This window comes from Vanessa atalanta, chromosome 10 (assembly GCF_905147765.1).
Source record: "Vanessa atalanta chromosome 10, ilVanAtal1.2, whole genome shotgun sequence".
NCBI classification, from domain to species: domain Eukaryota; kingdom Metazoa; phylum Arthropoda; class Insecta; order Lepidoptera; family Nymphalidae; genus Vanessa; species Vanessa atalanta.
Genome location: NC_061880.1, coordinates 2,341,438 through 2,485,616, shown reverse-complemented (window position 1 = coordinate 2,485,616; position 144,179 = coordinate 2,341,438). Strand labels below are relative to the sequence as shown.

Genomic DNA, 144,179 nt, shown 5'->3' with positions numbered 1-144,179 from the left:
CCTTGCACCATCAATCCTGGGAACTAAAATGTAAGATTGTGCCTACAGATTGTGCCCACTCTGGCTCACTCACCTTTCAAATCAAGGCACTACTATACTAAGTATTGCTGTTTGACGGTAGAAGATATTATGATGACTGAGTGATACCTAGACGGACGTACACAAATCCTACTACCAAGTAAATATGTACATTGTACATACATTGAACTTGTAAAATGTATACAAAAGTAATTCAACTAGGCCATTATATGAGTTTAAAGTAATGTATCTGATGTTCTTTTCAAATTTTGCTTAAGTTTTTATTTGATTCGTCTAAATGTCTCCGCAAATCACTAAATTTAAAAATTCATGGTATAGTCGAATAAACAAAGTGAATCGTTGAATTGTTCTTATTTTTGATGGAGGACATCATGAGTATTATAACTTTTACAGCGTGCGAGTTGTCATTTAGTCGAGGTCAGTGAGTGCCAGCGATTACGTGAACTCAAAAGCTAGCTAGAGTGCGTATTGACTTCAAACCGGAACGCTAAAATGACACAATCATCAGTTATCCGTGTTTTTTCGGATTGGGCATATACATATGACGCTATGTATGTTTTATTTTATCAATAACTAGCTGAGCCTCCGATGTTACTCGTGCGAAAGATAGAAAACTTTAGCTGTAGCGTACTAACCTTTCCGTCACCCCCATTTTACTTCCTCGAGGTATTAAATAATAGTAGCCATTCCCCGGAACTCAACCTATCTTCCTACCATATTTCAACCAAATTCAGCGGTTAAAGTGTGAACAGGTAGAGTTATTTTCTCATTTATTAAAGATGGTCAGTATGAGATTTTTGTGGCTCTTGAATAACTAATACGTTTTTGGCAGTACTTACGTCCATTTGTTGCTTCAAAATATTGTTGTTTATAAATAAATAAATATAAATTTTCCACTGCTGGGCTAAGGCCTCCTCTCCCTTTGAGGAGAAGGTTTGAAGCATATTCCACCACGCTACTCCAATGCGGGTTGGCGGAATACACATGTGGCAGAATTTCGTTGAAATTAGACACATGCAGGTTTCCTCACGATGTTTTCCTTCACCGCCGAGCACGAGATGAAATATAAACACAAATTAAGCACATGAAAATTCTGTGATGCCTGCCTGGGTTTGAACCCGAAATCACCGGTTAAGATGCACGCGTTCTAACCACTGGGCCATCTCGGTTCATTATTTGTTCGTCGATATCTTTTTGGTCAATTTTCAAATGGATCATCCAGTGAACAGCAGACTGGATGACGTGTTCAAGTAGTACAACAGGAAAACATAGCTTCACATGCCTAGGCCCGATCTGAACAGTTCAGATCAAATATATTTGTTTGTTAATGCTAGGGAAGTACAGGCGGATTATCTTCTAGTTAGCAAATAAGTTACTTTATATCGATTTACCACGCGCCTTTCACTAATGATGTATTTGATTTCGCCAGTGTCTTAGATTCAAAGCCTTAAAATATTACAAAATATTGACATTTACCATATATATGTTTTATTTTTTATTATATAGGTGTATCAGGTATTTTTTGGTTACACAAATATTTTTCTGAGTAATATGTAGTCCCAATTTGATCTTATAATTATTAACACGTTGATGTCCTACATCTAGGCGAAGGCTACTATTATTTTGAGAAGAAGCGTTGAAGCTCAGAACCGCATTATGGCGAGTCACTGCTATAGTATGCGAATTGGTAGATGTCACGATTAGTGCATCTTATATTTATAAATTTTTATTTACTCCAATAACAAATGAACTTCTTATCTTGATAGAATAGTGTCTATAATGAATATCTTGTTATATTATACTAGCTACCAGACCCGGCTTTGCCCGAGTTGAATAAAATTCTACATAAAAGTTTATATCATAATCTTATTGGTCGGTATGATTTTTCCCAAAAATTTGAAAAATCATCATCATAATTCAGCCTACTTATACAAAATCATAATGAATTAAACACCTAAACATTCATCACTATTAACTCCATCCGTTAATGAAAGCCGTAAATTTATCGCGTACAGAAGCGGCGGGAGGGCTTTATATTATAATATTTAGCGATACTATTAGGTTTACAACTTGCCTTTACTTAACTGAAGATGAAAGCGTACTTCAAATAACTCACACATCTTTGTATGTCTTGGTGATAGTGTTCCACATTTTGCTATAATGTCACTTCGCGTTTGCTTTACTAAATCTTATATAAAATTTTATTAACTTTACATATATAACTAACTAAACATATCAAATATAAATTATATTACTCAATACAATTCCGTGTTGCAAGACGTGATCAGCAGAAAGTGAAGTGTAACGTCACTGATAACATTGTAATCGTACACGAATCATGTACGCTAGTACATTAGGATAACGATTACACAAGGCGTAAGTCATCTGGGACAGAATTGTGATGAAATTAGTTGTACTGGATGTGATATTTACACGAACGCGATTGCTTGGTTACTCAACCAATCGTATTTGCTTCCGCGACCAGCTTGTGTTGCAACGTACAGACACACAATGGACCGCTTTCACAACTAAATGTATATGTTAATATATAAATTCTAGGTATTCATAATATCGTTCTATATAATATGATAAGTATTAAATTAATTTACATTAATTCTCGATTTTCAGAAATTATATTAAAAAAAATCCTCTGGTTCATATAATTTTTATTGAAAACTGTAAGGCAAATTAGTCACGCTTATAAAATTAAACTTCCTTCGGGGCATTCCCCTCTTTTTTCCGTTTAACTTACCGAGTAGGGTGCAGGTTTTCTAAACTACAGGAAAACACTAAATATTACGAAAAAACCGTTTCCACTGAAGCCACGCGAAATGATCCATTTACAAACCGCACGTTTTAGTACCTATTTTATTTGTCAACTAGGTGTGCCCGCGATTTCGTGCGCGTTTGAATTTAAGTTATTTAGACATTGCAGCGTGACTTTATTTTTATTTTATATATTATATATAATTCTAAAATAAAAGTAGCCTAAGTTACTCCCTATTACATCACCTATCTGCCAGTCCCATCGAAAGTCCCGTCGAAATCGGTTTAGCCGTTCCAGAGATTAGCCGGAACAAACAGACTAACAGACAAAAAATTTAAAAAAAATGTTATTTTGGTATACATGTATACGTACATATGCATTTAGTAAAAAGTTATTTTATTATTACAATTAATAACAGACCCCAATTTAATTACATATAATATCGAAATGTTTTACCGCAAATTATGACGCAAATGTAGACTAAAATATTAAACATTGAGAGGAGAGTTTGAAATCAGTTGGTGATGAATTCATGAAATATATGAAAGTATTATTACATCAATTTTATATTGAACGGTTTTATTTGTCACGTTTTATTATATTAAAGCATTTCTTTTATTTTTTTAAATATTTTTCTTAAGTTTATCTTGTCTTTAAAAATCATAAATTTCACATTTATACGTTAGTAATTCGTTTGGAAAACGTTAATTGTATAGTAATATTAATATCATCATTATCATTACATAGTATAAAACAAAGTCGGTTACCGTTGTCTGTCACTATGTATGCTTAGATCTTTAAAATTACACAACGGATTTTGATGCCGTTTTTTTTAAATAGATAGATCGATTCAAGAGGAGGGTTTATATGTATAATACATGTTTTTAATATAGTAGAGAAACACTGATAATTTTAGAGGTTTCTGAAGTGATGTCGTTAATAAACAATTTTTTTGCGCTTATATTGCAAACGCTGGCTGAACCCTACGAGATAGATCAAAATAATGTACTACAGTATTGTACACCTTAAAATATTCTTCAAAAAAGTCCGCGAGTGTATATGTCTACGTCTTAGGGATAACACACAATAACCATTTTTTATCCTATACTTTTTAATTTTTATCAGTATTGCACCCATGCGAAGCCGGTGCGGGTCGCTAGTTTAATATAATATCTTGTTATATCCATAAAGTCAGGCAACTACTTCTGTATTGCAAGCTCAAATGTAATCAACATCTAATTTTACAATTTATCGAGTCGTAACTAACTTTATGTCTAGCTTAATAATAAATCTTCGTTTTTGTTAAGTTACAGTTTCAACTATTGATAAATTGAACATAAATTAATATAATGTATATCTTGCTCTAGCAATACCTACAGTTCTAGCAATATTTTATGTTTACACAAAACATGAATTATTTATTATTATCTTTAAATATTTTCTATTATAATATATTATACTTTCATTCACAAAATACACGAATATCTGTATTTAATAAGGTTTTATATGTTTGAATAGCTGGCACAGAACACGCACGCACACATTCGCAAAAAAACATATTTTTATGTTTATATTTCGAATGGAAAACAAAATAAAATCAAAAGCATAAAGAAAACGACGAAATAAAGGTGGCGTGGTGCGAAAAATTTGCGGCATTATAAAATTTTATATTAAATATAAAATAATTTAGTATAATAATATTTGTGGTGCGATTCAGCAGGAAACCGAAACGGGTGAGTTAAGATATCTCTTAGTATATTTAAGTTTATGGATATTACAAATAATATCAAAAAAATACAGATGCAAAACAGTGTAATTCCCTACATAATATAAATCTACGTTTGGTACAACACTACCTAAACTTATAACCGAGGAGCCGTTTTTTTTTGTATTGCCTACTTCCCTAATCAAACCACAAGAGGAATAACGACAATTAAACAGCATTTGACATCGAATAGACGCGATATCATTGGTCGAGAGCTAGAATAATCTATGATATTCATTATGTATTCACGAAAAAATAGAATTTTGAATGTCGAAGTTGTTTTTGGAACTTTTCGGTTAAAATTAAAGTTGATATAATTAGTTAAGTGGAATAGTGTTATATTATGTTAGAAATACTTATTTATGTTACAATTATATATTTAATAAACTCATATTTTGTTATTGTATCCGATTTCATAAAAGTGTAATCGATTTTAGAACATCATTCGTATGGCTTTAAAATATAATACAAGATCTTTTTCCGCGCAAAATGATTATTAGAAAAATAAAAGAGAGTCGCGCATGGAATGAGAAAAGGAGATTTTTGTGAACTCCAGGACTATAATATTTATAAAATAAAACAAATATTAAATGAATATTCTGTGTTCTGGTGTATTTATTAATTATAAACAAAGATATATTAATCAATTTTGTTTGTAGTGTACAGAGCTATTATGAAATGCATGGGCATTAATCTAAGGTTTGTTTATCTTTATTCCTTCTTCGGTTGGATTAGGCTATACATAAAACTATACCAAAAGACGCAGTGCATATTTGAAAAGGTTTTAGTAAATAATATGAATACAAAAGTGACAGTTCTACTTGCTTAAAATTTTGACTTGACAAATGTGAATATAATTTCAATTTTCAAATAAAATGTTCCGTTTGAGCCCACGATTGCATTAGATATTATGTACAGACAGTGAAATCGTTTATTATTTGAATTTTAAGGAATAATAATAATAATGTATAATGTGTTGCGTAAGTTGGTCCAACCGTATTGAACTGTGGTCATAAGTATAGCCCTACGGTAGTCTTGTTCAATGATATTGCGTTTCTGTAACGTGCTTTATCCTCTCACTGAGTAATATCTGCAAGAATTTCAAAACAAGCCCGTTGCGTTGTTCTTACAAGTCGGTTCGTACTATTCCCAGGCGCCTATGACGTGAACCGCGACTATTTACAACGTTGTGTCAAATATATAGTATAATCGCTGAAAGTCGAATTAGTATGTATAATATTATATTATATTTGTAATTTACAGATTTACATTTTAGATTTATACGAGGAAATTATTAATAATATTTGCTTTGAAAGTTTCACAATTTAAAGCAATCATATTATCTAACGAGTATCTTGAGCGTGTGTGTGTGTGTATAATAAATGTATAAATCTCTTATTTAAATAACTTTGTCATGAAATGACTCACAACGTATATTAATTATGTAGACGAATAAATGTCACTTTTAAACCACATTTAAATATAAATGGTTGAATTTTATACAAGTGTCTGGTACTGAATGGAATGACCTTCAGCACCCCTTCGCTGCGAGAACTCCAACGAAAAAGTACAAAGAATACCTACATTTACATATCAAGCGAGTTTTGTGTACAATGTAGGACGCAGTTGAAAAAATAACAAAACGTCCATAAAAACTACGCTTTGAGTTAAAGAAAAAGAAAAATATTCTAAGAAAAAATGGACGCTTTCTTATGTTCTTATTAACTGATATAATATTAATTTATTTTGTACCTTTAATGAGATGTCATGAAATTATCTCTTTCTTTCCCAAGACTATAATAACTACTTATTTCAAAAAAATATATATTTATACATAAAAGAAAACAAATTAGAGAGAAGGGTATAACAAAGGTGCCGTGACAGATGAATGGTCCGAGCTATGAATGGTTTGACACAGTCAATGGCGACTCGGGCAGACTAATTGAACTTCGTGGCTCGAGTAATTATCGTCCAGGTTGAAATTCTTCGCATGGTCCTGTGACCTGCTTTTCAGGCGACGGCCATGTCGGTATTAAATGATAACATTTATTGGTGGATAAACTAAATTGCATAATGGGTAGAATATATAGCTAGTTTAACGGAGGTTTCTGTTCGTGCTTAATTTGGGTTAATATTTTTGTAATTAATGTCTTTGTTAACCTTCAGAGGCTTATCCTTTACCCAGGGCCGGATTGAGGGGAAGGCAATCGGAACAACTACCCAGGATCTCTATTCCTCTGTTACCCCAGACTTCTAAATCTGGACTTATAACTGAAAATGAAAAAAAATCTTATCTGGAGCATCGTACTGTAATGTTTGTTAAAATTTGAAGAGACCATTGCTCTCGTGTGAAACACAGGTTAGTACTTCAAATTATACATATAGTATCAGCTGCAATATATTATCAGTAGTATGGGAGCATCGAAGATCGGGCACCGGATAAATCTCATTGTTTTTAACCGAAGATTAAAAAGGAAAACGACTTCTCATGGATGCTTTTAGCAAAAGCATATTATTTATTTATTTAAAGACTTAAAACATACAAATATAATAGTGCAATATAGATGTCATGAGAACTAAGGGCGTCCTTATAGTATGTGTAGTAGTATGTTACTATTTAGGCAGTGGCGGACTAAGCCCGTCAGAGACCGAGAGAGAGGGGCGGCAAAGACGAATGAGGCCCTAGCTAAATAAAAGTATAGTTTTACAATCTTTTTATTTAGTTAACATTTGTGTGTATAAAAAAGTGTTTATGTTTATTTGAAAAAAGTCTTATCCGTTGCAAAAAAATGAATATATGTATATAAATTTAATATATTTTAAATTAGGCCAATGTTTATTTTTCGACGTAAATAGAATGTAGTGAATGTAAATGTACAAGAGTAATTTATTTGCACTTCACACCCGCTACATAGACGGGGATTCCCCCAGCGTTCAGCGAAGTTAAAAGAAATATTAATACCGCGTGAAAAGTCTAAATGGCTGGTAGAGTGTTTTGATCTTGATGAAATTATGTAGATACTAAGCACATTTTTAAAGTCTTGTTGATTTTTTAGTAGTCACATTCTTTGGACGTAACCTCAGAGGTTTAGCCATGTAAGCGTACAAAAACAGTTTTTTGAAAAAACAATATCATAGTTCAGCCATCTTGTGCATAATATTTACAAATTATGTACGTACGACACACAGACGCAATAAGAAAACGACTTTGTTTTATACCATTTATCGATATAGAAAAAGGTTTCAATTAAAATTTTTCCGCGGCTTACTTCATACATAACGTGGTATACGTGTTTTAAAAATCTTCTCCAGTTATTGAGGTTAGGTACCGTTGCACTATATATTTTTTTATTAAAATAGTCTGAATACCTATAGTAAATTGTGTGACTAGGAAATATGATCATAATGTGAGAATAGATCATGTCCGCCTTCAGACAACATTATAATGTAAATTAACTATAACTACCAGACTAAAAACCATAATTGGATGAATGCACTACAAAGATCGTATTAAATTAATTACTTCAACAAATCATCCGGATATGACAATGCTTGGCATGATGTTTAATTGGTAATTGAGGAAAAACCTAAGCTAATCGATTGAGATGCGTCGATGAGATGAAAGAGCAATTTAGTTGATTATATACCTATTTGTATATGAAATAAGATGAGTTACAGAAAATTCTATGCTAGACACCTCTTATGTTGATCATGTACCGAACGCAGAAATTTGACAAAAGGCGAAGGTGGAAGACGTAAGTAAGCGTATCATGAGATTAAAATGTAGACGGGCTGGACACTTGTCCAGACGGAAAAAGGACCTGGGGAAGGCTGACCAAAGTCGCCACGAAGTGGAGGCCTAGAAAAGCATTATTATTCTGATCTTCCAGGTGACTTTTTGGTTTGTGTGAGTTGATGTGAGTGTATGCTGAATATAACAAGATAGAAAACATAATTATGAAAATAGTTATATGTTAAGGATCTAAATCCGGGACGGATTAAAACTTTTCTTTATCTAGGGATTAGTTGTACCAGCCCGGGTAAAGCTGATCGCTCTCAAATGGTATCGGTTTGCCGACCCATCGGATAATGAGCACGAGGAAGCATAGAGTACATCCGCATTTGTGTACGCTTTTGCCACTATAATAATTATTTGTAACCATATGATTTGTTGTAGTGACCGAAATTTTGTTAAGAGGCACTTAAATTTCATATTTAGGAGCATAAAACACCAACAAAAATAGTCATTCGGTCAATAGTTATTATGAAAATTATGCTATTAAGTACAATTATGCTATTTATTAAGCATTTCCAAACAATATTTTAGGAGTAGTGCATCTCTAATTTGAAGAATATTCTCAATCCTAGAATATTTTCTCTATTTTTTTGTCAAAAAAATCTACCATTTGTTGGCTACGAAATACCACACAGATGTGAAGATTTAACATTCTTGCTATTTCAAAATCATAATTATCATCAGCATACTACCTACCTAAGAGAAGAGGAATAGTCATTTATATGACCGAAGAAAAGACATGGATTACGAATTGATTCATGTGAGACCCCACAAACGCCAATGCTTTGATAACTTTTACTCAATATGCTGAATTGCTTGTTCAGGTACGAATTTCGAAGATTGAACGCGGTTTCTCTTATGTCATAGTGATGTCATTGTCATATAGTGTCATCAGATTTTCAGAAGCATCTTGCACCATGTTTATGACATCACTAAAAATTAATAACTAATGGCTGTAGATGTCTTAAAACCATCATTCGGTATTGTCGAACTTATCTGACTAATTCTGATTAATAATAAATGATTATTATTGCATAAATAAAAAAAAAAGTGCAAACAAGAAAACTATTTTCCGAAGAAGTCGCGTTTATAATAAAAACTATTTGATGTTAATTACGAATGTTTTGTGTTTGTCAGTCTATCGTGATGTGTAATGTTTTTTGTATTTTTGTTTATATGCCATATATTTAAACTTATTTATCCTTACAGCAATTCAAATAATCATTTTGTTTGTATATACATACTAAGAAAATAACTGACGTAAATGTATAACATGTAAATAAAGCAATTACTTTAACAAATATTATACGAGAGATGTAGAGTTGTTGAGTATCTATCCAGTAAAATATTCCTTAACAAGTGCTTAGACAAATAAAGCTTGAATGTATGTAATCTAGGAGTGTTTGTTCATTTGTGGGTGGCTAGTCGTAGAGAATTTAGGAGTTATTCTAGAATACAGGAGAAGGAATGCCTTATCTGTCGCGAATGTTAATTTTATTAGTGGTATGAATTTATTAAACTCAAGTTATTATTTAAAAAAGCACCAGTTCATGAAAACTGTTATTTTTTTATCTCACCTTACACAAATGGCGATGATCGTGTTTTAAAACTATACTGAAAAACCGAGGTTATATTTAGTAACGAATGGGAATTAGTTCTAAAACAGAACTCAGACCCGAATCAAATGGACTTCATGGAAATATTAAGGATATAATAGTTTACATAATTCCTGGAAAATCTATAAAGAGCGTTTTAAGTGGTAGGTATGTTGAAATGCGTGTGGTGTTAAAATCATAAACAAGTAAATGTGAGGATGTGAGAGTAGTCGGTAGTTATCGCTGTCGGCGCGGGCGCTGCTTGGAACGCGTTGTTTGTTTGTAGCCATAGAATATTTGGATCGTGACGAACTAGAACTGCTGAACGGTATAGAAAAAACAGTGTCTAGGGCTGTTAAATAAATTTACTTTATTCTATAACGGTAGAATTTGGTTTGAGTGTATTACTTACATACTAATTAATGTTCCTACACATTTGTTTTATTGTATATTGTTGTTAGTTTTCTCAAGATTTTGTTTGTTTGGAGTTTTTGTTATATATATTTGTTTATAGAATAGAATTATCTATTTTATTTAGTAATCGTAATTTTTTTTTAGTTATGCTGCATATTACATGTATAAAACTTTTGATATTCGAAGGTATAGTGTGTTTATTTGTATATACACACAAATGCCTACAAATAATATGATAAAACTCCTTATAATATTAATTGAAATCATTTTACAAACTATGGGGGTTTTAAGTATTTTTTTTTTCATAAATCCATAAACCCATAGAAATGTTTACATTACACAAATAAGGTCTTCTTTTAATTCTAAAAAAACAACGATTTACAATCTCAGAGCGCGAGACTAGCGTAAGGGATGTTTTTAACAAAGATAGAATATTTACAGTCGTCTCACAGTCTATTTACAATAATTTAACATACACCCACAATAACATTGATTCTTTGGATAGAAAAAAGTGAAAAAATGCAACGAGAAATGCATACGAACTTGCTGTAACGCCAAGTTTCCTTTCTTGCATAAGTCAATTCATCTTTCCTTGAGCAATTTGCTCAGTTCTTATGAAAACCTGCAGACACTTTTTACTTAGCCACTTGATATATGTATTTAAATCGCACTTTAAAAAATACATAAATAACTCAATTAAGATTACGAGTTAATTTTATTGTTACTTTATTATATATTAGTTAGATATTTTGAATTTTCTATTATGTACATAAAATCCAAAATCTCTAAATCCCTATGAAATCCATTAAGCTATTTCTAAACAAATCTTACATGGCCGTGCTTATTAAGTACATACTTTAACTTTTTGAGTTAATACGTAGTTGAACCCAATAAAGGGTAAAAAGCCTTTGTTATATTATTTTTTTATAAGAAAAATCTCACGTTCGTCAGCCCTAGTGTCAGTCCATTGTAGCCCGCTGACGCACTTCCGTCAGCAACTGTGCATATCCGGTACTCGTTTCACTGATAAACAAAGGGTCAGGGTGTATCCGTTTTACCTACACCTTTAAATGCTACAATCTACATGTACTTAATGACTATATACCTAGTAATAAATAATATGACAACGTTAATTGTCATTTGAGTTGAAAAGAACAATAAAATGTATTTTCTCACGTAGTTTTTACGTGAATAATTTACTTTAGATTGTCTTCTAATATCTTCGTATTTGCAGTAATATAAATTTATCTTTATGTTTACAAAATACAAATGCATACGATTTCGTGTTAATAACGTAATTTATCGGTATCGTATCACGCGAATAATATAAACAATTAAACAATGCAATGGGTTCGATGAACTCGCAACAATGCAAGCAATTTGCCCTCAAAAGGAGAACAAAATTTTATTCCATAAAGAAGTCCAGCAGACAAAAAATGGATTGGTATACAATTTCAGGTTGACACTTACGAGCTATAGTTTTTCTTTTATGTAACCACTTTACAATTTTTTTATTTATAATTACTACCTTATGAGAGAAAATAACAATGACAGAAGACGTATCTAGCTAGAAATTACTAGTCCTTTATAAAAATGTCTGCTTGTTTTTAATGGGCGGGTTTTAAGAAGTTATATTTAAATTGTTATTTGGCCTTTATAACCATTAAAAGATAGTTAAAGTCCAGTTAGAAGAGTATATAGCATAGCACGAGAGTTGTTCAAAGTTTAAATCAATAGTCCATTTCTGGTCTTTGACAGAGCCGACACATTGTTACAAATGACGGTTTAACCTTTGACTGACAAAGCGATAAGCCGATAATCGTTCCCACGTCCATCAGATCATTAGTCAGCGCTGAGATGAAAGTATAAGAGTGGACGGGATTCGTTAAGAGACCGACTCACGTGACAAATGTATGGGTATTGTTATATGGGCTTTGTAATAGAAAAACAGATCATGCGTCGTGTAGCATTGAGAACGATTAAGGAACGCCCGGAGATCTCTGCGTATGCGGTCACACTTATGTTCATAATTTTAGAGCTCACTTTGAAACAATTCTTCAGTTTGTAGCCCGCACGCTCAATAACAACCGCAGAGCGTCTTTGTGGCGTCATCGTAAGTTGCAATTGGCAGAATTTAAAATGTACGTTTGGGTATTTTAACCTTAACTAAAAATTTCACGTTTACAGAAATTAAAAAATATTTTAATCAATCATATTTTGTGGTAGCATGATTAGGATATATTGTCAATTACGTTAAAAGTACTTTTAGTTGCCTATACTATACATATTTGAATTTACTTGGTAGTAGTAGGCTTTATGCAATCTCGTCTGGGTAGGTACCACCCGGTCATCAGAAGTACTAGTCACAAGGGTTTAACATCTTAGTTCCCAAGGTTGGTGGCGCATTGGCGATGTAAGAAATTGTTAATATTTCACTTACCATTAGGTGACACATTTGCACGTCCGCATATCATAAAAAACAATTATGAAAAATCTTTTTCAATATTCTGGTCACTATTCACTTGTATTTATAATCATTGTTAATATTTTTAACGTTTTTAGTAGAAATTTTATATACTATGCTACCTGTTACTTGCCAAAGCCACGATTTTTAACAACTTCATAATTCCCAGCAGGTCCTACCTTAATTGAGGGCATTGCACAGATAAACTTTCAGCTTTTATAGTCTGTATCACGTAGGTCTGGCTTTCACATGCTTGCTTTACAAGCTTTAAAACCCTTTACTATTAAATAGTACAAAACAATGTCAAGAGACAAACGTCAACTCCGTAAATACATAGTGTATTTATAAGTTCAAAGGATATATAACATAGTAGACCTCATGGTGGGTAAAGCATAAAGGTTAGATTAAAATAAAAAAAGTTGGGACAAAAATTCATGGAACAGGATATAGGCATTTTAATTTTCATCATCACGTTATTTTCTATTACTGATAAATATATTCATTAGTAATACAAAATACAAATAATATAATATTATTTATTGACAGCGAATGGATTTTGTGGCCTAGAGAGAGAGAGTCTTGGCGTACTGACTATATTCAAAGCTATTAATCACTAAAACAATTTCAGTTACGATTTCAATCACAACACATGTGCCCTAGATTATCGAATTGGACGTAAATAATAAATGTAGGGTGTGCTAACTAGTCACTGATATCAAAACTTGTTTCTTTTCTGTGTCATGGAGAGCAAACTCATTAAATAATTAAAATTGTTTATATAGAGGCGATAAACAGCGAAATTCTTAGAATTTAGGCTATCTTATTAATATTTAAAAGAGTCACTAGAGTTTACGTAAGCAAGTAACTGCTCTTATTGTCTTAATTCTTGTAATATAAGATAAAGTCAAGCTTATAATAATTATTAATTTATGTAATAATTATTTTAAGCTGTACTCTTGAATCTTATATGTAGTACCTATTCTTAGGGAGCTGGCGAGTTACGTTTCGATATGATATTCTAATTGGGCAGACATTATTATTGTGTCATGAGGAACGTTAAAGATAATTGTCACTAGCAACTGTCGCTTGGAACTTGTCAAAATGAGAGAATGCTATTTTTTGCTCATGTCTGCCTTTGAGCTGATGGTGATACAATAATTCTGTAAATGGACACTTATAGCGGGCTTGTAAACAATAATATCGGTATTAAGGAAAAATACTTTACTGTATGTAAATAATCAATAAAATTAACAAACAATTGAGATAAACTAATAATTATCGGCGCAAGAGCGGACGCCATATTTGATTTCTCGCGCGTACCGACTTGACTCCCTTAAACGTCGCACGCGGTGCGGGTGGTGGAGGCCCTACACCAGTAAAGGCATGGAGACACTAATAATTATATTATGAATCAATAAGAATATTTTAATTTCAATCAGTAAGCCAAAGCCCCTCTCATGTGGAGTTGCCCCGGTTGCGCTCTCCTAAATCCGGCCCTCACTGGGCCAAATTACATCGACGGCTGGTTCTATTGGTAATGGACCAGTATAATATATCAATCCTAAATTCTCAATTTGATTAATAAATATATATTTAAAATATTATTATGGGATCTATAATTATTTACATCTATGATCTAATATTAGTTTTAATCAAAACTCGAAAGTCACCTCAGAATACGAGCGTGATATATCAGGATATGATTTACGACACAAATTATATTAATTATAAATTTTATAGAATATCAAAATGTCGTATTACCTTAAAAGTGAGTTGTGAACATGTCACAAGATACGAAGTAAATTTTAACAAAAACGCACCGCTGAACTCTGTGAAATTGTGAAATTAAGTCAAACGTACGTTCAACTTGCAGGGCTTTAACCGGTGATTCCATGTTATCAGTTATATACCTCTTTGTTTACCTTTATTACGTTATAATTTACTCACTTGTACTAATTACAGTTTAATAATCCCGACCTTAACCTTTTTTATATATTCAATTGTATGCTTTAAGTGTTTATTAGTAAAAATATGTAATGAAATATACTTAGTAAAACATTCGTTTATTTCTATTTATTGCGAATGCAATATGATTGAATAGAAGTAATTGTCAAAAAACACATTCAAGCTGGATTAACAATGTCAAGGCCCTTATACAAGGTGTCTCTGGGTCTTTTTTTGCCCTTCTCTAACTTTCTAATATACATTTTTACTACTGCAACGCAATTTTATTCATAATTGCGATGTTGTTACTCTATTATGAAGGTATGCGCTCACCTATATAAATATATTTGGCTTCAACAATTTAATTAAAAATGAATTAGAAAACCTAATTTACTAATTTTGGCCGGACCTGGGATCCCTAGACCATTTGGAGCCACTTGGCAGTTGTCTACTCTGCCTGATTGATAATCCGGCCCCGAACGCAACTAATTATGCTGAAGATCTGTAGCCAAACAAGCTAGCCAGTAGAATAACCATGCTGATGTAGACAATATAAGCGTCTTAGCAAAGACTGAATATACATATCTGTGATCCATATTCCATCCACCATTCATCAGTTATTCTACCGCGAAATGACAGTACTTTTTATTGCTGATGGTGTAAGCTGTAATTTATTTTTCTTTTAATGTCATTCTCTATAATAAGACGCTCACACTTGACAAAGGTACAAAGCTACGTATTTGTATTTACGTTATACGTTGTGTGTACGTATTGTATATGTATTTTAAGAAAACTGTGGCGTTAGATTATATAAGCATTTAGTATGTCTAACTTTGTAAACAATGCAACTGCGTAGGTATTACAGTTATCAAGGCACGATCAACCATGAAGTACATACATATCAAACACTCACCTACGGTAAATACTTGATGTTTTAAAAAGGGCTTCAGAGTTAAGATTGGTTTTTCTCCTATACCTAATGATGTGACGTCAACGTTAGGTACTATTAGTATTTTCAATACAATAGAGAAGCCTGCAAACTTTCAGATACAATAAAAATAAAACACAGTTCCGAAAAACTGGTGAAACTGAAAACGTATGGTGTAACAAGTGTCAAGTTATACAGAACTAAAGAAAAACAAAAAAAGAATAAGTAAACAGAAAGAGCAACAACGGATGACAATGAATACTTAATACTTACTACATTATGAGAAATTTTAAACAGATAAAGCAATGCTTCAAAACCAAATAAAACCTAGTTTTAATGCTCTAAATAATAATTTGTTAATATGTTTAGTACATTCAACCATACTTATCCGTATTATCAATACGACACTTGTAGCATATAGCAGCATCTGATTGTTTAAAATTGCCAGTCACTGTTCTAATGATATATCACTGTAAATCTACGTTTATATTTTATCTTAGCAAAGACTGAATATACATATCTGTGATCCATATTCCATCCACCATTCATCAGTTATTCTACCGCGAAATGACAGTACTTTTTATTGCTGATGGTGTAAGCTGTAATTTATTTTTCTTTTAATGTCATTCTCTATAATAAGACGCTCACACTTGACAAAGGTACAAAGCTACGTATTTGTATTTACGTTATACGTTGTGTGTACGTATTGTATATGTATTTTAAGAAAACTGTGGCGTTAGATTATATAAGCATTTAGTATGTCTAACTTTGTAAACAATGCAACTGCGTAGGTATTACAGTTATCAAGGCACGATCAACCATGAAGTACATACATATCAAACACTCACCTACGGTAAATACTTGATGTTTTAAAAAGGGCTTCAGAGTTAAGATTGGTTTTTCTCCTATACCTAATGATGTGACGTCAACGTTAGGTACTATTAGTATTTTCAATACAATAGAGAAGCCTGCAAACTTTCAGATACAATAAAAATAAAACACAGTTCCGAAAAACTGGTGAAACTGAAAACGTATGGTGTAACAAGTGTCAAGTTATACAGAACTAAAGAAAAACAAAAAAAGAATAAGTAAACAGAAAGAGCAACAACGGATGACAATGAATACTTAATACTTACTACATTATGAGAAATTTTAAACAGATAAAGCAATGCTTCAAAACCAAATAAAACCTAGTTTTAATGCTCTAAATAATAATTTGTTAATATGTTTAGTACATTCAACCATACTTATCCGTATTATCAATACGACACTTGTAGCATATAGCAGCATCTGATTGTTTAAAATTGCCAGTCACTGTTCTAATGATATATCACTGTAAATCTACGTTTATATTTTACCTTTGGAAGTTATCTTAAAATCTTAAAATCAGAATTTACTTTTGTAAGCTCCATTTCTCGTTACAAATCAGAAGAATCTTCATCTCGGTATAATATGGACGAAGAATCAGACCTTTTTCTTTCTTCAGTAGATTATGAGAGTGAGGAATTAGGGGATGCACCTATGATTATACTCATTGTACTAATAATACCACCAATTGGATAATGTTAAAACGTCACATTAAGAACCACAAACAAAAGAACCATATATACGGTATTGTAAAAAAAATTAAGTGGCGCCCAAGGTGGGATTTTGCATTAAATAATTCAATCTACCTCGGAGTACTTTAAAGTACATTACAATTTTGTATATACTTTAAATTAGTGTATTATTAAAAAATCACAAATAAAAAATGTACGTAATACACTAATGTTGTTAACATTCAAACGAACCTACAGAATGTAATCTATAAAGTACATACGGATTATCTATCGCTTACACTTATCGGTATCAGTGGAAAGTTTAGGTGTTAAAGTGACTATAATAATTATATCTACCCAATTAATATGAATAAATTGTACTGCGGTGTATATTCAGGTTATACAGATATCTTTTAGTGTGATTTCATATCCAAAATTAACATATTAGTGGATAAGATAAAGATAATATGAAAATATTCAAACGAAGCTTTCTATTAATACGAAGAAAATAATAATCAAAGATTATGTTTCGAGAAAACAGCAATTTTATCGTGTAGTACTTAGTGACGTGTGCGTTATTAACAATAACGCATGCGCTGGACATATGAGGGCATTATTTTGCTATTACTCATATATTTTTGGCGCCAATGCTAAATCGTATCTTTGTTATCATAAAGACGTCACGATAAATCTAGATTCAATTTAATCTAATTTTATTTTTAAAACCTTTTTAAGGCTTTGCTATGTGGACGGGCAAATGGGCTACTTAATGGAAACCACTTCTACCTAATGGAAATATTGCTTTTTGGCGATAGAATATCTGATAAGTGGGTATTACTTACCCAGATGGATAGTACGGAAAGTACCGACACGGGATAGCGCGGTGGGTGTTGTTACCGTACTGCTACGAGTGTGATCCACCAATGGACACGACGTACCACATCCTGACTAAGTGCTACGTGGCCCCGGCGGTGACTATGGACTGAAAGCTGTCGCTGCTGAGCATCATCAACGTTATCCTCGGTATTGAGACGTGCTGGTCAGTAATGCGCTCCTTCTGCAAAAACGTTAACCTGCAGAAGGATGTCACGGTGCGGGAGCGGGAAGAGGACGCTGCGGCAGACCCGTTCCGCCGAAAAAGAGCATAGAGGAGAAAAAAATGTTACGCTCGCTAGAGGGGTTCTACTTACAGTGGGAATCCCCCCTAGGAATAAGAGGCCCGCATAGGCGGTTCTACCATCAGAGCGTCACGGTAGCATACGAAAGCGATCCCATGATGCCCGCCAAAGAGACGCGTCATGCCTGCTATTTTAGTGCGTATTCCGGTGTTCTATGACGTGCTAATCGTCCTGGGCGTCCAGCGAGTCCCACATACATACCTACATACATATATCCGCGTTTCCCCCGAATGACTAACGCAGGTGTCCTACCACCGTAGAATTGTCTTATGTAGCGTATTAAACAGCATTGAATTTAAAAAAGTTATTTTGTAATACAAAAAAAATGTTGAGACCTTTTAAAAACACTGAAACATGGAGATTAAATTGTTTAGATCAATAAAATCAATACAATCAATATAAGCATTGTTAATATGCTGTTGAGCTATTGTTAATTATAAAGTGTTTTTAATTCAACTGAATAAACAACTAACTTATTCCTTCATATCTGTAAGACAATACTCGAAACTCACCATAGACCACGAACGTGAAATGTCAGAGTGTGACTATAATTACTATAAAATTTATTTATGGGTATATGTAAGTCGATTGTCAACATTTCACGAGTGAGATACGAAGTGAATTTTTACAGAATCGTACCGCTGCCTTCAATTGTTTGTCTATTGAATAAAAAAAAACTACAACATTTGTTATTAGCTCTCAGCAATTACCATGTTCAGCTTTCGTGTCGACAATTATATGGTTTATAAATAGCAATGACGTTTGCTCAGTGCAATCATCTGCCTTCAATATTATCTCAAGGGAGTGCCATTCACTGTCCAAGATTACTTCTTTATCCAAACGTATCAAAGATATCTCTGACATGTCAATCAGATAAATTCCAAGAACTGTTTCCATGTTATATAAAACAATATCATACACGTTTGTAGATCTCTTGATTTTTTTTTTAAATCCTTGTGATAATTTTCAATATACACAATATTAAGGTTGTTTCTACAGTCTTTTTACGAAAAAATATTACTTTTTTTTTTGTTTTAATTATATATTTTCTCTTGTAAATGCTTCCAAACTCTAAAAAAACTTTTAATTTTCGCGGCTATGGCACTCTTAATACTATCTTGCAATATTATATTTTCTATATAAAATATAGATATCTCTTAGCTTGATATTGTATAGATCTCAGTTTTATCAAAACGAGTAATTCTTAGTATGTTTTTTTTTATTAATTTTATTATTTAAATTATTACAATCATTATTTGTTTCGTATATAGGTACGAGTTTCAGACGTACTGAAAGTAAGACTGCCCGGGTACAAACTCGAGCTGCATCTGATTTAGATAAGATAAATTATCTTGAGTTATTTGAAAATCGTAAGAATTTCTCGTTCAATTCGATTCTTATGCGAGATATTGTATAAATAATCTTAGTTACGAAACCTAGCCCACAATTAAACCTGATTCCATTCAAGGATGTTGAGATATTGCCGTCTATGAGATATGCACATTATGAACGGTTAACATCAATTAAGTTCTATTTCCATTGAGCGTGAGTCAGTTAGCATTCATTGAGAGGTATCGTGGGGTAGAAGGGAGCTGGTGCGAGCTATTCGATGCAAATTGTCGTTATTTCATTAAACTAATGTCTCACGTCCGGTAGGACTCGTGTCGCCTTCGCGTGCCGTACGAGCCGCGTCAAAGGCAACTTCACCCACTAGGCATAAAATATATAATTTTACATTATGTCTGTCTCAGTTAACATTTAAACATATGTGTATAAGTACTAAGAGATAAACGTAGACGATTTAGACATCTAATGAAGATTTCTTCTAGTATAAGAGTATGAAACAGAAAAAATATTGTAGTAGGTAGTTATATATATTAGATACTATACTATAGGTCACTATGTATGAGATTATAAATTAAGGTAATTTATCAGAGTAGAAATGTGGATATCTAAAAAATCATTTTGCAAGACTGGTTTTGATTGATGGATTGGTCGCCGTTCAAATTTTAATAAGTGATTTTACATATTACAATAAAGAAAAAACTTTTTTGGGATGATTATCTGTTTATGGAAACAACCATAAAAACCACTAATAAGAGCTGCACTATATATAGATATTGAAAGAAATAAAGTCTATGTATATTGTCAATTGTTTATTTACAATTTCAGTTCGACGACTGTATCTGATTAAATAACGATTTTAAGATTTAATGTTAGTAATTAGTGTGTCCTAAGTTTACTTTGCTATTTGTTTTTGATTAGAACATTCTCGGAAAACCATACAAAACTACCTAACGACAAAATTTATAGAATTATGTATAAATAATATCAGAAACCTTTGTTTTTACTACTTTGTGGGATAGTACTCTAAATCGATAACATTTGATGTACCTAGATAAGATTTGTTCGAATATCAAAGATATCTGTTCACGTCGTTGCTATCTCCACCTGATATTTTATCTGAAGACAACAAAATTGCATTAAAAAGATCATTTTAACGGTTGATTTTTGACATTCAAAAAGCAGTTATATGTGGAATTTAAACCATTTGACTTTAATTTATTTTTCTTTACAAGGGTTATTCCTCCATCCAAACAAAGCTGCGCCTGAGTCAGCGGTGCTGCGTAAATATTTTTATTTCGGCCGCGTTCTGCGCTCTTTGTTTTGCGAATGACTCGCGGTGCGCAAGCGCCACTGTTTATACGGACAAAGTGTTTTAGCTCATTTCTCATACTTCTATTTTGATATATTCTTAATAACATCTATTATATTTAAATATACTGACAAAATTTCAATTGTCTATACCAAAATTATAAAAAATAAATGAGGTCAAATTTGTTTTTTTGTATGAAAAGGGTAATCTCCGGTATATTTTTCAATTGGTTGGAAGTTACATTATTCCTGAGTGCCTATACCTATAAATACCCTATAGGTATCAATTTAAGTTATATAATATTATTTTCTTTATAATAATACACACGTGCCAAGCCAGGTCGCTAGTGTACGAATAAATATGTATAAAAAACTAGATATATTTGTGTAAATAATAAATATTAATTACGAAACAGTAATTTCGCAAAATATATTTTTATTTATTGAAAGATGTTTGACTATGTAGTATTTATATGTTATTTGTTTATTCGACATGATATATAAGGAAATATGTATCTACCAGTGGTAGGGTATTGTGGAGCTTAGTTGCGGTAAATAACAACGACGTTCCTCCGCCAAATACCGCCGCGGCCACAGGACGCTTAAAAATTTCGATCCAGTCAAAGTCACAGTCGGTAACAGGCACTATCTAAGGGTGAAGGAGACTCACCGCGATTTGGGTTAGTTTGCTCGTCCTTCCTAAAATAATTGAAAGTGTAAAAATATAGGCATCCCTTGAGCAATTTAGAAGATGATATGAATATTCCTGCATAAGTCAGTGAACTGCGAATAGCGACTTGAAAGCCTCTACACGTATTCACATAAAACGAACTTGCATAAATTTCAGGATTTCTGTATTGACAACCCATCTGGTCTGGTTCTAAAGACTTTGCATACTAAATAGATGTAAATTGCAAAGCGCTCTGTTTTCCCATTAGAAAGTTCGTGCACAAGTCCTTGCTTTATTGGTACATTTAAGTAATAAATTAATCTTACTTATATTCTAAATGCGAAAGTTGGTAGGGATGTATGTTTGTTAAACGTCTGAACGGATCTGATTTAAATTTGTCGCAGAGATAGATTATAGTCTGGAATAGCCCATAGGTTTCTTTTAACCCGGAAAAATGTACCTAACACCTGAAATCTCTTCACCTCACATAAGGGCGATGCCACGGACGGAAGCTAATTTAAATATACATTTTGAAAATAATTAACCGATTCGATAAATTATGTATAAAGTATTTGTGGATCAAGGACCACTCGGGGATGACGCACAAGTGTTTACCACCAGGGAGAGCAGAAATAAAGCATTACAGACAAGGCAGGGCAGGGTTATCGCGGCAGTGTTACTCAGCGGTCAATGTACTAATTGACATCTCAGTCACTTGCAAAGTCGTTGATAACATTTCTATTGTTTCCATTACTCAATCGGTATTGAAAATGAATACAAGGTAAATTTATAACTGAAAATGTTTTGCCAACTTGGCCTAAATATAGAAATATACAAGGATAGAGTTAAACGTATATGATTGTCCATAATCAATTTGTATAATATACTGATTTTATTTTTCCTTGGCGTTATAATTGTGTTAGATATTTTGAATATATCAGCGAAACGAGGCAAATATAAAGTGGCATTTGGGAATATCACATCCTCGTGCGTTAAGAAAATAAATTGCAATTATATTTAAATCTATAAGAGTCCCTTCTTAGATTTGTTTTTGTTTGTTATCGTTAATGTCAAAATTCATTTATATTTTTTAATAATTCTTTTTTTCTAAAACACGCTGTTATTTAAATAACTTTTAATTGCATGCAAGGTTACCCTGTAATTGTTATATACTTTGTAACACTATATTATTCTTATCTTTACTTATCTACGTTTAGAACAAGTATTCCTAGTATATAACGTTAGTTTCTAATAACAAATAAAATATATATGTAAAAATATGTGTATTAAAAATATGACAGAGCTATGTCAATAACTTATAAATAAGGAAACCGAAAAACAGTTTTTAAGAATATCGTTAATTTGAAATTTGAAAATGGAATTATTATTTTTGTCACAAAAAGAGGCTAAAGAGTGGTAGACTGATCTGGAAGTAATATAGATTTTTTTCCGTATTTTTGCGATTTGCGCGCCAATTTTCGATCGTTTTAAATAAGCCGAATAGTTTGGCTGAACACAGGCCGAGCCTCGGACTAAGCATCGAAGAGGCGAATATACATATTTTGATGTCAGACATAACCAAAGATCTGCGTTGTTCTGTGTGATACTTTATTATGGCAACAATCACCTAAATGTCAAAAAAACAGTTGCAAACTAATTGCAGTAGAAAATATCATAAATAAAATATAAGCTTATTGTATTTGATGAAGGGGAGACGGGGTGCTAGCGGAGGGACAATTTGTGTCCAAAATTTCATGACAATCTATTGAGAAGTTATGACTTGGAAGCGTAACACAGAACTTACTTTTGCAATTAGAATAATTATAGCATATATATAAGTTAGGATTGACACTTTACCATGGGCATGAAACAACATGATAAGATAACTATTTGGTGCGGTTTTCATTCATTGAGAACCTTAAGTAGTCATGCAAAAAATACTTTTAAGACATCTATATTTCCTTATCGTCTACATAGAAATGGTGACTCATTTTGCGAATAGACAATCGGAATTGACATTTTAAATTTTTAACGGGATAATGCTAATAGGATTCGTGTCACTGGTCCTTGCGGTCAAGATTCGTTTGGTCAAAATAAAATTATTATTTTTTATCAAATAATTTATAAACATTTCTTTCCATTGTATTTTTAAGACTATATATACTAATATTTATATTATACATGAATTGTAGATGTAGAAAAAGAGTAACTACTTCTTATAGTTTCTTGCCGGTTCTTCTAGGTAGAATTAAAAGCCTACTTGAATAATGTATATTTTGATTTGATTTGATTTAATATACTGCATTGGTTTTATAATATCCTAATTATTTTTATTTTTTGTCATTTAAATAAGGCCTAGGTTATTGATATTGTCTCACAGACATGTTAAATATAAAAATACCAATAAAAAAATATAGAATAATAATAAGCAATTTCTACAAAATTTAAATATAAGAACGCATTTGCCACGCTACTTATAAAGAAGCCAAAATAAAAAAAGCAATTATATATAAATCTACTTGTTACAGATTTTTAACCAATGTTTTTTTTTAATATACACTTCAATTATATAAGTTGGCAAATACATACCTACAATACTGGTACCGTACACTCTTATTGTTCCTCCTCTTAGATAGCGATGCGAGTGGTCTCTTTTGATGGACTGATGAAAGCTCCTTTTAAATGCATGACTCAACAAATTCCATGCTTGTAGAATAGCAATTTCTATTTAAGATTGCGAAGGTTTATGTTTAAATATGAATCTCGTATACAGAGTACTTACAACAAGTTTGTTTGCTTACGCTAAATTTGTTCCGAACCGATTGGCCGCATTTTAGCACGCACCGGTCAATCTAAAACTGTTTCTATTTAGGACGATACACGTGAGTTAGAGCTTATATAAGGAAATATTCGATTGTCTGTAGGAAAATCGATGTTTTATTATTTTAGCCTCAATATATTATAACATTAGAACATTTAATGAAAAAAATAATTACGAAACTCTATTAGTAGGTAACAATGATATTAGTATGAGAATACTTAAACTTTTATGTAGAAAATAAGGTAGCTCTGTTCAAAAACAAGGACACATTTCGTTTAAAAAAACGTTAATCATTAAATCGACTAAAATTTATAATAATTTTATTTTGTTAATCGTATACATATTGAAACCGAATAAACATCGCCGGTCGTATAAAACAGTGCTAAAATATTTGACTAGAGCACCGTTAGGCTAGAATGGCCAGCTAATGCCATGTTCCACTTCTCTAGATGGTCGGCGGTGTCTTTGTGCATTGACCCGTACATGGCTCGGAACACCAGCAAACTTCCTATCTGTGATATCATCTTAACCTTTGAATTATCGTGAATTAGATTCTCGAACTTATGTGTATTATAGTACGAAATTACGAAGGTATATAACACAGTACGTTTATATGTATATGTATTTGCATCTCGAACTTTAGACTTCTATTCCATACAAATTGACTTTACTCACATTAAAAATACTGGTTTCGTTTATGACTACAATATTCCTTTTCGGAATAAACTCTAAGCACTAAATGGATATAAAACTAAATAACTATTTGTATATCTTAAAGAGCATAAGTGTCATTTATGTAGGTAGTTGGCAAGGATGAGTCGATTCATTCTCAACTTGGTGTAAGTCAAAGGAGTGAACGATATTAGACGACTTTTAATTTTTACTTCGAATGAATACTTACAAAACAATTTTATTATGACAATCAACAGATTCTGATGGTAAGCGGTCCTATTCGGTCCCCTGTGATTCACAGACAATATATGACACTGTGTATGACAGTATATCTCTCTAAGATTTTATGTAACTAATGTTTGTAATTGCACAGACTTACTTACCCTAGTCCTCCCGAGGAGTCTTAATGGTAATTTACTAATATTGTTAATTTTCTCATTTCTCTACCTAGAACAAACAACGTATACGTATACGAATTAATAACGTTCTTATCGTATAATGAAACGCAATACCATAATTAACTTACAAACGATATTAAACAAAGCACTGGAAATGTTTAATAATACTATCGCTCAATCGCAAACAAACCAGAGCATATCAGAGTATATGGTCATTACGATTAAAATGTAATGGTTAGCGATAGTGGATACCATGTACCTAAACTTTCGGTAAGTATTCATTTTGTTTATTTTTAACTCAAAACGATGTTCATTAGGTAATCATAATTCCATGTTATTACCGCTTGTAACCTAAGCATGCGGTGGAGTCGAAGTGCGGCCACATTCCTCGGCGATCGTCCTCGCCTTAAACGGGTGGATGTCGCCAGCCACAAGTGGCATCGCTTGCACTGGGAATATTGCGTTTGAGCGATTCACACACACCCAGAATGGTGAAGCCAGTTTTTTTGACAAGGCTTAGATAAAATTAAATTCCTAACTTTATAAAGCGATATAGCGTAGCGGGTACACCCTTTCGTATTTCTTAACTGTTGATGAAACCAGACCACGTTTCATCCTTTCTGCATAGGGAAGTTCGTTTTGCAAATAATTGCTCTGTGTATGGCATTGGGCTATTGTTGTGTTATTTGTTAGTAGAATTGTGAGTTATAGCAGTATATTCGCAAGCTTGGCGTATGTACCGTTACTCTGCTGGAATGGGACCATCCGTTCTATCGGTTTAAACTGCTTCATATCCAATTTTATCGTTTAATGATGCTGTAGTCATGTTAATAATAGATGAATTATTATTATTAAACTAGTTTTGAAGATAATATCATATTACCCTTAAACTTTATTTGATAATTGTGCGCCATAGATAACAACAGAATAAATCCATTATCTATCAATTTTTCGTTCAAAAATGGAAGATACAATTCAACGGAGAATTACTGCTAGCACTCATCCCAGTATTTCACGCTGTCATGATTTCTATTGTTATTTTTAATTTTGGCCGGTACACATTTCGTAAGTCCCCTATTTTAATAATTGTTTATGAATTATGTGTGAACCTCTCCGTATTCTCAGTCTATTAACATTGAACCAAATATTTATAAATAGTATATTACGGTCTATATAACGTGTATATTTTTTTAATATACAAATAAACTTTTATGTACATAGATATAATTGATAAGTTCGTTTAGTTTTTTTCTATAATTCAATTTTAAATCATAGATATGTATCAGATGTATAACTGATTTCAGCTAATCATTTAAAAGAAACAAATGTGTTGAATCAAAATAATTTGTTTTTCTCAGAAAAGCAAATTATAAAGACAGGTACATATATAAACAGTTAGTCAGTATTTCTTTGTCGTTTTCGAAACCTTTAAATGTGTAAATAAACTAAATTTAAAAGGATTTCGAAGTCAGTGGCCTTCTTTTTAAATTTACATAATTTTATATGTATGGTCGTGTCCATTCGCTTTGTCATTTTCGACTGCAAATACAAAAGTATGTATCGAATATCGATAAATAAAGCAATAATTAAGTAATAAGAAACATGATCTTCAGACGTAAGTAACAGTCCATAGATTGCCCGTAAATGCCTTTTCTCTATTGGAGAATGTTCAGAGTATTTACAATTATGCTTTAAACCAAAAGGAGTAAGACAGTCAGTACAATTATGTGGCATTCTCTTAAGGATGAATGGCATGGAATGCGGTTGCGACCATTTGATACTCGATGCCATTGTCAACGTTCGCCAAGACACTTACAACAATGATCAACGTGTAAGTAAATATCTAATTGATATTTCCCTTAACGACCTGCTAAGTCACGCGATGTGAGACAATGGACGCTGATGAGTGACAATAGTTAAATCGTGCGCACGCGCGTTGCTTACGATCGCTATTAATTTTGTTTTTTTAAAGCTATCTTCGTATTTAAAAGGCTTATATCAGAATCACGATTTGGAAAGGAATACTATTCAAATAAAACTCTTCGGCGGCGTCTTTGTGAACTTTGAGTGCATTTGCAAACGATGACTTAGGTCGTTAGGACTCGTCTACTTATTTGGTGTAATTACATAAAAATTGAAGATTATTTTACCTATATAGCAAGTAAAAATAAAGCTACTTTTCGACTCGATATTATTCCTACAGGGCATATGGTTATGAAATTCAAATATTTTAAATTTGAGTTCACACGATTTTATTATTCTAATTTCTCAATCCAACGCGCATCTGCGACCCAGTTGACGCTCCAGAAAGAGTTTCTTACAAAAACATCGAATTACATATGAATGGAAACTGGATTGAATGTATTAATACGTAATTTGGTACGGGCCCTACATTAGGGAGACGAATAAAAGATAGCGAAATCTGTGAATAATAACAATTTAACCCCGAGGCCCCCCCATTTAATGGAATTAAACTTGTTTCAACTTGTACCGGCCACATACGTTATAATATCATCTTTTTGTCATCTCGTTATACCTATTTGTACAACCGGTTGATTATAAGAGTCATTCTACCATAGTACCTGTTTTAAAAATCCAAAGCTCTTTGTCTACAGCTTTTAGCTACCTAATTTCGAAGCATGAAATTGATTTAAATTCTATCGTAGTTCTGTATTTATTTGTATGTTTTGATGGGGCCCAACGTTTTGATACTTACAAGCGGAAATCAAATTAAAGACCACATTTAATACACCAAGAAGATTTATTGTAATATTATTAATATCCTTAACATTTATTATAAATTAATCATTTGAAAATAAATGCTAGTTTCCTTTTAGAATGTGTATAACCGTAGCGTTTAAAGGCGTTTTTACAAGGATATGCTGAGCACTGCACAATGTCAACAACAACACGTTTAAAACGTTACCAGTTGTTTTGAATTCTTTTACCCTGGTTTCTAAGGTCATCAACTTCGTGGTTTCTTCAAAAATATCTTGCTTTTAGCATCTTTTTCATAATCTTTATTTAACATCAAACCACAGAATTCGATGTGAAACTAATTGATATTGGTTTATATTCGGTTCATCGAACACAATAATCTATTTACATAAAAAAAACCAGTATAGCTGTTACCTGAGAATAAACTCGAAAAGCGTATCTGAGCAAGTCACAATTATTTTTACAGAATAGCACTACCCAGAGCCGGATTTAGAAATTGGGAACCCGGACCTACAGTCACGGAGCTCCTATATAAATTTCTAAAACGAAAACATGTTAATTTCAACAAGGAAACACATTTAATTTAGTATATATAATAGATATGTAGACACAGTAAATAGCCAGTATAATTCTTGTATTATTATAATTTTACTATATTTACATATAATCCTTAAAATATATATTTTTTAATTATTCAAACACTTTATAGAAATATGATCAATTTGTTTGGAAATCAATTAGAAGTCCCTTGCCCCAGGACCTCTAGACTTCTAAATCCGGCCCTTGCACTACCGCTCATTGTAACTAGAATTAAAATGTCATGTAAAAGCAAAAAGTGGGGTAGCCTTAAGACAAGATAATCTGTATCTTTATACATCTATAATCAATTGTCTATACTCCACTCATTCTGACGATAAAATTTACACTCCCTCCAATACTTAATATATTTCCACATGGAATAGCGACTTGACTATGCCAAAGTTCAATAATAACTATGTTAAAGTTCGTAAATTACATACCATTATTATCTTATAGGGGTTACATAGAAACACCAATGCCGATATAATAATGCATTCGACCACAATTCGACCGCATTTCAAGAAGCCCACATCTCTAAAATATATTTTACTGCCTAGTACTTTTTATTGTTCGTATGTAAAGAATTACATCACTTGAGTCCTGGGTTTTGCTTCTTCTAATACCTAACTCTAATTACATAACATCTATAAGGTTTCTTGTTCTTTATACAAGCTTTATACATATATTTTGTAGTAAGAAATCCACTTATCCGATATGAAGACAATGATTCAATTATTACCGTATTGTATGAAACATATCATACTTAATTATAATAATGTACAAATAAGTACATCGAAGATCGTAGCATAGGAAAGGACAGAGACCATTTACTTTACGAAATCCACGAAATTCAGTATTTAATATTTTCAAACGTAATTTCAACACTGATCAGCAAGATCAGATACTCGAAATTAGTCTGAAGAAAACCTGTTTCATGCAATACAATGAGGATCCCATGCGTATTTCATGTTAGCTTTGCCTAAAGAGTCAAGTCGCAACAGATCCTCTTGAGATAATCTAAAATTAATTTGAATATTCGATTTGATTCGATGTGGCGTCAAGGATTTGGGGATAACAGCTACTCCTCGTTGTAACGACCACGCCAGCAATACTTGCGCGGGAGTCGCTTTGTATCTGCCATATATTTCTCTCACAATACTCTCTTCCATTAGGGTATTATTGCTTACAGCTAATCCACCGAAGGAGCAATACGCTTGTATTCGTATGTTATGACTTTCGCAAAATTGTAGCATGTCGTCTTGGTGATAGTGCGGGTGCCACTCAATCTAAGAAACAAGATGGACAAAATGACAAACATGTAACGGTTCTTCAAGAGGATCAATAATATATAGTAGTAAAAACGTCACCTACCTGGTTCACCATAGGTACTACATCGGTAGCTTCAATCAGTTCCGTTAAATGTCTTATTGTGAAATTTGAAACACCGATGGCTTTTGCTTTACCTTGGTCGTAAAGTTTGATGAATTCCTTCCAAGTTTCAACGCGTAATTCCGCATTTTTCGGATTTTGTGCATTTATATTTGCTGCACCTGGGAAGTGGATCAGATACAAATCTATATAGTCCAAGCCTATATTATCTGAGGACTTTCTAAATGCATCTGCAGCTAGGTGACCTCCTAGATCAGCTGGCGCTGTAAGAAACAATTTTGTTATTACATATTGCAAATAAAAGTAAATACGGTTCGATCTGATAACAAAATGTAAATAAACACTTGCCTAATTTAGTTGTAATAAATACATCTTCACGTGTTAGACCGTGTTTCGGCAACAGCTTTCGCAGAGCATATCCCAAGAATAGTTCATTTTGATAAACCGCTGCAGTATCTACGAAACAACGCTTGTTTAAGTGTTTAACGTAACCTGTATATATTATAATAAATAACAAAGATAATGGCATCTTACCAAATAAACGATATCCAGCCTCCAGAGCATAATCTACTGTCCTATATAGAACTTCACTGTTACGGATACGATATGTTCCTACTGAAAATTTAAAGCTTTTATTAACATTTGATTTCGTCCTAAGGAACTATTTATTTCAACATTAATTTACTTTAATAAAACTGCAATAAAAATGTTTTGCGTACACTCTATTAATAAAATTGTTTGTCTCATGGCCAATGAAATGTCAAATGGCCACTAACAATTTGTTTTGAAAAATGTAACAATTTCCATAGAATAAACTACAAATAAGCTGTCCAAAGACAGTTTTTTGTACTTATTCATTCATGTAATATAGAAAAATAATATACTTTTCAAGTGGACTTACATCCAACAGCGGGCATTTTGACTCCATTTCTTAAAATAAATTTTACATCACCAAGATTACCTTCGCCTGGCATGTTTTTGGCTAATGCATAAACTTGCTCAAATCTGAAACAAATAAATATTTTTACTCTTAGCTATACAAAAACGAGAAGTGTTACAGATTGTGTACAAATAATATGTATGTTCGTAAACAGTAGGTAAATACTGACGGTAGGACAGCTTAGCTTGGAAGGGAGGTCAAAAGCAGGGATAGCTGCCACGGACGTTCGAAAGTAAATGTATAAAAAATATTGATTGATATACTTTATTTCTAAAGAAAAAGAAATCGTTCAACTTTTAAAATTGTTAACGAAATGATATTTTGGTTAATGTTATAAAAAAGAAAGTAGTTATAATAGTAGTTTAAAAAAATACATATATATTTTGTAATTTTTGGTATATGTAATAAGTCGAATGATTTTATTGTACGTTTGTTTTTGCATATGTTTTCAATTAAAAGTATATCAAAGGAATTTATGATCGTTTAATCAACTTATTTTGTGATCGGTACCAAAGTTTGCTATAAATAGATAAAATCTTATCAACATTTTATTATAATTTTAAATCGGCATTTGTTTGTCAGTATCAGCATAATTAAGATAGTCGTATTAATTTAATTTGGCGTCACAATAGATTTAATATGTTGTTTTTATTAATAATAAAACAAATTGGAAGCGTTGTTATAAATAAAATAAAACATGACGGTACATGAAGTATTCATTTAGTAACAAAATGAACAGAGTTTGTTAAAACGAAAAAACACATTAAAACTAAATGTTTTTTTGTAGTATTACTAAATATGATGTCTAATGTCAAGTGAACGTGGTAAGACAACGTCTTTTTTTTAATAGAAAAAATCTGGTAAATAACAACATCAGACGAATCAACGAAGCGCTTAAAACGACTCGTTAAGATCCATAAAAGTAATAAATATGGAACCCAAGACGTCGGGACAATTGCACATGCGCGACGATTGCTTTTTTGTCATGACCGAACATATCCCCATTTGGCCAATAATGAGAATCGGTGATCTCATGGCGCCTCGTCATGTCTTTACGCAGTCACGCGACCAAAAATAACCTCCAGCCGCGCCCTGATGCAATTCCCGAATCGGAATTGTGTGGGAGGAAATATAGGCCAATTTGAAACCGATTAGATCAATTCTCTAAACGATTTCAATTGGCTACGAAACAGAGAATTTGTTTAAAGTCACATTAATATAAATCATTCACTAAAATAAACTGAAAAATGCCTATTTTTGTTGACATCTCCATACATAAATATTTGTGTTCTATCAAATAATGTAATTAATGATTCTGAGTTTAGAAATATCACGAATGATCACAATAATAAGGTATTTTAGCGTGACCAATTCGGAGAAACATGTTACGGATAAAGTACGTTGAACCTACTATAAATCCAAGTAACTCTTACGAGAGTGTTTGTGTATTGGTCTTCTCTTGATACCTTTTAAGCTATTTTGGATGAATCATTTGTATTCTGAATAGGCACAAAAATTAGAACAATTATGTACCATAGCGGTGAAGTTCTAGCCTAATGACCTATTAGCCACATTTAGAGTTCTGTTATTTTAGAAATATTTACTGTGTACACAATTACATTATTGTTTCAAACTGATTTAGTTTAAATATATACCTATATAGTATAGTATCATTATTTTGGACAATCGATAAATGACATTACATAAGCGTACATTAGTGATTTCAGAATTCATATAATATATTATAACGTTTCTAATTAAAAATAATCTTTTTGCATAACAGTGTTACCTAAGTTTACCCATCGTTTATATGATTTCAGTTAATTTGAGAAGGTAATCAATATCGTCCTCGAAAATTGTATGATAACTATCTCAAGTTAACATAAATGGTAATTTTTTGTACAATGCCTATTTAGTAATTATATAAATAATGTCCGGCAATTATTAAAATTGAATACATAGATTTTCAAATAATAAAAGTGAGGCAGTGATTTTATTAATTTCGAAATTGCAGCTAACATTAACAGCCTGTAAATTTTTCACTACTGGGCTAAGGCCTCCTGTCCCTTTGAGGAGAAGATTTGAAGCATATTCCACCACGCTGCTCCAATGCGGTTTGGTAGAAAACAGATGTGGCAGGATTTCATTGAAATTAGATACATGCAGGTTTCCTCACGATGTTTTCCTACGCCGCTAATTAAAAATTATTTAAAAAAGTTATCCAAAATGCCAAAATATGCCGAAAGTGATTCGAATACGGCACGCTTGATGTATTTTATTTAGATTAACAGTATACAGTTCTATGGCTATCTACTTTGGGGTAATGCCGGCTGCATTAGCATCTCTCGACCAACGACCTTTTCATGCAAAAAAGGGCTAATCGATTTATTGTCCAAGCCATAAAATATTTTAAAGGGGTAAATTTATAGAAGTAAAAATGTCACTAAGTGTCTCTTTTCAATTACTACCAATTTAATGATGTGGAATTATATTAAAATAGTTTTCAACCAAGACTTCATCTGCGTGTTACTGGGAGGGAGAAGTTATTCGCAGGTTTTAGTTCCTAAAAGAAACTTATATCCTTCCTGGATTGATCAAGCTCATTTCATATCAAATTTCATCAAATTCAGTTCCTCTAAATTTATTTTATACTTCTCAAGTCGAACGTCATCGAACGATTTACTTTCCTGATCGGTAGCTGAATTTGAAAAGTAAAGTATAATTCTTCTATATGTAATAAACGTTTTAACTTTGACTTGACTTTGATTAAGGTAAATTTATGATACGTTGTGTTCAGATTCAAACGTAGGTGGCTGTGAGTCACTTGGTGTTGTTCTAATGCACGAGGCAACTGCAACCTTCACGCGTGTAATGCGTTTGTTTTGTGACATTCTTAAAACTCAGGATCTTAGTGTAGGTGTTTATCTTAAAGTATAATGTTGTCAATATAAAGTAAACAACATTGAGAATGTTTTTTAAGAATATATAAATATTTGCAAGTTATTAATATAATATCAATTTCGGCACTTTTTTAATACCAGATATTTGCACCGGTTAAAATTTACGTAAGAGCCTACTTAAATAAATTATATCATAATATTCCAATATTGATTTTAGGTTACTTTGGACTCATTGTGTGAATCTTATTAATGTTAAATTAAAGCATTTTGTGTTTTTTTTTTTTTAATTAAGTTTAAATACAAGGGTTATTATAGTGCTCATTCAGTACACTCTCCATTCCCTAAATCTCATAAATCGACGTGATAGCAAGCAGAAGCAGATTTGCCAAAATCGATACTCGATCACATTCGGTACTCGTTGATATTCACACCACATTACAAATTAATGGTTCATGATATTATGTGTGTGCTGTTTAAAATGAAATACTTGAATCATAGTTTATATTACTCACTACAGATACTACACACATCATAACTATTACTTGTATCTATCATTCTATTATTTTTTATTAGCAGTAATAACTTGTTTTTATGTAATATATTTTATTAAATAAAAATAATGTTGTCAACGCTTGTCGCGCAATTTCCTTTTTTATTATTAAATACACAGCAATTTCTATCGTTCAAGTAATTGTAAACTTCATTTTCTTGAAAGAAGTCTAGCGTTAGATTAGTGTAAACTGTACGATTTCCTGTTATTAGGTAACTGCTGTTGCTCATCGTCTTAAAACTTTAAGGAAACGACATTTTTATACGTTTTTAATTTACTTTATTTAAACGTAGAATTTATGAGTAGTCTAAAATTTTTGACTTTGAATTTAAAGTCGTGAATCAAAAACTCTTTGGTTGGTAATTAAATTATTATAAATAAATTTTCAGGCTTCACAATTACAGGACAAAAAATGTTACAATATTTATGTACATTTTTGAAAAAAAATTATACTTGATGAAATATGCATATTCTAACACGGCACAATGCAAAGTCTTCCCGTAACTGTCAAGGTAATGAAAGGACCTTGTTACCGAACGGAATAACTACGGGAACGGGACAAAAACTGGATTTGATCGGATAGGAATTGAACGACTCTAGGCGACCAAAAAGTGCAATGCATTGCAAGATGCATTCCATTGTTGATTGGAAACGAGATTCAGCCGCCTTGCAATGAAGTCGCGGAACTAGTAAAGGTTTAAGACTAGAAAATAGTTATGGACACGGTATTTCCGTTTTTAGTAAAAATTATTTAAAAATATTTTTAGCTAAATTAGTAGGTTCTGTCTTCGTACGCCTGAGCCTTTGATAGTATTAGAATTTAAAAAAATATATGATTTGTTAATTTGAATTTGGAAAATATTATTTATTCGTAAAGAACTAATCATTCTTCTTTGTTTTATATTTTTGAAGTTCATTCGAATTAGAATGAGATTACTTAGATATTACATTAATATGTTTTCAAGAAGTATTCCTCTTAATTTTAATAATTAAAATTATTTGGTGATAATCATGCATTATTGCTAGCTATACAATTATTTATAATAAAACAATATTTAATGGTTGTACGACTTTGTGTTTACTAGAAAAAGGACGGGTTTTCAAATAATAGTGTACCTCGGTTAACGTCTGTATTGATGCGATTACTAGATGCTATTACTTAATTAATATCGTGTTGTATCTTTGTTTATCGCGTCCACAGTTATTCGTGGTTGTTAGTTAAGTTGTAGCGACCCAATGCAGGGCGTAATGCGGTGCCTTCACCGCGCGTTCCCGTGAGAACGCGACCGAAACCCGCGCCGGCAGCGCTGCCACATGCCATGTGAAAAAGGTCAAGCGCCGAGATACTTTTGCGAATGTGTAATTTTGTAATAAGGTCCTGTTAAAACATAGGTAACCCGAGTTAACGTTTGTTTAGACACGAAATCGTTTTAGTATCTAAAATGTCTGGCTTTCAGAGTTCCGTACGAAACATTATTTAATCTATATAAGTATTTTTATTGATTTGTAAAATGAACGAGGTTTAATCACATTTGTATAATTACGCTTATTATATAATACGACGTATGTTATCACATAATCTCACAGGATAACTGTTATTATGATCTATGGTGTAGAATTAGTTATTTTTGAATATATAACAACTTTTACCAAAACGAGTTTAATATTAGGGACAGGCCGATGGGTTTTTTAACCAATTAAGTAATTTATTTTTAACGAGTGCGGGCATTATGGTAATTTAGAACGAGTCGTTGTCCCTTAATAGCTTGAAGGACGGACAGACCTGCATTCCACTACAGTGAGAAAACCTAGCTATTTGCATAATTTAGAAATAACTGTCTGTTACAGATGTTTTCTAGCCAATAAGTTTAAAAATAACAATATATGTCCACATAATAAATATAGACAAAAGAATGCTTAATAAATAATCGCTAAGACTTGTTCTGAAAATTAATCTAAAATGTAATATCTTGTCTTGGACGTTTATTTGCCACAAATAATATGTGTATTCTTTAATAATTTATTAATAAGCGTCAAAGCAGCATGAGAAAATAATATTTCCTCCCACGATTATTCCAAGAAACTGCTTCGTGTGAAAACAGCGAACAATGTGTTTAAAGAACGACAACACTGAAAGGAACAGTTCATTGAAGACGGCTTGCACAAAACCATTATTAGTTGGACCCCTTCGTCCCTTACGCACTCAGTTTTTTACCGTTCGAGAAAGGAAAATATGTGCATCGATAAAGGTCAACAAATGTGGTCGACTCGAACACATACTGCAGCCATTGAAGTTCCTTCACACGGTCAAATACGACAAAAAATAATACAAAAACCGTTACGCTCCCGAAAAAATATTCCCATCACTCTTGAATGTCTCATTGACAAATCTGTATAATGTCTTGCCGAGTTTCTTGTATGAACTTTGAACGCAGATTTTTTTTTATGTCTTAAATTAAGCTCTTAACATGACAAGAAAATAATATCGGTACTCGATTCGCACAACTGAAAGCCATTAACAAATAATTTAATAGCAAATAGAATGAATTGTTAACATGTTAACAAATTATAAGACTTGGTACAAAAAAAAACATCATATTAGGTTCTGAAACGACTTATAAAGTTAAGTCAAAATACATGTTGAATGAAATAAATATGTATAAATATATATTATAATATATAGTAAAAAATTAAATTGCCAAATATTACGAGATCATTTTAAATAGTGGACAAAAAATAGATTGAAAGTTTGAAGATAATAAATAAATAAAACGTACAAGAAAACGACCCTTCTGAAGATAATGAAACACATGGGTCACAAATGTGCGTGGACCTATCGAGCGACATTCCGTGAATGGAACGCTTAACTCATAGAGATACGAAATCTCATCCTATAAACATTCTCACGATACCAATATTTAAAAACAGATAAGGGACCTTGTAATAATTCTATTTACTAAAATAATAGAGGTCGGTAGTGGTAAGATCAACCTTGGATATGTTGTGAGGAATGCCGGTAAGAGCGTGGTTGGCCTGAGGGTGCATTAAGCTATCATGCCATCAGCACACTCGTCTGGTCTGCATTCTTGAGCCGGGTCCGGTGTCCGGCTCAGGAATGTCTGCAGCTAGCAACCCGAGACGGAAGGAGCAGCGGCGGAAGCGGTTCATGGAACCATTCTACATTTTTCTAGAACGTTCGAATCGACTTGTCCGTGTAAACGTTTATAAACCTTATCTTCATCATAATATGGCTCAAATTTGAATTAAGAGCCGAATGTAGTTGTTCATTCTTTCTGACTATGAAATGATATACCCCACCAATAATTAAATAGCATTAGCAGCAGACATACTTTAACCAATTATAGACCTTATGTTGTAGTTAATAGACTGTATTTTGTAAATTATTCAGTGATGCGGTGCAACTTAATGGATCGCGAATATTCATTGCCGCGAAGCGCAACCGTCTCGCTCCAGTGTGCCGTGTATCCTGCCTATACAAAGTGTAATTTTCTAAATGTTTTGTCTTATCAGTATCCTTAATTCTTGCAAGAAAGATAAAGTAAATACATACGAGAATATTCGTAATTGATATCTCTACAAATATTTCAACTCAGAAATACAATCAAAAGGGTTGTGCTAGAAACTACTTCGTTTAGTAATAATTGTTATTCAAGTTTTTAATGTGTTCATTATTGTTCAAGTCAATATTTGAGTTTAATTTTTGTGACACTCGAAATATTCCATCTCCCGCTGAGGTGGTTAAACCTCAGGTTAGTTTTCTTTCTTGGTAATGTATTTGGAGTTAAATTGACGTCACAATTCGGCCCGGTCGATTGTTGATTAAACAACCGAGCGGGTCCCGCATGCCTCGTCCGTTTCAATTGTAAACAGTTATTGGAAATCAATTGAAACTGAACAAATTGCCTCAACGAGACGAATGAATGATGCTTTGAGTATATCAAATTCTTAGAAAAATAAACTTTAAATATCAAAATAGTTACGTTTGATTATTTGTATCGCTTATTAAAAAAATAAAATAAGCTTTCTTGAAGTAGGGTCTAACCAGTATATCTGAATCAATATTACATTAAAAGAAAATCTACAGTGGCTTAGGTTCGGTCTGTTGATTCTACAGAGCAGAACCAACAAGAAGAATAACAAATAAACTCATTATATGTATAAGTATTACTTTTGTTATCCTTATACCCTCATGCGAATTCTTAAATTATTTCATATGTAAGTTTGTCATAAAAGGAATTTAAAAAACACGGAATTATCTATATACATACATACAATAAAATTGGAGTGTCTGTTTGTAATATTAAAATAGTCGCTTTTTACTAAATTCATACGTGTATACACGGTACATATAACATTTTTTATTTTTATTTTTGTCCGTCTGCCTGTTTGTTCCGGGTAATCTCTGGAACAGCAGGACCGATTTTGACGAGACTTTCACTGGCAGAAAGCTGATGTCATAAGGAGTAACCTAGGCTACAACAATATCTTTTTTTGTTAATTTCAAACGCGCACGAAGTCGCGGGCACAGCTAGTTTGAGTTAAACTCACAGTTCGTTTCAACCTTTTTTTTATAACGTACCTACCATGGAAACAACGGATTGTTGTTGCTATTGGTTACCTAACGTTGATAAGAATAAAATAAGCATAAAATGAACCGTAAAGAACGAAGACGCAAGATATACGTGTAAATATAATTTAAACTTTTTGCAGTTGTCAAATGAGGTTACAGTTAAAAGAGATATACCAAATTTAAGTGCATTTTATGTAGTAGATAAGCTGTGAAGCGTACAATGAATAAACTCAAACTGTCTTTCATTTAAAGTATAGACCACAACAGACAAGATATCAATGTTACAGTGTTTAAAAGACATTTTATGAATGGTAACTTGTATTCTCAGCTTATAGGGCTACAGCTCGAGACAGTCATCGTATCAGTATCACGTTAGTGGTGAAAGTGAGGTCGCAGCTTTCTATCCGCCACGGTGCCGCTTGGCACCAGTCTTGCGAAAACTATATTCCTACCTATTACTAGTCAATTGGAAAGTTTATGTTATTAGATATCTGTAAAAATTTTAAGTTAAACAAAAAAAAACGCCCATGATTAGAATTAGTTATCAGTTACCACCATGTGTCCTGCCTTACTGTTTGTGATATTATTACAAACAAAGCAATGTCGCTGTAGTCGAATAAACGACAAATTACAAAGAGATGGCTCAATCAAGAATACCTTCTTCTTTAATGTACAAAATAAACTTGTCGAGTTGCGAGATTAAAAACACGACGAGTAAATGGGCCGTCTGATGGTGACGTCGCCGACGAGCATGGGATCAAATATATTTTATCCCATGTGCCTGTAATATCATTGGCTCATTCGCCCTTTAAACCGGAACACGACAATACAAAGTACTGGTGTTTAGCGGTAGAGTAGATAAGGCGGTGTTACCCACCCAGAGAGGCCTGCAAAATCGCCGGGTAAAATAATATGCAACAAACAAACGTAGGTAACGTAACGTTCCTATATTTTCAAAAATTAAAACATAATGAGCATAATCTATACGGCCAAGACGATACATCAACGAAACATATCAAAATGGTTTTCTCTTTAAGAGATACATTTAGAGCAAGTAAACGTGGTAATATAATTTACATAATACTGTTTTTGTTGTTGTCGGTGGCCGCTCTGATACCCGCAGTTTATGTGACGTTTTACGATGAAGGAAATTGCGCCGAGAATGCTATAGGGCATTTCTATTTATTGCGATATAATTATACTGGTTTTTCTATATCTAATATTCTTACACCACCGCCGTCATAGACTGGAGAATCTGCGTAAACATGGAAATAAAATTAAAAAAGAAAACTTCTCTTCACTTAAACTGCGCACATGGCAAGGCAACACAATAGGTCTGTTTCATTATATTGTGTGAAGGCATTCTTTGCTTCTCTGAAGGCGAAGAACACAATGTCCATTGTGAAACTTCTGCGGACAAACGACGTGAAACGAGATCCTTGTGCCGCTTAATGTATACGCGCACGCATCTACAATTCTACAGTCATACGAAAAAGTGTCACCTCGTAGCTAAATAGACATATGTTATTTTAAATATATGTGTTGTATTTAATTTCAAAACGTAAGTAATACATTTGTTTACTAAAAAGGTGAAGATTATCGACCGTGTAAGAATAAATCAAAACGATTGAAGTAATTTGAACTGTTCTTTGTCTCTAAGGAGACATTGACCGACAAGCTCACAACGTGACCATTTTTGTATTAGCTCATACTTATTTAAATCTTAAACAATCCTCTAATGTTAGCAAATTCATGAGCTGTTACGATATTTTCGGTATTAACATGTATATCTAATATATTGTGAATTTATGATTACAAAATCCAGCAATGAATACGATAAAGTTGTTAATCTCTTAATGCTATTAAACTTTACAAAAATGATTCGTAACGGTGACGTCACCGGTACAAATTTGGCAATGGCAGGCGTTCGACCTCCAATCGCAATGGCGTCGTGAGTCGTGACTTCTAGAGGTAGGTACGATGAAACTGCGCAACAAACTAAAGCAAAAATAAATTTTGTTTCAATTCTAATTATTATTAATCTCTTAACACATTTCGTTTACACTAATTAATACATAATAAATACGTATTTTGATATTTAGTTAAGCTGATATTTGGCTATTGCGTTTCTACTTTAAGTTTAGCAATACAATAATAATGGTTATTATTTTTTTATCGTTGTTGGGACATTATAAGCTATGACGGAGTTATGGCGAGCGTAACAATCGAACACCTTTATCCGTGGGAAAATCATTGCCATGGTGGTTAAACAAGAAGGTTAACTCCTCCATGTGAAAAAACTACGCCGTAATTATTTCCCAAGGATGCCTTTTTTATTATTTTTTACCATAAACTGATATATAAACAAAAGACGGGACCTAATTAGGTATTATCTTGTTTTTCTTGTATTATTTCCTTATTTATAAACGACGATTATGTTCCTACGTCATTATGTTTTAATACGTATGAACTAAATTTTGTGGAGCAATATGTAACCAATTTATGTAATAATACTCAACATCATACCTATTTAATAAGAGTTAGCTACTTATATTTTACGTAAGAAAACAATCAAAACAATCTTATATGTAAGTCTATTTACGTATATAAAGCTTGTTTAGAGGATACCTACACACTTTAAAATAGTACCTTGTCTACACGTGCAATTATTTAAAGTTGTTAATGTTTATTTATTGCACGGCATAACAGTGACGATGACGATAAATCCGATAAGCTATATTGGATACATTTAATGTCAGAAGCAATAGCTTGTCCCAATGTTGACCTTGTAATAATGAAAAAACTTGATTTTAATAATGACGAAGCAAAACATGTTGCGGAAAATATTATAGGTAACCGCTCCCATGCTTTAAATGCTTACATCCGTGTAGTCTATCGAGAATACCTACGAGAGGGAAGGGATTAGATCGGCGTTGAGTCAGCGGCGTGGCCCAAATTCCACAGAACACCATCCGCTAGTAGCACCATCAATGGAATACCACTCAAAGGCCGTTAAGCCCAAGCGCCAGAATGGTTTGCGCAGTCCTCTAAAAGCCGTTGTTTCATGGTTTAGCTGTCTATGTGGCATTTAGTGTCTAGCAGATGCTTTATAATCATAGAGACGCTTGAAATCAGTTCGGTTAAGATTTATTTATTGTTAGAGATAGAGATTTATTTATGCAGAATTTATGTATGGTAACATTTGAAGATTACTTAATTTTTTTATACAAAAAGCACTTTTTCTTAATTGTAATTTAAATGTAAGTTTCACTTGAGTAGTTGGACGGTTAATTAGTTGAATGCTGTGGGAACAGGGCGCCATAAGGTACAATGATCGCTATTATTAGTGAGACGACCTTCAAGACTGCGCCCGGGAATGTCTTCGCTGGTATCAAGAGCCCTATTTTCCAAGAATCGTGATGCTCACGAGCACAGCGCACATTTTTTAGAATACACTATACAGAGAAGATAGAGGGATAAACTAATTTAATATTTTAAAGACAATTATATATTACTAGAGGTACACAATAATGTAATTTAATTTCATAAGAATACTTGAACGGAACACGGAACACACGGAAACATTTTGTGAAAATGCATCTTGCATTGCAGTCTCAAAGGTGTTGTAAATATTAAACGCCGTCTTAAAAATATCTTTAAATATTGTATTATTATCTAATATGTTTGAAAATTTAAATTATTACAACAACTATTAATAAAGAACTTTAACAAATGACATAAATACAAATGCTTGTTGATGTTCAAGACGATTGAGGCGCACTATAAATTCCTTTGCCTTCTTAGCGCCAGCCTACCTGTGGAGTAAAAAAAGTATTCTGGTTGTAGGGCCGCGTCGGCGCTTTTGAGATAATTTATAAGGCTTTGCCTTTCTTGGAATTTCGAAATCTCGCCGAGAGAGCTTCGTGCCCAACTCACAGCTTCAGCAAATGGAATGTAACGGATTTAGATAGGAAAAAACTGTGCATTGTGTCGGAGCATATTGTGTGACGTCTCGGTAAAACATTCCAATTTTAAAAGAACCCCATTAAAATTAGATGCACTGATGGAATAGGTACAAAAAAAAAAACATCTGATCCCTATTACACAAATCAAATTACCAAAACGATATTAATCTGATGGGACAATTAATGTAGGTACGATATAATTTAATTATATATCTACGCGCGATAAATATCACTAATGATAACGTTTTACACAACTGTACATAAAATAAAAAATCAATATCTTTTACAAAACGAAACTCCGCAGTATGTTAAAAGCTTAATGTTTGAAAATAAGTTTCTTGTTTCATTTTATGCGTGAGCAAGAGGATGCATCTACATTCAGGTATTTTTGTGTTCACTTGGAGCTGAGTCCCGCCCGTCCAGACGATTCTGGGAAAAGAAGGCCGCATACCACGCCTCGGGCTGCCATTGGTCATTCTACTTTGCGCCCAAAGACTTACTTGAAATTGTCTCAGATACGCCGTTTATTTTTCAGACCAGTTTTACCTTCCATTACCGTTTACTTTCATGATGGCTTTTTAAAGAGTAGATTTTACGATTTTAAAATATAGCTATATGGTTAAATAAGTTTCTATCGATAGATTAAAACATATATATATATCCTCAAACAAGGCATGTCGGAAGAAAAATGTCAACGTTATGAATAACATTTCACAAAAATTATAAGATAAATATATTCTTAAATATACTTAGTACATGTAAATCGTAAACGAAACTTATGTAAATACATAATAACTGTACTGTAATCCAGGATAATGATAAGGACTTGAAATGACTAACTAATAAAATTTTGTTATTAGGAAATACCGATACCGTATGCTATGGACAGAATGCAAACTGTAGTAATAGTATTGTTATTTTTCAATTCTCAATAATTTGGATTAGACACTTATCACTTGAGACTGCGATAATATCTTTAAGGTTATTTACGTATATTTTTAAGTATATTCATTGTATTTAAGTGTGTTATTAGATATTTGTTTTTGCCTTATACTAATATGGTCTAGCATGCTCATACAATTTTATTGTTTGGTCACGAAAGAGTCGAGCAGCTTGTATGTTGTTTCTATTAACCGGTTTCATTCATTAAACCATAGGAATGCATTTGCTAGCATAAAAATATTCTGTATTGTCTTAACATTTAAATTACAAAAATGTTATTACAAATAATTCAATTCATAATCTTGTGAATAGAAGCAATAGATCAAGTGTATTTTTCTGCTTTGAATATTATAGTGAAGTAAGTCTGTAGGAACAGACTATGTAGGTTCGATCATAAACTAACCTAAGTTGTCAATATTTTACAATCTGGTCGAATACAGTCTCAAAATTTTAAATTAACATGGTTATTTTTATTACTAACAGTATTTAAAACGGAAGACAAGTGGTCTCGTGAACAAGACATTCGTAGATAATGTCGAAATATCGAACTCCAACAAATAAAAATAAAAAACATGGTAAATATCCCGTTTTAAATACTGTTAGTCTCAAAATTGTTATTTACAGATTATTATAGGTTTGCACTCAGCTCTAAATGTAGTAAATAAGCGATGTATATTTTCCATACAATTGTACGTATAACTAAGATGACTAACAATACTTAGAATTTATATTTTAATAATGTCAAAGAAAAATGAGGTAATACATATTACGTAAGCGGTACAAATATAATGCATAATATATAGCCTATCACATAATAGAGATTTCTTATACATATATATTTTAATAGATAGGTACGTATATAAATACAGTTAAGGCATCGGACGGCAGTGGAGGGCACGTTGTTCGAAACGTGCCATCTCCCTGTTCCGTGCCCTACCCAGAGAAAACGATTATAAAAATTCCCCGATCAAACCTTAAGAAGTAGAGTGAGAATAATATCAAATTGTAATATAAAGAGATCAATACAAAAATACAAAGCCAGAGTTGATACGATTCAGCTGCTTTCCGTAATGTTTGTCCATATAAAATAAAAACTGAGCAGTTTACGCTTCCTATATGCGCTGTTATATTCGACGCATTTTTTAATTTTTTTCACAAATTACTCGAAAACGCCTAGACCGATTTGGATTATTTAAACTTTATTCTATTATGTTGAGGCAGGTATACCAGTAGTCCCATATATTTTTATTTGGCGTTTAGAATGCACAAAATCGAATAACAATTTATTTGTCATCATACATGGCTAGGCATATAATATTTCTCAATAAGCGTTTTTATTTCTTTAAATTGTGTTTTATTCATAGAGGCAGTTTCCCAAGCTTCAAGAATGTATTTTTTATCGAAATCTATCAAGTCATTCCTTGGTTGTATCATACGCTTCCTTGCTGACGTTCGTCCACTTCATTCGCGTTTAATATATGATAAGGTGTATGTTAAGATTGATTTCTTGATTGACTTTGATAGTTATAAAATATACTAAAATATTGATTATGAAATTATATGCGTATAATTATATCTAGAGGACAGTTTCAGTAATTTAACATGACATACGTGGGCTATAAGGTGTATTAGAACGATATCGGCGTACATGCTTGCTTGTTACTAAATAAATTATTTGGGATTTTATCTAAGTTTTAAATATACTACAGAGGTAGTTTTTTTAAAACTAGTAGGCCATTTAAGATCTTTTTTTGAGGCCGATCGTTACTTATATCGCTTAGCTTAAAATTGTAAGCACCAGGATAAACTAAATTATTGAGGTCTTTGAATTATATATGAATGTAAGACATAAATAAAATGTGTTACATTTTTTTCACAATTTAAAAATTAATAGAATTATCCAACTCGTAAGGTGGCCAGCCTTCTCTTTTATGGTTTATACTGGATTCAAGCAAACACTTATCAAATAACTAGTTGTGGCTCTCGGTTTCGCTCACGTTTTTCTGTTCCTTGGAGTTCAAGCTTGCTTCATATCAAATTTCATCAAATTCGGTTCTTTGATTTAGCCGTGAAAGGACAACAGACAGACAAGAGTTACTTTCGCATTTATAATATTAATATAGAATTATAGATTATAAAAGTTAGTAAAAAGTTCAGGTCCGATATAGGCTATACTTACATATAATATATACAATATGTTTATATGATGTGTATTTTCCGAAGGCCATATGGCAATTTTATCTAAAAATTGACTTAAAAATTGTCTGGATCGACGGTTTCCATGGAAATACTGCCAAAAACTATTACAGAAGCAGACTAAATCTTTATGTATAATATTAATAAACCTCCAAACTGTCAACAACAAATCTATGTATCTTTTATCTATCTTTTAAAGATAAGTCACAATAGTTAGGAATATTTTTTGAAAAATACGTTGTTATAAATACTATTGGTTTATATTACAATGGAATTCATTTAAAATGTTTCTTCTGAAAAATTCATAATCTCTTTTTCATTCGGATAACTAATACTAGTATCCTATCACAAGATATTTAAATAAAACATTAGAAATAAAACGGGTTCACATACAATGTATTCAGTAAGTACAGTACGAGCGGTTATATTACTAAAATGAGTACAGATTGCTGCCGTGAATAAAAAATGGGTGTAATGTTCATTATATTGTCGCGAAAACGGGGCGGGTTACTAGTTTATTTAACAAAAGGAGGGGGGGATTGAAACGTATATCATTTTAAGGTACAGTGCGTGTATGTTCACAAAAAATTGGACGAATTTGGACCACACGCGATACTGGTAATAATCTTTGTTTTTCTACAGATTATGACTAAAACACATAACAATGTAAAAAATCGATATTTAATTAATCGACCGAATGAAAAATCTATTTAACGTATTTAACATGTTATGAAGGTTATTCAAATATATTGTAATTTATCCGCACTTTTTTAATCCTCAACACAACATATTATGTTACTTTCGGCATTTACATCATTACTTACTTATTTATTATTATTTTTAATCATAAATCCGTGAAGTCAATAAAATAACCTAATCTTGCATTATTTTGGTAATCTAAGCACCTGAATGATACACGACACGAATGGACAATGTCTAAGCATATAAGCATAATATTATTGCCAATAGAAATATAATTCATACTATATTAACATTCAATAATGATTCCCAAAATATTTAAATTGTTAACAATTTCACAGATTCTCGGGCGTTGTTCAAGACATTATATAAAACATGAATTCGTCGCTTAAGATCGATAACAATAACAAAAGTAAGATTTACTTACATATTATTGCTGATTAGGATGTGTTTAATGAACGTAAACTGAGAACTATCTATTAATTGTTAAGGAAACACCACATTGCACCATTTTGTGTAAGTCTATCGATTTTCCTACAGCCGCCCACTATGGCCTGAAGTTTGAACTCACAGTAGCTAGCGCGATCTGTTGCATAGAACACACGTTTGGGTCGCCTGAAAACCGGAAAATGCCAAAAATCATACGTAAAAACGACATACGTTTACTGTATAACCCATAGCGAATATAAAAACTGAAAATAAAGTTACATTATGAATATCTTGTTCAAAATTCTTCTATCACTACTAAATTGCAATAGTGATTCTGAACCGTCTTCTAGAAATGCAGAGTGCTCAGGTATATTAACGTCACGATAATCGCTGGTGATTATAACAAGATTCCGGATGTCTTTGTGTTTTGTGTGTTCCGTGGTGTAACGTAAGGCTTTAGGGATGAGGCGACAGCTGCAAAGCACGTGGAGCAGCAGCTGCGTAACGCCCGCGCACGAGCAAGCTGTGTCCACACCTGCGCCAAACCTCACCTCAATTTTTTTACCACCTCTATCATCGAAACAGACGTCATATTAGCATCTGCTTCAATTTTTTTTATTAAGAGATTGCGCATATTAACATTTTTATTGAATATATACCTGCCCTTATGAATTAACAAAATATATTGTCATTCCAAATGTATTGAGCTATGTATGACATCATTTGTCGCATTTTTAATTAATTTTACATTCTTGATGACGAAACTATCTAGAACTGACCTATTTTTCTCCTTTTCGGTGTTTACTATTGTTATTCATACGAAATAGGTATATTTGTTGGGATTACAAGTTGTCGCATCCAGGGTATTTAAGTGATGCAACTAATACGTAGTAGTCTGGCTAGCAGAGCATTTATTACTCAGACTGGGTACCTATTAAATAATTCTTAATATCATTAATAGCTTTGTAATAAAACTTTAGTCTGATTGATAGCTGTTTATATACGTGGCGCGTTTATTGTTTACACTCATTGATCTATGCAGTGTATGCAAACGTCACATTTTACGTAATAAATATTTATCAAAGATCTCAGTGTGCCTACTCGTGCTTGCAACAACAACCGTGTATCATCGATAAATAAAATCAAAAATCAATTATTTTCCTTAAGACTAGTATATCAGGTATCGGAACGAATATTTTTTTTATTTATTTTGTGACAATCATTTTCAAACTGACATTTAAAATATTTTACTCTATACTTATAAATATAATACACTCAGTGGAAAATATATAAGTGTATTTCTATAATTATAAAAACACAGTATATTTAATACATTTCTACTAAATTTTATAATTGCGATACTAAACATAAATGCGTATTTCAGGCATGCAAAATGAGACATCAGAAGAAGCAGAAGCAGAAAATGAAACAGCAGGCCCATCAAGAGTGTGCAAAGGTATACATTTATAAAATATTAATTCATAATACATTTTCATATCGAAATTTTAAAAAGTGTCTCATTAGTGTAGGTACAATATTTCCTTTCATTAAGTTATTTTTAAGGTTATGTCTACGTCACAGCTTATCAAAATAAAAAGATGAAAGGATTTAATTTATATAAAATTATTAAATGAAATAAGTACTTACAAATTGTTCGTATGCTGTTTATTACAATGTTACGATTTAGGGAATTAGGAATAAACTTGATAAAGCAATAGAAACAGCTGATAGAATTATTGGCACTGGCCGAGCGCGCGGGTTGGGCGGTGCGACGGCAGGCAAGTCATTCGAACGAAGCCCAACAGAGCGCGCCTGGCGGATATCGGGACAGTTACTAAACGTGACGCACGTATCGCTGGCGTGCTTGGAGCGCCATCGTAGGTTATAGTCGATTCCACCGACAGTTGCGAGTTTCGCGCTCATGGACGTAGAGTGTTGTCTGTTTTAGTATCGGAAATTGTAATTTAAAGTGAGAGTGAGAACAATAACTGTTGAAGCTTTGGAGTTGATGTGTTTAACGTTTTATAGTGAAATTTCCTGATTACAAATGGAACCAATTAGAGGTGAATGCTTTTTCTTATATAACCTAAATTTGGGTAATGTGTTTTATTCGAAATAAATTATTTAATTCGATAGGTACACATTGTATTTGACATTATACCAAGCATCAATAATAGTGATAAGTAATTTTTATTTTAGAAACAACTATTTAAAAAAGTAAATGCCTATCGTGGCATTTTTCTACCACGTCGACAGCTAACTGATTATTGAATTGATGCGTGATTATTTAATAGCTTAATAAAATTAATTTAATAATCAATTATGTAACATTATTGATGTAAACGAAGTTTTAAAATACAAACTGTTAGATTAACATTATTACATATACCTATAGATTTTGTGAACAGCTGTTTGTTTGCTCAAGCATATTTACTATAGTGACGATTATTTACTTAAATTCATTATTATCTTAATAGGTAGATGGATTATGACTTTTAAGAGTTATTCTAAAGTAATTAGTAAATATTATCGTGGTGATTAATGAACAAAGATGTATAATTAAATCGACTAATTAATTTTATTATAGGAAAATAACACTTTGAAATGAACATTAGGTTTTTTTAAAGAAAAGAGATATTATATGATCAAACTCTTTTTTAGTGTCCTTGTAAGCTAATACACTACATTCAATTATTAATTTTCATTGTTATGCTTGTATGAGTAGCGACATCTATATGTAGATGCTAAAATTACTTGGTAGAAATTACCCGATTTAAAAATACAATTATATTTGAAAATATAAGGAAAATAGTTGCCATAATTGCTATTTCTGAGAAGTATAAACTCATTTGTATTGCAATAGAGTAATGAAATCCATTTCACATGTTTAAGTATCCGTTAATAGATAATGTGTTATTGATAAGAAACTTAAGTGACCAGTAATTCTTAGAAAATAAGAATGGCTTAACTAGATATTATTTTATCCTCTTGTTAATGTACGATATACTTTATATCACATATATTTCTAATACGTTAAGAGTTAAAACTCGATGAACCTCGATCAACTAGTACGAATCTTAATACGAAATAAATTAATGTACTTTTTGTTTGTTAAATGTTTGGCCTTGTCTTTTTTCTCACCCAATTGTGCCTCTACCTTAGTGGCATGACCTCATAAAAAGATACAACTACTTGCTACCTAATTAAGGTATCCTTAATAGATTAATGGTTTAGGTATTTAAAAAAAAAACATATATTTAATTTTAAACATAAAAAAATACAGTAAGCGCACATAAAAATAATGATACTATTTATTTGATTGTATTGTTGTAGTAATGAGACTACTAACGCCATCTATTGGGTGATTAATGGTCTACTTATAAATAGTAAGCTTAAAATAGCTACAACTTTATCAACAAGCAAACAGTTTCTTCTTCATCATAATATAATAATTTAGATATTTTAGAGAGTTGGAATTGTAATTTTATTTTGAGCTTGAGAGACGCTTTATATGTCTTTTTGAACATTTTAAATCTTTAAACTTCAAAATCATCATGGATAATTAGTATCGCTTTTCTCTTGTTTTCTTAGCGGTTTATCGTCAAGGGTCTGAAAATTATGCTATGCAAGCTGTTTAAAATAATATATTATTATATATTATTTTAAACAGCTTGCCAAACTATCTTTACGATTTTCTATTCGACTTATCTTGCTTCATTCATATTCAAAAATAGCTGATGACTTTCATTTATTCAGTTTTATATTCAACAAAACGCCGCTTTTGTAAATAAGCTCCCCATCTGGCGGATGTTCATTTCCTCTGATATCGTTTCCGGGCTATATCCTTTGGTTCGCTTTTTTATCTTTCATGATGACAACCGAAGTTCGTAAACGACTTATGATCGAATGGACTTTAGAATCGAGGCGTCGTTGTACCGAAGTAACAGCATTAGTAATAGACCTTTAGCGATGTAATTTTAAAGGTACAAGAGATAATGCTATGTAGGTAGGTACATTGGTGTCTACATAGTGCTGCGTAGGTGCTACAGGCAAGGCATTGGAATTCGAAAGCCGAGCGCCGACCACCCATAGGCATGAGAACACGGCCCCGTCCCCTTCCCCACGGCTCGCTACGGCGCCGCCTCTCGCCGCTCTCTTAAGGCACAATGCTGAATTTCATTTGCTCTTAGCGCCGAGCTTATGGACCTTGGATTTGAGACTTTTTGTTTTATTTTCCTTGTCTGTCCCGTTTCATGGAAGCAACACATTTCGAAATCTTTGACATTCTCGTTTCACCGCGCATTTTGTTGTACATTTAATTAGTATGTTTTGCATCCTAGCTTATATCTAATTTTTTTTTTCTTTCTTACTCATATCTATTCCTATTCTTTCCTTTTCCTTAAACAATTACTTTTATATACAATCATACTTATTTTTAAACATCAAATTAATGTCCAATGCATGTCAATGAAATATAATGAATGTATCCAATTTTGACGGCTAATACATAGCTTGTACTAGTAAGTGCAGTCCGCATTCCACACCGTCACTTTTTATTCGGTACTGCTTAGACCCGCCCAGCAGTACTGCCACATTCCAAAGGCCCTTTTTTACGCTGTGTGGTCGCGGTTTCCGCTGAAGACGGCAACGTCGCGTCTCAAATATGAATGAAATCCGGTCGGCGGTGAACGGCGCGGCAACGTCGCCCCAGACGCTAGTCTGATTGAGAACTACATCTCTCCCGCGTCGTCCCTTCGCACTTCTCGCTTGTTTATCGTATCATAATATAGAATGTAGACGAATAAGTACGCGACCATAGCGTCTTGAATCGTGGTGGTCATACTTTATTTAACATGTGTCAACCACACGTGTTAACACTTTGCGTTGCTGCTTTTTAAAAAAATATTCCCGTTGGTCATGTCAGTTTGATCAAGAAAAAAAAAACGTGGTTGTCGTATTTTCGTAGTCGATTACTTTTTATTATAATTAAAATTACTTCTTTGTGATATCCACGAGACCTTTGTAAATATAGTCCTTCGTATGGACTCCGTAAATGTAACAGCATGGGGGACCCTATCTGGCGACACAGCTGTGCAAGGCACCCCACGTAGGCGAATTTGAACCCTCCTAAAAGTACGCACGCATGCGCAACAGCTACACGTCAATGATACTCGCAACCCTATGCGACACAACAAATACGAAGCTTACCATGGTCGAGTCGCGAAATACTTTTGTCAGATTTTAAATTATATCTTATTAAAGAGAACAAACCGTGAACTCCTAATTTGAGATGTGCTTTTGTTATTTTACGTGAATTACGTGTTTACATAATCGCAGCACAATGCCGTTATTAGTTGATTGCAAGCTCGGAAACGGTAAATATTGATTTTTGTGGCCATTACTATCCTTGCCCTTTTAGATTTTTCGTTAGTTGTTTCATGTTATCCATTGATTACGTGTACCAATACATTTTGCATTCAAATTATTTTCGCTCTATTTACAGATATAGATATATTTTTTATATTTATATATCACTTAGTTTAAATATTTATTCTTTATTTTATATCTTATTTGTTTTTAAAATGAATCTAATTGTATCATTCTTAAATTTTTGTAATTTTTAATACACCTAAATCTCTTCATAGACAGTAATAATTTACATTATTTAATTCAATTATGATACGATACTGCGTTTATTTGTAATTTAATAATCAATATAGTAAAATTATTTGTCGATTCCTAAAATATATTATTTTAAATAATTTAGTCTTATATTTCTCAAATAAAAAAGTGTAATGAAATAATTAGCTCGAAATATGAGAAAGTAGACTAGGCTTAAGTTTGTGAGAGAAAAAATTTATTGCGGTCGTTGAGTGCATGCGCACTGAGTGCACGCAGAGAGGGCCTGAAGGCGAGGCGAGGAGAGGCTGCGGGAATGGAATGTCGACGACGCAGCCGGGCCGGCCGCAATGGCCGCGAACTTGTTGTTATGAGAAACTGTTGAGCACACTTGTTTGCTGTCTTGTTTTACACAACTGTAACCTAAACGACATTAGTTACTAAGCAATTTGTAAAGGAATATATATATAAGTTATGCGTATTACGTTATTACAGACGTTTAACAAATCAATAACGGCCCAAAAAATTTTATTCTACTTAAAATAAACATGTTATGCATCAAACATTTCAAATGTAAACTTTATGAAATTAAAAGTCCAACTATGTTTTGTTATATAATCTTTATCTGCCTAATGTACTTATCGCGTTTATTTCTTTCGTTTCAGTGCCCGCGAACAATGCATCGCCGATGGCAGCTGGAATGTTAGCACATTTGCTGAAAAATCGACAACCATTAAGTCAGCTGGTGCTACCCACGCCAGGATGCGATTCCAATTCAGGAACACCTTCATCATCGCCCAGCTCCGTTTCCTCATCATCTTCTTCTGAACCTAAGAACGACAATCGCGACTTATTCGTCTTCGGTCCCGGGGGCCCCGACATGAAACGTGAAGAAGACAGGTTAAATACATTTGATAAATGGCCTGTATCGTTTTTGTCACCTGAACTTCTCGCAAGAAACGGATTTTACTATCTTGGCCGAGGCGATGAGGTCCGCTGCGCTTTCTGTAAGGTGGAAATCATGAGATGGGTTGAAGGTGATGATCCTGCTCAAGACCATCAGCGATGGGCTCCTCAGTGTCCTTTCCTTCGGCGTCAGACCGGCTCGGGCAACGTTCCTTTCGACTCAACAGCGGCAGCCGGCCGAGACGAGTGTGGTGTTCGTGCACCTCCCACAGCTACTACCGCTATTCGTATGCCCGGTCCTGTCCATCCTCGGTACGCTTCGGAAACTGCTCGATTGCGCAGTTTTTGCGATTGGCCCCGTAGTATGCCTCAAAAACCTGAAGATCTAGCAGAGGCAGGCTTTTTTTACACCGGCCAAGGTGATAAAACGAAATGCTTTTATTGCGATGGCGGCCTGAAGGACTGGGAGAATGACGACGTGCCGTGGGAACAACATGCCCGTTGGTTTAGTCGTTGCGCCTACGTCCAACTTGTTAAGGGGCGAGAATATGTACAGAAAGTGATTTCTGAAGCTTGCGTTATTCCAGCCCCTAAAGAACAGAAAGATTCTGCTACAACCACACCCGCACAATCGGTGGAAAAAACCAACGAAAAGGAAGAAGACCATGTCGAGGACACTAAGCTGTGTAAGATATGCTATAATGAGGAAAGGAACGTTTGCTTCGTCCCGTGCGGTCACGTCGTGGCCTGTGCGAAATGCGCTCTGTCAACCGACAAATGTCCAATGTGCCGAAGGACGTTCACAAACGCAGTGCGATTGTATTTCTCATGAGAAGGGTTCATCAGTAGAGGACTCGTTACTAGTCACATCACCGGGCGGCCCTGACTCGTGCTGAAACCACGCTCTGTGAAAAACCGCTTTAACTGTGATTTAATATATTTCGTAATTATATTAAAATATGAAGCGGTGGGGCAACTTTTAGTACTTCGGGCAAGATAGTTTGACAAACAGGAGTTTATTTTAGATGTTAAAATGATTTTAAATTATTTATTGTTTATTAAAAATATAATGTCACCTGTAAATAATATATTGTAAATATTAGCTTGTCATTTTGTCCCACCGACAAAAATGAAAGTTGTAAATTTTAAACTTTCTAATGCAATGACAAAGTCACCGCGCATTTATTAATATAATTAGATCAAACTTAAAAAATTGTTTAGTTAAGATTTATAATTATGAACATTGCCTAGTATTCATCCATTTCACAGTAGCGCTAAAAAATAGACATGTGAAGACTTTGTTGATTGCATTATAAAAGTAAAATGAATAATTAATTTCATAATGTAAATGTAAACATTGAATTTAATTGAACAATTTAATTTTTCCATTATTATAATAATAACTGCACGTGTGTTTGGAAATTGATATTAGTGCAGTATAGATATGACTTCACTATAAATAATTGTTCCTGTAAATATTTAATTTTGACAATAACAGGCAAATTAAAAATTATTAGGACATAATGATAAGCGGAGAAAGTGTAAAAAATGATTTTCGGTAAGAATCTGTCAGGCAATGCTCAAAAGCAAACTAGGAATTCGTGTAACGTAAATGTATTGATTTTAATTTGTGCGAAAATTCAACGGGTTAAAAAAGTTGCATTTAAAATTCACCTTACAAATATAATAATTAAGATGAAATAATAATTGAATAATTAAAGTCATATTTTAAATAATCGTCAAACAATTAATATCACATATTATTTTTCACTTAACTATTAGTATCACAGAACTGATTTTAATTTTAAACTTACAATTAAATATATCACTGCAATTAATTATTGAGAGAATTTATAAAAGTCACGTTCAATATGTTTTTGTCATAGTTAATTATTATTTCAACCTGTTGATGTTATTAATAAAGATAAAAATGTTAAATGGTATTTTTGTTTTCTTTAAAGTTGTCATAGATCTTCACACATTATTCGCCAAGTAATTTACTAATTTATTTTAAAAAAAGTTTTTGACACATTGATGTTAAAACACAAGAAATGCTATTTATGCCAATCAGTGGTCTAGTTTGGTAGTGTGTCATTTTTCACAGTAAATATAATAAAGTCATCATACCCTGTCGTCACTTCAATAAATAATCTAAATTACAAGTAACTGTTTATTAAAGGTAACATAACTCAAGTTGATATTAATGCATGTTAGTTCTTTTGAGGTTTATTCAGATAATACATGATGGGGTTTTACTAATAAAATAATTGTAATATGAGATGATAGATGCATATCTGGCACAATCGCTTCCTAAATTTGTGTTTACAGAATTAAAAATAAAATAATAATTTATTAAAACAACCAATATACATATATAACTATATTATAGTGCATTACTGGATGGTATTCCCATTGAGCAGGAAGGAAAACAGTCGTAATAACAGATATGTTAGTTGGACAATGGGCATTACAGTACTTATATTATTAAAAAGTAATTTAAAAATATGAAATCAATCTAGTGTTATTGTAAGTTTTTTAAACTTGGATGGCAAACAAGCAATTGCTATGCCACTCTTGCCACCATTATCATCATTGCGTTGCCAATCATGAAATCTACCGTAATTAGACTGATTCGCTTATTTTAAAATATTACCCATATCTCGTGGAAACTAATAGTTAAAGAAAATTAATGGACACACGAGTAAAACAAACGAAACAGGTCACCCAATTTATAAATTCTAGAAGTCGAATGTTCCCTGAGATTTTAGTGATATGCCTAGACGTATTACCGACAAGGATATCTTATTTACTAGGGTGACCAACATTTTTTGGTGATTATAAGAATTTTCAGAATTATTGTAAGTTATACAAAGTTTAGTACTTTAACATTTTAAGCAAAAAAAAAACCTTCCTTTCTGTAAATGCCGATATAGCCGGAATTTACCAGAAATTGAATGTGTGTTGATACAGAAATCATTCAAAAAATAAACAATCAGTTTGAACTCGAATCTTTATTTCTTAGTCAGATACAAAAGTTTACAAAGTGGACACTAACGCCTGCACATATTTACTATCCTTCTGTAATATTTGTTGCTTAAGTTTATTTATTTCGATTAACATTTCATCATCCGAAGATATAGTATTATGTATTTCCTTGCATTTGTGCAAAAAATCTAATATTAACTTCTGTCCTTCAGTGTTATCCTCGGATTTGAAGGCCGATTCAACTTCAAAAAGGTTTGTTTCCAATTGCGCCTGTTTCTCTTCAGCGTACTAAAACAAAATGAAACAATGATATAAGAGCGCAATCATCATTTATACATGGCCGTATCTCAGTATTCTGAGGTCGGTGCTGTGTGTACACAGCTTGAAAAGCCTAATAAAGTTTAGAAGAATTAGAAAGGACTGTCATAGACTGTGTATATGTTATTGTTACATATATAGTCCGTCCTCTCTTCAACTTTAATAGGTTAATGTGACGTATACTTTTAAGACCTAATTTAATATTTCAACGTAGTGGGATCAAAAACTATAATATCTGTAGCGCTCAAATATGTCTAGTACAGTTTGCAAAATCATAAATCTTGTATAGATATCACATCGATCATTTAAATTTTTATAGGTTGAATACCTGAATGATTGAGTCAGGAAGATCAGCCAGTTTGGCAACATGTAGTCCCAGCGATTGCGTCGCAGGTCCTGGAAGGATTTTATGCAGTAACACCAACTGTTGGTCCACAACGGAGGCTTCGGCGTGAGAATTCACTATCACATTCGGATGTAAGCTCGCAAGACGAGTCAATTCGTGATAGTGAGTCGCAAATAGACAAAAACACTTGATTTCCGTAGCCAGCTTTCTAGAAAAAAAATATAATACAGTCAGTCATGATTTCTTTGGGTTAGGAGTAAAATCATGTATCCTATGGTAATGCTAATTGTAGAGAAGTTCATTCAACATTATAATGCGTATTGTACAGTTAAGTTTTGACAAAACTACCTGCCAGGTAACTGTTAGAGATATGTTTTTCGTAGCATTTTTGCTATTTGAGATTGATTGATATTCCGCGTCACATTAAGTTTACAAATATACTAGATCAAATTTAAAAGTTAATATATTAATATATTTAAGTAGACCTTAAATAAAATATAATTAAAAACTTAATTACAGGTTTTTTTCTATTAGAACGGCATCTTGTATATTTATTAAAGGCGTATTTATCGCGAGTTGGTAATAGCACTGATTCTGATCAGATGGGCTTTGGATTTTGGTTGGGATTTTTGCAAGCCCGTCTGGATAGGTACTACCCATAAAGTAATACTTAGTATTATTTTGTTTCGGTTTGGACATAACCTCTTAGCTTCCCTAAGTTGGTGGCGCATTGGTGTTGTAAGGAATGGTTAATATTATACCGCCTAAATATAATTTTTAAGGGCGGTGATGGCCACGTATCATCGGTTGTCCATGTTGCCGTGTGCCTATTAAATAAAAATAATCATCATCATCAACAATGATGAGTTCCTTTGGTATTCTTTTATCAACTATATTTAATTTGAGGTACGTTTTTTTTCTTACTCTGCTATTGCCCAAGCTATTCCACAGCCCTCATAAGTAGACGTGCCTCGACCGAGTTCGTCTATGAGGACGAGGGAGTCTGGTGTTGCAGTCTGAAATATATTTTTTAAAGAATATTTAGTAATTATTTTTTTCATTGAATAACTGATACTGGCATTGCCCGTGGAAATCAACCACACTAAACTTTTACACAGTACACATTAATATTTCCCCTTCCAACGAAATCAGGGGCAATCGGCTAATATCATATCGCTAGGTGACCGGCAAACCGATGTCATACTTTTGGTAATTATTTATCTCTACAGTTCTGGTAACTACTGGAACGTACAGATAAGGGAATGAGTGACGAGCTACATTCGTACCAAATTAAAATTGGACACCGCTAGATATACGCCACGTACCATCTAATTTAGTCTAGGTACTGAGGGGCGAGTGTAATTTTAGAATTTAATGTAACATTCACACGACGGGGACTGAGAGAGACGGCACCGACCCGGAGGATGGCGGCGGCCTCCAGCATCTCCACCATGAAGGTGCTGTGCGCGCGGCGCTCGCAGTCGGCGGCGCCCAGTCGCGCGGCCAGCGCGCGCAGCGGCGGCAGCGCGGCGCGCGCGGCCGGCACGGCGGCGCCCGCGTGCGCCAGCAGCGCCGCGCAGCCCGCCGCGCGCAGCCACGTCGACTTGCCGCCCATGTTGGCGCCCGTCACCACGTGCATCACGCACGAGCCTGCGCACGCAAGGGAGCGAGAGAGAGTAGTTCCTCTCGACGCAATTGTAGAGGCCAGTAATGCGAACCGTACGCCGTTGCAACCGATTCGAGGCCTCCACGGAACACCGGGCAGGAGCATGCCAGAAGTGCGAGCAATATTCGGCGCCGGACTGCACGTGCGTTTTATATGAAGGTTCTAGAAGAGTGGAGACCGCGAATCGGCGAGCGTAGTGTGGGACGCCCTTTGGCACGGTGGAGTGATGATGTACGGAAGGTGGCTGAGAAGGGCCGAAGATTGGGCGCGCCTTTGTCACATTGGAAGACCTATGTCCATTAGCGGACTAATACAGGCTGATGATGATGATGATGATGATGGCTGTTCCATTTCCTTACAAAGTGCTGAGATGTCAGCTATTGGCCGATTTGCCGGGTCAAATCGTTTCCCATTTTTTAGGAACAGCTTGCAAATTTGCTTCTCTCAAAGCTAAGAAACTTATAAAAGCTAATAATTATTGTTAGAAATTTGAACTTTATCCGAAGGTATTCTGAATGGGCAGGTGATTTTACATAAAAAATACCATTTATATGAACAATTTAATCATTTGAACTATCATTGGCCTATTTGTTTATAATAATATGAAATTTTAAAATTATTACATGTACGGTTTAAAATATTTCTTTGTTCCTTTTAACAAAAAAAAAAACATTGTAATCAAATACCAAGCAAAATTATAACCAAAATTAGAACTCAACTGACGTAGCCCGGATAGCTCAGTCGGTAGAGCATTGGACTTTTAATCCAAGGGTCCAGGGTTCAAGTCCCTGTTCGGGCGGATTATTTTTATTACATAAAATATTTTTAAGCTGATAATATAAACTATATTTTTTATAGCTTATTTGTGTTTGGAAATTTATGTTTCACAATTATTTAGAAATTGAAAGTTCTGTTTGGATTTTGTCGGTCTGATAAAAGACCACTGGGTGACGTCACTGACTTATTTATTATGTTTGTATTACTCTTTCATAGTTTGATATTTTATAGCCATATTAGATACCCAGTCGGGCTGGGTAGATCCCACATACATTGATACATACTCTATTCCAATCATAACAGGAAAAAAACCAAATAAACAACAAACACAGCAAATTGACGCGATAACATCGGTCGAGAGCTTAATATTAACAATGGATTTGCGAAAAAATGGCGTCTTGAACGTCGACGAAACTGTTATCGGAATATTGGAAGTAAAATTCAAATTGGAAATATGTAATTAGGTGTTATAGTATTGTAGTATAAATAAAGATATATTATTCATAAACTCTAAGTAGTGCGCAATATAGCTGAGTGATTAGCGAATAGCATGAAATGAGTAAATCTAAGGTTTTGGGTTCTTGTTTATCTTTTTTCCTACTTCCAATAAAAGTAGGAAAAAAGATAAAGAAGAACCCAAAAAAATAGTTCCGTCTTGAGTAAAACTACGAGGATGTATCTCAGTTTCCAAGGTTATGGTATGTATGTATAGTATACATATGGTTAGTATACAGTATGGTTAGTATACATTAAACCGCCAATTAACCTTTTTGAATAAACAAATAATTTCTAATTTTCCTCTTTTGTTAAAATGAATATTAACACAAAGAACACTTGGGTCTTTAAATACTTTAACTTTGTGTCAAAGCTGTTTCAAGATAGAATCCATCTTGAACTTGCAATAACTATATTTTTAATATTTATATAGATAAATTATTTTTAAAGACTTTTTTTGAAAGAAAAGTAACAACAACTTTATCACATTGTCAAAATAAAAATACCATAGAATAACTACTGTCGAAGATTTTAAACTTTCCAATGCACAAACACTTAGTAGTTTATTTATTTCAATATAATTGTTATTTCGGAGTAACTACCTTTATATTAGTAATAAAAGTCAGCACCCTGGTTTAAAATATTTTCGTATTTTCGGGCCCTGGCCTATACGAAAATATTTTTGATCTGCAATAGTTAGTATTTTTTGAAAACATAGACCGAGTTCGTTCGGTTTTATGTCACTAGACTGAAGCGATTTCAAAAACTTTCGTCGGCCATAAGTAGAGAGTCTACTCCAAGTTTGTGCTTAATGAATGTCACAGGAGTACCGAGTCCGTCGGCGGCACATCCGGCTAACCTCGGCGGAAGACGACGTCGTTGGGGATGAAGGAGACGCCCTCCTGCACCTCGAGGCACGGGTGGCGCAGGCCGAGCAGCAGCAGCTCGTGCGGCGCGCGCGCCAGCTCGGGGCGGCAGTAGGGCGCCGGCGCCGCGCGCGCCGCCAGCGCGAACGCCAGCAGCACGTCGGCGCGCGACAGCTGCAGCGACAGCGCGCGCAGGCACTCCGCGTAGCCGCCTGCCGCCATTTAGATTTACGATAAATACGAGCAGATCCGGCCACGCGTTGCCGCCTCGTACGTTGATTATGATGTTCGTTATGACCATCTCAAACACAGACCGCTAAATATTTTAACACTATATTCAGCGGTTTTTGAATGATGCCCGATTTATTAATACGTTGAGTTATATAAATTAACATTCGGCGTTGTACGGACGTACATTTTGGTTCCTTTAAACATACAGAAATCATTATTCGATGTTTCATTCCATGAATCTATTATAGCATTACGCATAACACACAATCGTATCAAACTCAATCTTTCAAAAAAAAAATTTTAAGAACTTATTAATAATTATTAATCTTGACAATTGTATAATTGTAGATACACTGAATTCAGACACTCACTAGCGATACCGATAATTTCCGAAACGACTTTGTCCTGTTCCTTTTCGTAGGCACTCTTTGTTTGCAAGTATTCCTCGGTGATACTTTCCAACGCGTTGTTTTTAAATCTGACTCCACTTTTAACAGCGTCGATTATCGTGTACTTTTTATTCCCACGAAGTCCGTGTTCTTCCTTTAAGGTTACTCTGAAAATGCAGGTATGGTAACAATTAACGTTTCGTTTTCGATTTAGTTTATTAATTTTTATGGAATTAATAAGCAATGGATCACTTGGTGAGTGGTCACCATCGCACATAGACATTCGCACTATAAGAAATATTAAGCATTCCTTACAACATCCATGAGCCATCACTAATATTTTGTCCCTTGTGCCTGTAGTTACACAGTTGGCTGTTACTACAATAGGGCTGTTTAGCTCTAGAAAATATAGAGGATGGTATCAATCCAGATGGGCTTGCGCAAAGCCCTACCACCCGTACTCGCGTTTGGTGTGAGTGTGAAATGTGGATATAAATATATATTATAAATGCGAAAGTAATTCTATCTGTCAGTTTGTTGCTCATTCACTGCGACACCACTGAAACAAAATTGATGAAATATGGTACGATGTAAGCTTGAACTACGAGGACAAGGCTACTTTTTTTGTGACCAGCCCCTAAAGCGCGAGCGACAATTAGTTTTTCATAAAATATAGTTGAGGTCATAAAGAGTTGAAAGAAAATCCAAGTACCTAAAGTTAAAACCATTTTGCGGGTTGCTTTCAAGTTTAATAGTTTTCCCAGCATCCAAGCCCAATTCTCTCGCAGCTTTGTTGAGTTCCTTTTCGGCAGATGACTGTAATGTCTCCAGCTGATCTGCTAAGCTTTGTAACTGTTCATCAAACGATGGCTTCACTAGGTAATCACCTGAAAAAGGAAATTTATTATTATTTTCCACTTTACATTATATATTCATACATTTGTTAAAATAACAGACTATAAATGAGAAGGGATTTAGCTTACATTTACTATCAATAAAAGCTCACATTACATTTAATATGTTAGCGTTCGGAGGTAAAATAAAAAGCGAATTAAAATAGTATGCGCTTTACTTGAGAGATGGTTCGTGTCGTTATAATCGTTCCAATTTGATATATTTAGTAGAAGGACCAATTGCAGTCGTTGACGTAGGTTTGCGTTTTGTAAACGCTTAAATTTAAGTTTGTTCTTGATTGATATTAGTGAGTCACAAAGGACCACAACAGAGATCCCATAATTATACCTTATTCCAATCGAAGAAGTCCAGATAAATAAACCAAAGATTAACATATTCCATGCGATTTGCTTATAGCTCTGATATACGATCAGTTCTTGATTAATATAATTATGTATAATACAACACCTATTAACTATTAAAAACTATTTTAATTTTACTTCCAAAGTCCCGAAAACATATTTGCCCACATTCATAAGGCTATTTCTTTGTGAATCCCTAAATAAATATGTGAAATGAAACTTCTTTAATTGCTACGATTCTATATACATAACCTTTAGCATAAAAGAAGGAAAGAGGTGCCTTTTTGGTATACATCACCTCTTTCGACGGCGTCCATGTCGACCGTAGCCTCGATCATCTGTTGAAACTTTTCAAGGTCATTGTTAAGTTCCGCTATCGGCTCCGCCAGGGACGAGTGTAAGGTTGCGTCATTCGCCTCCGCCAAGCATTGTAGCAAGGCCGGCAGTCTATTTAAGGCCTGAAAATTAAAATATTATATACACTTAAAAACTTATTGTATTTTAGTCGAATTGTTAGATAATTTTAACTTTTGGTCATACTATATTTTCTCTCTCAAAAAAAAAACGGGATAGAGGATAATATTATACTTTTTTTATTAAAGTAATATACAAATAAAAAAACATTACTGTATAGGAAGATTGTCCAAAATGCGTAGTAAATGTAACACACTATCATCATTTATCAATTCCGTTGGTTCTTTCCCCCTTTTTATTATTGGATGCCCAGTGAAGCTAGTGTTTTATAAAATCTTTTGTTCTAACTGACATGTGTGATAATGCACACCCTAGAGGACAGACTCTATAAAGTTGAAATTTGTAACATATGATTATTTTTATGAACACATCCGCTAAGAAAGACAAGAAGAAGTCGGGGCATGCAGCTAGGAACAAAAAATAAAAGAAATATTGCTTCAGTCACTCATACCCATGATTTGTTATGGGATGGTACAATCAAATCGATATTACAATAAATATAATTACTTGATAAATTCGGTAACAGTCTTGTAAGTTAGCTTTCTTCCTCGTCAGTCGCCTCGCCAGGGCTTGCAAGTCCGGTATCCTCCTCAGATGATCCTCGTGCAGTTGTTGACGGAGCTGTGTGTTGTTCATTAGTAGTTCTACAATATCCTGTCGTTCATTTATGAGGTTTATATCCCGAAGAGGTTGACGAAGCCATTGAGCTAAAAGCCTAAAAAATAATTAATTTTGTTAGACATAACAACAGATTACAGATTTTATATCATACTTATATAATTTCATTTAAAGTATATTTTTCCAATTGAAACTCCTCACAACACTTACTTCCATTAAGTGTAAAATTAATTATTTACTTCCTGTAAACAGTTAAAGCAGGATATAAAACATATAGCAAAAAAAGTACCAGTGTGTGCCCTTGGCGGTAGAATGATGAGTGAGTACTCAGAAGGATTCACCACCAAGTGAATTCTTTAACTAAATATTTCTGCTATAAATAACTTGCAATATTTGAATTATTAACTAATTTCTCTCACCGTTTCCCATGCTGTGTTCTGCACCTATCTAGAAGTCCATATAAGCTTCTAGAAGGAGCGTGGTTCGTGTCTCCCAGTTCGGGAAATACGTTGAGTGCTTTCAGAGCCGCTGCGTCCATGTGGAGGAAGCAGTCCGTTTGAATTGTTGTTAGTCGAAATCTGAAATATTATCATTACGAAATGTTACATACATTACTATGCAGATACATATTATTTGGAATAACAATATATAGAACTGTAATTTCTTAGTAAATATGTTTCAAGTGATATAATTACAAGGTCGCATTTGGTGAAGGTGAAATCTTTCTACTGTATCCTAAGGAGGGATAAAGATAGACAATCTTAGATTTACGTATTAGAAAGTCGCATGGAGACTCTTTAATACCTCTGACACATTATGCACTACAAATAGTTTTTTTCAAAACTCAAACTCAAATTCCTTTATTCAATGTAGAAGTATTACACTTTTTTATTGATGGTCAAATTAAACACTACCACCGGCTCGGAAAAGGAAACACCCTGACCTGAGAAGAACCGGCGAAAGAAACTCAGCGGGTCTTTTTTTTACGTCAAATTAATTATATACGTAATTGTATTTGAATAGAAACAGCCAGGAGGCGACTTGATTAATATATCTTTATTACAATCAAAATGTTTCTCTGAAAGAAAGCAATGGATTGGAATTTGCTTCAATGCAATCTGCATTGCAGTTGATGACAATGACGATGATGTTTTGCTAATTTTGTTTTGGGCCCGTTTAAATTTTATTCATATTTTATTTTCTCATAATAATGTATTAAGTTGTTTTGTTTTTGTTGTTAAAACCTTAAATTATTCCACGTCTTTTATTTCTTAAAAGCAAATTATGAACATGAAGCGTTTAAATTAAAAGAAATAATACGTCTAGGAGTGCCAAGTACGGGTACTTTTTTATGGCATTCAATTTTATTCATATTTTATTTTCTCATAACAATGTTTTAAGTTGTTTTGTTTTTGTTGTTAAAACCATAAATTATTCCACGACTAAGACGCAGATTAAGCACATGAAGATTCGGCCGTGCTTGCTCGGGTATAAACTCGCAATTTTCGATTGAGAAAGCAATAAACTAAATGATAGGAGTTGGATAAAATTTTACAATCAATATTTTTAGATATATATATATAATATAAATTACATTATTTATTGAAGGCAGTAATGATACGACTGCAATTTATTTATGAAATATAGGTCGCCCTCGAGAGGTTATATAACATTATATACAAGCCGATATATAGGTCAATTGGTATTTAAACATCTGCCGTTATCTAAAAAAAAGGTTTTTCTTTTAGTATTCAATATGATCACGTGTCACCATGGATCATGGATGGATCATGGATGTTATAATGTTGTTTAGAGTCTGTTAGCTTCCGTTTACTAGAGATATGGGAAAAGCTTAGACTGCCTAGTGAACAACACGTTAACTCTATATAGGTCGGGGAAATAGTATTTTCGTATTTATAAGATTTTATTAAATAATAAGTTGTAGTAAAATCTCGTTGGTTTTATTGTTTGTAACTTTATTGGCTGTTTTTGATACTATTAAAGAGAACATTTTAAAAAAAATACAAAAAACGGTTTTCCGCCATTTTTCTATTGTTTTTCTGTAAATTTAGTGAACATAACTAAAAAATGGACACGTACGATTCATTTTAAAGTTTGATTTCTAAAATGTGTGACATTTATGGACTTAACGCAGAATCAGTAAGAGTGGATCAAAATTACTTTAAGCGTTTTCAGTCGGGGAACTTTGATGTCATAGATGAAGCTCTGTTCGGCCTGTTGTAGATAAAATCGATGCAATTATAAAAAAAGTGATGCAAAATTGACCTCAAATTCAATTGGTACCAATAGAATTCGAGGTTAACATCGAGAGAGGACTGTCAAAACTGCTTGTCGCAGTTTTTTTAATATAAGTCGGACGTAAGATTGGACGACCAATCCGACACGACCGGAAAGAGTTAAACAGTAGGACCAAAGGTCTCACCTCTCACGCTTTACGAGGCACACATTTCCAACTGCCAGCCTTCGGACTCACTGAGATATTTCTACGCAAAAACATAACTTTTGAATCTAGGACCTCAGGATCTGCAGCCTTATACCTAGACTAAGGAGTCAGTCAAAACTAAGATACGTGTGAGTAAATCCAATGCAAATAATTACCTGCCGAAATTAGTATTATCATCCAACAATGACGTATATTTTATAGTAGCTGCCAAACTCGTCATGGCGACCTCTTTGCTCATTTCCGGAAAAGCGTTGGCGTCCTGTTGTTGTCCGTCTTTGAACTTAAGCAATCTATTCAAGTCTTGATTCAGCCCTTCCGTGGAAAAATTCGTCTTTTTAACCGTAGTTACGGTCACGTTCGCTCTTTCCATAACTTTCTTTAGGTATTTATACTGAAAGGACAAAATTATTATTAATGTAATTCATCTTGAACTACAAGTCAAAAGCCTGATCATAATCCACATGACTGGTAGTTAGTCAAAATTGCAATAAAACCATTATAGGAAAAATAAAATGATCGAACACAGATAAAAAATCCTTCGTGTTAGTAGTCTTTATATGTACAATGATCTTTATGCTACAATGACTTGGAAACTACTGAACCAATCGAGGCGAAGCATCCGAAGATATATAGGCTTCTAGGCTATATAGGCTTCTAATGTTATAAATGCCGTTGATCCTTCCCACTTTTATAATTTAAAGCAAAGCAACAGCTTATTATTGAAACACCGAAATTAGGATTGACGAATAAAACTTTGTCTTTTAAACGTTGTAAAAAGGAAATTCTCAAGGACAGGACAATAATTGTGAAGTTTTCTTGATTTGTTAATCAAGAGAACTTCACAGCATGTGATAATGGCATTCTGATAAGTAATCTAGAGCATATTGAATTATTTATCAATCTACGGGCTTATGCGGTCAGATTGACAGTGGAATGTCTCCATTTTGAATTATGTCAATGTCAATCTGAAACGAGAGAAGAGATACTAGGTGCAGGACCGGTAGCTTAAAGTGGGTCATGGCGTGTCATATGGTACCATAACTCCGGACCTATAAACTTCTTACTGCTATTGAGAATTACTGGCCCAACCTGTTATTCGAAATCGGGACGTCATGACTTCCAAACGAATATACAAATAAGACATTAACTGTATCTAACCTAACACACGATAAGGCAATCTCGTAAGATAAATACTTACATCCTCATTATCGGTGGGTAAAACTAAGCATTCAGAAGGTGCCATTTGTACGGTGATGGTCTCGAGCTCGGTCAACAGATCGTCGTCTGTGAACTCCGACACCGACATCACATACTCCCCCGGAGTGACGCACGCGACACCCAGCAGCCGGCCCTGGAAACATTCGTCATATACACGTGAAGCAAACCATTACACATACAAACGCTTTTCTATCGTTACTTATTTTCGTCGAATAATATAATTAACATTTATAATATAATCTTTGGATATTTCAGTAATGTATATATCAATCCCAAAAACACAAACAGAGGAGAAAAACCAAACAAACAATATTTAATAGCAAATTGACGCCATATTATTGGCAAGCTTGATTATTATTATTTACGATATTCACAATGGATTTGTGAAAAAATGGCGTCGACGAAACTGTTATCGGAATTTTGAAAGTAAAATTCAAGTGGATATAAGTTAAGTATAATAGTGTTGTATTATAAATGAAGATATATCATTTATAGGCTCTTAGTAGTGCACAATATAGCCGAGTTATTATCAAATCGCATGAAGTAAGTAAATCTTAGGTTTTTTTATCTTTATTCCTCCTTCGATTGGAATAGGCTATATTTTTAAATTTACATATAGAGTTATCATATATCAAGTTTATATGTAATTTTAGTTTATATGTATAAAGCTATAGCAATTGCAGTGTCTCGATTCCTTACTTATATTTGTTTGCCTATTTTAAAGATTGTCTACAAGAGATCGCTTAAAGCAAAATTACGCCTCTGTACACTCTGAAGTAAATAAAATAACGTTTATTCAACTTTCCTCTTATGTATTGTTATGTGCAATAAAGACCTTCTTCCTTCTCATTTGTAATATTATTCTAATTTTTTGTGTATCTGTGTGTGGCAGTATTTGCTTGGAAGGGGACTGGAACGTCAGTTTTAACTTTGATATTGTCATTCCATTAGTAGCCTGTAAATTTCCCACTGCTAGGCTAAGGCCTCCTCTCCCTCTGAGGAGAAGGTTTGGAGCATATTCCACCATGCTGCTCCAATGCGGGTTGGTGGCAGAATTTCGTTGAAATTAGACACGAGCAGGTTTCCTCACGATGTTTTCCTTCACCGCCGAGCTCGAGATGAATTATAAACACAAATTAAGCACATGAAAATTCAGTGGCGCCTGCCTGGGTTTGAACCCGAAATCATCGGTTGATTAATCCAAAAATCATATCATAATATAAAAGTTCCATAAGATTCGAAAAAAAAAACAAAACGATAATATTTTTTAAATTATAAATATTATTTAGATTACTATTTATTCCATAGAATTAAATAAAATGTGAATCGCTAGTAGAGTTTGCAATCATTTTTTTTCTCAGAAACTAAAGACAACACATTCGATGAGGTCACGAACGAATACTCGATAAAACAACTGCGGTCAAGTTTCATATTATTTATATAAAGCCGACGCAGGAAGGTCGCGGGTTCTAATCCGCAAATTCATTTTTATATCTAGCATATTATATTTAAATTCAACTAGTGTTCGATAAACGATAAAATAGTACTAACGCACGCAACTTCACGAGAGTATTTTAGTGTAATGAGCGCTTACGCCTTTGTCCGCATGTTAGGGGAGCGATTTTATTATAAAAGTAGGTTCAAAGTTGTTTCGTACCAAATTTCATCGAATTTGGTACAGTGATATAGCCATGAAAGCGTAACAAACAAACAAGCATAGTTACTTTCGCATTTATAACATTACCATATATATTTATGAATTTCAAATAAAAATATACTTTATTCAAGTAGGCTTTTACAAGCACTTTTGAATCGTCAATTAACAAACTATTTAAAGTAAAGCTACCACCGGTTCGGAATGTAGATTCTACCGAGAAGAACCGGTAAGAAAATCAGTAATTATTATTAATTATTTTCCGTGGTGCTATTACGGTAAGAGCATAGCAATTGTTGCTATCAAATATTTGTTGCGGATTGGTATCGAAACAAATGAAATCAAAAATATATAAATCACTATTATGGACGTATGCAGTACCATAATACTCCATAGTGCTGATTTATCGACTGCAACATCTATCAATCCGCAACAAATATTTGATAGCAACACTAACAGCACCACTGCTCTACTGTGAATCGGAGATAGAGATACATTCAGTTCGTCGTGATATTTTCCTTCACGGGGCATCGAATTCGAGACCGCATTACGGTTAAGATTTAACACCTATCCACAAATAGAAATTGCTCATTTCTAATTTAATTAAATTTGCCATAATTGAAACGTAAAAATAGTTAATTCATATTCAGTAAATATCCCACTGTTGGGCTAATTCAACGTGGAGAAGAACATCTGGCACATGGAGGTTTCTTTACAATGTTTTCCTTCACCGCAATTATAAAAAACAAAACACAACACGTGAAAATACAGCGGTTGTTGTGTAAGATGTTAACATCAGTTATAGATCCAGGCTGATGGCTAAATAGACAAGCGTATTAAATAGTTTCAGTTGAAGACATATAATATAGATTTGACCTCGAATATTTAATTGTATACAAAGATAACCGCTCAGCATTATTCAACGTTAATGACCTTCTGATAAAGATCACAATAATATTATTGTATGTAATTCATTCACGAAATTATTTATATATAAGATTTTGTATTACAATATGACGAGCGAATACGTGGAAGCTTCGTCTATGAAAATCTAAAGTTATACTATGAATACGAACGTCAGTTTGTTTGTTACGCGTTAACTTTACAACGGCACGTGTTCTGAAGAGGAAAATAACCGCATTTTAATCTCCATCGTAATACGTGGAGTTAAACTTATGATTCTAATTAATTTTATTCAATTATTACAGGATACCAATGAATTGTTTTGTGAATACTATACTATTAGCTTATTATGAGCATATATACTAAATAAATGAATAAGCAGATAATCATGAAATTATAATTAAAAAAAAAAAAAAATTACAAATGAAATTAATACAATTATTGTTAAAATTCAAAATTTAAAAAGAAAATGGGTATATGGCAACGAACAATAACACACTTATTAGAAACATAATAAAAAAAAAAAAACAAAATGATGAAACAATTTCATTATTTCAAGTAGATCATTATAACCCCGAGTATAAACTACTTAATTTTAATTAAATAATTAATTTTAAAATTAAAATTATGAATACGTACTTTAGTCACAGTGTCAGTTTTTATGTTAACCGCCATTAAACAAGGAGCCTGTTCCTCCGAGGAGCCGAGGCCGTCGCCTAGGATTTCCTCCAGTTGAGACAAATACCCCGGCGAGCCTTTGTACTTGACTGTCCACTCACACGCTCTGACGGAACCCTCTGCGACGTATATTTCCACTCGGTATCGACGCACCTGGAAAAATTATATCAGTCCTTATCATTTAGCTTAACAGCCAAAAGGTGTCCATTTCAATTTGAATGAATGAAAAATGATTTTTAAAACCATAACAACTTCATTCAGGTTCGGTTCGGTATATTAATGAAACTGTAAATCTCCAACGTATCATCAGATTAGAGCTTAAGAGATCGTTTCAAAAAATGTTTTGCATAGTGGCATTTTCGTTTCCGAGGAAAGCTGTTAAGTCAATGGACATGGTTATATTGACAAAGGGTCGATTTTATTTATTTATTTAACCTTTTGGAAACATACGGTACTGTAAACAATATAAATAAATTACCTTAAGCCAAATCAGTTTCCATACATAAATATATATGTATATGAAATACAATTCTTTTATTTTTTTATTAATTATATGTAAACGATACTTGAGTAAGATGCTAATCGTAATACTTACCTGATAGGAATTTATTAAAAAAATTACTCAATTAGTATTTTTTTCGCAAGTTACTGTTTTTTTCGGGTTCGACATGATGTTTCACGGGAAAATATTTTTGAATTATTTTTATTTGTTTTGACGTTTATCTATTTCAGAATTTACTTCATTGATTTATGAGATTGAAAAAAAAAATAAACGATCGTAATGCACTTTCTGGTGCAAATATATAAATTATTGTTAATGTACATATTTATGTTTAATACCAGAGTCTTGTACCCTCAAATATAGTTTTATTTTTTTTATTTTGTACTATATATTTAGCCCGTGATAACATACCCGTGATACCTTTCGACTTATGGCCACACTGACCGGATTGGTCAAGTGATAGCCGAGTGCACAAAATATATAATAAAGTAAGAGCGCATGCGCAGTATGTACCATATTTGTGATTTTATAAATTTTAAATTACATTTAACTTACCAGTAGTAACTTCCTTATGAGTATTTCAAAATTTCCTTTAGATAAGACAAGATAATCAAGTTTATTCGGTTCTATTCCCATCTTCTTAATATTCGAATTCGTCGAGAAGACCTCGAAAGCGGCCGTGGTCGCATCGACGCCATGGACACTGTAGTAATCGTTACGATCGAATATTCTCACTGTTGTTGGAGGTTTCTGAAATATTTAGATGAGATTTGAAATTTCAATGACGCCAGGCATTGCAATACCTCCTAAACCAATTATCTGAGACACGCTTTTACTGAAAGTCGACGATACTATGCCAAAAACAAAAGACGATCAAAACATCTGACAAACGTAGGATTTATAATTTAACTGAACGATTCCTCAGGATTATTTCGCCGTCTTGCACTAGATGAATTGGATAGTCTCGAAGCCACGGTTTTAAAATTAGGACGTTTTTAGCCACTGAATTCTCGACTCAGATCTTGTTTGATGATCGTATATATATTTCGATATATTCACGCACAAAGGCGTTACATTAATTAATTTTCAATTAAATGATTAACAAATATAATCTAATTTGTATTTTTTTTGCTGTCTTTACTCTTAGCCGTCTCACGCACACGATGACATCTTCTAAGTAAGAGTGTCACTCACCCACACTAATGCACGCCGATAATAAAACGTAACGTCGAAGGGGTGCGTGCGAATTCGTGATATTTAAAAATGGTTAACCCACTCAAACAGGTTTACACAAAACATTGTTTGGTAAAGTAAAAATAATAATAATAAACATTTCATTATACTTAACATATAAGTACGAGAACAAACCAACAAACTAGTTTTTAAAAAAATACTTAATTTAAACTAATCAGAAAATGACATAACAAATTATTTATAATTACATCGTCTTCGTACACTCGTATCAGTTTAAGGATGAAATCAGCTTCATAAAACAACAGTATTAGGAAATAACAATGTATTGTCCTTTAACTTATATTGACTCATTGTTTTGTTACTAAAGTTTCTCGAAGTTTCGATCGTTAATATTTTGATAACGGATACTGATAAGTGTTACATTTACTCTCTTTTAAACAACGATTATGTAATTTTGATAGTGTGCGTAACATTTTTTGTATAATTAATCAATTTGAATACTTTATTTATTATTGTTTTAGTATCTACGGGAATGTCAAGTAACCGACTGTAAAATATTTGGACGAAGTCCTTATTTCATCTTAAGGTAGAATTCGGTTTTTGGCCGTATCCCGCTAAACTGGTCGAGTTCAGTTCAGACCGGTAGATACATATGAGGCCGAATTACATCCGATGAAGAGTTCCCTCGTGATATATTTCTAAGCCATAACGTAGGTAATAGATTACTGCTTCAGCAGCACAATCAACCTTAACCCATTAACGCACCGATTTAAATACGAAAATGTGCCAAATTACAATTGGAACTAGAAAAACATGTTAGCAGGAGGTCGGTGTCAAGGTTTTCATATACTTACTAAGAATCAAGAGTGGCTATGAGCAATGATATTTCTTTAGTAAGCAACAGAAAAAAAATTTGGAACAGATTAAAAAGTAGATACGTCATTATTTTTTAAACAACTTTTCCTTAAAATATCCTTGGATATACGACCTACTTTTGAATCGAGATCAAAGTCATAAGTAACTACAGGAATATCAATCACAAGGAATAATAATAAATAACATTATTAACTGATGTTTACAGAACTCCAAGTACAACCGCGTTATCACTTTTTATAATTGTTTCTCAGATTACTTTAAAATAGTAATATGATGCCTTTATAAATATTTACCACGAATAAATTTAAAACTCATGTTAAATTAAAACATAAATATAATTAGATTAGTTCAATATTTTTATTTATATAGTTTAAGGGAGCCAAATTTACCAACTTATAAAGGTAATTAATGATCAAAATACGTTACCGATATCATTCTGATCAAACTTCGAAAATACCTCACAAAGATACCCTCAGCTTATTCGTAATCGTGTGTGAGTCTGAATCTAAAAAAAAAACTATTTATTTATACCGGAATATGGATAAACATAAACAAACCTTAGATTTACGTATTCCATACTAATATGTCTTTATTTATAATGGAATACGATTCCACTTAACTACTTATATCCACTTTAATTTTACTTCCAAAGTTCCAATAGTAGTTTTGTTGATGATCTAAACGCCGTTTTTTCGAAAACACGTAATAATATCAAAGATTATTCCAGCTCATATACTCAATCGATGAACGTTATACACGAATGTTGTATACACGTTGTCATTCTTAGAGAAAAGGACATAGTCCCCACACGCGGCCGAAAACTAAGTAGTACCATACAATTCGGGAGACATCACAATATCGCACCATCGGTCTGGTCTGATGAATGAACGAAGAGGAGGATAAGAGAACTCCTCAAGTTTGGACTAATTTGATTTAATGGTAATTTTTTACTATAACTTAATTTATTAAGGTTCTTATAACCTTCAAAATAAAATTACTCATTGACCGCCCACGGCCTTAAGGTCTCATTTGATGAAACGAACTATGAAATCATATCCTGAATCACAAAGTGTATTTAATTATGTCATCAATACCGAAAACTTTATGACATTCACGAAACTGTTTCTTTGAATGTGATGCACATTTTATTACACCTAACTTTTTAAGTTTATGTCTGTCTAGATTATAAGGATATAGACAGGTCTTAGGTCAAACTCTGGAGCAAGCGACATATCCATAGCAGCTCGGAGCCTGAAATTTGATGTTTACACTTCCATGATGCTCGTCAAATTATTTTGGTCCTGCACTTGAGCTCTCTTCGGTTGTGTTGAATTACCATCCCAACAGATTACTAGAGTAAGGTAAGAAAGAAGGCGATCTTGATAAATTCCGTACAGTTAACTAGGATTGTTGAGGATGACCACCATCATAGCGAGGATGATAACCTCATTAAGTTGAATGAAATATTAATTTAATACCAAATTTCTAAATTCTTCACATCTGACATGAAATAAAAGCACAAATTAAACGCGCTTGAACCCGTAATCTTCGATTAATATTCACGGGTCTAACCACTTGGCCAAATCGGCATCAGCGTAGTATAATTAGCTAACCGCAAATCAAACCTTAAATACAAACGTAAATAAATGTGTTGTCATAACATGATTAATAAAATGCTACCATTTGTAAAATGTTCATTTAACTCAGAGTATTTTGCATGTTCGCACTTCTTAGAATAAAGATCGATAAAGCTGGGGCAAGGGTTATCTTGCGGTAGATATTAAATGAATACTGAATAAATTGGCGCTTTATTCCCGTGCAATGTCAGTGCGCATACGTATTTACAGCAAGGAGGTTTAATTTGTCAACATATTTAATTATTCACAGTAAGTATACATGTATTGTTTTATTTTACTTCGTAAATTATTTCTATTTGAAAACAAATAATATCGGTATATGTAATGTTTTATAGAAATCGCTAACTTCTGAGGCATTTTTTAAATAATATTTTTTTTTATATATTTTCAAATTCTCAAAATAATAACTGTTATTTATTGTATTCTATTTTTATTGAGGTTTCATTAACATAAAAAAAATAAGATAAATAATAGAATGAGTATTATTTTGTTTTTATTTTTATTCTCAGATCGCGTCTATGTTCTTCAAAATGAGGCTGCTCATTATGATATGCGCCATATGGGCCTTAGCCTATGGTAAACCAGAAATGTACAAAGAAAAAGAAGATTTTCAATTTTCTAGAAGTTCATCGGACGACGGAAGCAAATCAGGCTACTATGGCGCTCAAAGAGGTAATATGGGAGGAAATTATGAAAAAGCTCATAATATGGACTCATTGGCGCAGCATCAAATGAGCACACTTGTGAGACAAGTTGATGGCGAACTGGGGGAAGGTGCTAATACAAGGACTGGTAGCGTATTCACATCTGGAAATTCTAGAGGTTTGTATGGATCTGGAAATTACGATCTCACTAATCTTCACGGTAGAAACTTTGAAGAAGGTGTTTCATATGGCGATTCGCGATCTCAGTCATCGCTTTCATCTCAAAATTCTGCATATACCGGAAGCTCATACTCGGCGGCTAACAATGCGAGATACAATGCTAACCAATTAAGAGCTTCGGGCCTCAGTTCCACTTACCGTCAAGCAGGGTTAGCATCACAGTACGGACAATTTGACAATCAACAAGCAGAAAGTCAGTACAGTGGAGCTAGTAATTTTGAACGCGGAAGTCAGGCTGCAAGCAACTACAAATATTATTCTCATGGTGGAAGTCAAGCACGAAGTGAATACGATCAAAGTAGCACCAATTTGAACAGTTTCAGCAACAGTGACGATATCTCTAAAAGCAGACTCATAACAACGCCTGTGAGGGTTTACGTGAGGCCAGGAACTAGGATAGCAATACCAGTTGCGGCTCAAACTTACGACGCTTCGCAAACTTCACTAGTGCATGATCTAAATGCAGTCAACACAGAGGCTGATGTTTTAAGTAATAGTGGACAGCGAGTTAGTGTTATAAAACCAAAACATTACGAATCATCTTACAGTTATCGCAAGGAATGGGAAAAACATGATACTCAACCAGTTACAGTGATGCCTACAGAAAATCCATTCCCTCAAAATAGTGAACTTTATGAGGATACGCAACTAACCCAAGCTGCTGGGCAACGGTATCAAAGTGCTTTAGATTCCTCTAATGTTCAATCAAGTGGCAGTAATAGTGCTTACGCAAGAAACGTCAATAGTGGTTATACTAGTGGGTATAGTGCCAATACTAAATCGGCAGCCGCTAATCGATTACAGTATCAAGCTCTACATCAGACTTCAGGATCTAGTGCGAATTCTAATTTATATGCACTTGACACGACTAACTCTGACGTAGCAGCAAATTTGAATAATCTAGTAGAAACTACGAATTCTCGACCTAAAAGTTACCATTCTTCATATTCATATCATAAATCATGGGAAAGGCGTGGTGACCCCTATGTCATTAAACCAGTTGGAGGTGATTTAAATGGACAAGCATCACAAAGACTTGTAACAGCGACCGCAGATCAAAATTTGTACTCTTCGAGCCTCTACGGAAATCAGTATGGTCAAGCTAAAACAAGTTGTGATGAATTGTGTCATTTACGAAAGCGACGATCCTATAACATAGACTGGGAAAATGTTGATACCACAGGTCAGCAGATACAGAATAAATGGGATGGCTTCGAAAATATGGGCCAACAAATTCAATCACAATGGGGTAATTTAGAAGACTTAGGTCAACCAACACAAAACAAATGGGATAATTTCGAAAGTTTAAGCCAACATCCTCAGAGTGGCATTGAAGAAGATTTAGGTCAAAAAACACAAAATAACTGGGATAACTTAGAAAGTTTGAATCAACATACTCAGAGCGGCTTAGAAGAATCAAGTCAACAGCCTCAAAATGAACTCGGAAACTTAGAAGATTTAAATCAACAAACACAAAATAAATGGGATAACTTAGAAAGTTTGAATCAACATACTCAGAGCGGCTTAGAAGAATTAAGTCAACAGCCTCAAAATCAACTCGGAAACTTAGAAGATTTAGATCAACAAACACAAAATAAATGGGATAACTTAGAAAGTTTGAATCAACATACTCAGAGCGGCTTAGAAGAACTAAGTCAACAGCCTCAAAATCAACTCGGAAACTTAGAAGATTTAAATCAACAAACACAAAATAAATGGGATAACTTAGAAAGTTTGAATCAACATACTCAGAGTGGCTTAGAAGAATTAAGTCAACAGCCTCAAAATCAACTCGGAAACTTAGAAGATTTAGATCAACAAACACAAAATAAATGGGATAACTTAGAAAGTTTGAATCAACATACTCAGAGCGGCTTAGAAGAATTAAGTCAACAAACTCAAAGTCAATTAAATCATTTAAAAGATTTAGGCCAACAGACACTAAACACATGGGATAATTTGGAAAAATTAAATCAACAGTCTCAGAATGGTTTAGAAGGTCAACAATCTCAAAGTCAATGGCACAATTTAGGGAGTTTGGGTCAAGAAAAACAAAATCAATGGAATCATTTTGAAAATTCTGGTCAGCAGACACAGAATCTGTGGGATAAATTTGAACAGTTAACTCCACAAAAACAAGATAAATCAAATGATCAACAAACTTTTAACACATGGAACAGGATCGAAGACCAACAATCAAGTAAGTTTTAATTTTATAATGGTCACAAGCAATCAGTATATTAAGTTAAATTTAAATATTTAATTGAAAAAAGCATTTAATATTTTAAAGGTCTATTTTATGTTGCCATGACTTAATGTTTTAAAATTTTATTAAATCAATATATAATAAATAATATTATAGTAATAATATTGTCTGAAATATGATTCATAATCTAATAACTCATGTAATTTTATTCCTTTTTGCATAAATAATAAAGTATACTTTACCAATGTATTAAAATATAGCTGTTACTATTAAATAAACATCTTAAAGCAGGAAATTTTGAAGAAAATACACGAAATTTTGAACAATGGTCACATCAATATATGAATAGTGGAGATTTAGATCAAACAATGTTTTATCATTCTATGCAACCCATCTGGAATAAAATTAACAGTTTAGAGGCTCAAAAAAATATTGAAAGTTCTATGGTAAACCATCAGCAAGTCAATTTTAATCAAGAAAGTAATTGGAAAGAATCCAGAGATAATTTTAATCAAGTTGTTACAAGACCGCAGGACCATCCAATGAGTAACACTGAATTAAGTCTATGGGATACAATTGACAAATTAATTAAAGAATCTGATAAAAATAAGGATAACATTAACAATAATCAGTATTCGGATACTAATACATCAAATTTTATGTGGGTAGATACTCAAAGTACAAATAATAATTACCATAGCACAAATTATGAGCACGATTTTAAACAATCAATTGAAAAAACAACAGAAGAGTCTGTCCAACCAACAGAATCTAATAAAAACACAGAAATTGATTCAAAAGATACAATAACATTGTCAAATAAAACTGAAATAAATAGAAATGGTGTCAGCCCCCTAAAAACTCATCAAATTAGACCAATTGTTGATGTTGGGCGTGGTGATATTGGCCCTGATGATATACCAGTAGTATCAATAGAAACAAGTGGCCGGAGTAATGATGATAAGGTTGAAGATTCTATAAGCGCAATAAATTCAAATAAATTGTACAAAACACAACAAGAGATTGAATCTTTAAGCTTAAAACAGAGTAATGAAAACCAATTTGGTGACAAATTAAATCAAGAACCTATAATTTTAAGTGTGATAGGCTTAGATCAATTTGAAGTAACAAGCACTTCTACTGCAAAACCAATAGTCAACTACTACAATAGCTATAAAGATAATAATCAATTAATCCGCAAAGAATACAACATGCCAAGTTCATCAATCACCCACGTAGAACCTAAATACGATGATGTACAAATTTCTGAAGGGCAAATACCTGAAGATATTGAGCAACAACATTTTGCACAAACTTTTATTGACATGCAACAGCAACAGCAAATGAGTAATTTGGACAATGTATTAATGGATTTCGGTCAACAGCATCAAGTACAAGTGCCTTTCAGTGAAAATATGCAACAAGAATTATATACACCACAAGAAATTGGTAGTTTCGATAATGATTTTCAAAATAAGCATGAACAAGTGCAAACCAAGTTTTTGCAAGACAATCAATTCCAAGAATCATTAAATGAAAATGAAAAAAGTATCCGTACTGTTAATAATTTAGAATCAGTTCCTAAAAACAAAGATATGCTAATAGAACAGATTGAACCAACCGAAAAACCTGGTTTTTGGAAATCTGTATGGAGTAAAACTAAAAATGCCAAAGAATCTATTGTTTCATGGTTTAAAAGTTAAGAAATTTTACCGATGAAACAATAGATCAATAATGTAAGAAATATAGAATAGTTAAAATTCCAATTAATAGAACATCAACAGAAAAAGAAACATCTTAATATTATGTAATGTATATGTTCAACGAATTTACTTACATCAGGTAATGAATGAAAGTATTTAATGAATGCTTGCTGTTGTACTGAATCTGAAAAGATAGAGAATAATATCATATATATAAATTACTGGTAATTATATTAAAATATATTTATGGAAAATATACACAAGTTTTATTATATTTTAAAATGTGCAGCAAAATCTAATCACCTACTCACTAACTCGTAATGATATTATGATGCTGTTTGAATTGTGTAACATGTTTTGTTTGTTTTGTGTATTTGCAGATATATTATGATATATATATATATTGTATTTCAATATGTTTTTTTAATGTTTTTCTTGCAATTACTTTCGACTCCATTTTTTTACAAACAATCATCATAATATCAAATATAAACTTAATGTTATAATGTTACAAAGAAACTTTTTTATCACCACAAATTATCACAAAATAATTTTATTGATTTTGTAAATATAATTAGAAAATTAAGTTACTTTATGTGATGTTTAAAGTATATACAAATAAGTTATGAAATTATTATCTATCGAAATATTTTCTTAAACCAATGTTTTGTTCATTGTTTTACATTCAAGATAAACATTAGTTTCTTGGAGATAAGAGTTTAAAATACCACTTGAACTGATAATTAATATCTTAATTCAATTCTATATAACTATTGTTTAGCATACATTTCTGATTTTTAATGTAAAATACATACATAAAGGAGAAAATGTTTTTAAATAAAAAAATATATTTACATTTACCTAAATTTAACGCGTGTATAGGCTGCAGTGACGACATTTCAGTATATTGGTAATCTATTCACTTATTATATAAAAAGTTTTATTAATTGTACGACTAATTGTATTTCAAAGCAAGTATAAAAATTAGCGGTATTTTCAAGTTTGAGTATTTGTTGACAGTTAAGGACAGAGTATATAAAAATAATACAGATAGAATTTGATAGTAACATCTAGTTGTCAATATATTAATTGTTGCCTGATTAAAAAATATTGTAAAAAATATTATCCCATAAACACTAAACAAAATTCTGCGAGATAAGATTTTAAATATTCATTCAGAAAATGAAAGATCAATATTGGCTCTATTATAAGAGATATACCTCCTTGCGTAAGAATTCTCACTAAAGTTGGTTATGTAACATGTTCAAAATTAATTTAATTCGAATAAAAATGTAATATAATGTCTAAAATAAAATGAAAAATAATGTAACATATTTGAATGAAATGTGTTTTTTTATTAAATAAAAAGGCAGTTATTTTATAATTCAATAAAATAACTGCCTTTTTATTTCAATCCAGATAAGATCAAAATTACCCAAAATTTTCAATTACCATTAAAAGAAGAAATGCACATTTAATTTATTTTATTGTAAGATGTATTATGAAAATTTGATAACAGTTAGACAAGTGTAAATTTTTATATATTTATTGAAATACTTTCATCTAGTTCCGTAGAAAGAAATATATAAAAAATAGTAATATATGACATTGACATTTTAAATTGACGTCTTGATGGTTGTGTTGTGTGTACAGTTTGAACCTAATTGGATTTTGTTATATTACATTTTATTTGTGCTTAATATGTTAATTTTTAAATGTGCGCTTATAGTTTTAACTTCGACTTATATTTTATCGTAAGTATATTTCGAGTATTAATGAAGTGCGTTATCCAAAAATTACGAAATAGAAACTATTTGCCGATTTTATTTTAAATAAATCAAATTATTGTTATAATGATAAGTAGTAACATTTAATATAACTGTTTTGAAGTGTTATTATTGCATCTCAGTGTAAAGTGTACAATTTTACCATGTAATGTATAACATATACTTTTTCTAGCATTTGCCTTTCACTTTTCACTGTAGTTTTCATTTGTTTTCTTATTTGTGCTAAGAACGTTTTCTCTTTTTTTCAGCCTTTGTTCTCAAGTCGTTAACGAAACAAACTTTTTCGACACTGGCCTTGCATTTATGTATATTGCCAGTGGAGCATTCGGTAAGATTAAAAAAGTTAAAACTTAACACTGTATGTGTATATTATGTATTGTATTTCTATATATTTGAAATATATGAATAATATAATTTGTGTTTTTAAAATCTATATTTATATGAAATATTTTGTTGATATAAATTAACTGTAAAATTATATATGTAATATTTTATAGTATAAAATAAGTGTTCTTTAATATTAATAATTTCTTAAGTTGAGAAACAAATTATTTGTCTCCATGTTCATTATCTTACTAACAAAAAAATAAAACAACTAAATAGATTAACTAAGGTACTGATAATTAATATAAACCAAAGATTTTTAAATATAATCAAAGTCAGATAAACAATTAAATGTATTTTTTCTTTAACTTATTTCTTTAGCTTTACCATTGTAAAATAATACATTAATTTTTTTTTATGATGATGATAAGATGGTAAGCGGTCACCACTGCCCATAGACAAAGGCGCTGTAAGAAATATTAACCATTCCTTACATCACCTATGCACCACCAGCCTCGGGAACTAAGATGTTATGTCCCTTGTGCCTGTGATTACACTGGCTCACTCACCCTTCTAGCCGGAACACAACAATACAGAGTACTGTTATTTGGCGGTAGAATATCTGATGAGTGGGTGGTACCTACCCAGCCGGGCTTGCACAAAGCTCTACCACCAAGTAAATTTGTTTTGAAACTACAGTAATTTAAAAATCTTTGGCAATAGGTTATTGTTTTTTGTTATGTCTCAAATTGTGGTAAATTACATATTCATATCAAGCCAACTAAACATTAACTTGCCTATAAATATTGTTGATTGGTTGTTTACTAATAATATTTCTTTCAATCTGTCTTCATTGATATAACATTTAAAAGACAGAGATATCTTTACCTAATCTAAACAGCATTTGTAGGTAAAAGTATATCATTATTAAATAAAATTTATGTATGTAACATATCTATGTGCTAACAAATAATTTTTTCAGCTGGCAAAATCATACATGACAGATACCAGCAAATTCATATACTAGGATCATTAACCCCCAATCCGAATGTGACTTCCTTTGCCAATAGGATTGCTTGTTTCTCAGCTTCATTCCTGTCTCTGGGCTTCCTGGTCTACTTCTTTTTATTTCTATTCAAGGTAAGGGTCAATGTGATGTTTTAATTGTTGAATTTAAATAAATTAAATGTTTTATTTTAGTTTCACATGTTACGTTTTGAAGGATTATTTATATAGTGTGATGGCAGGTACAAGGGACTTAACATTTAGCTCCCAGATTGGTGGTGCATTGGTGCGATGTAAGGGTTGGTTAATATGTCTTACAGCATCAATCTCTAAGGGAGGTAGTGACCACTTGCCATCATGTGGCACACTCCGCCTGCATCATTTTATTACATTGAAATTAAAAGTTCAATCAATACAAAATATATTATCTAATTTTATCAGTTTGTTGAATTTTGGTTGTATGTTTATTTGTATGTTATGTCTTAATTGCGCAACCAATCATTGTAAAATTTTGCATACACACTGTCAGGGTTACAGAAAATGAAATAGGGTATCTAACACCTGCACCACACATGTGGATGAAAACTAGTATGTTTATACTAAACTTATTTATAATTTAATTTCCATCAGCATGACTAACATGATATCATAACTAATATAAAGACGAACATCTGTCACACCATCACAATGAAGTGGTTAAAAAATAAATTGGGTATATTTTTATTTTTATTTTAATACAGCCTAATGGTGTAAGGAGTGTTGTCAGTAACCACTTAACATATCACGGGGTCTAAAATACTTTAAAAAAAAATACATATTGATCAGCAATCTAACTATTTAACTAATAGACAGAAACGGGGTTTTACACAATGATAAAATATTTTAAATAATTTGTGTACGTCGTTGTAATGTATGGCCGTAATGTTAGCGAAAACTTCGGCACTTGGGGCGAAACTTCGCTCCGATGTCGGTGGGCTTTCGCTCATCGAATGTGTGTATCATTTCTGTATTAAAAACATCATACCGTACGAACCGCGTATTTTTTACATTTCAATATATCTTGTGTTATCCCTAAAACTACCGATCCAATACGATATAATTTCAGCGGTATTTTTATTTACATGTCTCGTTGAAAAATAATATGTTGCAAATTACAATAGACATATAATCTTTGTTACTTTTGGCAAATATTCTGAATAAATGTACAAATATTATATGGTACGTAATTTTATGTATATGTTTTAGTTTGTGACAATTTTCTTTTACGTAAAATTCGATTTTAAGAAGATTAGTATTTTTTAATGTGAGAATGAACAAATATATAAATATATTTTTTTTATAATATTTGTATAACAAGTTTTAACAAAAAGTTTTATCATGTTTCAACAAATAAAATTATATTTTTTTTATGAATCTCTGCATTCGGTTGTGCACTAAAATAATACATATATTTAGCGTTACTACTTGCATCAAATCTCTGGAATCTAGGTTAATACTTATTGCTTTTGCAACCAACGGCTAACCACAACATTAGCTGTTGTCAGGTGCTCTCAATATTTTCGTTGCGCGGAATACTTGCGATACATCGTGATCTATGAAACAGGGGTCATTAATCTTTTTCTATTTAAGGAAGCAATTAGAAATAGGAGGTTAAAAATAAGTTGATTATGGAAAACCTAAAAACTCGTATCGCCCGAAAATCATAACACACCCCATAGACAAACTCCGAATGATTTCGCTTAATTTTTTTTACTCAGTAACTACTCAGTTCGTTTTATGATACTCATTTATTTTTGAAACAGTTTTATTGTGCGTTTAATTTACTCGCGTAATAGTTGAAGTGAAGTTTGAAAGCCGCTGCCTAGCGTTACTATCACTATTTTAATGACCAGTCAGAGATGAAGAAACACGAGTTGAAATCATTTTATGATTTATATTTTAGATGTAAAAAATATTACGATTTTTTTTTGCTCTAAAGCACAACAAACTTGGAGCGTTTAATTTTATTTTTTCATTTAACATAATAGTGTACCATTTTCGTTTAAAATTGTTATTTCATATTTGCCAAAAAATTACACTCAACACTTGTAATTTTTTGAATATATTAAATATGTAAATCTATAATAATAATAGCAGTACATATATGAAGAAATATTATAAGTGAGCGAAGTTTTGGTTAATTCTTACTATTTATACTATGTTAAAACAATCAAAAACAAAACTTGTAATTTATATATTATGTATGTAATAGTATATTACAGTCTCGTTTCGCTAAACGTAATATCGCTAAATATAGCAAATATCACGGGAAAGTTGCTCTTAGAAGTAAAAGCGACTTTAGGTGCAAGCGATCCGTGTAGTCGTGTCCTCCGCCAGTTCCAAAAGCTTGCGATAGTGTATCTGAACCGCGATTTAATCGATTAATAAATAACAATTTCCTAGTGAAAGTAGAAAATGTGAATCATTACAAAAGTGACATCACGGGACGCCCGGCGGCTGTGAAACATCGAGATTTATGTTTGTAGATAGTTGAAGAAAACGAATATATAAATATGGAGTAATATAAATGAAAGGGGAGAGTTTCCGTGATAATATATATATATTTTCTACATAATAAGAAAGTGTAGATAACTTCTATTATTTGCGCCACAAGCAACAAGGGAGAGGGTGACGGTATAATGGAGCGTCACGCCGTTTGCTGCCACGGCATATCATGGCTCGGCACGGCATTCGGTCTTACGCCCAAAGAGTGCCGATTATTGATTTACATAAAAAAAATATAATTTAGCCTAATGATTTTGCTTAGAAAAATACTCCCATACCTCGCATTTCAGAGGAGTTTTTGACTCCTTTAAAAGGAATATCCATAAAGATATCTTCTTAGAAGATGATATTTTTCAAATTAACAAATGCATTTTTTAAATTAGTACCATTACAGATCCGGAGAATAATACCTACTATTAATGTAACAACTATCGTATATAGTATAAATTATAAAATTAAAGATAATTGAGTCTACGTTATTTATATTAATAATGAATTATATTTCTCAGTATGATTGCTTGTTCATTTTTAGAATTTCTACTCGCGATTCCAAGTAGAGCGCGAGGGTTTCTCGCTTGACTGATAATCTTTCTTCTTATTAATGTTTATATATATAAAGGCCTTCTTCGTGATAAGTAGATTATAATATAAGCGCTTGGAATTTATAATTAATATTTTAATAAATAACTCTACGGTTTCTGGTCATTGGTTCAAACTAAATGGCTTCGCTAGGAAGCCCCTTGTCGTGGGTCCGGAAATACGCACGACGCGACGTAGACAAAAACGACCAGTTGCGATAAATCGAACTGCCTATAAATATTTGTCATGAGTGTGTTTGGATCGAAACCGTAATTGCTAACACATCAGCCATTCGAGGTTAGTCATGTATTAAACAGGAGGAGAGATGAATTGTCGTGATTCTATCGACCTTGTGATTTTGGACTAACGTGATTGTATTTATGAATAACCATGCATCCTTTTTCTGATACTTTTCGTTTAAAACTTTAGTGTGTAGAAAGAATAAATAGAATTCTAAATGTAATTGCCGAGAACCGGATGTGTCTGCAAGCGCCTCCGATGTTTTATCGATTAAGTTTTCTCGATAGTCATTAAGGCAATGACTGAAACTATAATCGATTAAACTACAATTAGATAAAGATTTCAGTTTTAATTATCATTGCAGTAGTTTAATATTAATTTTTGATGAATTTATAAGTAACTAGCCGTCCTAGCTTCACACGGGCAGGATAAGGGTCTAAAGCTTATTCCAATGGGATTAGGAAAAAAATAAACCTTAGATTTACGTATTTCATGCGTTTGGTTAACAACTCAGCTATATTGTGCAATACTAAGAGCTTATGATTAATATTTTAATCAGTTTAATGTTTTCAATAATAGATATATCTAGATCACTTTATTCAATAATTTTCAATATTTATCTCGCGCATAGTAACAGGAGAAGTAAAGTAAAGTAAAGTAAGTTCAATTAAATCTGTATTCACATTTTTCAACGCTAATAGTCAAATTTTAAAGTAACTCTTAGAAAAATTAATCGTTTTTTACTGTCACTGAAAACGGTTAACAAGACCTATTTCGAAGATAGTTAATTATTTCGGTTCAATACACTTACTGGTTCATTCTTATACAGTTCCGTTATCGAGTCAGAATACATATTATTAATCGATCGGATGGGATGTTATAACAAAAATACAAAACTAGGAGGATTTTATAAATTCTCTAAAAATATAGAATGTAATAAAAGAATATTTGGAAAATATTATGGCTTTTTAATAATTCAATTCATTCATTCATTTCTCTTGCTCGGATTTACTTCGTGCTCGGAGATGAAGGAAATCATCGTGATGTGCCTGATACAGTCCAGCTGTAACGTGATAGAATTAGCAACGATCATTGTCGTTAAATGTACTATCATTTTTCTGACAATACTTATATTATAACAATTAGTTATTGGAATTTCATTATTTATGTATTAGTTGTTTGTGATTTGTTCATATGTCATGCCGTTCTCTAACGTTCTTGCCTGGAAGAGATCGCTGTCTCAGCAATAATGCCGTCTAATGTACATTCATCAACCTTGTCTGTATCCCATATTTAAGTTTCATTATCGTACTATAAAAAAAAATATTGTATTGAATAAACTTAATGTAAAACCCACATGGTAATGAAAGATTCAATTTAAAAATTCGAGCCATACAGCAGTCGCGGACATCATAGTCTAACAACGCTCCTTGGTAATAAGCTCCTACACAATACATCCTCTCGGAAAATGAATTGATGCCATCTGTTGGTCAATTCTAGCACTGCGCTATCATTGGTCAAATCAAATAGCGCGGGCTTCCTGTCGTACTACCGTTACAAACTTCCGTCTTCTTTTACGAATTCACTTCCATGCATTGCAGTAAAGCGAGAAGAAAGATGTTGTACATCAAAAAACTTCATCAAGATCAATGAATACAAATAAATTAAATCTCAAACCAAAATCAGTTTTAATTTTTTGGTAATAATTTATGTTTTTGCGTTTCAGGTAGATGAACAATGTCTAACAGCATTGAATATATTTATATGTGGGTTTGGAACTTTGTACATGTGGGTACAGGTTGGTAATTTTTCTGTAATATAGTTCGAGTAATAATTATTAATATAGAATTATGGATTATTTTTTGTTTTTTTTTTTTTATTTCAGTGTATCATAACGACATATATTTGTACATTATTTTATGATAGAAGGTTGACAGTAGTGCGGCAATGCCTTGCGAACGTGAGCTTCCCTGTTCTAGTTTTAATGGCAATTTTTGGTACGGTCTCTTCATTTTTGCCTGAAGGTAAGTAAAACTTAATAAACGCAATGATTTAGTTTAATAAAATATATATTAATTCGTTTAAAGTCAATTCTATTCATTTAGAATGGTTTTGAATTAGATCGAAGGTTTAAAGATAAAGAATTAGAATAAAGTATTATAAAGGCTACAATTCAGCTGTATAAGATCTTAAAAATCTCACGAATAGCTTACTAAGGTTGTATAAGCGTTGTAAATTTAATTGTATATAGTTGACTATGTATTCCGTTTAAGAAAGCTACATACGGATCTGGTAGCTTAACATTCAATTTATTATTCAACCGAAATGAATCTAAAAAAACGTATATGTAAATTTTGCAAATTCAATTAATAATGGCTCTCGAGAGTAAAGTAGAATATACACTTTATCTCAAGTCATGGGAGTGGCAGTAGTAGTAGACGACGACGAACCCACCAAAAGCATTCCCAAGGAATGTTAGTGCCGAGCACGCAGCTGACCGTGAAGTCTAAACTTTTCCTTGCTTTGACCAAAAAAATAATATAATTATTAGAAGCAAATAAATATAATTATAAATGTAATAGTAAAATTAGTTAATTTATCTTTTTTCTAATAATTTCGATTAAAACGTGCTCTGGTTTTTTGTTCCAGATGGTTCCAAAGGAGTCTACGTGTGTCACGTCGTTAGTTCTCTGTGTAGTTATATTTTGGCGGGAATATTCTGCATATTTTTACTGTCATTCGAAAGAGACTATGAATATTTTTCAGAGGTAAGATTACAATTGACTAGCTTAAAATCATAGTACACTTAATTAAAGTATATTACTGTATAATAGAAATTGTATTTATGATTCATTGACGCGTTTAAAGTTTTGGTTGTGTGTCAATTTTGTACAAATCTCTTCATCTGTCTACGTTATCTGTCACCAAGTTATTCATCTTATTGAATGCGAGGTGATGTCCAGAATATTGTATTTAATAAATTAAAATTTTGCTTATCATATTTATCTGACTTTCAAAATGATTGGATAAACTGGATCTGTAATTTATTTTATTTAATTATTTTTGAATGATTAGTGTACACAAAAAAATTAATCCTACTTAGCTAAGTACTACTCAATACAATCATTAACTGAATAAAAGTTCAATATGTCAAAAATTTCGCCGGAAACTTAACAAATTATAAAGCTTACTATCCTATGTCAAGCGTTCAATTTGTGTGAAACTAAAATGTGAGACCAAATGTATGTATGTGTATATAAACATTTACTTTCCCTATTTGCTATACATTATAATTATAATATGAAAAACAGTATATAAGTCAGTGTGGGCCACGTCTTCTTATATATATATAGATGTCAATGTCAGATTGTTTTAAATTTTTCTTTTTATCTTAGCATTCTTAGTAGGCCAGTAGTGTGCGTTTATAATATCGCAAAGTAAATCAAAGTTATATAAATGTAAGAGTTTATGCAAGAACATGCTTGGTTCTTGTTTTCTTACGCCTACGATAAGAATCGTTAGGGTTCACACTTTCACTAGTAACATTGTTATTTACCGAACCGTGAAAGCTAAGAACATTTCAATGTTTCAAAATCGAAGCTTAAATCACGGCAAGGTTCCGTCTAGGTAGGTTATCATATATTCCATAACCAAACAGTAATATTTTGTATTGTTGTGTTCCGAATCAAGGATGAATTAGTCAGTGTAACTACAGGCACAAGGGTATAATAACTTCTTGGTTCCCAAGGTTGATGGCAACATTGGCGATGTAAGGAATGCTTAATATTTGTAACAGTGCCATTGCGTATGGATGGTTGTGATCACTTACCATCACATCGTTCACTAGTTTGTCTCTATGCAGTAAAATAAATAAATATTATTTAAAAAATAATTGCAAGATATATTCTGACATATTGTCCGCTTTTGTTACAGGGGTTAAGATCCGATCTGTTACTCGATGACGCCTGTTCGTTGAACAATGCGTCACTCTCCGACACCGACAGCATATTTGGGACGCAAGAGCTCATATCGAACTCGATAGTTATAAAAGGGAGCATTACATGCGGTAAGGTCTCCTGACCCGAGGCCGTGCCCGATCCGGGCACGGTACAGCAGCATACTTCAAAATATGCTCCATCCAAAAGCTATGGAAGTTTTGATAGCACTAAAGTAGATGTTAAAAGTAACATAGTAAACAATAATCTCGATCATATCTCTCCAATTAGAGAATGTATTATAGATAACGACAGTGGTATGTCGTCAGGTGAAAACGACGATTCCATGAGATACGTTTATAATCGTAATAGAAATGTTAGTGATAGTTTAAGATCAAGCGTAGCGGATAATGTAGTAACAAAGTGCCTAACCAATAATAATCGTTGTGCTGTGCTCTGGAATGAGATTCCAAGTTGTTCAAATGTTAATAATAATAACGTCCTCAAAGCGCAGGGCTCGTTCAGGTCGCACTTGGACGAGTCCGACGAAGTGGACGGCGTTGAAGATAACCTAATCGATTCAGATTTCATTGTGATAAATGTATCGTGTGATGTTAACGATGTTTGTGATTCGAGGAAGTGTGAGTCTGTTGTTGGTACAAATGTTTATAGCATCGATTGTGATAATTCAAGCATTCTTAATTTAGATTCGAACCGCAGTCTAGTTCCTGTTTCTAACAACGAAATCGTTAAATCCGAGAGTCAGAAGTTGGTAAGTCTGTCTCTGTCGATCCTCCTGGCGGCTCTGCTACAAGCGATGCGCTGTTTTGCCCAATTCTTAGAAGACATCGTTACTCCTCAGAGATTATAGAATAATTGTGTTCCGATAATATTTTTGTGCAGTATTGTATTCGCTAGTTATAAGAATGATTACTATTATTTTTATTATAATACAAATGTCAATAATATATTTAACTACCCTCTTTTAATTGTTGTTTCATTTTGTACGATCACGTTTGTGATATGTGATATTAATTTTTAATATTTAATGTTCTGACCGCGATCATTCGACTATTGACAGAGTTAGACCTGTCGTGGTCACGAAATGACAGTATTGCGATGACGTTTCATGTATTACAAGGTACCCGCCCCGGTTTCACACAGGTACAATAATCTACGAGTCTAGAAACACGATCATTAAAAATAACAAATATAAAAAGTTTGGTTTTTTCAGCCTAGGATAGTTAAAATGTCGGCTTCTTAATATGCGCGTATTATACATATAACCGTTACTCTTGAATCATTCTATATTTATTGATGAAAACCGCATTAAAATCAGCTGCGTAGTTTAAAAGATCTAAGTGTAAAGCCGGCGGGAAACGACTGTATACTATGTAGAGCCTAATAACAAACACCCGCCATTGGGGTCCTGTCTGTGTATAAATACCAATTGTCATTACTGTAAAAGCCTCTATGATAAATTCCATATACATGAATGCATGAGTCCCGAGTAACAAGTCACTGTTTACATGCTTATATGCTAGTGTTTGCTGAGAGACAGATCTAAGCTAAATGGAAATGCGAGAACACACACGTAGAAACGAACGTTCTGTAGTTAATTAGTTCCCGTTGATTTCTCTCTTTCTGCCATCAGTAAATAAAATTTGGCAATCGAAAGAAGAAAACAAAGCATTGTGTATCTGTACAACTGCTACATACGACGTTTGATCCATTGTTTGGTGGCCCATTGGCAGTGTAAGGCTAATGTGACTATAGGCCAAGGTGATTATTTATCACCGGGACCGTGTGCTTAGAACAACACGATAGCTTGACAGATTTACCGTTTAGTATTAGTAGTATTAGTGTAAATGTAAGTTAAGTAATGTGTATCCATAAACATGTCGAGGTCTGAACACAATGGCTACAACTCTGTTAAAATATTGGGAAAAATAACAAAAATGAATATGTTAAGCTCCGAATATGTTCTATTAAACTGTTCTAGTTTTGAAAGGAAAATCAAAGATTCTTCATAATAATTTAATAAATAATACCGAACGTTACACAAATGAGGCTACTATACACACACAAGAAATAAATTATGAGGTTAAATAGGTCATTGGTACACTAAACGAATTATTTTCTATTTATTGTCTCAACTTTATTCCACTAGTGGTTTATAACGACGCTTCATTGATCACTGTTATCAGTCTGTTGTTTGTATTATGGCACTTTTTCTTCCATTTGATTGAATTCCTGTGATGTTCGGGTGAATTATTCTGGTTCTCCTGATTGGTGGAAGGCTGCGGGGAGTTTGAGTTAGCGACGACGATGGACCATCGCCGTCCCCGTCGTTCGTTCAAGTTAGGAATCTCTGCGATTAGATTGTTCTCGTATTCACTCAACATCAAGTAGTTCTCCACCTGTAAAATTGTAAATATGTAATGTACGATTTGGTTAATAATGGGTAATATTAGAATTTTTAAATAAAAAATATATACATAGGACTTTGCGTAGCCTACCACGGAGGATTTGGTACCCTCTCAGTAGATCTCTGATTATTTTAATGCAAATCATCGGTCTTTATATTTTTATTGCAGTTAGAACAGTGAGAGAATCTGACAGAGAAGACGATTTGTAATGCTTGCAGTGATATGAATAGCCAGTGTGACTATATACCAAACAGATAACTCTTCTAGAAAAATTAAATTAAAAACAAACGTTGCGTTTTGAACGTTGATGAAACTTAATTTTTAAAGTAAAATTAAAGTGAAAATAAATAGTTAAGTGCAATAGTGCTGTATTATAAATAAATATATATTAATTATTTTCTCATACTAGTGCACAATATAGTTATTTATTTATTATTAGTGAGTTATAAGAAAATGGCCTGAAATATGGAAAAAAGATAAACAAACCTTAGATTTACATGAATCTAAGGTTTGTTTATCTTTTTTCCTACTTCCATTAGAATAAGCTGTACTTATACATATATAAACATTATAAAATAAAACGTTTGATTACCTTATTACAACTAGTAATACAATCTCCCCCACAATCCAATTCCTCTAGTAGGTGTTCGGGTATGTCTAGATCTAAATCTAAATCTAATCCTCCTTCTTCACTGATGCACGTCAGTTCTGGAGGGAGATTGGGAGGGGGGGATCCAAGGCTGCCAGGACCGATGCTGTCTAGTAATAAATCTCGGCCAGCTCTGCCTGGTGCTACTAGTTCTGCTCCTAGAACTTTACACAAATAAGTACAGATGGGGGATAGAAAAAAAATAGTGTTTTATTATGTTGGTAATTTTAAGGTTCAATTCTTTCTCAAGTTCTTGTGTATTGCAATGTTTATAAATGGTTTGTTATGTATGTATGTCTAAAATCTTAAAAACTGTAGTCTAGTTAATATTTATAGTTAGCTAAAAAGGTAATGTTGCATTTTTATGATTGATTATATATATATATATATATGTTGCAATTAAACTACAATGTGATTATGGATCTAGTTTCAATCATAAAAATGCAACATTACCTTTTTAGCTAACTATAAATATTAACTAGACTACAGTTTTTAACTACAGTTTATATATATATATATATATATATATGTATTATGGAATAAATAATTTACAAATGGAATATGCAATTTAGTTTTTCCAATGTTGGGCAATTAAATAAAAATGATAATAAAGAATTGTTACAGAAAGTGAAAAAAACTACGTATGTGCGAATGTGTGTGTGTGTGTATGTTGCGTGTGTGCGAATGTGTGTATATTTGTCAAGGAGTAACATGCCATTTCTATATAAATTAAGTGTTTGTGTTACCTAATGCAGTTGCAGCCCCGGTAGCGGTGCGCGGCTCGCGATCGCGGTTGCGCGACGTTGCTGTCGACTCGCACCCAACCGTACCGCCATTTTCTCTGAAGAAATAATACAATAATATATGGTATATAATAAAAGGTTTAAAATGTCGGGATATTTCAGTGGTTAGAACACGGGAATCTTAACAGTTTGCGGGCTTAAACTCAAGCAGCATGGTGGAACATACTTCAAAACTTCTTGTTCAAAGATGGACGGAGTTTAGAGCCTAGTAGTTGGATATTTTCTGGCTGTTCATTTTTATAAAATATTTAAATTGATATTTAACCATTATTATTGATTGAACATGAAAGTCATAATATGTTGGATAAGAATTATTTAGTACTCTTATTATTTATATATGAATAAATCTTTGATGACTTGAAAACAATAAATTGTATCTTTCGAAAATCTGCATCAAAAATGTTTTGCATCTTATTGAAATATATCGAAATAGTTTTAAAAACATGCGTTGAATTGCTTTTTACGTTTGAAAGGCGAAATACAGTAGGGTATAAAAGGCGAGGGACTTGTAAGATTTCATTTCCATTACTAGCTGCTCATTCATAGTGTTGGAATAGTCAATATTAGGTCCTAACGTATGAAATTGGCGTTGTACGTACGGAAGGAATGTAAAGTCAATTTTGTTTTTGTAAAATATGTTATAATTTAATATGCACCGTTGTTATCTGTGCACTTTTGCCACCTCATAGGTAGTTAATTGATCCCTTTACTAAAAAAAACATGGGGGCGAGAATCAATAAACTTTTTGAAGGCGGTTTGGTAAGAAGTTGTCTAAATTCCAGAAAAAATTATAATCTGTTGAAGCAAGGTCCGGCATATACGGTGGATGTCGCAGACATTCCAATTGTAGCTCATCCAACTTAGTGGTTGTTTGTTGTGTAGTGTGTGGTCTCGCGTTGCCGTGAAGCAGCAGTGGCCTAGAGTGATTGATCAATGTCGATTGCTTAGCAACTAGGTCTTCCTTCACGGTTTACAGTTGCTGACCATAGATATCTCGTTTGGCCAGATTTTAGAAAGCTGTAGCGAACGACACTGGCTCTAGTCCACCAATCGCTCACAAGTGAGACTGAGTCAATTTTCGTTTGGCTGGGTCCCAGGGTTCTGTCATTGCGACGAACTCTTCCGATTATCGTACAGTATCCACTTTTCATCATATGATTCGATTTAAAATCCCTTCATTATACACAGCAGTCGATGCGTTTGCAAGTTCGATTCACTCAATTCATGAGGTACCCATCGAACTCGTACTCGTAAATATACCGATATTTCATGTTTTCCATTATGCGGTAGTAAGCGACGCCAAAGAATAAAATAATGAGAAAAAAATAAATGAATGACTGTTTTCAAAACTAAAATGTACCAGCTAAATGAATTTATAAATTTGAATTTGGAATTCTTAACCAAAGGGAGATATTTAATATAAAAGTGGTCAGTAGGCAAAACGCTAATTTCATATGTTAGGATCTATTATATCAGTGCTTATCGAAAGTTATAATTATGAACCCCCAGGAGCACCATTTGTTCGCCTGTATTCTTATTATAAATTAAATCATTTGTGGATGTAGGTAAACATACTTGGTGTGTTTGTTAGCGACGCTGCGACGGTGCAGGTCGATGCAGAAAAGCGACAGGGAACCAATCAACGAGCACGTTGAGCTGAAGTAATAACCAGCTTTGCCGCCGCAACCCACATTTATGTACCCTGGTTAAAAATAAAGATTAAAATCAGTATCATATGTACATATAAAAATTAAAGCTATTGTTCATAAAGAATGTTTTGTTAAAATTTTAGCGAATTCTAACTCGACTGAATTAAAGATTTGTACTGTTTTTGGACGTGCGTGAAGATTTCCGTATTTTCAGAAAATCATCTACTTACAAGAGGTGGTGCGAGGGTCGTATCGGATATATTAAATAAATAAAAAAAAACAAAAGTAATTTATAATATGCTTTTGTGTCAATCAATTTAATATTACTTGTTTTTAATATTATTGGTGTTGATATGATGTGACTTCTCACTTGTATGGAAATTAAAAGAAAATTGCGTAAATAGAATCTGTTTATAAATAGAGTTCAATGTTCCTTGTCATACCTGATAGTGGCACCCCAATAGCGATGGGCACGGCCTGTGAGCATTGCACAAAACCCCACGTGCGTGCGAAGTTTCGGGAACGTACTCGTTCGTACGTATACATTTTTAACGAATAGTGGTACCCGCCGCAAAAAATACCTGTATATTTATACATTTTTTGTTGAAATCAGTTCAATTGACAATATGAAATATAAAAAAGAAAATTAAGGTGCAAAAGAAAGGCAAATAAACTAACCGTAGACCCAAGCAAACATCACATATCCTCTATACGAGCCTTCAACAGCCGTTAGCGCCATAGTGGCTAACGCACACACAAACACTGCAGCTTGGGTGAGGTACTGTCTAGCTATACGGCACTCAGCTGAGTTTTGCCGTACTAGCAGACCAAATGCCGCACATCCGACTGCCCATGCTAAACCGAGGTATGCTTGGAGTAGCTCCGCTGTGTCGCCTAATCCTAAAAGTATATTATATGTATATTAAAAAATATAACCATAACCATAAAGGATTAATGTGGCTGACTCATAAAATAAATGGCTTAATTACTAACCTTCTTCTTCGGCGTGATAAGCGAGATAAAATATCGGTGTGTTGATCCCAAACGCTGATATTCCAGTTGACATTAGTAAGATTCTCACAGTTTTAGACCGTAGAGTAGAGAAGTCGAAGAAAGGTTGCCTGTCGTCCGTTTTATTTCTATCCTTCATTTTCCGTTTAATTTTGTTTTGGTTTTTAAGATGTAGTATGGCACGTCGTTGTGGGTGGTACAATGAGGCGGAGCGGTAAAATGTTCCGAGTATGAAAGTAACAAAAACGACTCCTGTAACCGCTTGTAGACCCAATCGCCAACCGATAGCTCTGAAATAAGTAATGGCGTTAAAATGTCTAGTGGATAGTCCAAAAATGCCTTGTATCAGTAAGTTTTCCTGTGCTCATTAATTATGTTACATATAAGAATAAAATAAGCTGTAAAATGGGCCTCGAGACGTGCATTGCCCAGGGGCGCCGACATCGTCCCGAAATCGACGGTTAATCCGGCCATGTCTTTATCCCATCGTATTAACGTAGTAAAATAATATTTAAATTGTCTTCTCAAGATTCGACGAGGTCTTAACCTTCTAAATATTATTTACATATGTGAGTACGCCAGAAGACTATGTTAGAGTAGGGTCTCTGTCGGAGGACTCTGGAGTAATAATCAGTATATTATGTAATTAGTAGTTAAACGAGACAATAATTTTGTAGTGATAAAAGTACAGGAATAATGGTAACTATATACATGGGAACATGTAATCGTGGAAATAAAAATGACGCTAGAATTTTCTGGTTAGGTTTTCAGTATAAAGTGGATCAATTTTCGCAAATTGTAATATTTTACCTGATGGCACTTTTGATGAAAGTCGACATGACAGCTATGCCGAGACCGCTGCCACTTACAATGAAAATCTCTACGAGCTCTCGTCTCCTTTTGAAGTATTGAGCCACCATTAACGTTGAGCAGTCTCGAGTCAAACCGACGCCTACACCGACGACAGTTCCTGAAATGATTATAAGAATAATTTGTACTTAAAATAGCTATGATAATTATATTTATTAAATAAACGGTATTATTATATTAAATAAAATAATTAATATGACTGAAATTAACCAATAATTGTTAAAATGCCGAGACGGCAAAGGAATGGTTAAAACGCGTACAGTGCGATTGCTAGTTGAAACCTAGGCAAACATCACTGAAATTCCATGTGCTAAATTTGTGTTTATAATTAATCTCATATATCAACTCAATTAGGAATCTAATAGTTGTATAAGGTCTAAATTTCCTCAAAGGTAGAGGAGGTTTTAGCCCAGTAGTGATACATTTTCACATTTACTTTACAATAATAGTTACTGATATTATAATAATACAAGTTAATTAGAAGATGGAATATCGTAAGAGATATTATAATAAAATTTAAAAAAGAGAGACTAATAGATTAGAATAAATTTATTAATACATAAATACGAATGTTTCCTTCGCGCCCTTCCACGTCAAACAGACGGCATGCATTAAAAATATAAACTAATTTGTATTATTTGGCTGTTTACATTCTTACATTAGTCATTTCACGCACACTAATAAATCCTGTAAACACGAGCGTCATTCAACTAATGTAAGAATACTAATAAATTAAATAAGTGTAAATGAAATAACTTGCACCTTGCTAAATATACTTTTTCGAGTAAGTAATATGTGGATATTTGTTATTATTATTAATAATAATAATTGCATTAAACATGACATACATAATTATACATGTTATAAACTAACGTTATCAATTACATTAAATTTATCATTTGCCATGCATAAGATTACAAAGTACTATTAAGATTAAAAATCAATAAGATATTTTTTTTGCTTTAAACGTGACGTACCTAATTTATACATGTAATTTAATATAAAAGAGCTTGGTAAAAAAATCAATTAATTTATTTATAAAGTGTTATAAAAGATAAATTTATGTAAATGATCTCAACAACTTTATGTGCTGATTGTAAAAACAGTACTTAATATAATACAGTATGTATATCGAATAATAAAACCTTATACTAATCCAACAACCGTGAACGTGTTATGTGCGTCAAGATTGATTACATTTAACGAAGAGTAAGCGCGAAATTGTAAATATTTCATGTAAACATGAAAATAATCGTCGCGTTGTGTATATATGTGATAGCATTTTGGTTTAATGTTAGTAAATATAGTCATGTAAAATATAATCATGTATTTAATAATTAAACTCATAACTCTTCAGATATTCTACCGCTAAACAGCAATACTAAGTATTGTCGTATTTCGGTAACTATAGACATAATATCTTATTTCCCAAGGTTGGCGACGCATTGGCAATTTAAAGGAATGGTTAATATTTTTTACAGTGACAATAATAAAAAAAAAAAACATTAAATACCATTTATGAAATAAAATAAAAAATAGCATTATTCGCAAAAGTTGTGGCGCGAATCTTTTCGAAAAATCTTCCTGGAAAGACGAATAACAATTTCGTGACGTTTATTACACACTGTGGAAGGATTTTGGGGTGGTTGGCGAAGTAGTGTGTGTGAAGGTTAAGGCGAATGAAACCACTCGAAGCAACTAATTTGATGAAATTCTATATTTAATGCGTATTTTTCAGGATCTACTGCAATGCTATTCGGTAAAACTGACTTCCTATCTCAATTGTGAAATGTCTTAAACCGACTTACGTTTTGTCGCATGTATCCTTAAAATAAGTATTACTTATAATAAATGACGCATGTTCTACGGCGAGTTTCGAATTTGTTCTTGCCGATTAGCTACTAATCTGATTTTAATAATACTGTTTACTAGTAACTATAAATATAATGAGAAATTTTAAGAACAGACAGATGTGTATTACCAAAATTTGTCGTGACGCCATGTATCGCACGTAATAACATAGAATTCGGTGCATCGTTATTTAAAATGAGATATGCAATTTTCGTAGAAAGCTCTTATCTCTATAGTATACTATGAAACCAAGAGAACAGCATCATAAATATGCCGCCACTGAATCTAGTTCAGTGAAACAGTGGAAGTAATAAAGTTGGAGCGTCTGACAGCACGTGAGAACTACAGGGGCATCTTCCAGGATACGGACGCTTATCGTACAAAGGGCGTTCTAAGTGATATACACAATCAATTCGATTTGAACCTCCGTATACAGCTAGATCTATTGAGATGTTAAAAAGATTTATGTCTGAAAATGATAACAATTTTATTTTAATTGAATTAACAAAGTTTTTAATTTTTTTTGCAAAGTAATTATATTTTCTAAAGTAATACAAAACGGTCAATGAAAGTTAATAATAAAATGTTGTAAATTACTTGTAGCGAGACTATGGATGTCGCTTCCGCCCTCGATTTTCGGTAAAGTCATGTGATTAAAGTACATTTATATTATGTATAGTTCTTATTTGTCTACTTGCATGTAATACGTAATTAATGTATCTAAGTAATTTATGTGTTGTGTTCATGTGTTTTATTTATTCATATTGATATCCCGTCTCTGCAAAGTCGAGACATAGTTCCTTGGATAAGGTATTAATTTAAATATATACATATTTTAATAGATACCTCTACTCACAATTACTCACAACTACTATGTAATAAAAAAAAAAGTAAATAAAAACATTGAGTACTGAGTTTGAAACTTGAATCCAAACACCACTTCTCGGTGAAACTTACAGTAGTAAGTTGTAGTTTCATAACTAGGTAGTAGTTCGTCCCGACTTCGTACGGGTTAAATTCATACAGAGTTACAATTCCCACTTACTTCTCTTGAAGTTGAAATTTCCAAGACAATCTCTCACAGCGAGCGTTCAGATCGCGAAAATTTCAAGTAAATGGACCTATAGTTTTGGAAATCTCGCGACGAGTCAATCAGTGGTATTTTATTTTAAACCTAAAATCTACATACATCGATTTTAAAATGTGATAAAATTATAGAAGAAAACAAATGTAATTTAATACAAATAAATAATAATTTAGTATAATATTTTATTTATTATGATATTCTGTAATAATTGAAACACGTGATGCTAAAATACTTATGATACTTCTTGAATTAATAGTTTTTACATTATTTTCGATCTGCATTATGTATATTATATCCTCGCCTAGTTAATGAATTATCCACTGATGTACGGGATCATATTACTCCTCGTAACTTTAAGAAGAAACTAAAATCATACTTTTTAAGTAAGTTTTGATAGTTTATACACATATTTATCTGTAGATAACGAACCTAGATCTAACTCTATGTAGCATTTATTACAAATGTGAGTGATTTTCTGATGCTAGCTATAAGTATTTTGTTATGGAAACTTTTATGTATAAATAAATAAAAAAATAAATAAATATTATCTGTGATTAAATTCGTTCACAGTTTATTTAATACAGTCACGTCCGACCTAACCTTATTATTACAGTAAAAAAATAATTGTGTCATATATTTTTGTGTCACAAACGAGAAATCAAATGTTATATTATTTGAAAGTATATTTGTTGCATTGTTATGAAAGAGTATTGTTAGTGTAATGCATATAAATAGGTTTCTTAAAAGCTATTAATGTAACAGGAAACAAGTCCTTTGAATATCCGATTCCGTTCTTTGAATTATAAAGTAGAAAAATAAAAACAGTAACTTCCAATGACCGTATTGTATTTATTACATTGGGTAAAATTGCGGCTTTACATAATGTCTCCTCTCCCCATTGCTCTGAATCGTTGGCTGCTGCTTTTAATGTACGCGATACCGTTACGACATATATTTTTTTGTCGAATAAAATCATATTAAATGATAATAAATAAGATATTAGTAACAAGAGTAGCAATGCTGCTTTTTAAATTATATATTTATATGTATGATATGAAGTCTTATTTTTTAGTCTTTGTCGAATGATTTATTATATGATATAAGTAGGCACATGGGGTACCGGACTGAAAGTCACCACCTTGGTGCTTTTAGAAATATTAATCATTCCATTATACCAATGACTTATTGACTATTATATTCAGAGGTCACAGACTGAAATAAATGTATCAGGAACATACATTTCCAATAGCTTACCTAAGGAAAAATATGTATTTCAGTGGATAGTGCTCTCCTAACATAAATGCCATTTATTGACATATTACTAAATCTATTAAAGAAGTTTTGTTGCAAATCTTATTCTTATAAATATTTGCACAATTTTGATATTTAATATTATATTAAAGTGTATTTTAGTTCTGAATTTTAAAATAGACCACAATTAAGTTCATCCTATACACTGCTTAGGTACAAATGTACCTTTGCTGTTTATAATATTTTAAGTTTTTAGTGACATTCATATGTCATCTTAATGTGAAAATGACTCTATCTTGATTCTGAAGAATTAGCAAAAATAAAACAACAAGTATTAACATATTCAAACAGTTCCTAATTACGTTGATGCTTTCGGTGCTTTGATTTAGATCGGCGATCGTATCGACCGCGGGAGTCAATCAAATTGCATTCAGCGCCAAGCGTAGTCTCAATTTAAATGCTAATACAATTTCTGCCGGTCGCTACGACGTTATCCTTGAAGATAGTCAGCTTAGCGCGTGCATTTATGCAACACACAGCGTTATTTTTGCGGCGCCATTCCACGCCACACGATGTTGCACTCTTGTATTCCTAGCTTTATAAATGCTTCGTATTATCGTATTCTGTTTCGGTATTTTCAGGAACGATTTAAGATTCGATTTTTAAATTATATGTTTTTTTTATTACACTTGTAATATGTTTGATACTAAATATAATAAAAACGAAATTAAATACTCATAAAAGGTTAGTACGTAACCTATAAATTATGCTAAATGATTATCATTTCGTTATAAGTCGTGACTGAACGTCTAGATCTGTATTCCGTTTAGAACCATTTATCTTTTTCTTTATAGGACGTAGAAAATACCTGTCAATACGTTAAATACTTATTTAATTATTTAATAATTTATAAATTAGTATAAGAATTATTTATTACCGGATATAATTTTGTGTATCGAATTTGATTTAACCTTTGGCCTTTCTTTGGCCCATATTACAATTATATTATTTCAGATGATAAAGTCTTCGAGTATGCCTGTTTCAATATTAAATTTATACATCCGACTCGAACGTGCGGTTATTGAATTACGCTCATTTACCCGCAGTGCCAATTACGGCTACCTTTGATGTTCTTAAACGGGTGTCGGTGTAATGTAAGTGATAAAATAAATTGAGCCGTCACGTCAGAACGCTGGAGATTAAACCAATTGTTTATATTTGGATTTCCACTAACATATATATATATAATTTGTATGTTTATATAATAAGTTTTAAATATAAATTCATACATTTTCTTATTAATGAAATCTTTTGGTAAGTTGTGTTATATATATTTAAATAATGTAATGTGAATACACACTTGAGTTTTAATTGTGAATGTAATTACTTATAATTTAAAATCTTAATGAATGAAGATTAATTCGTTTTTAATTAAACTCTTTGTAAAATATGTCACTAGTTTTGCAAGCTTCAGAACGTGCAAGCGTCTGGGTGTGCTCTACTCTCGCTATGCCAACTCGCGACAGTTAAGCAAAATGAAATGATCCTAATTTCTTAAGGAACACGTAATATCATATAAAAAAATAACACATATATAATCAGTTTACACAACGAGAGATATTAAATTATAATGTTAAATGTATATTTATTTAATTTATACAACAAAAGTTGCAGTTATAATAATGTACCTTTCGCTTTTTATAGGAGATAAATAATATTTTTTTTTATTTTACTACCAAATTCACTTCTGAATTTATATTTTAATGTCAAATAAATAAATATAAAAAATAAAATCAGATAATAAGTGTTTTCTTTGTTCAAATATTCTAATAATAAAGTTTAAGCGAAATTAAATTCTTACTAAAATAATATGTATAAGGATATTTTTAATGTTGTTGTTAAATGACATTAATTAATAAAATAAATAAATTAAGCTAATTGTGATATTTACCGTAACTGAAGAATAATTGATGGAATTGTGTAGCAAAGGATGTAAAAAGACAGCCCAAGGCGGCGACCAGCCCGCCTACGACCGCTGTGACGCGCGTAGATTTGCGCACGCAGAGCGCAACCGTAACTGGCGACAGAGCAAGTGCGACGCCAGCTGAAATTGCGCCGAGGCAACCTGAAAAAAATATCCAATAAATTTCTAGGTAACAACTAACTGACAAGGGAGATGATTCATTGGGCCGAACAGGTGGATGTAAATCAAGGGTTCAAATTCTGGCAAAATACCATATACCATTTGTCTAAGATTTCATGTGCTTAATTTCCTTAAGGTAAGAGAGGTCTTTGCCGTAAGTTGCCTCAATAAATGTAGATTTTCAAAATCCAAATTGATTCAGCATGCCTTGCTTAAGCTAAATAATATAAGGAATTGTTTAGATTAATGAACTAAAATATAATTTGCTTAAAAAAATACACAATACATATTAAGAGTTTCTAATTTTAGAAATTTTAGAATTTTTTCTTAGACTACTGATGAGCCAACACCTAGAACTAATGAGAATAGTTACCTAGATCAAGGACAGACCCCTGGTCTAGGCTCAGACTTTGAACTTGATTAAAACAGCAATGAGATCCAATTTTGTAAAAAATCCGTATAATTTTACCTGCCTGAAATCGTCTTCATAAGATCAAAGAACTTTAAGCGCTTAAAATTCATTACATATAAGTGAGTATTTGTGTCTCGAGCACTTAAGCGGCTTAATAAATAACAAATAATATAGTGTTATTTTAATTCATAAAGTTTTACGAATCAGTGAATTGTAATAAAAGAGGCACGTTTTATACGAGAGGCGCAATATATTACGCGGCATAAATGCAGGGACGACACGAGTTTAAGTGGCTATTAACCGCGAAAATATCTTTAATTATCGTATCATCTGCGAGACAACGCGTACGTCGGTATATCACGTTTAGTTTACCGACGACGGTGGTAAAAAGATCTTGATATTTTATTGTAATTCAGAGTCATAAAAAAACGCGTGCAAGAATGCATATTGCGATTATATACGATATACGATTAACTTTATATATGTATGTTAAGTTTTTATTTGGAATCGTTATTTAGCGGTGCTTATCTTAACGTAAAAGTTTTACTGTAAAATAAATTAACTGCCAGGGGACCAATTTTACCAACTTATACCGTTTATGATACGTTCCCGATTTTATTACGATTCAACTTTGACTATTCCTCATAAAAATAAATCTCGGCAGAACGATTCTGAGACAAGTCACTTCGTCTATCACTCGTGAAATGTTGACAATCGATTACGTGCATCCTATCACACATAGTATAAAACAAAGTCGCTTCCCGCTGTCTGTCTGTCCCTATGTATGCTTTGATCTTTAAGACTACGCAACGTTTTTTGAAGCGGTTTTTTTAAGTAGATAAAGTGATTCAAGAGGAAGGTTTATATGTATAGCATATGTATTATATAGTAGAGAAATACTGATAAATTTCGAAGTTTCTAATGTGTTGACGTAAATAAACTACTTTTTTTTGCGGTTAGGTACATGGCAAACGCTGGCTGAACCTTACGAGATTGGTAAAAAAATATACTACAGCATTGTAATTTTAAAAAGACCTCGATAGTATATGTTTGTCTCATAGGGATAACAAATGATAACCATTTTTTATCTTTTACTTTTTACGAGAAATAGTGGTTTATTTATGAAGCGATTTTAAGTTAATTTTAATACGTAAAGCATTAATCCTTATCCAATTAACTAACATAAGTACATTGTGCATTTAATATTTAATTATGAACCTGAACTGACTGAATAAGCTGTGAACGTTGTATATAAAGACATTCTTTACTTTATTCGGCGTGCGAAGCCGGGGCGGATCGCTAGTAGATTTTATAATTATTATAGGCAATGTCATATATAACGTTCTGACATTTCACGCTCGTTTTCTGCGGTGAGATTCGAGTTTCTTGATACAGAATAATCTCACAATTATTTTTATCGTTTACGATACAATCCTTATTATATTTAGATCCAACTTCGTCCGAAACGCAACTAGATCATTATGTTAGTAAAGTAGGAAAATGTCGGAACGGCAACGTTACGATTTTATTGCGATAAAGTAACAATTTGTTAAGAACAGTTGAAGAATTGGTACCCTGTAACTGACGGACAGATAGGCTAAGGGCTCTCCGTTTTAGGAGAATTAGGAATTTACCACCACAAATTTTCAATGCGGATTTTTGGATACACATTTTGGAGATTTTTTGTGACACATGCAAATTTTCATGATGTTTTCCATCACCTATAAATGCAAATTGACACATGAAAATGCAGTGGTTCATCACCTAAGCGAGTTTTAACCTACAATCTACAGTTAAGATTCAGTTTTTGTTACCATTGGCCATCTCGGCCTTTAGTATTTCTTAGGAACGGACATTGAAATTAAATAAAACTACAGTGATAGTAGGTCCGACTGTTCGTCATTGAAGATTGAAGGTTGATGAGCCAGTGTAAGGCACAAGGTATATAACATTATGATTTGCTTGATTGAACGCATTAAAGGTGTAAGGAGTAGTTTAGATTATTTGCAGTGAAGTATTTCATTCATTCATTATTCGTAGTTGAAGGACCATTAACTTTGCGGTAGAAATTCTTAGACTGCTTTTCAAAATAAAATAAAAAATACAGTTCATAAGAAAAAGGTTTTTGTCTGAAACTATGTATCTACGGAATATGTATCTACAGTTCTTTTGTACGTATACGATTCGCTTCATTTCAATTAGTATATATGTACGTGATTTCAATGAAATAATTTAGGAATACTTTTAATTAAAGCGTTCAACGCAACTGTTACTTCAAGTTCAAGATTGTAATTATTAATATTTTCATAAAATGTGTTTTTGAATGTATTTCTTTTTAATAGTTTAAAAATACTAAGCTCTTATTGTATTATTCACCGAAGGATTTAAACATTTTCCAACCAAAATTTAACAGCATTTGCTGTTAAGTTTTAGCCGCAATTTAAAATGAATATTTTCTTTACAAACTGTAATTATAAACACAGAAGATTAATTTTATTTGATCCGTTTTAAATGAAGAATATTTGAAACGGAACAAGAGTTTACAAAGGGAACAAAGAATAAACAATTTGTCGATATTTTTTCGTTTGACATAATTTGATGCTCGTTGCTATGTATGTAATTGAAAACGGTTCCCTATATTTCTAATCTGCGTTCGCAAATCCACCATTGGTATAATTAACTTAAAATATAAAGAATTATCTGACCCTCAATATATAATGCCTGGCAACATTATTCCAAGTCTTTTTCTTTGTGACTTTGTCTCTTTTTCTAAGTATACGCCCAATTAAAATAACGATTAATGGGACGTGTTTATACAAAGACGATTTAGTGTTCCATTCATTTGCCATCTCCAGTCTCAGTAGTAACGTTCGAGTATAAATCATGTCCTTTATCGCAACGTAAAGAATAACCACATTTCATTGGAGGAGCGGATTTATGACAATTATTTACATTTCCTCTTTACAGTGTTGTCCTATTTGAAAATTGAAATAGGTGTATTTAAAATACGAAGATACTTCTAGAACAATCTAAGTGGTTTGAAAAAGTGCTAAAAACTTAAATTTTTATATTATTATCGTATTATTACACTAATATTATAAAAAGGCAAATTTTGTATCAGATTTTTTGAAACTTACACAAAAACTACTAATCCATTTGATTGAGGAAATTATCATAAGATATTCTAGAATAAAAGAAGATTTAAAGACGTTTCACACAACTATAAATACAAATAGTATATTTAGTTTAAAAGTACTAATCATACAATGATATCACTGGACCATTGTCTTAAAAGAGTTTCACAGTTAAGTTCACAACGAAGGCGAATCGAGGGGCTGACAAACATTCCCATTCAAAAACTTTTGGACGAAAAGTTCAGAAGTTCGTCGACATTTTAAGTGGCAACGCATCAGCGCAACCGCAAAGCAGATATAGTAAAGAATTATTCTGCTAGACAATGTTTAATCTAGCAACACAGATTGATGAGTGTTGCTTTGTCTGAACTTTGTTTATCTGTTTCAGCCATCACGCCATGTATCTAGTTCTCCAGACGAAACAAAAGTAAATTAATGTAAACCTTATTATCTGATTATTTTGCGCTGGACGAAATATAATTGACCTTTGCTATAATTGCGACTTTGAAAAAAAAAATCATATGTCATTAAAATATTGTAATTATTATGTGTTATAACAATTAAAGTAATCAAAAAAGAAAAACGATACAACTATTTCGTTCGCTCAATAAAGCACGTGAAATGTTATGTGATCGTTATTTAGAAACGGGAAATTTTATCTTAACAATTAAGTATTATGTATTTAATCGGTATTTAACTGAATATTTATAACACCTATCAACTTACGGTCTCTCTCTCTTTTAATAATAGCATAAGAAGTTCGAAGATTATTTGTATGTAAAATTAAAACCTCTGCATATTATATATTGAACTTATTTTTGTATTCGCACCATTCGAATTATTATTAAAAAAATAAAAATTAAAACGTTTCCGAAGGTTTTCTTTACATTTAGAATATTTTAGATGGCACAGACTAATTTATTTCAGAAAATTATTTATCGTTTTCAATACTGTTTGACTGGACTTTTAATCAAATTCGGTGATTAGTGAACTGTTGAAGTTTTGTATCTTATGATAAATATTTTATAAAACAGTAGCCATTGTATCGAAATATACGATTGTATAATGGACAAGTTTGTTCTATAGTCAGTAACAAATGCAGCAGAACGTCTGCAAAGATCTTTACAGTGGTACCAATAGAAAGCGATATTGAATAGAAGTTTTGCCGTCTCATCGTCTTTTACATGTTTATGTACAGAACCAATACAATAAAAGTACGAACTTTCTTTACAATTTATTAATTTGACAATTATGTGAATTTATATTATGAGAAAAAAGTTTTAATTTAATATTTGTAATAACATCGTTACGCTACATAAATGTGTAAATAAAATTCTTTTTTATGAAATATTTATACGAAACGATATTTAAATATATTTTTTAAGTTTTGATTGTCGAAATTCCACCTTTTGTGTCTTATTATAGCTATTGAAAGAAATTTAATTATTTTTCTTCAATTATAAATAAAAAGAAAGTATTTACGATTTTTTTTCTATTTAATGTTTGTTTGCTTATATAAATATATATTTGTACATATATGCTCACAACTATTATAATTTAATATAATTGTATATTGAAAACAATGTAGACTGCAAATGTTCTTCTAAATAAATATTTTCTTGTCCTTAAACAGATGTTGAATGGACTTAGTCAAACGACAAATGCGCGACAAATACGAGTAGTACATACTTCAACTTTATGATACGGAACACATGGCGTTGACGTGGCCTGCGTTTTACGGATGAGTTTTAACATTTTGCTTTAAACTTTTTTTAGGGTTCCACAATAGTAACAATAAAATATAACAAACATATTCAATCTCGTAATACGAATTAAATATAATAAAATAAATATTTATAATAAATTGACAGTATTTTGTAGAGTTCACGTCTACTAAATTTATTTTTCTGATTATCAATATCTGTCCTATGAATATATTCATGGTAACATTTTATTATAAAGAAACAAGTAAAAATTGATGATTTTGACTTTGAATTTTTGTTAGTGTTCATGTAAAATATAAAAGATCTATAAGGCTCTAGACTTTATTTAGACTCAGTCGTTTTAGACTTACACAAGAGAGTTAACAATTAAGCGTTTTAATTAACTTTACAGAACCCTAAATAATTGTATAAAGATCATGATTGATGCACATTTTATTTTGCTGTAAGCAAAAATATATATCCTTGTACATTGGCGACGAGATAAATAAATAAAACTAATCAAAAGGAATTCCTAAGCCGTTGCGTAGATATATGCTACATTTTAATATTCTACCGGTTTCAAAGTTCAAAGGGAATTCGTTGATTTATGTCGCTTATTATGGTGCTCCAATGACTTGCGTTTTTTTTCAAACTGTCACATTATTGATTAGTAGGCCCCTCTGTAGGGCAGCTGATCTGCGGGTTAGAATATCCGTGGCGCCGTTTTTTTAGTAACTAATAAACTTTAGCGTCCTACTTCGGTTTTTTGTCTCTTCGGCTTCGTATTGATATGACAATTTATGTGCTTTTGTACTAAATATATGATTTGATTTCGTTGCGAAATGAATCAATACTAATATTATGAATGTGAAAGTATATCTGTCTTATTGTCTGTCTGTTCGCCGAAACAATTAACCGAATTTGACGAAATTTGGTAAGAAGCAAACTTAAACTCCAAGGAAGGACATAGAGTACTTTTTCCTTGCAAGTGACAACCAACCTCTAAAACGAAAGTGAAGTCGTGGGCGACAACTAGTATTATAGATAATTATTTATTTATCAAAACTTTAATTTGGCACCGTCGTTCTTGTTTTTACTGATTAATAAAAATATTAGTTCATAATTATCACTGAAAATACACATTTCTAGTTACTAAGTTATGATTGAGATCGGTGTCTTAATTCAATTGCACATGTATCAATCAATATTAAAATATATTAAAGATTAAAGGACGATTTCAAAGAAGCTAAATTATATTATTTATTGAACGTATGATTTGAACTAACGCAACATCCGAGAGACGCTAGCGAGTGCTAATTTATTACACGAAATTACCATTCCGTATCGCACAAATCACAGACCGCAGAACCGAAAGGCGTATTATGATGGAAATTCACAAATTATGAACGTCGCGGTGTACACGTCGCTTATCGCGGGACCTGTCGCCGAGCCATAACATATTAAACGTCCTCAGAGATGATAAATGTTCGGCGAGGTCGGCGCAACACACGTGACGTCGTCGTATCGGCTTCACGCCTCGCGTCGATTCTAATAAACGATTGGCAATGATTGGCAGTTAGGCGGGCGGCCACCCGTCTCTTCACTGGCCTTTTTGCCGGTCTGGCGCTTTTTACGAATATCAAGTAAAAAACACGCGTCATAATCGACGATTCATCTTGTACGTCATTTGGATGCAGTCGAATCATTTTGTAAATACTTTTTCGGTACATTGGCAATATCATTATGAATTCGTTTAACCAATAAATAAACTGCATTCATTCAGTTGCTATTATAGAATATCACGACAACTATTTATTATTATAAAAATAGTAATGGTTGTTCCATTTTTAAATATAGGATCAAGCTTATTACAAGATTTTATTACAAGATTTTAATCGTTGTTTTTTTTTAATAGAATAAATTTAAATTTAAAAGTTTTATTAAATTGAACTATTAGTTTCCTACATTATTTTAGTTAATTTAAAATTATAAATAAACACGATTAATTTATATAAAATAATTAAAATGTTTTTCGAATAAACATATCTTGGTTTTAAATCGTTTTGAAATAAGCTATGTAGCTTAACAAAAGTTGAGGCCTTTGCCAAACGGACAAAGACATCATAAAAAAAAATACGCACCACAAAATCAAATTACCCCTTAATTTACAGGCGATATTGTAATAATAATACGAAATATAATAAAATTAATAGTACAAGGAGGACTTAGAATTTTATTAGTCATGTGACGATCCATTTGTCCAAAATATAGCGAATGGCGACGAAGCCTGATATAAAGATAATGGCTCTATTAAATACGATAATCGATTCTTGACGACACTTAAGGCACATTATGTTATATTTATTGACTGTTAGTTTTATTATCTGTGAGTGTAACTGAAACAATTTGGAGTTATTCTGTGTGAAATAAAAGTGTTACATTGGAACTGTGGGATGCTAAAGACGGCGATCGGTTTTCGAATAATAAAACGCGAAAATGTAAGTGAATTTATTTATACTGGCGACTACGTTATATTTTCATGAATAAATCTAATGTTCGCAGACGATTTTATTTGTATGTATTTTAAAGCGGTTTAATCTAGTCAGTGGTGTCAAGTGGTGGAGTGATCGTTACTGAAGCTAAAACCCAAGGAGACCTCTGAATTTTCATTTGATATTTTAGAATTTTTATTTGCAAATATAAAATACGCTTAATTTATAAATTATTTTACTCCCAGTGAAAACCTCCCAGTGAAAGGGAAAACATCGTGGATATGCTCTGTGTTAACAATTCGTATTGACTTAGGTTTATAAGTTCCATCTATTATTTTAACATTAACTCATTATTATATATTATTATATTATTGACATTAATTCTGTCCTGTAACGCTGTCAGGGCTGAACTACTGAAACGAATTTGATGAAATTTGATATGAAGTAAGCTTGAACCCCGAGGACGTAGGCTTTATTATAACTAAAACTTGTCGAAGAACCTAAAACGCGAGCGAAGTCGCTGGCGAAAGCTAGTTATCTATAAAACGTGTGGAGGCCTCAGCCAAGCAATGGTATATACACGCTTCGATGAGTCACTGACACTAACGCAAGTCCTAAGCCGTTAAAAGTAGGTATGGGATATTACATAAAGAGTATTTTAAGTTCAGTGAGCACTCATATAGTTTTTCCCGTAATTCGTCTTCGGGGTTTTCATAGATGAATATTTAGAAGTATGGACGTTCGACATTTGAATTAAAATTAAAAAGCCATTGTGTATGTTTTGTTCCGGACTTAGGGGGAGTAATTAAAGCCCGTTTTACAACATCCGAGCCCCTGCAGTAAAAATTCTGAATAATTTAACAAAAAAATATATCTGTTTTATTAGAGAGAACAAAAGTTCACATTCTCGAAGTAATTCTTCCTATCACCATTGATTTGGATAAATTATTACTGTCGCATAATTATAACCAACTTCATAAGTCAAAGAATTTCAATAAAAAAAAATCCATTTCATAAGATTTTCTTTTGAAAAACTTCGTAATTCCTAACAATGTTAAATTCGGGTGCAGGCTACGTCAATAATTTATGTATTCAGCTAGCGAATATGAATTTCAATTCTTCCAAAGATAAGTATTCACATATATAGAGCTTCTGCTCTTGAAAAATGTCTCAAATCTTTCCGAAGATAAAACGATCGAGCTTATTGTTGAAATTTGAACGGCTGTTTGATTGATTCACTTAAATAAAGTGTGTTTACATGCAGAATTGTAAATATTGGATATGAAAAAGCCGAAATCGAGTTGAGTATAAACAAAGAGGAATATTACTAAAAACTGTTTTGTTGCGCGTCAAATATTTATCTAAATAGTAAAATATTATTGTTGACATTTTCATCATAATTTGGGTGTATTTATATGCTTTCGGTATGTTTGATGTACGCAGTGATGTTTTGAAATAACTTCGTCAACTCTCCAGACGCATTGAGAACTTATTGTCCCAACACTTACGAATCTCGATTGGATTTTGTCCAATTCACCAATCCCTTAGGGGCTGTAAATGATCGCTGGAAATAAATATTTGAACTAAACTGTCGTCACAAATATTTTGATGGATTAAGTTCTATAAGGCGTCTGCCAAATTTTATTTATAATAGTTATAAAAAAAGTTTTGCGTGGTAAATGTTATGATGTTAGTATAATTAACGAGTGTTATTTTTTTGTACTAATTCATTACGAATTTTTCATATATTTAATGGTTCAACGATGACAATGTTGTATTCACAGGTTCGATTTTAACTCTTTGAACAATTGTTTTTAAATTTTTTTTTGAACAATATTATCAACGAAGATATTTTAAAAAATTGTAGTACTTTTTTATTTTCATGACATTCTCACCTGCTTGCATTCGAACCTCGGGTCCAAATCGTTTTACGACCTCTACGGCTAGCACTGCGGCGGCTTGATGCAATCCATGAGCCAAGAGTTGTACAATAGTCGCTGCGGCCGCTACGCCCCATCCCCAGCCTCCTTCGGGGTAATAGTGGCGGGTTAAAGTCAGGAGTTGTCTTGGGTCGAGTTTCGTTTGGCGCGCAGGGGCACCTCCGCTCGCTTCTAGCACTAGCGGTAAGGATCGCGTGCGCAGCAGCGGCGCGCCGCCCGACGACCATGACTCTTCCATCAAAGCGCGCGCGCATCGTGCGCCGCCGTAACTCGCATCACCGCACCCCGTATACTCCACTCATGTCCACTCACACATTATACCTCACTCGAGGGAATCGTTTTTAAATAAAACACTAAATATATCGAACAGAAGCACACTTGACTGAAAAGAAAATTGACTTATCTTAATCGCGTGTAAATGATCGTATGAGACGTCGAAGATCTCGATTAACTTTGCGTTCATGATTGTCTGCCGCCCCTTTTTTGTTACAAATATGGCTTCGGCATCGATTGGATATCAAGTAAACTATCGAAATAAAGAGTCTCTATCGACATTGATTTGACATATCTATGAGTCTAAATGTAATAACGTCTGTAAGCTTGAAGATAGAATCATGGAGAAGTGGTCGTCTCGCCACACTCATATATATAAATCCTTTCAGACCTTACGTCGCTGTCCTTTACGCACTTAATCTTGTAAAGTTTTTATTGGTTAGGCATTTACTTTGGGCCAATTGCGTTGTGATCTTAGTTTAAAAAATTAAATATATTTTCGATGTAGGAGGAAAGATGCAATTGTTTCAAACGCAAAGTGTTTTGCACTTTAAAATATTTCAGCTACACTTAAAAGTGTTATTTTTTATCGTATTAAACCATAAATATTATGTATATATGGAATATGAAAACTTGTAGTATATTATCAATTATTTTTAGAGAGCATAAAATTCACGGTTATCACGTAGGTCTTAGTCAGATATAGACTAAATTTAAAGCGGGCAACTTGAAAGCCCAGATACATATATTAAAATATTGTATACTAGAACTTTATCCAAAACATGCTTTAAATTCTAGTAAAAGTTATTTGACTTAGTCGTTTGTTTCATTAAGGAATTACGAAAAGAAATCTCTTCTTGGTATTACCTACTACTAATTAATATAATAATATACACGGAAAGACTTATAAATACGAATAAAAATCCTTAAACAACTCATAATTACTGTCCAGATTCAAACCTGCAACACATAGTAATAAGATGTCCTCCACTGGGTTATTTGAGCCTTTCCTATATCTTCAGTAAATGGAAGCTAACTTTATACGAATGTGGTTTAAGGATAATGTGCTCGGTAATGGCGTTACATGTGAGATAAGAAACCAAATGGTGTGGAAATGTAGAAAAGATAGGCATACTACAAATTCATGGTAATTTGTGCTAATGTAATTAATTCAATTAATTATCTATAGCTTTATTATCCACCATGTGGTACTAGAATAGGATAGAACTTGGTTATTTAAATCCTAACCAACCTAAGGCCTAAAGCATTCCTAAGGAGCGTTGGAGCTAGGCGATCTTTTAGTCTTACATTACATTAGCAGCCTGTAAATTTCCCGCTGCTGGGCTAAGCTCCTCTCCCCTTGGGGAGAAGGTTTGGATCATATTCCACAACTCTGCTCCAATGCGGGTTGGTAGAATACACAAGTGGCAGAATTTCGTTGAAATTAGACACATGCAGGTTTCCTCACGAAATTCAGTGGAGCTTGCCTGGGTTTGAACCCGAAATCATCGGTTAAGATGCACGCGTTCTTCTAACCACTGGGCCATCTCAGCTTTAGTCTTATAAAAACAGTAAGCCTATTACATATTAGTCCTAAAGACTTACTTGTATATGTTATTGTATATAAATATATTTTTGTTAATTAATTTAGTGAAGCTATTAATACCGAGTTAAGTTTGTGACTGATATGGAAATTTAAGTGTGTTCAGGAGTTAAGTTTAACGATATTACACGTTTTAGCGAGCTTGTTTATTGGTAGTAATTTATTGCTGGAGAGGCGCAGGGTTGATCTTATTTTGGAGGAAATACAAAGTAGTTTATTTACATTTTGTAAAGATCATATAGTCTGTGAGATACGGGAATGTTTATTGATTTATTTACAAATGTTAATTTAATTATTCCACGCAGTGATCATTAGTATTTTTTCGTGTTTTTCTTTTTTTTTTATATCGCGTAAAATGAAGTCGCAATCCACATTGGCTGTTTGTACGTCTTCATTATTCAAAACTACGCACCGTTTTGACTTTTAGCTTGATTTAGTTTTCGGAATTATTAAGTGTATAATACATTACAGACATACAAACTATCGCTATTTTAATATTATTAAGGATTAAGGATATAGAATTAAATCAATCAGAAAAAGTAAAGTCATATAAGGGTTAAATATAAGGGTGGGAAAACGCGAGGCCTGCGGAAAAGAGTCTTAACGGTTGAGCTCCATATTTGCCCCATGCGAAACAAAAAGTATGTATATAACAATAAAGAGGAAAAATATGTTTCGTATGTTCAGTGTGATGCCTTTATCTCATATTTTTTTATGCTGGAATAAAAAATACTTTTTTATAAGACGCTCTTTATCTAATTTGAAGGCTTCATTATTTATTGCTTAAGCTATGCGTTTGCATTAACTCCATCACGACTTTGTGTTTTATATATTATAAAAATATAATTAAACAACGTCATTAACAATTGATGAATTATGTCTGTTAATTCAGAACAACAGATAATCGCAAACATATAAAGCGTCAAGATAATATCAGAAAAATATGTTATTGGATAAGTAATTCTTTTCGTTTTATATGAAAGACGATGAGTATTAGCAATGTCATAAAATTTACGTTACAGGGAATGGAGAGAAAACGACCTCTTTGCGAGATAAGCATGGTTACCGCAATGTACGTTGATAATCCTCAATTTTACGGACCTTGAATTTGTTGAATGAATGGATTTAATTTTCATAGCTCAAAGAATAGATTTATAGACTGATATTTTATCATTGGTTCTTAATTAATGGATTTTATTTCACGTAAACATTTGTATACGTAGGAGAATATTATTATATTAGATAGGTAGATTGGTAAGTGAGCCGTATTTTATATATATATAGTAAGTGGTCACCGGCTGGTGGTTAATATGGCTATAGACATTATAACCATACCTTACATAACCAATGGTCCATCAACCTTGGGAACTAAGATCTCTTGCGCCTCTAGTTACATTGGTTTACCAGATCACAAAATTACTACGTATTACTGTTTGGTAGTAAAATGTGAGACGAGTAAGATATCAGTATCTAACTAGTTAGTGTAAGTTCGTCTGGAGACCTAGCCTACCACCAAGTAAATACCACTGATATTTATGTATTTTTCGCAGGTTTGCGTGCGTGGGTTTAATTTCGCTCCACTTTATTGCAATATGGGCTATATTGCATTCTTATCTTTAGGTATTAAGTTACGTTTACTGTATATTACTTTCTGAGATTAGCGATAACATACAAACAAACACTGCTCTAGTGATATAAATAAGTGGTAGTTAAAGTTTACATGAATAAAATTAATCGTAACGCTTAGCTTGAGTACTAAAATAGAAAAATATCAGCAATTATAATATATTTTCGGGCCTTAATTCAATGGAAATTTTCATAACTCGGTTTTCTTATAAGCGAATATACGACAAGTGCAAATAAAGAAAAACTATATATATATATATGACATATCTTGTTTTCCATAAAAGTGTGAACTCGGTTTAAAATTAAAAAAACATTCTGATTGAGAGATACGTTTTTAATTAAATTAACGTAAACATTTTAAATGGGACGCATGAAGTAAAATGAAAAATGAATTGATTTCTTTATTAGTACACGCGAACTCATTAAGCTCTCGAGACTTGTTTCGTGCGTTTATAAATAAATAAATTGTAATTGCTTACTGCTCCACGTTACCCAATAATGTAACGTTGTTAATGTTAAACGGAACTAAAGACTATTTCAGGGCGAAGATGTGTCTTTAGGTCATTTATCATTTACGTAAGAATGTATTTTAAATTTCAGTGTATTATTTAAGGAGTATATACTTATACACCTATTAGTAGTAGCTTTACATTTAACTCAACACTTAAACATGTCGATTCAAAAGTGCTTTTATGTGCCTACTTGAATAAGGAGTATTCTAATTTTGATTTAAAGTAACGAAAATTGTTATTAACTAAGCGAGACTGTACTGGACCGTCTTTGCGTTTAACTCCACTAGCACTTACCATGAGGTAGAGTGGAAACATACGCTTACCCAGAAAAAAATATAAACAAAAGAGTATTTTAAGCGTTTAAATTAAATTTATTTTATTATTATATTAATTATTTAATTCATTTAAGGTTGGTTGTTATTGAGTTATATTCAATCACAGAATTATGTAAATGTAATGAATACTTTTTGGTTTGACATTTTTATATTTTCAAAGTAGAAAAAGAATATTTTTGAATTTGACATGGGAATTGTTAATCTGGGTTTAAAAATGGAAGATAATGGATGACTGTAACAAAAAATGGAAAATCTATGTATTGTAAACTATATTGAATATTGTTAATTATTTGATGTTCCCGTTTATTTGAAGCTGGGTCTTCAGTTTGTATCGACTACATCACTAGTAATATTCAAATGAATTAAGAATATGAATTAGTGAACTTTATACTATTTGATAGTCAAAGTAATAATTGGAACCTGTTCGGAATACTAATTACTTTGACCTAAAAATAATTAACGAAAGATACTTGAAAATTTGTTTATTAAACCTTTATATGAAGCAATAGTATAATTAGTTAAAAGGTTAATTTAATGTGAATATTTTTAATTGGATTAAATGAGATTCAATTCCTTCGTTTTGAAGTATTTCCCAATAATATATTTTTCTAGAAGTTATATTATGAAAAAACAATCGATTACGAATTAATGTATCAGTAATATCTAGAATAATAATAATAATACCTATGTTTAATTCAATTGGCAACATTGTTTTGCTTTTTAAGTTTCCCATTATTACCATACATGTGGCTGAATTTATTAATAATTTTATATTATATTATCTATGAAATCCTTTCTATTTCTTATATATAAGTCGACCATGTGGCACACTGTGGTCAGATCTTAAATTATTTATAATTGTCATATCACAATAACAAAATAAATTGTCAGTAAATGTAGAAGTCAGGTTCGTTATTCGGGTCGCTTTAAAATATTTATGTTTTAAACTAAACAATTATAAATAGTAGCATCTACGTTACGCTTTACATCGTTATAAATCCTAAATGAAAGGGAAGAAAAGCTTAAGCTCCAAAATTGTAGGTACTTTTGGAAAATGCTGTTTGAAATTAATTTAGTAAAATTCATTTTCCAAAAGAAACATTTTGGTCCTTAAGCGTTTCTTTCTCTCCAGTAACGATATCGTTTTAGGTGCTTCATTCATAATCGTGTTAAATTAGCTAAAATTTCCGTAAGGGGATTGTTTTGTCATTACATGCGATTGAAAGGTGATTACTCCCATCAACATTTTCATAGTCACTGGTAGCACGGGTTTGATCTACGGTCATGTACAAATCTATACCAATATTATGAATGCAAATGTAACTTTTTCTGTTACCTCTTACAATGAAACCGCTGAACCGATTTAGATGAAATTTGGTATTGAGTCAGTTTGAGTCCCGGAGACGGATATAGGCTACTTTTTTAATACAGTCCTCGAGGTTGTAAATATGGGGGGTGGCAGTTTTGGTATCATACGTTTTACAAATTTCACACGGGTAAAGATTGTTTTTCGTTAAGATATATATGGATTACGGTGGTGTTCCATTGTATTTAGTGTGGGACTGATCACAAGGTATTTCCAAGTGTCGACGAATTTGAAGCGTTATAATATGTAATATAAAAATGTGCCGCTTATTTTTTTATACCGTTTAGCTTCAATTTACACGAAACAAACGAAACTAAGAAAAACACTGACACTAATAAATGTTTATTTTTGTAAAAATTAATGAAAACAGATTTTTAATGATCCCTGCTTGGTAATATCACATTTAATTAAACATTTGTGGAACGATTAACACTACCATTAACGTCATTTTTATTATTCAGTTTATTTGGACGATGACATAAATATTAGATATATTATTGTCTTGCCATTCTTCACTCAGTCATGTCCTGGTTTATATTTTATTTATGGCAATTTTTTAGATATTTAAGATTTTTGGTGAATATCAATTACAATTTATATTATAATATAAAACCGTCCCTTATTGCAGGATATAATATTTATGTACTATTGATGCTCTAAATAAGAGGTATATATATTTGATCACTGACATAAGTATCTATATATTTTATTATATGACAGTTGAGGGCGATGCAGACGCATGAAAGGGTGTGCGGGAAAGGTATTATAATTTATAAATATATATCGTTCGATCAATAAACTAGTTACTGTGTGAAATGATTTCACTGATATCTACCAGAATATTTAATGAAATCCGTATACCCATAAAATAAGTATGTTGAAATATATTTTTTAATTGTTAAAGTTCTTATAAATCGACAAAAATAAATACGTGAAGAAGGTAATACTGAAATATTTGACCATAAACATTACATTCTGTTATGAGGTCTGGAAGTTTTAGTGCTTTTTATGAGTGCTAAATGAGTCTGAATCGTTTTTTATGGTCTGGTTCATTGCTGGTACCGTATTAAGATCATGATTGACATTTCGTCGTTGAGTTTTTCTTTAATTGCAAAATATAATGTCGTTTTTTTAATTTTTTTTTTGACGACCCGCGCTCTCGATTCTGGTTACAATTAACGATATATTTTTAAAATATTTTTTAAGAAATGTTTTGTCGTAAACTTTTTACGTCCGTGATTAATTATTTGTCTAACTTAAAATAAGATTACGAAGAACGAATTCTGTTTAGTTATATAGTAAAGTGTACCAATAGTCATTAATCGACAGGTTTTTAGACAGGACTGTATAGGATTTTGATTTAGTGTACATAAGTTTTTATATGAAAGTTTCAGTTTATGCGTGTTGATAACTTATCCGTCGATATTGTTAACTAGAAGAGACAACTCTGTTCTTAAATATATTTTTATATGTGAAAAATATCATTGTAATAGATGATTTTTTTTTAATGAAGGTATTAAAAATATAGCTGTTTACAGTAGCAACTTATTTAATAATTCGATTAAAAATACATACACAATTTACACAATATAACTTTACTTCGATAACATTTTTTTTGGAATAAATATTCCGACTTGCAAATGTGTCTCAGGTAGTACATGGTCACCTCCGCCTATAGACATAGGCACTTCGCAATGGTACATACACAGACGGACATGCACAAATCCCTACAACATAGTAATAATTTTTATAATCTTTCAAAAAAAAAAATATAATTGTAATATGATCTATTTAAAAAAAGTTAAAGAATTTATCTTATTCATTCATTCAGCTGCTAATGTATCATCTTTATTACAAATAATTTCATCCTATGACGTACATAATGCCGCCTTTTATTTTAGGTTATATACGAGGTGCGAGATGAAAGAATGTTACAGATATTTTAATAAAAATCGTCTCGATAATATAAAAGGCCGTTAACGTAATTTAATGTCATGTTGCGTATTTGTACGTCATTTTAACGACAAATAAAACCACTGTTGAACTAATTAATAGGGCGGTTTGACAGTCATAAATGTCACTTTTAAATAACCCATAACTCACTCCAGGTTTGAATATGTATAATATATTTGGGAAGGAAGGGGAAGCACTCTTTTATCTTTGGACAACGTTTGAGATATTCAGAGTATTATTTAGGATAGGTACGTATTAATACACGTCGGTCTTGTCTAGCTTAAATATATCGACGTGAGAAAGCGAAATCGTTTTTTTTTTTAAGTGTCTTTTAGATGTGACAAATGATACATATTATTATTATGTTTCTTTGAAGAGAGAAATGGTGATCATTATGTGTAACAGCGTTGCAGAACTATTGATAGTTTGACTATCGAAAATTATTCAGGATATCGATAGTACTATCGATAGTATCGCTAGCTCTCTGTAAGCAATACTGTTGGCAGCAGCGATACTTATGATACTATTGATAATATCGATAGTTTTGGACTATCGATAGTTTAGGTTAAAAGTAATCGTTTTTGCATACGATATATAGTATTGCTCATGGGGAGCTATCGATACTATCAATACTATCGATAGTATTGACACGTGATAATACTATCGATAGACTATCTATACTACCGCTAACACCTTAACTATCGATAGTATATCTATAGTCTATCTAGTGGAGTTTTTTTATAGAAAAATTATCAGTAACAGATCGGATTCTGACACTATACTATGGCTTGCGTGGCCAAAATCGGTCAGAACGACATCATAAAGGCAAGCAGACAAAACAGTTCAGTTCTTTTTCTCCCCTTCTTTCCTTTTATCGTTTTTCTTTGCCAGCTACTGACGAACGATTTCATTAAATATATATATATATATGAATAAAATAATGCGTTACGAAGATGCTGATTAGACTGCTGATTCCTTAAATTATCAATAATAATTAGGGTAGATAAGTTTATTTTTATTTTTAACGATTCTAAAACTTTATTTTATTATATGATTAAAAAAGTATGATAATTTAATTTAATTTTCAGAAGTAAATTCAACTTCTATATTGCGTAGGTAATTTAAAATCTGTAAGTCATTGACCTTATTATTTATACTCAGAGTAGTTTGTACTTATCGCGTGTGATCGATTTTTTTGCACACTTTTTTGTGCGCATCAAAGGCACGGTACTTTTGAATTTTCGAATGATAATTATTTTTCTATTCTATATAATGAGTCGAGATGGCCCAGTGGTTAGAACGCGTGCATCTTAACCGATGATTTCGGGTTCAAACCCAGGCAGGCACCACTGAAATTTCATGTGCTTAATTTGTGTATATAATTCATCTCGTGCTCGGCGGTGAAGGAAAACATCGTGAGGAAACCTGCATGTGTCTAATTTCAACGAAATTCTGCCACATGTGTATTCCGCCAACCCGCATTAGAGCAGCGTGGTGGAATATGCTCCAAACCTTCTCCTCAAAGGAGAGGAGGCCTTTATCCCAGCAGTGGGACATTTACGGGCTGCTAATGATAATAATAGATACAAATTATATGTACGAGTATGTCAGTTTTTGCTGGTAATGTATAGACATAGAGATTTCTAGTTTATATATTAGATTAATATATTTTAATTTTTGTTTTACTTAAACGCCATCATTACGAGTAAACAGACAAAGACAGTTGAATAACTTTTTAATTTGCTTCAAGAGTAAAAGGAGGTTACAATTTTTTTCAAAATTTTTTTTAAAGTTTATTGCATCAGAACATTTATGAACCGATTTGGAAAATTCTTATTTTGTTTTGAATATACTTGCCATTTAGTCCCATATCAATTAAAAGGCAACTAACAACAACTCAAATATTTAGAAGCCAGTTTTTTTAACAATTTATATTATTTTCCTAGCTTTGTCAGTCTTTTTTTTTCCTGGTTATTGTTACAGAGCTTTAGTATTATATAAAAAAAAATAGAATTTGAGTAAAACAATAATTTCGAACAATGTCAATTCGTCTCATATGTTTTCCTAAATAAAAAAAAAATGTTTATTGTGTTACATAAATACTTAATCTATAACAGGTTAGGAGCCAAAACTAAGTTACTAGTAAGCACTAGTACTTGTGCTCTTCCATATCAAAAAAATAATATGTAATTACAATCTGTTCTTAGTTTTTGAAATTAGTACAAATAAATAAGACCAAAACTAAAGGTATATATGACAGTGTATGTGTGTATGTGTACATACACACACACACACGCACACACATACAGACATCTGTATGTACACGTAATAATGATTATAATTACGATAACTAGGCGAACACTATTAATTATAAATATTCAAATTTAATTTATGTAATGTATGTTATGTTATATGTATGAATATGTTAAATCAAAGCGGTTGTTAATAATGCACTTCGCTTAAATTTAAGCGAACTTCGATGTCATTTGCATTTTATTTTCTTTTATTCAATACATATATTCCAAGCAAGTGACGGAATTAAGTTTTAAAATAGCTGTTGAAATTGAGAGTATTAACGGTTTTCGTTGTATATTTTTATTCCGAAATGATATGAAAATATAAATATATAATGAGCTATATATACGAGTAGCATTAGCATTAGCATTAGCAGCCCGTTAATGTCCCACTGCTGGGATAAAGGCCTCCTCTCCCTTTGAGGAGAAGGTTTAGAGCATATTCCACCACGCTGCTCCAATGCGGGTTGGCCGAATACACATGTGGCAGAATTTCGTTGAAATTAGACACATGCAGGTTTCCTCACGATGTTTTCCTTCACCGCCGAGCACGAGATGAATTATAAACACAAATTAAGCACATGAAATTTCAGTGGTGCTTGCCTGGGTTTGAACCCGAAATCATCGGTTAAGATGCACGCGTTCTAACCACTGGGCCATCTCGGCTCTATACGGCTATATACGAGTATATAATATAGATGTCGATTATGTTTGTATATAATTTCTCAAATTAAATACGAATTTAATTAGAATATATTGATAAAGAAAATTTACACAAACTTATACTATAAGATACATATAAGTTTATATTTAAAGTAAATTACATCAAAGCTACAACCTACCTTCTCAATCTGTTACTTTAGTGTGTGTATTATATTTGATGGTAGGGCAGGTACCACGGTTTAAGGGTGAGTGAGCCAGTGTAAAGAAAGGCACATCTTAGCTCGACCGCCGTCCGCCAAATCATTACATAAAAAAAATATCGCTAAAATGGAACTTCGAATGGTTTCCTCTCGTAAAATGATGTTTTGAAATTTATAGACACGTGAATCAGTATTCGCTTCAGAGAAAATCTTATTCACAAAACACATATATATCTTGGCCTTTTCTCTAAATTATTGTCTGTCCATGGAGTCCGGTCCGGAGTATATTAGTAGTGATCGTCTGTCATTATTATTATAAGATTAGTAAAAGATCAGTAAATTGCTCACTTGTCTTTACAGACTGCTCGAATTGTTTAACTGTGTCTCTATTTTATAGTTTATTTCAAACAAGCAATTCGGATATTTTCGAATGTTTTTTTAATTGCTTTTTTTTTTAAACGGGAAACGTGGAATCCCCATCGTCGCTTTACTTTTGGTTCACATGGAACTAATTCTTTGTCACGACTAAAGAGTACAAAAGAGTGATTATTAATATTTGAATTAATCAGTTCACGATAAGTTTTTTTTTATTTTATTCATATTGGTAGGCGGACGAGTTAATAGGCTACCAGATGATAAGTGGTCACTACCACCCATTAATATATTGGTGGTATAAGAAATATTAAAATATCTTTACATCATCAATGCGTGCTAACATGTGCCTGTAGATACCCTGACTGACTCATCCGTTATACAGGTACATAACAACAAAAACGAGCTTGTACTAAACCAAAAAATACCAATTTGATTCTACAAGAACATTATAGATTTAAAAGTCAAAATATTTAATTAGTGTTTGCCTTTAACTGACTGACCAAAGAAATAACTCGAAATAATAACGATCACCTTTTTTACTGTATTTCTCGTTCTTTCCTCTTCGATATTGTATTTAATATATAAATATATATTTGTATTTTATTATCAAAATTTACGGACGAAACAGCACGAGATCATAAAGTCGCCAATGCACCAAATTGTAGACGAACCGAATATCTCGTGTGGTTGATTTATTTTATGTGAATCGACAGCAAACTGAATAAAGGGTACCGATTTGCATGTAAATAGCAGAAATGTGCTTTTCTTAGTGTAACCAAGATGATTTAAGGACGAATATGTAAAGCGAAGATTTACTAAATTATATATCGTTGAATTTTATCATGAATTTTGGAGATTGCGGACTGAAACCCGAGTAAGCACCACTGAATTTTTATGTGCTTAATTTTTGTTTATTAATCCCGTGTTCAGCTTTGAAAGAAATAATTGGGAGGAAACCTAAATCTGTATGAAAGTCACCGAGAAAGCTACCAAATAATATTAGATATTTGTAATAATGACGGATTGTATGTTATTATATACAATCATAATGTTTATGTGGGATAAGATCTGCAATTAAAATTTTGAAAAGGAGTTTCATGACCAAACCGATGTTAGCTAAACATTTCAAATTCAAATTCTTAAATAAGGAACATTTTTATTATGACTTCTACATGATGTTTTTCTTTTGTTTTTTTTTTTATTGTAATAACAAATAAGACATCTGTAAATCTATTGGTGCATGTCCGAACATTTAATCCCTGGTCTTCAAGACGTAATTTACTGTGCAATATTGGCTCCCTGTAATTTCAAATCCTAGCAATAGTTGGCACATGAGTCAGTATAACGCTCACTTGCAACGATTCGAATACGTAATTGGACATCTGTTTGTCTTATTGGGATCCAGTTAATTCAACTTCCTATAGTTAAATACGTTAGTAGCAAAATAATGGTCGCGGTTAGTATACGCGTCAGCGGTTCCCTCTCGCTCATTGCAAGCGACGTTGATTCAAACGATATATTAACTTAAAATTCATGCATCTGGGTCATACACGCTAGTATTGGATTTAGTCCTGCAAGCTGACTTAACTCTGATCAGATGCGACAGAAAGCGCTCGACTATGACACTTAATTTTCTAGAACGAATAAACCGTATTAGTATTGATAATATTTTTTGTAACAGAATTATTTTGATTATTATTCTGCGTTCTAATTAAAATTCGCTGGACAGAGAAGTATTTGTTTAACATTACTGGTGATTACTATAACTACTGTTGTGTTATATTATTTCTAGTCATATCATCTGTACTGATTTAAAAAAGGGGAAAATTTTGTTTATTTATATGTAAGGGTTGGTCGCTCGTCAATCATAACTTATTAAATTAGTGACCGATGAATTTTATACGTTTTTTCTCTGTAATGTGTGACTTTGGCAGAATATTGGTCAACGAATATATAACAGATACAATATAATAATAAAAAAAAAATTGTATCACAACTGAATATTGAATTTTTGTAAAATCATTGACATAGAAAAGTTTTTTTTTTTTTATGAAGGTGATATAAAATTATAATAAAACGCCGACCCAAAGATTGTCTTGTAACTTTGTGCCCAGGACTCTGGCACTATTACCTCTCTAAATCGCAAAACTTAGTCTTTGAGCTAAGTAAGCTCTTGGGTCACCAGAAGTGTTGACTAGTTTTTTAAAAGGACTCCGCTCACGTCAACTTTTTTCACATAAAATCTGTAGTTTATATTATGTCCTTTTTCAAGTTTCAGGTTACTTCAATGCTGAGTTTCATTACGGTGAGTTCAATTGTTTAGTTATGATGTATTATATCGTTAATTTGACATTTGTATAATATTATTATGGATTATTAAGTTATATTTCTTACAAGATATACATACATAATACTTGTTGACTTCCAGGCAGGATATATTACATATGTATGTAATAATATAATTGTATTTAACTAGCATGACTGTATTTTTAGATGTTGAAAAAGAGTAACTACTGAGTTTCTTACCGGTTCTTCTCGGTAGAATTTACACTCCGAACTGGTGGTAGCTTTATTTAAAATAGTTTGTTAAATGACGATTCAAAAGTGCTTGTAAAAGCCTATTTGAATAAAGTATATTTTTATTTTTGATTTTTAAATGTATATGATAAGATTTATGTGCGTCTAATTTATGGAAAAAGTAACAATTTTTAAAGTAAATAAATGTAAATAACGGTTCGTAGAGTTTACATTCGAAATCAGTATTAACTTGACAATAGCTTCGACTCGAAAATGACGATCTCGATGTGAACGTAAGACACTATTTGTATATTTATAATTATCACAAAAACTTCATACTTTACTTTTACAACAACATTTAAAATTCAATAAATATAAACTGATTATATTCATGTTGACTTATTTTTTCAAATATTGTCACTTCGAAAAAAATAACGAAAGACGGAAATTAGTGAAACATAAAAGTTTTCTACTCAAGCTAAGTCATCTCGCTTGATATCTAGGCTTTTTGCCGAAAGATTTATGAATGTTACGAATCAATCACTCAGTAGAGAGCCAGTTAGTCGGTGTTGTTTAATAAAAACTTAGTGTAGTTCATATCGAGAATTGTTTTTTTATACATTGGCGAATATAAGCAAAATATCACTCACATCAATCACTTAAGAAAATTGATTTCAATTTTCTATTAGTAGAAATAAAGTTATTCATTATAATTGTATTGAAAATTAATGCTCCTTTTCATACGACACTAGCTACCCTTCTCACCCTTCCTCAGGTCACATATAGTAGGGTCTACATAGGACGTTAATTTTAAGGGAGAAACATTTTTTGACTTTTTTGTTAACAGCGTGTGTCTGAATAAAAAAAATTCGAATTCATAATTATTTTATTTATTTTTTTACACGTCTTACAAATTTAAATAATTAAAAATAAACACGAATTACATAATATACTGCCTGTTACACTATTTTTTTAATAAAAAAATAATTAACATTTTTTATCATTGCTAGATAATTTAATATACTTTATTACCTTTTTCGACTATTGATTATTTAAAATTAAACACCAATAATACTAAAAAATATGCTAACACTACTAAAATACCTGATATTGGTCCCTTCGAACTTATTCGTTATGTCAATTTACTTAGGCCCTGACGTTATTTGTAAAGGTGTGATTGACTTCTTTCAATATTTTCTGGATCCTCGACGGAAGGAAATGACTATTTGGATGTATTCATATACATATATATATATATATACATACATATATTCATATACATATATATTTGGATGTATACATTCGTGCGTATGAGATGAATCAGTAAAAAGCGAAATAAAATTACTTGATTCGCTAGCACTACGAACACTGGTACATTAAGTGTATATATCAAATCAAATCAAATGTATTTTATTCAAGTAAACTTTAGAATAAAGCGTTATTGAATCGTCAATATTTAAATTCTATCACCGTTTCGGAAACCAGTCTCTAGCGAGAAGAAACGACAAGAAACTCGCATAGTTGCTGTTTTTAAATAAATAGATTTACAATGCTGTTATTCACAATTATTGTACAATCAGTCCTGTGACAGAAATTGAGTTTTATTTAAAATGAATAATAAGATTTATTGATTAATTTTAATGGAATGTTTTTTTTTAATATATTTTATATTATAATTATAGAATTACAATGACTGTGTGCCAAACGGTAATATATGTAGCTTAGTCCTACGAAGCACAGAAATGCTTCCATTGTTCTGTCACAGATTATGTTAAGCCTGTCTACAAATATATACTATAATTCATTTGTGGTAATCCACCACAATCTATTCATAGCCTTAGTGAGAGTCGTACAAATAAAAAAAGAGCAATCGTAATAGTCGTATAAATAAAAATATAATATTAATAAAACTCATATCAAGGGGGGAGTACTACTCGCCATCTTGAAAACGGCGAGTTTATATGATATGATAAATCGAATGATTTTTCAGATATTCCACCACCAGACAACAGTACTTACACACAGTGAGTGAGTCAGTGTAACTAGAGCAAAAGAAGTCACATCATAGTGCCTTCTTTAGGCAGTTTTCATTGGCTATGTAAGGAATATTTAATATTTCTTACAGCGCCATTGCCTGTCGGCCTATGCGTGGTAACCACTTACCATCAGGTACCTATATCTATCAAGTTTACCTATTCATAAATTATTGTACCAATCAGCAGCCTTATGTTTGGTTTGACGGGTGAATCATTAAAATTCCAGACACAAAGGACATTATATCTTAGCTCGACAATTTTCAAATAATTATGAGTATTCTATAAAGTTAAGTATAGTTTCAAAATAGATAATTTCACTCATATTTTCGTTAATTTATAAAGAGCTTTTGTCTCTTACGATTGATCTTCCGTAAATATTTTCGCTACATATATTTATATAGACTTATATAGGTAGTTAATTCAATAACCATTGTGAAAACGAGTATTGTTCGGAACGGACACAAGTTAATTGAAATACTGCTATTAATTTCGAGCCGAGCTCGGTGGCCAGTTAAGTTCCCGACGTTAAACAAAGCTTCATCAATCTCACTGCTCTTAAACTTCCAAACTTCTCGGCTGTGAGTTGTGACATTATTTTCGAATATACCATTATTCCTACATTATCACAACCCATGTACAAACTAAAAACATTAATTTATTCGAAGCTTCGGTGATCAGACTGGGCTTAAATTGAAAAAAAAAGCGGATTTATTCAATAAGAAATAAATAGTAAGGTACAGCCTGTAAATGTCCCACTACTGGGCTAAGGCTACCTTATAAAAAGCGTTCGGAGTTTATTCCACCACGCACATATGTCAGACTTAAATCCGACATCCTCACAATGTTTTTTCTTCACGGAGCCTGAGATGATTTATAAACACAAATTAAGAACATGATAATATACCGATGCCTGTCTGTGTTTGAACCCATAATCATCGGTTAAGATCCACCTGTTCTTACCACTGGTCAATATCAGCTGGGTAATCGTACCGAGATTAAATTAAAAAAAAAAACAACGATATATTTGCAGTGTCGCCGAATAAAGGAAAGCCTATACGAGATCTCGGTATCCCACAGAGCAAAGAATTGCATACAATCACGTAATTATAACTGATATTTACTTTACTCCTTTCGGTATTTATGAAGGTTGAACTTTTAAAACGGTAAGAAATTTCACGTTATTTCGTCGAGTGTACTTTCTAATTTAGGCTTTTAAAGCTAATTGCAATATGTTAGCAATGAAACAGTTTTAAAGGTACTGCCATTGTATTAATCACAAGTTTTGGTAATAACATATTAAAAGCTCGTAAATTTCAGATGAAAGTAATAAAAAAATCTGTGTAATATGTTTTCTTGGTGCTTTGTGCTAGTCCGTTGGGTAAGTTTACTACCCATTCCTCAAATTATCTACCGTCGAACAGCAATACAAAGTGCTGCTATGTTCCGGTTTGAAGGATGAGTGTGCCAGTTTAACTCCAGGTAGGCAATGTAACTTACATTAGTATAGAACAAAGTAAGCAAGATTTCAACAAATAAACCCTATTATGTTTAAAACATGTTCAAAGCGGTATTATAAATTATAAAAGCTTTTTTACAAACCACACTTTGTGAAAAAGCTTTGAAAAGCACTCATTGGTGACAGTCGAGTAAGCACAGTTTTCGACGTTTTTATTAAAAGATAATTTCCCTATGGGTATGATGTTCCGATTTTCTGGGACCTATTTCAAAATAATTTATTTAAATTACTATCCAAATCAGTCAAATCTATTCCGAAAATTCGCTGAACATACGATTATATTAGAAGAGACGCATTTACATCGCCGTATAGGTCTGTGCAAGTCTTACAGCAATACTTATAGCGTATTCCAATGGAAGTAGGAAAAAAGGTAGACAAACCTTAGATTTATGTATACCATGCCATTTGCTAATAACTCAGCTATATTGTACACTACTAAGAGTTTTGTGAGTAATATATCTTTATTTATTTTCAACACTATTATACTTAACTAATTATTGCCACTTTAATTTTACTTCCAAAATTCTGATAACAGTTTCGTCGACGTTCCAAACGCCATTTTTTCGCAAATCCATATTGAATATCATAGATTAATCAACCAATGATATCGCGTCGTATTGCTGTCAAATGTTGTTTATTTGGCTTTTTTCCTGTTATGGTTGGAATAGAGTATCGTATTGTTATGTTAAGGTAGGCTATTCTGAAATAAGAAACTCGAAACTCACCGCAGAACACGAGCGTGAAATATCAGAATGTAATATACGACATTGAATATAATAATTTAAACAATTATAAGATACACGTATGAAAAAGGGCGTATCACTGTAATTCGATTGTTAATATTTCACGAGTGAGATACTAAGTGATTTCTTACTGAATCGCACTGCTGGTTTTAAGAGTAAGCGAGATAGTGTGATAGCAGACGCAAGGGACATAAATTAGTTCTTAAGGTTGGTGGCGCTTTGATGATGTAAGGAATGGTTAATATTTACAACAGTGCTAGTGTCTATGCACGGTAGTTACGACTAATCATCGGGACCCGTTTGCCCATACGTTTTCATTTTCAATAAAAAAAAACTGCTTCGGTATATAAGTGATAGTGAAGTTTTCCAAAGAACATGACAAACACAGATTAAGAACATGAATTAATTAGTATCGAACCCGCGTTCTTGGGTTGCATCCACGTGTTCACTGGGCCATATCGGCTCGATATATAATAATAATAATGTAATATGTATAATATCTATTAAAAATATTTTGCTTATTAGAATAGCTATTAAATAAATTGGATTTATTGTTCTGGACCTGGGAACAAAAAGTACCAAGTTACCTACGTAAGCAAATACGCTCTTGCAACGAAGTTCAGTTTCTTTAAGTAGAAATCAATATTTATAATTTTTCTTCACACTATTGGACCCTTTAAATTGTACTAAAAACGCACATAAACATTTTTTATATATTCTCAATAATTAAGACACGTATTAGGTACTTGTTATAAGATTATCAAATTTGAATCTAAAAGCGTTATCTTAAGTCCTGTCTAATCAAAATTTTAGCACTAAAATATTATATCTATATAAGTCTGTTTAAGTTTAATTTTAATTTATGTACAAGTAATTTTCTAATATTATACTACAGAGAACGATGACTTTGTTTTTTTTTTTTATTTAAAAATATACCCATAATGAGTTCTGTTATATTTCGATTAACATGGAAATCATAGAAGGAAATATTTGAATGAGTAACGCTGTCCTGTAAATTATACTATTTTAACATAACCTTTAGCTCCGACAACAGCGAATTTTATAATATTCTATGCACTGTGTCCTCCTATACCAAGTGTCTCTCTTAGTTACCGTTTATTATATCGAAGTTTAGATTAAAATAACATGAAATCAATTTGAATGATTTTAATAACGGCAGTACAAAATAATTTAAAAAAAAAAACGATTGCGTTCCTCTTAGTTCCCGTTTCAATATACGATTATTGCAACCATAAATGATATAAAATTTTATGCGTCCATCGCGCCTGTTAACGAGTTAACGACGAAAAGCAACGATCAAAAGTAATAGAGTCATTACAAAGGAACCAGAGTCCAAAGAACTGGGTTCTGATTGTCAAGTGTGTCTTCGAATTAAGAATATCAAAAAAAAAAAAATAATAAGAGATTTTTATATCACAATTTATTTTTCTGTCACGTATGGCATACGATACAACCTTTAAATGTTAACATCACATTTTTATTGTTATAAATAAAAAAAAAAACTAATTATTTTTCGTAAAAAGTAGCAACAATATGACTCTCCATTTTGTGATATAGGTTTAAGGTTGTTAATGACTGATTTTGATCACAAAGAGATATGAAAATTATATTTAGTCTCATCGTTGTAAAAATAACATTAAATGGAATAAAATATAGTATATACACAGTGCTATTTTATATAACTATCTAATACGTGACATTAATTACTAATACTTATTTTTGTCACTTTCTCCATCTAAGCTGTTTAGATTGTTGCAAGGCGCAAACAATTGACGCACGATAAAAAAAATATATATTATTAACATTTGATTTAAGATCTGTGAAAAATATTCGAATATACGTTAGGGAATCGACTCGTAAAATTTTCGTATTTTACCACAAGTTCGTTCAAAAAGGTCAAATCAAGTGAATATGCTTGGCCAAAACCCAAAGGACGAGACGTGATCAAAATATCTAGAATTGCCTATTCATGATTCCACGGACGCGAAAACGAATTTGCCAGTGCACTGGAGTTTACAAGAATGTTAAAGTACTTGAAACAAGTTACCGAGCGACGATAGGACGATTCACTTTTACATAAGTACTTGGGAATTTTATTGAAATCATAAATAAAGCATTAATAAAGTGAACCGGAAAACTTGTGACTTTTAAACCAGTCTTCCTAAGCTGTAACTTTTATTACGTTAAGTGATACACGAAGTTGGTTGCGATATTTAAAAGAATAACGATTTTGAAATGCAATTGTATTATAATTTTTTACAAAATTTATTGAGCTTATTATTTATTTATTTCACCTATTCGAATGTATAAGCATATCTTGCGCGAATTTTAAGCCCGTTCCACACAAATGACAGAGCTGAACTTTTATACACTCTTTTGGTTCTAGTGACAGTAAAAACTAGGTCACTATACTTTTTCGGATTAAAAAAACCTTGTATTTACAAAAAAATATCATACTGATAACCAGAACTAAACTACGGAACTACTCCAAGAACGCACTTATATTCTAAGAAATTGTTTAATACGTCTTCGTGTATAGAGCGAGCTAGATAAAACTCATAGTCCAAAACCAACGAGACATCAGCATCTATAGATGGAACAATCGGATTAGAGTTTATCTTGAAGTTAACTGACCCTACCCTCTATAGCGACTCCATTGGTGATGGAAGGGAGAACAATAATAACCAACAGTTTAAAAAAATGTGGCAGTTTTTTTATGAAATATTATGCACGGATGGGACAGTAGAAAAACTGTATCTTGCAGATTAGTTCTACAGTCTAACGAACAATGAGGAAGGCAACCTTGACGATTGCTTTCGTTTGTCTTCCTCTATTAAAATTTATTCAAACACTCATATATAAGATGCCATTTACTATCATTTTATATATTTTCCTATTCTTTCCTTTCTACGTTCTTATTAAAGTAAATATTAATTAAGGAAACCCATTTCGTAATATTTTGTGGATATCTAACTTAACGTAACTTTTATCATCTTAATAGTATGTAGTTAATAAACCATAATCAGTCATTTATAGGTAATACATTTCTATTATATTTAACTAAAATCAAGTATTTAATAGTTTTTTTTTTAAATTGTGCAAACACTCTTTTGTCAGTGACAAATAACGTAATGTTTTGAAAATCGTAGAATACATTGTGTTTAATATTATTTCTGTAATAAGTCTAATAGTGACTTATATTCTTTGATGAATATTGTTTGATTAAATGGATCGAAGTATTTGGACATCTAACATGACGAATTCGTTCGGATGAGATTAATTGACTAGATTTGACATGTTATGTGCGATGAATATCATAATATGAAAGTAGGATACACATGAAATTGGCTGAATGACTAGAAGGCAAAAAATATGGTGAAATACGTCATCGGTGACGTGTACAATTGTGCTCGCAGGAAGTATAAGAATACGACTATAAATAGAGAAGAATGATAGAAAAAAACACAATGCGTCGCTTCCTAATAAATGGGGTGAGGGAAGCAAATTATAACTATAGGAAAATTGTTTACAAAGTGAGTAATCTATTTTCCCACTTTAACACCTAAACTGTGTTTCGTGATGAATATTTAAAACATTTTTATTCCAATTTAACAAGAATTACAGATTGCATATTGTTGGGTAAATATAATTACAAAATTCACTTGGTGAACAAAACTCTGTACTTATCTTTAAAACGTGTCGCTGCAAAGAAGTTTCCTCACTTATCCCCTCAGAGCTTGAGCCTTGAATAAAAGCATTCCCGATAAAATTATGATGTGAGTTTTCACCGTTTTAGGTTTCGTGAGATCAATATTTTTAAATTCTGATAGTATTATAAGTTGTACAAAATAACCTATTATTAACTGTATGTTAATTTGTTTTTTTTTCGCGAACACAGTAGGGTAGAAAGTAGAAGCCAATACGAAAAATAACAAACATGATATGAAACTGTTTTTACAAGTGATTCCTACCACAGCTAAGCTTATAACATACTTCTTTGTAGATGACGATTGATCTACGATCTTTTCTACGAGCGTCGAATTTGAAAACCTTTCGGGCTTCGACTCCTTTTGAAAAATATTGTTTTTTTATGTCTACTAGAAGGCATCACTTGAAAAGATTGATCATGATTGACATCCAATCGATGACGAATTTTTTAAAAATTTTTGACACGTCCTTGTCAGTTAAATTTTTTAAATGCTTTGCCTTCAAAGTTTTCGAATCACTTTTATAATGTAACCAATTGCAATATCAAAAATATAGATTTTGGTATTAGTATTTGAAAATTAAGAGACAAAGAGACAATTATACTTAGAGACAATTCTTTAAAAAATTATGAATCTTTTAACTTCCTACGTATTTAACTCGAGAGATTTGTTTTGTATGGGTTCCTTATACTCTGATCTATATATAATATTTATTATCAATTTATGACGTATCAATAAATTATAATTTACAACACAAAATGCCGGGAATTTGAATTCGTTTTCGATTTTGTATTCGCTTTTGTAGCTTCACTTTAATGTATCGGGTGCTCAATCTGCCTTTTGTTTTATCATCTCTCTCTGAGACTCTGATGACGAAACACAATGAACTTAAAAACTCTTTAAAACCTTTTGCTTTTCTTACTATTGCAATACAACGGGTATTGTAATATTCATTTAAAGCTTCACAAAAAATATTTTGTTTGTCATGTCATTCAATAAACACACTAAGGCAGAAAGAGGCCTATTTACTCACATTTTTGGTATGTTTAAGTTGCATTGTGTCACTCCAGAAGCATTTTTTAAGTTTTTTCACTTTTTATCTTAATTGTATTTAAATATTTTTTGCTTAATAGTGTATGCATGTAGTGTCTTAATATATTTGAAGGAGCACACAATTTGTTACCGTTACATAGTTTTATTTTAAAAATATGTATTTAGTGTGTATACTGAGCCGTGTCTTTTGTATACTGAGTCGAGATGGCCTAGTGGTTAGAACGCGTGCATCTTAACCGATGATTTCGGGTTCAAACCCAGCACCATTGAATTTTCATGTGAATAATTTGTGTTTCTAATTCATCTCGTCCTCGGCGGTGAAGGAAAACATTGTGAGGAAACCTGCATGTGGCTAATATCAACGAAATTCTGCCACATGTGTATTTCACCAACCCGCATTGGAGCAGCGTGCTGCAATATGCTTCAAACCTTCTCCTCATAGGGAGAGGAGGCCTTAGCCCAACAGTGGGATATTTACAGACTGTTAATGTATGATGTATGTAATGTGTATCTTTTGTTGGAGATCATAAATTAAATAAGTAAATAAAACATATGCGGGCGAAGCGCATAGTTTAGTACTAGTTTATAGAATTTAAATTTAATTAAATTAATTGCGATTTTTTTTTTCTTTTCTATATTATTTGCGAAATTTCGGTCTCATTAAAAATACTCTAAATAAAACAAATGATCTTATATATTCTTACTTTTAGTCTAATATTTGTGAAATAACTCTTGGCTTGGCTCGCACGGAATTCAGCTTGTGACAGCTTAAAGATGACTACACACTGAGATTATAAAATATATAGCCTATCTTACTTGTCGATAAAGTAGCCTTACTTGTTAGATAATCTTTATTTACTTGGCGGTATGTGTGCAAGCCCATCTGGTCGTCTTGGTAAGTCGCATTGACGATGTCGTTTTTCATTTATTTTATTGTATATTAAATAAAAAAAATAGCTTTTGTTAGAGACTAGCCCTAACCTCCAATACGGCGTTACGTCATAGAATGTCATAATTAATTATATCACATGATTATAAACGAAGCTGTTTATTTTACATTGTTATGTACTTGTACAATTATTGTTATAATTAATTGTTTAATAATTTGTTAAACTTTAATTAATACTATTTTATTTGGCACAATATTTAAGACTGGCACAAATACGTATACATACTTCTTTTTTTTAAAATGATCGAGCTGTCATAAGGAAAACAATTGGATGATTGTGAGTCATGGTAAAGAAATATCGAGAGATTGGAGCATCATTGTAAAACATAATTTTATTTTGCCATCCCGAACTACTGAAATTACACTTTCTAATGATAAAAGAATTATCGAAATCAATAAATATATCCTCTTTATAATATTGGTATAAAAAAAACCTATCAATCAAGATTATCGCTTTGAATAAACATTGTCGTTCCTGATTCTTTCAAGTAGTTTATAAGCTAGATAACAAATACTATAAATGTGAAAGTTAATTTTTTACGCTCAAACAACTAACCGCAATCAAGTTTGACACAGAGTTTAAACGGGAAAGGACAAAAGATTTATTCTTGGCTAACTGTTAAAAATACAGCCAAGAGTTTAGTGCATTGGAGTTCGAATCGAATTTACGTTTGAGTTTTGTATGAACTCCAAATAAAATAAATACCGTTCCAGTTTTGTTTGAATATTACGATGAAAGAATTAAAAATAGTAACGTTATGTATGTTTTTTCATTTATTGCAAAAAGCTCCATTAAATATAACACCTGGCCTTATTGCCTCCACTGGTGACTGGAGGGCTGGTTCGTTTTTTGTCCAGTGGATTTGAATTGCGATTCAAAGGGGACATGCTATTAGCATTTTTGCTACCGTTCCACGCGGTTTTGATTTATACTGTAAGTATTTTTAATTAAAACTTATTTGTATATAGTAAAGGATTTAATGTTAATAATTCATATGTAAATAAACAATATAGGTTAAAATGATACGTATTTTTATCTCAAATATAAATATATCAAGAAAACTGTTTTCTATTACGGATTTTGTTTTCCTCCAAAATTTGAACGAATCCTGTTAGTGATTAAACTGTATTTATTAAAAGAATAGCCTCAATAGATTCGGTTTATTGGGATACCCGATTTTCATAGTATAAAACCCTACGAGTCCTTTTATTGATATGCTATAAGTTGCTCTGGAAAGATATTTTATCTGAATTCATTACTGTGTAATGTTTAATGTTCATCCTTAATGGGTCAACGAACTCTTTATGAGTCCAATTTCAATTGTCTTCTAGTAGATAAAGATAAAATAGGCTGTGACAGGCTGACACATGTAGACTAGTGATACTATTAGGGTTTAGCCTTTCATCATTAGAAATTTTTTTATTACATATTTCTTTTAAATAATTGTAATTCATGTACATGTTGTATACAATTACAAGGAAAAAAATATACTAAATTAACTATAAAATTGTTAAGATATTTATTTATTTAGCTATAATTTAATGAATTAAAAAATGTATGGAAAATTTAGTTGGTAGGTACCCACTCATCACATATTCTAACACGTAACAAGAATACTCAGTATTATTGATTCGTGGTATTGTTGTCCGGTTTAAAGCTTAACGTAGCTAGCTTACTTGCCCATCCACCTTCATAAAAATAAAAAAAAACTTTATTATTATAATATTATTATTACGATTAAGATTTCTAGTTTTTCACAGAAGTTTACAGAGTAGAGACTTAGATGAGCGTTAAGGAGGGTTGTATTTATTTGAGTTTCTAGATGTACAAGCCTTTGTATGACTCGTGTCAAGAATGAATATTTCGATTGGGTTTTACTGGCTTTATATCAAAGGAGGAATTGTAACATCTAGTTTTAGGTTTCTGGTAACTACTAAAGAGTTGGGCGAAAAGGAAAGAATTCGTAAGTAACAAGGATATTTAATCTCACATCTCTCGAAACTTCACTTGAATTTCAAATTGTCGTTTATCCTCTAATCTTTAAATCATCAACCCTTACGTTTATTTGGGGTCGGCGCTATGTTTTATAACACTGCAAGAAAATGTATTTTGTAGGATTTTCTGCGGCCACCTGATCATCCTTGTGAATAATCTTCTTTAATTTTTAAATACTACATTAAAACGAATTATGACAACCAACCTACTTTTTCTACATGGAGAAGGATGTTATCACGTTTCGAACACGCCATACTGATCGGTTATATGTTGTATTTTGTTATACGGAAAATTGTAATCAATTAGGACATTTGTCAAAACAAATCACTGAGTTTCTTTCATCGGCATTTCTCAAGTATTTTATTTTCAAAACCGATACTTCTTTTTATTATTATCGTAAATAAGTAATTGTAAGTAGTGCTTGTACGTGGAATAATTTAGAGATAGCTTTTGATATAAATTATATCACGGAGAGTAATATTAAGTCAAGTCGTATCCGATAATAGTTTACAAGCAAACTTCAAGAGGCAGTTAACGCTCGCAGGACAATATCCAGCAACATGTAAACATATATGTGAGCTTCATATATTGTATCAGTCTATTATTAATAGCAATAATATTTATGCCATAATAATATATACCAAGTGTAAGTAAATCGTGACTAATGTGATGAGAACGGATGTATGTTGACCTACAAATTAATGGACCTTTTAATTGACTCGCGTTATGAAATTATTAAAAAATATTTATTGCTCGATGTGGTCCAGTGGTTAGAACATACGATTCTAACCTGATAAATGCGGGTTAAAACCCAACATCACAGACTTTTTTTGTATGTACTTGTGCTATAGGATAACATGGTGAGCAAACCTGCATGGGCGGATAGAAATTCAATTTGGGATACATTGGACAGCGTTTTAGAACATACTCCAAACCTTCTCGTCAAAGGGAGAGGAGGCCTTGGCCCGTTGGTGGAATATTTACAAGCAGTTACTCTACTTTGTGTAATCGTTGGTTAATTTTAAGAAATCAATATATGTTATAGTTAAGTGCTTAAGTTATAAGCGCCACCGTACCGAAGTTTCGATTACATTACCCGTTTGCTTTACAAAGAAAATGTCAATCAGTTGTTTAGTTTTTAAACTTGGTAATGTTAATTTAGTTTTAGATATAATAAGCTTGTAATTCAAATGTCGCCTCATCTGGCTTTATTTTAAATGACATGGAATTATGAATGAGTATTTATAAATGTTTACCCTTTATTTGATTGACTTTCTTCGACATAAAATTACTGTTTTAACGATCATTAAAATAGTTAAATGGGTTTTATTCGAGTCAAGCCAGTTGTTAAGCCAAACCCGGTTTAAATATTTTTTTAAATTAAATATTAAATTAGCAGTGATATATTTAAATTGTATTTACTAGAGATGTTATGTCAGTTGTGTTTTGTTTATTTTAAGCGGATGATCAATGGGCCAAATAATGGTAAGTCACTACTGCGTAGAAATTGGTGCCGTCAGAAATCTTAACCATTCCTTACATCGCCAATGCGCCACTAACCATGGGAACTATGATGCTATGAGCCCTGTGCTAATAGTTACACTGGCTCACTCACCCTACAAACCGGACACAACAATACTAAATAGTGTTGTTGGGCGGTAGAATATCTGATGAGAAGTTGTTCATGTTCATTATTCTTTTTTTTTGTATTTTTACTAAATTAATTTAAGTGTAGTGTTTATTTAATTAATTTTATTAGCTTAGGTACATCGATGTTACCGTGCATCATTCTGTATTAGCTTAATATGGTTTTAAGTTTATAATTAAATTTACGAATATACCGCTTATGTTTACGTTTGTTATGTTAATAAATAAATATTATTCGATGATATATATTTTCAGTTTTTTTTTTCATATTTAAATATATTTACATGACATGTTTAAAGAATGGTCGAAATCGTTATTAAAATCGGAAACATTATCGTTGTGGAAACTAATATATAAGTTTTATTCTCTTAATGATTTATTAATAATACGAAAGTTTGTCTATGATCACCAAACAACACTAAAACGTATTTAATTTTTATTGTTTAATAGTAAGCCTTTCTTTATTTGTATTTCAGAAAAAAATGCCTATTGTACTTCATTGCGTTTTTTTTATTGTAGTGTTTATTACGGCGAACTTTTCACACTTGTACCGTTATTGCTGAATTTATGGGCTGGATAACCTTTGTGTAGAGATAACGCGATGCTTATAGTACGGTGTGAAGATAAAGGTTATCTTTTCATATTTTGCATATAAATTTTTTTTCATAACCAAAATCAAAATGTACCCTATTTATTTGGGCTATCTGCTTACAAATTTTCATACGTCATATATATTAAAGAACTGGCAAATTTGACTGGTTACAAAATATTTTATTATAAATTAATAGTTTGTTTATTCACTAGTTACCAAATTACCTATATTCTCTACAATAAAATACGTTTATATGTCCTGTATGTTATAATCTACATCATTTACCAATACGGTTTATCAAGATTTTTGAATAATTTTCGTTTATAAACGTTTGTCTAACCTTGTTTAAGACACTACAAGCTTATCTAAAAATAAAAATAAAATCATCTTAAGCGACATGTTCATGAAGTTTTTATGCAAAAAGTTTTGTTGTGTTTTGTTTTTAAATGGCTTAAATTATTCAGCGTGTATGCATATCTGTATAACAGATAACTATAAAAGATAAACGTTGGCAAATATATAATTGTCTGTTTTAGAATGCGATGCTTTTTATCGTATATTAAGACTGACATAGAGTAATTGCAGTATGTATATTTTGACATACTGAGTTCGTTTGTAAAATACAACGACAAAATAGGTGAATGTCGAGACTCAGCAAGCAATAGATAACACACGTGCTTGCCTATCATTCTATCATAGAGGCGGCACGACCAATCAGCCTAACTAACGACCGGACCTCGGGTCACAGCCATATGTTGCTAACTTACACATCCACCTAAAAAATGACACAATTCACTTTAAATTAACACTTTCTAGCTCTTTAAATATTATCAAGTGTTTACGGAACAATTTCCCGATGTTCCGAAATTGAATTAAAGTAGGCGTGTAAGTTTACGAATACGATCGACAGTTTGGTAAGTCGCGGTGCGAATGTCGGCGGTAGCGAGCGCGCGACCGTAACGCCTTCGTGTGGAGCTTACACTGATTTTTTGTCGAAGGCATCGCCGCTAACCGCCGCGTGCTCCACATTCGCCGACCGGTGTGAACGCTGTACGCTGCTCGACTATTACCCGTTCATGTGAATTGTACTTATTTTAACAAACAATTATAAGTTACTCTTCGACTCCTGCACTCAGTTGGATAGCTTCACTTACCTGCTGAGCTACGTGTCCGCTACAATTACGTACTATTACTATTTCGCAATAAAAACCGATACATTCAATATTCGATCTTATTAGTTCAAATACTTTTTATTTGGCATTGAATTTAGCTTACACTAGTATTTTGTTTAAATGCCATAGCACGCAGATGATCTTGTGTGATCGTGTAATAAGTCTTGTTAATGACGGTTTTATCTTGCAATAAGAAATAACACATTAAAAATGATTAATCAATGATTTTAAATGAAATAGTCTTACGAATATTTCGTAAGAATGTGAGAAAATGAGATTTAATTTCTGTTTGTTTATTTAATTTCACGCAAAATTATTACTGATATTAAACATCCAAGAAAATAAGCCAAAAGTCCTAATAAATTATTTCGAAGTCTCTTCCTAAACATGATTAATAGGCATTAAGTTGGTAAAAATGAAATTGAAAAATACTGGACGTCGTGATTAATAAGACGGAGTTGTAATTAAGTTGGCCAGCTCTAGGAAGTCATTTATTGTGTATGAAATTGTGAAACTCGACTCGACTCCCATCTGAAAGTATCAGATTAAAATATACGCTTGAGAAGTGACAAGATGTCAAACATGGCACCGGTTTAAAATACGATTAATACGGGGATTCGTTTTGTACTAAATATAAATATCTGACTTGACGTTTTAATCAAACACGTTGCCTGCAATAAATAATCTTCTTTTTTAACATGACAATAGTATTTTGCGAGAGGCATATATATATTTGATATTTTTTTAAGCTGTTTTTAATTTTGTGTACAAAATGATTTTTAACA

The 144,179-nt window shown here is 32.3% G+C and overlaps 7 protein-coding genes and 1 non-coding gene across 18 annotated transcripts; 5 read left to right on the top strand and 3 right to left on the bottom strand.

Moving 5' to 3' along the window:
* Window positions 1-28,393: 28,393 nt before the first annotated feature.
* Window positions 28,394-49,333, bottom strand: LOC125066730 (uncharacterized oxidoreductase YtbE-like). 5 transcript variants are annotated; one of them, XM_047674971.1, is made up of 8 exons: window positions 49,190-49,330; window positions 47,774-48,077; window positions 47,541-47,699; window positions 31,232-31,335; window positions 30,865-30,945; window positions 30,679-30,786; window positions 30,313-30,593; window positions 28,394-30,227 (listed from the first exon to the last, which is right to left on the bottom strand). In XM_047674971.1, the coding sequence occupies exons 4-8, from the start codon at window positions 31,302-31,304 to the stop codon at window positions 29,874-29,876; spliced, it is 897 nt and encodes a 298-aa protein (XP_047530927.1). In that variant the 5' UTR covers window positions 31,305-31,335; window positions 47,541-47,699; window positions 47,774-48,077; window positions 49,190-49,330; the 3' UTR covers window positions 28,394-29,873. The 5 variants fall into 5 exon arrangements, with proteins under 5 accessions (XP_047530927.1, XP_047530926.1, XP_047530928.1 ...); XM_047674970.1 differs by having other exon boundaries at window positions 47,541-47,728; window positions 47,822-48,077; XM_047674972.1 differs by lacking the exon at window positions 47,774-48,077 and having other exon boundaries at window positions 47,541-47,728; window positions 49,190-49,329.
* On the top strand, window positions 47,757-55,949 carry LOC125066729 (putative inhibitor of apoptosis). Of its 3 annotated transcripts, none has more exons than XM_047674966.1 (3): window positions 47,757-47,909; window positions 48,927-48,998; window positions 53,827-55,949. In XM_047674966.1, the coding sequence occupies exons 1-3, from the start codon at window positions 47,825-47,827 to the stop codon at window positions 54,897-54,899; spliced, it is 1,230 nt and encodes a 409-aa protein (XP_047530922.1). In that variant the 5' UTR covers window positions 47,757-47,824; the 3' UTR covers window positions 54,900-55,949. The 3 variants fall into 3 exon arrangements, with proteins under 3 accessions (XP_047530922.1, XP_047530923.1, XP_047530924.1); XM_047674967.1 differs by lacking the exon at window positions 47,757-47,909 and adding an exon at window positions 48,574-48,722 and having other exon boundaries at window positions 53,827-55,948; XM_047674968.1 differs by lacking the exons at window positions 47,757-47,909; window positions 48,927-48,998 and adding an exon at window positions 49,434-49,605 and having other exon boundaries at window positions 53,827-55,947.
* A 1,120-nt stretch (window positions 55,950-57,069) lies between these two features.
* On the bottom strand, window positions 57,070-75,473 carry LOC125067000 (DNA mismatch repair protein Msh2). 2 transcript variants are annotated; one of them, XM_047675363.1, is made up of 15 exons: window positions 75,456-75,473; window positions 72,463-72,657; window positions 71,367-71,558; window positions 68,151-68,303; window positions 67,108-67,343; window positions 64,908-65,066; window positions 64,378-64,585; window positions 63,695-63,854; window positions 62,853-63,027; window positions 62,123-62,307; window positions 61,514-61,732; window positions 59,134-59,366; window positions 58,641-58,732; window positions 57,699-57,924; window positions 57,070-57,340 (listed from the first exon to the last, which is right to left on the bottom strand). In XM_047675363.1, the coding sequence occupies exons 2-15, from the start codon at window positions 72,541-72,543 to the stop codon at window positions 57,104-57,106; spliced, it is 2,556 nt and encodes an 851-aa protein (XP_047531319.1). In that variant the 5' UTR covers window positions 72,544-72,657; window positions 75,456-75,473; the 3' UTR covers window positions 57,070-57,103. The 2 variants fall into 2 exon arrangements, with proteins under 2 accessions (XP_047531319.1, XP_047531320.1); XM_047675364.1 differs by lacking the exon at window positions 75,456-75,473 and adding an exon at window positions 73,350-73,366.
* On the top strand, window positions 60,109-60,181 carry Trnak-uuu. The gene has a single exon. It is a non-coding gene; the product is annotated as a tRNA-Lys (tRNA).
* Window positions 75,474-75,722: 249 nt separating the features above from the next.
* Window positions 75,723-80,517, top strand: LOC125066999 (putative uncharacterized protein DDB_G0286901). Of its 3 annotated transcripts, none has more exons than XM_047675362.1 (3): window positions 75,723-75,863; window positions 76,124-78,698; window positions 79,017-80,517. In XM_047675362.1, the coding sequence occupies exons 2-3, from the start codon at window positions 76,133-76,135 to the stop codon at window positions 80,405-80,407; spliced, it is 3,957 nt and encodes a 1,318-aa protein (XP_047531318.1). In that variant the 5' UTR covers window positions 75,723-75,863; window positions 76,124-76,132; the 3' UTR covers window positions 80,408-80,517. The 3 variants fall into 3 exon arrangements, with proteins under 3 accessions (XP_047531318.1, XP_047531317.1, XP_047531316.1); XM_047675361.1 differs by having other exon boundaries at window positions 78,996-80,517; XM_047675360.1 differs by having other exon boundaries at window positions 78,993-80,517.
* A 1,516-nt stretch (window positions 80,518-82,033) lies between these two features.
* On the top strand, window positions 82,034-90,969 carry LOC125066732. Of its 2 annotated transcripts, none has more exons than XM_047674975.1 (7): window positions 82,034-82,161; window positions 82,443-82,522; window positions 83,606-83,658; window positions 88,613-88,684; window positions 88,772-88,910; window positions 89,536-89,654; window positions 90,820-90,969. In XM_047674975.1, exons 1-7 carry the CDS (start codon window positions 82,040-82,042, stop codon window positions 90,964-90,966), a joined length of 732 nt encoding a protein of 243 aa, XP_047530931.1. In that variant the 5' UTR covers window positions 82,034-82,039; the 3' UTR covers window positions 90,967-90,969. The 2 variants fall into 2 exon arrangements, with proteins under 2 accessions (XP_047530931.1, XP_047530930.1); XM_047674974.1 differs by having other exon boundaries at window positions 83,501-83,658.
* A 162-nt stretch (window positions 90,970-91,131) lies between these two features.
* On the top strand, window positions 91,132-91,804 carry LOC125066733. Its single transcript, XM_047674976.1, has one exon. It carries the CDS (start codon window positions 91,141-91,143, stop codon window positions 91,690-91,692), a length of 552 nt encoding a protein of 183 aa, XP_047530932.1. The 5' UTR covers window positions 91,132-91,140; the 3' UTR covers window positions 91,693-91,804.
* A 1,073-nt stretch (window positions 91,805-92,877) lies between these two features.
* Window positions 92,878-143,178, bottom strand: LOC125066882 (monocarboxylate transporter 2-like). Its single transcript, XM_047675189.1, has 11 exons — window positions 142,990-143,178; window positions 114,201-114,627; window positions 104,373-104,546; window positions 98,173-98,332; window positions 97,345-97,652; window positions 97,030-97,251; window positions 96,795-96,932; window positions 96,278-96,404; window positions 94,646-94,740; window positions 93,843-94,063; window positions 92,878-93,241 (listed from the first exon to the last, which is right to left on the bottom strand). The coding sequence occupies exons 2-11, from the start codon at window positions 114,481-114,483 to the stop codon at window positions 92,996-92,998; spliced, it is 1,974 nt and encodes a 657-aa protein (XP_047531145.1). The 5' UTR covers window positions 114,484-114,627; window positions 142,990-143,178; the 3' UTR covers window positions 92,878-92,995.
* Between the last annotated feature and the right edge of the window lie 1,001 nt (window positions 143,179-144,179).

Bases quoted from the DNA above. Each gene is read 5' to 3' on its own strand.
- LOC125066733 (XM_047674976.1), top strand. From the start codon at position 91,141: ATGTCGTCAGGTGAAAACGACGATTCCATGAGATACGTTTATAATCGT.
- LOC125066729 (XM_047674966.1), top strand. From the start codon at position 47,825: ATGAATATCTTGTTCAAAATTCTTCTATCACTACTAAATTGCAATAGT. The intron at 47,910-48,926 runs GTATATTAACGT...TGCGTATTTCAG, and splicing joins TAGAAATGCAGAGTGCTCAG to GCATGCAAAATGAGACATCA. The intron at 48,999-53,826 runs GTATACATTTAT...CTTTCGTTTCAG, and splicing joins CCCATCAAGAGTGTGCAAAG to TGCCCGCGAACAATGCATCG.
- LOC125066882 (XM_047675189.1), bottom strand. From the start codon at position 114,483: ATGGAAGAGTCATGGTCGTCGGGCGGCGCGCCGCTGCTGCGCACGCGA. The intron at 97,653-98,172 runs GTAAAATATTAC...TACTTATTTCAG, and splicing joins TTCATCAAAAGTGCCATCAG to AGCTATCGGTTGGCGATTGG. The intron at 93,242-93,842 runs GTAATCAAACGT...ACAATTTTACAG, and splicing joins GTATTACTAGTTGTAATAAG to GTGGAGAACTACTTGATGTT.
- LOC125067000 (XM_047675363.1), bottom strand. From the start codon at position 72,543: ATGGGAATAGAACCGAATAAACTTGATTATCTTGTCTTATCTAAAGGA. The intron at 64,586-64,907 runs GTGAGAGAAATT...ATTATTTTTTAG, and splicing joins AGAACACAGCATGGGAAACG to GCTTTTAGCTCAATGGCTTC. The intron at 61,733-62,122 runs GTGAGTGTCTGA...AAATGGCGGCAG, and splicing joins GGAAATTATCGGTATCGCTA to GCGGCTACGCGGAGTGCCTG.
- LOC125066999 (XM_047675360.1), top strand. From the start codon at position 76,133: ATGTTCTTCAAAATGAGGCTGCTCATTATGATATGCGCCATATGGGCC. The intron at 78,699-78,992 runs GTAAGTTTTAAT...AACATCTTAAAG, and splicing joins GATCGAAGACCAACAATCAA to CAGGAAATTTTGAAGAAAAT.
- LOC125066732 (XM_047674974.1), top strand. From the start codon at position 82,040: ATGGTTGTGTTGTGTGTACAGTTTGAACCTAATTGGATTTTGTTATAT. The intron at 82,162-82,442 runs GTAAGTATATTT...TCTTTTTTTCAG, and splicing joins ACTTCGACTTATATTTTATC to CCTTTGTTCTCAAGTCGTTA. The intron at 82,523-83,500 runs GTAAGATTAAAA...TAATTTTTTCAG, and splicing joins TATTGCCAGTGGAGCATTCG to CTGGCAAAATCATACATGAC.
- LOC125066730 (XM_047674969.1), bottom strand. From the start codon at position 31,304: ATGCCAGGCGAAGGTAATCTTGGTGATGTAAAATTTATTTTAAGAAAT. The intron at 30,946-31,231 runs GTAAGTCCACTT...TTAAATTTTCAG, and splicing joins CAAAATGCCCGCTGTTGGAT to TAGGAACATATCGTATCCGT. The intron at 30,787-30,864 runs GTAAGATGCCAT...GTTGTTTCGTAG, and splicing joins GGCTGGATATCGTTTATTTG to ATACTGCAGCGGTTTATCAA.